Source organism: Notolepis coatsorum, assembly GCF_963971535.1.
Source record: "Notolepis coatsorum genome assembly, chromosome: 9".
Taxonomy (NCBI): domain Eukaryota; kingdom Metazoa; phylum Chordata; class Actinopteri; order Aulopiformes; family Paralepididae; genus Notolepis; species Notolepis coatsorum.
The window spans coordinates 6,972,898-7,117,076 of record NC_140173.1 but is presented as its reverse complement, the minus strand read 5'-3'; the positions used below and the strand labels follow the sequence as shown (position 1 = coordinate 7,117,076).

Below are 144,179 nucleotides of genomic sequence, written 5' to 3'. Positions count from 1 at the left end.
TATATGACTGGTCAGTATTCTCCACTCACCATGTGAATCATCATTTTAGAATAAAGAGAACCCACCTGTATCCACTGCTGGTGTGACCGGAGCAGGAGGCTTTGTTGTAGGAATGGGACCTGAGAACAAAAGAGGAGTTTGTGATGATCTTGTCATCATCTTAGCAAACTGAATGGCTATGATTTTAAGCTAACTGAATGACTATGATTTGAAGCAAACTGAATGGCAATGATTTGAAGCAAACTGAATGGCTATGATCTGAAGCTAACTGAATGGCTATGATTTGAAGCATACTGAATGGCTATGATCTGAAGCTAACTGAATGGCTATGATTTGAAGCATATTGAATAGATATTTATATGACTGGTCAGTATTCTCCATTCACAAGACTCACAATTAGGAATGTCACAGAACTCTCTCACAATCCTCCTTCCTCTCTTGACACGACACCAGGGCATCAGCATCTGGTCTGGGTTCCTAACGTTAAAAATCAATTGTTACAAATCAAACATTAAAAACACATATCATTTACACAATATCTTCATCTCTTTAAATAATGTCTGTCAATTCTACAGACATTTAGGTAGACAGCCAGCAGGTTTTCTATTGTAAAATGACTTTTCCGCAAAGGACTTCAAGTTTGCTGTCGAGTTCACCAGTTCAATCCAGATGTCATTGTGGCTGGTTGATGAAAGAATTGAACCAGTGATCACCTTTCACAGTAAACCATTCCCACGGATATGACTAAACACAGAAACAGAGGGGGGTATGAGGAACTTGAATGGTTATTAGCAGAGCTACAGGCCTCAATGGAACAGCACTGTGTCAGCACATTACTAAACTAGGAAACAGGAACTATGGGAACTTCACCACGTTGGGTCCAATATATATCAATATTTCTGCATATAAAATGTCTGGTACGGGCTAATCTACAACTGAAATATTTCCATTGCATTTAATAAAAATGCTTTCTGTTAGTCAATAAGGTGAACTGCTTGATAAATGAGGCTCTTCTGTAATCCTTTCAATACAGGCTTTCACGGAATGTTCAGAATGCCCATTTCCCTCCAGGTTGGAAGACGTTTTATGCAATTTTATGCAAAACAATAGCTGCTATGTGTTGATATATGTGAGATATAGCATGAATTATTTACATAATTATTTACATTGACATTATTTACACGTTTACATTATTTAATTGATTGAAAGTGAATAGAGGCACCTGGTGTGTGTGCATGTGCACATGTCCGGGCCTACCTAAGAAAAGGGCTAAACAACTAACTAGATTCTACTCAGTTTCTGCTGTGATAGTGTACAGTAGACAGCTAGTCTGTGTGGCTGAGACATTGTTCTTTTATCCTTAGGTGCACAGCATTATTTAATTCAAACGAGGCATTCAGTGTGTGTGTATGGCGTGTGTGTGTCTGTCTGTATCTGTGTGCATAGAGAATGTGAAGTTGACATCACATTTCTGGGGCAAGCCGTCATTTATAGAGGTTCATTCCTATTGAACGTGTGTGTTGATGACAGGCCACATCTTTGGGATAAAGGATTGTGTGAAAAGCAGCCACAGAAAGTCTCATGACCGTCACGGGAGAGAAACCTCCAGCCTTCCTTCTCTCTATCCCTTCTTATGTTTTGGAGCATTTCACAGTTTCAGCGATTTCTCAATGGAAATTGATGTTAGTGAGTGGTTCTCAAATGTTTTCAGGCCAAGGACCTCCAAACCGACATGTAATTTGCCAATGACGCCCATTATTCCAAGGGCCGCATCTGACAATATATTTGTTATTACATATTGTGGGTAGAGAGATAACAGGAGAGAACAGAATAGTCACTCTTATACATTCTCTCACTGTACTAACTTCGGTAACACTTTATAATAACACTCAGTTATAAGACCTTTATAAGGTATTTGTAGATAATGAACTAATCATGAACAAATCATTTATATACATTCGTAAATTATTATTAAATCATTTATAATATATTTGTATAACATTTACAAATTAGTTCTACATTATTTATAACTCATTATCAACATTGTTTGTACTTGATTTGTTCATCATTAAATAATGTTGTTTAATGTTGTCACATTTGTAGATGCTTTAAAAAATGGATATGAAAAAACTACTATACTGTACCTCCATTTATTTGTTCATGTTCAACAAATGATTTGTTAAGACATTCATAAAACATCTATAAATCATTTGCAGATGCTATTGTGTGCCACTACATTTCAAAGGAAATATTGTACTTTTCACTTCTTCCACCAGTGCCCTACATGAGAACCACTAATGTAAGTCATCCTCCCAAGATGAAGGCTGGCATCCGTAACAAACGTTTAACTCCCTCATTCATTAATTCATTCATTAATTCATTCACCCTTTTTCACAAGCCTATACGGTAGATAGGTAGATGGGTAGGTGGTTGTGGTTGTGGCTTTGCCAGTGTCACAGTCAGTGTCACAGTCTGCCTACCTGCAGTAGTTGTGGAAGCCCAGTCCCAGCGCGGCTTCATGGGCTCCACTGGACCCAAATCTGCTCCAGGGGAGACACTTCTTGCCACGTGCGCTCACAGCTTCAGTTCCCCTGTAGCTCATCCCGTCTCCAAACATGCACATCTTTGATGAGCGCACTGCAAGGAAAACATGAACGGAACAATGGCGTTGTTGATAGAGCGTACATCTACAGTGAGTCTAGTTGCCCTGTTAAGATTAAGAGGCGAGTATATACTGCTGAGGGTAGGTGGGCATACTGTGGCCCCCACCTTCCTATATATTCCAATGGTAATTATACCTTATGGTGTATGTTGGGTATACTTGAAATACCCAGAGAAAGAGGTATATACGGTATCTATATGGTATCTGGTCTGTTTTTTCAGTGGTGGTGTAGTTCAGGGTATATACACAGTACTGTATATATCCTAAACTACCGCTAAAAACCAGATCAGGTATGTTTACCAACTGAGATTCATCTCTGATTGGACGGTCATTCCATTGAGTTCCTACCTGTGCGCAACTCCTTGGATAGCCAAGACATCCCCTTCCTTGTCGACACCTGAGAGGAGCAGACACAAGGTTTGTCATACAGATTTGTCAACATACTGTAGTGTACAGATACAGTACACTCACTCCCCCCCCCCCCCTATGATGAAAGAGTTTGATACTGTATATTGATATTCAGGTAGCAATTTCCTCTTTGTTTGCTTACCGCATCAATAAAGGAGAGTATGAGCACCGTCTGCACCAGAATGACTAACAGGTTCATATTCAGTCCAGTTCCTCTTCTCCTTGTAGGGGATTATTTTTCTCTGTAGATGGACTGTAAAAAAAAACAGTTTACATAAATGAGAAAGAACACATCTGGGGCGCCAGGGTGCCACCTAAATCCAAGCCAGCTTGGTGGATCCGTGCCTGGGAGCAACAGATAGAGCATGCTCAGTCCGTACATGCTGTCCTGTAAACACCCTGCATCATTATCTGTGCTGCGTATGAGCGTGCTATCAATTGAAGCTTGTTGATTTGACTATGTACAATATTTTCCCACTCTTGTATCAAATTTGGACTTGCTGTACATTGGTATATAAGGGAATCGCTATTCACGCTTTTTTCATTCAGCACAGCAGACTTTATAATAATATCTGTCATTCAATGAATAAATTCCTTCACATAAGGTTGTTTCACTATCATCAATCTCAACTCTCATTCAAGTTCCTTCACACTCATTCATGGTCGCGAATAATGCGTACAAACCTGGGCCCCATGTGATTGGAATTATGTCATAAGCCAAAACACCTTGCAGCCTGCAACCCCATCATGAAATCTGAATAAAAAGAGATCTGCTTACCTTACAGACCCGAGATCCCGATGGCAGATCTTTGATCTTTTGATTCTCTCTGTAGACTTGTATCTGGTCCAGTTATCCGCTGGAATCCACTTCCTTTGTGGTTCTCTGTCTGGATAATCCTATAGCTGGAGAACTCTATAGTCCGTCTCTAGCTCTCTAGCTCTGAAGTTGTGATTCTCTCTCTGTCTCTGCACTCTTTCGCCTCCTTTATAAAAACTAGCAGAGAGTAAGTGGGAGTGGTTTATGAGTGGTCACCAAATCCTGGACCACAGAATATGTCATGTCCTCCTCTGACACATAGAACCACGACCCACACACCCCTCCCCCACCCACAATCATAACTGTCCTACCCCACTGTAAACATGAAATAGTCCAAATATGGAAATAGTGTACAGTGAAAAGCAGAAGTGTGATCCAAAGCAAGAAGGGCTGTCAGCTGTTCTAACATCTAGAATAGTCATGATATCTGTATAAATATTATTGTCTCTCTCTCACACACGCACACACACACGTTTGTTTATGTGGAACAGGAAATGATTGTGTGTGTGAGGAAAGAGAACAATTACAGATGCAGGTACCTTATTTATGCAAGAGTCATCTGCATACGACGCAAGTTTCATCAGCAATGACGTTGTTTCACGTTGTTAATTTCAGTTGAAATGCTTCCTCAGACATGATTATTTCACATACTGTAGGCCATTAGGATGACTTAACACACGGGTACGTGTTAGAAGACGACGATGGAGGTGTCTCACCACACTAAGCTGGGTACCATACCATGTAATGACAGCATCCTGTGTTTGATTCTGGCAGACGACCTACGTAAATGGTAAATGGACTGCATTTATATAGCGCCTTTATCCAAAGTGCTTTACAACATGTGCCTCACATTCACACTCCAACGGCGGAGGTAACCATGCAACCTGCTCATCGGGAGCAGCTCTCATAGTACCAGAGACATTAAGATTAAAGATTAAACTGGACTTTGAAGAAGTCTTTATTCATTGCACAGATTGACAATGTCATCATGCAGTGACACACACATGCGATGGGCGGCACACACAGATACCCCTCCAATGTACAGTTTACTCCCCTTCAGATGTATTTTTTTTATGATCTTTTTTTCTTACACTGTATATTTGTATGTCTTGTATGTCGTAAATGTCTTGATGAATTGAAAATGGAGGACCCTTATGTAAACAAGACGAAAGTCTTTTTCTGGTCTGCATCCTCTTAGCAGTTGTTTGTATTGAGCCGTACTGTATTGTACCCATTCTGCAATCTGTTAATAACGTTTTCAATCAATCAATCAACTACACACACATGCAATTATTTTTTGTTGGGGTCGCCGATGACATGTTCCTCCCTGCGTTTGACCCATCCCGTCGTCCCTCCCCTCCAAGGGCAGCCGGGAGCAGACACGTGGGGCCGCGCCCGGGGACCAATCCAAGTGCTTCTGTTGGTCTTCGTCAGGGACGCAACAGTGGTAGCGATCTGTTCTGCATGTTTTTCCATTGGCTTTATCTTATCGGGAGAGGAAACCCTTGCGAGCACGGGGAGAACATGCAAACTCCACACAGAAATGCCCGGGAGTTACCCCACCTGGGTAACTGGCAACGCGGCAACCTGGTCCCCAAGCGGGAATAGAACCCTGGACCTTCTAGCTGTGAGGCGACAGTGTTAACCACTACACCACTGTGCCGCCCACCATGACATGTTAATACATTTCCAGGAAATAAGTGATTCGAAAAACATCTACACAACACAAATAGACAAATCTTTAAGTTACATAGTAAACAGACAAACAATTGATGAATGATAGGATTCAGTACACCTCATAAGTATGGCTGCCCACATTAATGATGTCACTCAGTCCTCCGAATCCACCCCTCAATGCAAAGCACAAATATTAGCTACCAGCTAGCTAATAAGAGCTAATAAATTTGGCTAATAAATTCTTGTTCAACTAAGACCAAACAGATCAATTAATCAATTAATGGACAATAAGGGGGCATCCCTATATGGCAGCTAAACAAGAGTTTTATGTGACTTGTGGATCTGTAAAAGGTGTGTTTCCTTGGCAATATTTGTGAACATTGGAATAATAACAGGGCTGTATTCTATGTTATGAAGGCAAATTAACGTTTATTTTCTCTTCTAGAAAATACAGTAAAGCATATGAATCAAGGTTTTTATAGTGAACCAAAACTAAACAAGAAACTATAACTATTTTAGTTAACTGAAATATAAATCAAAACTAGACTTCTTTCAACTGAAACCATATTGTGTACTTACTAATTACAAAACTAAATTAAAGAGAAAATACAGAAAATGTGAGGAGACTACAAATTAACTTTAAGCAACATCGTAGTGGATAAAAGCCTCCTCCAAAACACGCTTTGTATACTCTCTAAGGGCTATGGGGATTCCTAGACTGAGATCATAATCACTGAGTCACTTCATCGTTCGCACCTCGACGACCCTGCGTTACTAACTGGTGGCTCACCACACACTAAGCCGGGGCCCCACGTGACGGCAGCATCCTGGCTGCGTGTACCTGTTCCGCAACAGTAAGTGACTTCCGGGGTAGGCCTGATTGGCCCCGACAGGCACGTGACGCGGCAAACTCAGGACGCGCAACGAGGCTGCTGAGAGCTGTCGCGCGGAAATAGGCTGTCTATTGCCATTCTCTAACACAAACTCTAACCTTAACCAGCTCCTTAACAGCGCCTAAACTTAACCGTTCTAACCTTAACCAACTCCGAAACAATGCTGGCGGAGGACCGACGTGGCACGTCATCCTCTCACCCTCGCCCATGTTTCCTGTCCCACTTCACTGTGCTATCAAATAAACAAATGCCCTAGAATATCTTTAAAAAAGGAAAAACAAATACATAATTAGCCACTATTATCTCCTGGACAGAAAAGCCTTATTTTTTTTTATACAAGGGCACAAATTGAAATATGATACCACCTGTTTAAACACATATCTGTACAGTAGAATTCATAGTTTGAGCCTTCGATATAAGGACTGACAGTATATGGCTTAGGGTTGTCCTTCGACTAGAGAAATTCTTAGTAGACTAATAGTCGAGTACTTAATTGATTTAATCTAAAGATTTGTATAATTTGAGTTTCCCACGTGCAACAATGCAAATGCACCTCTTTACATCGCATATACATACTAGAGATGTGCTAGAGAGTGGAATATAACTGATTCAGTGTGGAAAGAAACATAGAAATTACATAGTAGTTACAGACATACAAACACGTCTGTAATATGTTATGGGCACATGGGACTAAGCCATCAACATAAGCCATCAACAATTTCTTACATTTTCCTATAGTTGAGGAAATGGTGTCTGCAGTTTACTAGAGGCCTGCTCTCCTCTGGGTGACGTCTCCTGGAGGAGTTTCTTGGGAGGGCTGATACGGCTGAGCTCTCAAGACACACGGAAGTTTTATGTGCGAACAGTCCGATTATCACATCCTCCTCACAACAGAACAATAGGATTCAGGTAAAAATAGGCAAAATGCGCCTCTAAGTATATGGCTGATATGCTGCCACTCAGTCCTCCTAATCCACCCCAAAAAACGTTTGCTTTTAGCTAGCTCTAACATTAGCTACCAAAAATAAGAGAGGGGATTACAAATCAACTTTAAGCAACAGCTGAGTGAATAAAAGCCTCCTCCGCAATACATTGTATATTCCTGTGTGTACGGGTTAGGGGATTTCTAGACATAATCATTGAGTGACTGCATCATTCACACCTTGAAGATCCTGTGTTACTAACACTTCCTCTCTTCTAGAGGGGGATAACCGGATTTGCTGTAGACTGGAGAACAATGCCTACTAAGAAGAAACACAAGCACTTTGTTACTCATGTATAAGCTACTGTATAGATTACCTTTGCAATGTGTAGGGTGGGGAACAAACATTAGTCACAAACAAAATTCTGGTTACGCTGCTGGACAGTATGACTACTAACTAGGGATGTCCGATATTATCTGCCGATATTGGCATTAAAATGTCATTTCGGAAATTATCGGTATCGGTTTTCCAAAAAAGAAAGAATTTAAAAAATGTTTTAACCTTTATTTACCCAGGCAAGCAAGTAAGAACAAATTCTTATTTTATTTATTGTGAAAAGTATGCATAATGTTGTGTTAATTCCACGACAAGAGATATGTAATGTTAATTACCTGAAATTATTCCATTTGGGGGGGGGGGGGGGGGGGGGACGCAGGATATATCAGTATCGGAAATTAGGAGTTCCGGACAATATCGGTATATCGGATATCGGTAAAAAAGCCAATATCGAACATCCCTACAACATACTGTCTTTACACCTGTATCACTGTACATATTGTAGCGACCCTGAGTTTGGGGGTCAGTGGTCAGCCGAGCTGTCACTCAGCACTCCGCCATCTCGGGCTGGCACTGACGCTATTGGTCGCTTCAGCCGCGGGGTGACGGAGGCTGGGATGCGGGGGCTGACCTGGGGGTATAAGAGGGTGGGGCACCTAGCGTGCGCTCTCTTATTAGTCACTATGGGAAGTTCAGAGCCAGTTGTTGAGTACAATGAGAGGTGATGCATCCAGGTTGTACGCTGTGAACCAGAGACTGTAATAAAGTACAAGTGAGAACTAACCCCCCTGAGTCGGTGAGTCGTCAATAACGTTGAACGTTACAATATTATACTACAACTCTGTACATACATCCGATTGGCACTACACACAGTAGTACTAATTTGTATATTCTGTACCCAGTTTAATCCTGTACATTGTATATTGCTGTTGCACCTTACTGCTATACATTTGCACTCTGGTTGGATACCAAACTTATTTTCGTTGTACTGTACTTGTGCTGTATGACAATACATTTGAATCTAATTTTAATATTGACTGTAGTAGGTTTGTAAAATCCATCCCTAAATTTACAAACAAATCAACTTTGTCTGATTTTCAAAAGAAGGTAATGTACCGAAGGCAATTATCATTGCATGGAGGTTCATTTCATTCAACGTGAGAAACCGCAATATTTATGTAATTTGATAAATGGTATTTAAAATATTGCGGTAAAAGAATATTAAAGCAAAGGGGCAGGGCTATGCAGACCTGATATAAATAGCAATATTGGTAATTGCAACATTGCAATAAAATGCTCTTCCACTTTGAAGCCTTGAAGAACACTCACTTCTTACATGTAACAACCTGTTTTGGTTTCCAAGAACTTACAAGACATTTTGAAAATACAGCTACCAGACATTTTGAAACTCCAGCTAGCAGACATTTAGAAACCCCCAACTACGAGACATTTTGAAACCCCAGTTAACAGACATTTTGAAACCCCCAACTACGAGACATTTTGAAACCCCAGTTAACAGACATTTTGAAACCCCCAACTACGAGACATTTTGAAACCCCAGTTAACAGACATTTTGAAACCCCCAACTACGAGACATTTTGAAACCCCAGTTAACAGATATTTTGAAACCCCCAACTACCAGACATTTTGAAACCCCCAACTACATTTTGAAAGCATTTTTCATTTATAATAAAACACAAGATACTTGTGCCCTAATGATAAGGATGAACGCTCAATGAAGAAACCAAATCCCCTTGCCACACATCTATGCTACTGAGTTTATTCTGAGGACTGAGAAGAGGGAAGAGAGGGGGGAGTGGTGACCCAAAACCCTCAAGAGCCAGACCAGGCTCCACTCCGCCCAAAACACAATCCCCCTATTTATAATAAAACACAAGATACTTTTTTACTAAGAATATTAATGGGTGGTAACGTTAGATTGTTACTCCTATTTCCCATATTTTTCTTTACAGTTTTCAACAATTTGCAATAATATGGTAATCTTCTGGCAACTCCAGCTGCTAGATCTGTTATTTTACTTTTTTCTTTACAGTAAAATAATAAAGCAATAGTGTGGGGCTATGCAGAGCTTTTCATTTCGCTTTTATTTCTTTCTTTCTCCACTTTACTTTTGTATTCCTCCAATTAATTTTTTATATCCGTGATGGCCTGGATATCCATGTTCTCAATGATTTTCATATTATCTGAAAAGAGCTGCCATCAATCATTGTGGGTAATTGTTATGACAAGTAAGCAATAAATAACTATTTGAGTCATATCTCATAGTTACAGGCCTGGTGAAGTTGTTGACTTCCATTTTCAAGGAGTTATGGTAATGTGTAATTTTACATTGATCAATATCAGTGGTGTAGTGGTTAAAACTGTCGCCTCACAGCAAGAAGGTCCAGGGCTCGATTCCCGCTTGGGGACCAGGTTTCCGCGTTGCCAGGTACCCAGGTGGGGGATCGCCCAGGCCTTTCTGTGTGGAGTTTGCATGTTCTCCCCGTGCTCGCAAGGGCCCCCCCCCCCCCCCGATAAGATAAACCCAATGGAAAAACATGCACACAACAGATCGCTGACGCTGTCGCGTCCTTGACGAAGACGGGCAGGAGCACTTGGATTTGTCCCTGGGCGCGGTACCTCCCCGACGCCCTGTCTGCTCCCGGCTGTGGTGAGGTGTCCAGTGGGAGTGACTGATGGGTTCAAGGTCGGGGTAGGACTGCACCAAGGGTCGGCCCTCAGTCCATTCTTACTTGCAATAGTGATGGACAGGCTGACAGACGAGGTCAGGCAGGAGGCCCCGTGGACCATGATGTTCGCAGATGACATCGCGATCTGTAGGGAGAGCAGGGAGCAGGTGGAAGAGAACCTGGAGAAGTGGAGGCATGCACTGGAGAGAAGAGGGATGAAAGTGAGCAGAAGCAAGACCAAGTACATGTGTGTGAATGGGAAGGAAGACGGAGGGGTGGTGAAGATGCAAGGAGTAGAGGTACCAAAAGTGGACAAGTTTAAATACTTGGGGTCAACTGTCCAAACTAATGGGGCCTGTGGTAGGCCAGATCCTGCTAGGTGGCAGTATCGCCCACCCTTTGAAACCCTGTTCCCGACTGTGTGTCACATGGCCCCTCGATGTGTTGTGCCAGATTATGTCGCGGACCCGATGGACATCAATACTGGAAATCGCGATCAGACAATAGGAATATTCTTTTTGGAATACCCCCGATCAAAGGTAAGGACTATCTGACGTCAATTCCACCTTGATCCTACAATGATTTCATATCGATCTAGTCGATCAACGTATGTAGTATTCAAACCAAATGGCGTTGATGACGATCAGAGCATCAAAAAATTACCCCCCCCCCCCCCACTTTGATGCATTCATGATGAAACATGACTTACTTGACTTAAGCCTTTGCACTAACTGCGGAGCATAGGCCACTGACAATTTCTTTCCATGTTGCACGGTTTTTGGCCTCCCGAACGATGTTGTGCCATCCCAGTCCAGCGTCTTTCATTTCCCCTTCCCAAGAACGGCGGCAGGTGTTTCGAGGCCTGCCGCGTTTCCTCTTTCCGGGTGGGTTCCATCATAGGGCTTGCTGGGTGATGTTTGTGTCTTCCTTTCTCAGGGTATGGCCTATCCACATCCACTTTCTCTTCTTTATTTCTTCTGGCGGGGGTAGTTGTTTTGTGCGCTCCCACAGGTCCAGATTTGTAATGACATTGGCCATCTCACTCTTAGAATGCGGCGGAGGCAAGCATTTATGAAGGACTGTACTTTCTCCTTCAGCCCTACGGTTGTCTTCCAGGTCTCAGAGCCGTACAGGATGACTGATTTAACATTGGAGTTAAAGATCCTCAGCTTTGAGTTTGTTTTTATTTTGTGAGACCTCCATACTCAACCAAGTAGGTTGTATGCCGTTCTTGCTTTTCCGATTCGCACTCTGATGTCTTCTTCTGTGCCACCGCTGTATCTACTACGCTCCCAAGGTAGGTGAAGGAGTTAGTTTCTTCGATCGCCTCTCCCTCTAGTTCAATGTTTTGCTGGCACTTTGTGTTGATCTTCATAATCTTGGTTTTTAGCCTATTGATCTTCATTCCTAGAGTTGAGGCTGTTTCCTTTAGTTTGTTGTTTTTTTGTTGCATTTGCTGGTGACTGTGTGATAAGAGAGCTAGGTCATCTGCAAAATCGAGGTCTTCCAGCTGGTGCATCAGTGTCCACTGGATGCCATTTCTGGCTCCTTCGGTTGTCTTCTTCATGGTCCAATCAATGGCCAGTAGGAACAAGAAGGGGGACAGCAGGCAGCTTTGTCTCACTCCGGTCTTTATCTCGAATGGGTTTGAGGGCTCCCCTCTGTTCAGTACCCTACTTGTCATCCCGTCATATGATCCTCTGATGATGTTGATGTACTTCGGTGGGATTCCATAGTGCTCCATCAGGTGCCACAGACTGTTCCTATCTAGACTGTCAAAGGCCTGTTTTTAATCGATGAAGTTGATCCTCAGTGTGGCTATCTGGTCTATGCATGACCTTTCTTTCCGGAATCCTGCTTGATGGTCTCTGAGGAGCATGTCAACTGCAGTCTTCATCCTATCTAGAATTATCCGGTTGAAGACTTTGCTGGCGGTCGAAAGTAGCGTGATCCCCCGGTAGTTCTTGCATAGTGCAAGGTCTCCTTTCTTTGGTATCTTCACTATGTAGCCTTCTTTCCAATCTTTGGGTATCCTTTCTTTTTTAAAACTTTATTTTTTAGAGTTTATCGCTTTCCTGGTCAAGCATGACCGACAGTTGTAGGGTGAAACGGGAGAGAGAGCAGGGGGAGACATTCGGCAAATGACGGCGAGTCCGGGAATCGAACTCGGAGTCAACCAGATCCGTGACGCAGCACGGAGTTCCGCGACGCAGCGCGGTAACATGGTGTGCTACTGGAGCACCCTGGGTATCCTTTCTTCTTGCCAAATCTTCCTCATGAGGGGATGGAGTGCTTTGATGCTTGTAGTGATGTCGGTCTTGAATGCTTCACTCGGAATGGTGTCTGGTCCTGCTGCTTTCCCATCTCTCAATTGTGATATTGCTTTTCTAGTTTCTTCTTTTGTTGGGGGCGTCATTTTCAGTGGGAGTGTGTCTGTTGCTGCTTGTATATCTGCTGGGATGCTCGCTGGTGCTCTGTTGAACAGCTCTGTGAAATGTTCTACCCATCTCCTTGTTTGTTCTTCCTTTGTGGATAGTGTGTTTCCTGCCTTGTCTTTTATGGGCTTCTCTGATCTCATCCTTCTCCCTGAGAGCTTCCTGGTGATGTTGTATACCTCTCTCATGTTTCTCTGTCCCGCTGCTTCTTCTGCTTGTGTAGCAAGCTCTTCATAGTAGCATCTCTTGTCCACCCTGACCTTTTTCTTTATTTCTTTATGGATCCTGTTGTATTCCTTTGTGTGCTTCTCCTTGGCTGCTCTCGTCCTGGCATTGTTGAGGTGGTCCTTTGCCTTTTTCCTCTCCTCCATACTGTCCAATGTTCTTTGGGTGATCCACATTTTGTTTTTGTTCTTTCTTCCCAGACTTTCCTCGCAGGTTGTTCGCCACACGTTTTTGATCTTCTCCCAGCTTTCGTCGATTTCTTCTTCCCCACTGCCCATTTCAGCCAGGGCCTGGAACTTGTTCCTCAGTGTGATCTGGAAGTGCTTCTGGTGTAGTTTTTCTTCCAGTTTCTTGGTGTCATACTTTGTTGTTCTGTTTCCTGGGGTCCCCCCTTTCAGCTTCAGTTGTACCTTTGCTATGACTAAGTGGTGGTCTGATCCCACATCTGCACCTCTCTTTGTTCGCACATCAAGCAGAGATCGTCTGAACTGCTTCCTGATGTATAGTGATCGATTTGGTTGCATGTTTTCTGATCAGGGGATACCCATGTGGTCTTGTGGGTTTCCTTATGTGGGAAAAAGGTTCCGCCAATTACCAGGCTGTTGTCTGCACAGAAGTCCAAAAACATCTGCCCATTTTCGTTTCTGCAGCCCACTCCTTGCTGTCCCATGACTGGTATGTATCCGTTGTTTTCTTTTCCCACTTTGGCGTTCATGTCGCCCATCAGTATAACCAGCTCCTTTTCCGTTGCTTGAGTAGTGTGTTCTGTAGTTTTCCATAGAACTCCTCCTTTGACTCTTCTGTGGCATCGTTGGTTGGTACGTATGCCACAATGATCCTGAGTGTGATTCTTCTATGAAACGTTCTGAACTTTGCTGTGAGATGAGTCTAGAGGAGACTGGTTCCCATCCAATGAGAGCCTTCTCCGCCTGTGTTGAGAGCATGATGCCTACCCCCTGTGTGTGTGGGGCGCCTTCTTCTTCATGTCCGGAGTACAGTATCTGTTTTCCAGATGCTAATCTGCTCTCTCCTGAACCTATCCATCTTGTTTAATTTAAACCTAGGATGTGTAAGCCATAGCTTTGCATCTCCTTTGCGATGTTGGCAGCTTTCCCTGCTTCGTACATGGTGCGCACGTTCCATGTTCCAATCTTTGTAGGTTTCCTGGTTGGGAGGACATTCGATCTCCTAGCTTCCCAGAGGCTTTGGCTAGCAAACGTCATATTTTCCATTTCGGATCCAACACCCGGAGACCTTGCGCTCAAGTTATCTGTCAGTGTTTTCATAATCAAAAGTTAACCTCTGAGCGGGGGATTGGCCTACCCAGAGGTGCTTTTTTGTCAGGGTAGTGCTCCCTTAGCCCTTTGCCCTCTCAGGCCCACCGGGCAGTGGTTGAACCATTCTTCATCTGATGAAACATAATACCTATTATATACCTTTGATTTGGAAACAGTAGCATGTCCAGGCGAGCAACGCGAACGCATTTAGCAAAATTCACGTATCGCTCCATAGCGCCGTTTTCAGGAATTAGCCAGGATCACTCTGAAACTATACAATATTCACGATGGGATAACACACCAACGTATACATGATTTTATTTTATTCTTTCACATGTTGAACAAGATTTGGTTACTGTCAAATGAGCCATAGTATTGTCTCCATAGCTATAATATAGAATATAGATATAGCCCTGCAAACACCGTGACGCACAGTGAAAATGCCTATATAAAGCGTGGCGCATTTACTACAGGATAAGGATAATAGCTGGCAGAGAAAGAGTTAAGAAGACCTATGCCACTTTGAAGCCTTAAGAGTTAGGAACTATTTTGGTTTCTAATGAATGACTTAAACTTTAGGATATGATTTTAGATTTAGATTTTAGAAGATGGCCGCGCAGGAGTGAGGCAGATGCACAGAGCTCACCACCTTTATCTTAAAAACTAAATTATAAGCGCTATACCAACCGAAATGATTACTTCATTTTAAACTAAACGACCCTACTCCTTTGTACACTTTGGAACTGACAAACAAGAAGCAAGGAACCTTCTGAGAAGCAGCAGACCCCGCCGTAACAAACGGCGCTACAAACACTGGTCTTCTACAGCCTACAGCACAACGTCCTACAGCATGGCCGGTGAAATCACCCTACAAACATTGTGGAATGCCATCCAGCAAAGCAGAACTGAGCTGCTCCAAAAGACAACTGATATTCAAACTAGTTTGGAAACAATCAGAAGCTCGATGACGACGCTTAACGAACAAGTGGAAGCAGTGCAGCAACGAGTCAGCCGCAACGAGGATAACATCCAGACGGCTCACGAAACAATCACTAAACTAGAAAAAGAGATGACCACTGTAAAACTAAAAGTCCAACAGTATGAAGACAGCTCATTGCGCGCAGTCGTTCGTTTGGAGGGGCTTCCAGAGTCAGTGGAGAAACAGGACCTCGCCGGCTTCCTAGCCGCTTTTTTATTATGGCTATTTGGCGAAGATAAACTCGGCGGACCCGTGCTGATCGACAGCGCGTATCGCTTGAAATTAAAACAACCAAACCCCAGCAAGCCTAGACCAATACTCCTGAAACTACTGCGAGCACAACAAAAGGACACTATCATGCGCCTGGCGAGGGAGAAGGTGGAACTGTACTATGGCGGGACCGAGGAAACCTCCAGAAGCAGGATCTACTTTTACAGTCACTTCAGCCAGGAGGTGATGAAGAAACGCAAGCTGTTTGACGACGTGAAACGCATACTTAGATCTAAAAGCCTGTCTTACTCAATGAGACACCCAGCAATATTAAGAGTCGAACACGGCGGGACCTCCCGTGACTTTCATTCCCCAGAAGCCGCACAAGAATTCATCCGTGGACTTGATCGAGGCTGAGACGAGATAAGTAGCCAAAACTAAGACACACACACTACCAAATGACTCTTATGAGCTATTAGAAAAACCAGAAACAACCCTGAACGTGGTTAATTAAAGGACAAGTATCAAAACTGAATCATCAGTGTATAATTTCTAGTTTTTTTATTTTTTTATTTTGTGGTGTTTATATATATATATTTCCATTTTTTCTATTTTTTATTACATCCAATTATTCATATATTTTTTTCTTTCTTTGGTTTGATTGATTGTATTGATGGAAAAGTTTGTTGGCGGATTGCAGAATGGGTACAGTACAGTACAGCTCAGTACATAGTTGTTGGGAGGATACAGACCAGAGAAGGACTTTCGTCTTGTTTCCATCAGGGTCCCCCATTTTCAATTCATCATATGACACGCGTGACATACAGATAGACAGTACTGCTACATCTATACATTTATGACATGCTAGATTTTCAAGTACAGTACTGTTTGTGATACTAAAAAAAAATCCAGAAGAAGAGCATATACATTTGACATAGATTGGGTTGTTTGTTTTACTTTTTAGGGTGTTGGTAGGCAACTATAGTTGTAGAACTTTGCATTTTTATTTCTTTTCGTAGCCTTTGCAAGGGGAAAGGATAGTTAGATCATGTAGGCTTATAAAAAAAAAAAAAAAAAAAGACAAGTAAATTGGTAGCCTATTATCTTTCCCCTCTTATTCATTATTCATTTCTCTTATTCATTAATTTATTTATTTCTCTGCCTCATTACTGAATCAATTGCTTGCCTGTATTGTTTGTTTTTTTAGTTTAATTTTGTTCCTTTTTTCTTTTTATTATAAGGAGTAACGCTTCACAGCCTGGTTCAAATAGTGGTGTGCCACCTGGCAATTTAAAGGGGGAGTTAACAGGGAGCCAAGTAGGGTAATATAGGACTAGTGAGCCTATGTTATGGTTTACTTTCTGTTTGGGGAGGGTATGGGGGGAAAAAAGGGTGGGGGGGGGACCTAGTACAAATGCATATTATCTTCACGAACTCAATGCATGTGATCTTGTGAACCATGATAGATTGTATGATATAACTGGAGTGACTAATGGTAGGCATATGCACTGCGAACATGTGTGTGTGTGTGCAAAAACACACGCACGCGCTCATGTTCAAATGGAACGCTGCAATCTCTATAACAACCACATTTAAACCCCTATTAAAGTCGATATTGAAAATGATCCTAGATGACTAGCACTCTGACATTTATGTCCTTCAATGTTAAGGGCATCAATAATCCCATTAAAAGGAAAAAGATTCTCAACTATTTAAAGAATCAAGATTGCGGCATTGCATTTATTCAGGAAAGCCACTTAACTGATGCAGAGCATGTGAAGTTGCAAAGAGATTGGGTTGGGTCAGTATTTTATTCCTCATTTAATTCCAGATCAAGAGGAGTGGCCATACTATGTCACAAACAGTTAAACCTAAAAATACGTTCTCAAGAAAAAGACACTGCAGGTAGATGGATAATCCTCAAATGTGACATAAATCACGAACCTTTTACACTTATTAATATATATGGCCCCAACAAAGACGATGCACCCTTTTTTAGGAAAATTCTATTATCCTCTGCTCAAAACTATGGCACATGTATCCTTGGAGGTGACTATAATTTAACACTGAGCACATCAGATAGATCTAATAGCATCCCCCAGCCATTAAGTGCCGCAGCCAAAGTAGTAAGGGATGGTATGTCTGAAATGGGTTTGGTCGATGTTTGGAGAATACTTAACCCACTGGAGAGGGAATACTCATTTCATTCTGCGGTACATGACACTTATTCCAGATTAGACTTGTTTTTAACAACTAAATCACTACTTCACAATGTAATTGAATGTAAATATCTAGCCTCTACAATATCGGATCACTGTCCTTTGAAATTGAAGGTGAAACAATATTTGGACAAACCTAAAACTAAGCGTTGGAGATTCAAGCCATATCTCCTTAACGACCCAGATTTTGTTAACTTCCTAGAAAATCAAATTGATGACTTTTTAATAATTAATGTAAACTCTGCCTCCCCAAGCATAATCTGGGAGACACTGAAAGCTTACCTAAGAGGTCAGATAACGTCTTTTGGAGCTTTTAAACAAAGAAAAAGTAGACAGTATCTAAACACACTAGACAAAGAAATTCATGAACTAGAGAAAAACACGCAGAATCCAATAGAGCAGATACTCTGCACATACTAGTAAAAAAGCGGCTTGAATATAGCAACTTAACTACTAGCCAAGTAGAAGCAGACATGGCCAGAACTAAATACCACTACTATGAAAAGGGGGACAAAACCGGCAAGCTACTCAGCTGGCAAATAAGAAAAGAAGAGATGGCAAAAACAATAGACTCAATCAAAACTAAGGATGGTGATGTATTACATAAACCTGAAGAGATAAACCAGCGTTTTGAAATGTTCTACCACAATCTATATACGTCTGAAAACCAAGACTCAACTGCTACAAAATGCGAGGAATTCTTGGGAAATTTACCGATTACTAAGCTTCCTGTAGAAGTGAGAACTACTCTTGAAACAGAAATATCAAAGGAAGAAATCACCAAGGCTATTAACTCATTGCAAACGGGCAAAGCACCCGGTCCCGACGGCCTACCTGCTGAATTTTACAAACTGTTCATAAATAAATTAATCCGCCCTTATATGGACATGCTCAAAGACAGTCTCAATAATGGTAAATTACCACCAAGTCTAGAATTAGCAACAATCAATGTACTTCCTAAGCCCTCTAAGGATAAACAACTTTGTGACTCCTATAGGCCCCTGTCAATGTTAAATGTGGATTATAAAATATTTTCTAAAGCACTCGCACTAAGAATGGACCCTGTGATGTCTCTCTTAATCCACGAGGATCAGACGGGTTTTATTCAGCAGCGACAGGGATCTGACAATATCAGAAAACTTTTTCATATCATTGAGCTCTCTAAACAAACGAATGACTCAAGACTTGTAATCTCGATGGATGCTCGAAAAGCTTTTGATACAATAGAATTTGAATATCTTTTTTATACTCTGAAACAGATGAATTTTGGTGATGTTTTCATTAATTATATTAAGATGCTTTATTGCTCTCCGAAGGCACAAGTGTTGACAAATGGTATACTTTCCAAACCCTTCCAATTGGGACGTGGAGTACGACAGGGCTGCCCACTCTCCGTATATCTGTTCGCCGCAGCCATTGAACCGTTGGCGGTGGCAATACGGAACAACAACAATATATGTGGCATAAAGACTGGAGCAAACGAATCCAAACTCTCACTATATTGTGATGATTTACTAATTTATATTACCCAACCAGATATATCCTTGCCGCAATTACTCAACATACTAGAAGCATACAGTGCCATATCTGGTTACACGATAAATTATGACAAGAGTGAAATAATGCCACTAAATAGTGTTACCACCCAGAATACCCACCCAATGATTTCCCATTTTAAATGGGCACCAAAAAGCTTCAAATACCTGGGAATCCAAATATCTAATGACCTGAACCAAACATACCAAAATAACTATCTACCTATTATGGAAAAAATCAAAACAGACCTATACAAATGGAAAGATCTACCAATTTCTTTAATTGGACGTGTTAATGTGGTCAAGATGAATGTTCTGCCTAAATTAATTTATTTGTTCCAGTCAATTCCACTCAGCTGTCCACCAAGCTTGTTTACATCACTGAATAAAATCATTTCAATGTTTTTGTGGTCCCAGAAACGGGCTAGGATCAGATTAAAAGCACTACAGGCTCCCCTGAATAAAGGGGGCTTAAACCTCCCCAACTTCAGACTGTACTACCTAGCCTGTCAATCACGTGTTATTTGGTGTTGGCTCAACAGTGAGAGGCTGCCCACACCAGCATGGGTTAAACTGGAAGAGAACATAATCCATCCTACTCCACTACAGGTAATCCCCTATATAGACACGCAAAAAACCCTTAACTCTATCACTAAAAACCAGATTATACATCATACCTTTGCATGTTGGAAAGAAACTATTAAACTAATGGGAAATCAAAATACCTTGTTAATGAGCATGCCCCTGTGGAACAACCCTTGTGTCCCCAAAATTATTAGTGATGGAATATCTGAAAATTGGAGAACCAAGGGAATCAGCGAAATAAGAGACTTGTATAACCAAAGCATCTTTTCTGATTTTAATTCCCTGAGAGCGAAATATAATTTACCTTCATCCATCTTTTTTAAATACCTACAGATACGGAACTGGGTCAAAAATAACAGTTAGCTATCCCCATATGTCTGAAACACCAATAGAGAAACTGTTTAACACTACAAAAACATCAAAGGGCCTGATATCTAAAATCTACACACTGATGAACACTGAACAGAAAGATGATAGGATGCTACAACAAAAAGATAAATGGGAAAAAGATATTAAACACAAATATACCATGAAAGAATGGCAGTCATTGCTCCAGAACTCCCAAACAACTTTAACAAATACCAACCATAGGTTAACACAATTTAATATACTACACAGAATTTATTATACACCTCACAGATTATATCAATTTAGCCACGAGACATCACCCAATTGTCTTCGATGTCAACATGCTAAAGGGGACCTAATCCACACGTTCTGGAATTGCCGGAAGTTAAATTATTACTGGAAATTTATATTTGAACAACTTTCAAAAATTATTGGAAAGACGATGACTCCTGACGCACGAATAGCTATTTTGGGTGATATCTCTATGCTGATTAACTTTGACAACTTTGAAAAGAAATTTATCCTGTTAGGAATGTCTGCTGCAAAAAAATGTATTCTTTGTCATTGGAAATCTGAACCCCCTCCCCCGACTAAACAATGGTGGGCAGAACTCCTATCCTATTGCACACCTGAAAAAATCATGTATAATGTGAAAGGAAAAATAATACACTTTCAGAAGATCTGGGGTCGGGCAATGGATTACATACCAAATATGGGTATAGAACTGGAGAGAGCCAATTGAAGCATAGAGATTGTGGATATTGTCTTTTTATATTCTATATTTGTCTGCCTGTTTTTTTCTTTTTGTTGTCATATTTATTATTTTATTCAGGTAGTAGCACAGACAATCATGGTCTTAAAGTAAATCATGCATTCGATAGTTTTTTCTTTTTTTTTTGTACTAGGAAGGGTCGGGGAAGGGTTAGTAATTGTTTAGTTAGGAAATGTAATTTATATATTTATAACTTGCATTTTACAACTGTATGTAAATGAAATGTTAAAAGCAAATAAAAGATAATAATTGAAAAAAAAAAGGATATGATTTTAGTCATGTAATAGAGCTAGGTTACCTCAATGTTCAACGTTTCTGTGTAGTAGTGGCCTGGAATAACACAGTGATCTGCTGACACCTCTGCTGCCAGATCTCTTGCCATTGTTTTTTTTGGTACCCAACCAATATCTGCTGGTCCTGTAGTTGATGCTTAACACTTTCAGCGCCAGGGGTCGCTATGGGCGTTGGGCCGTTGTGTGCCAGCGCTCTGTTCAATGGGGATAAATTCCGGTGTTTGCAGTGCTAAACCTATATTAAATATTATAGCTATGGATCAGTTATTGTCAGTGAGTTTCTTCCGGTCAACATGCAAAAAACGGATAATTTTTTTATCCATACATTTCCGTTTTATACCGTGAATATGAGTATAGTTTTAGAGTGATCCTGTGTAATCCCAGGAAACTCTGCCAAACAGCGCTTTACTGCATTGCATTATAAATCGTGCCATTTCTCGCCTGATTATTGAATCAATCTGAAACCAACGCTAGATTATCGGTATTATGTTTCCTCATGCATGCACGAAAGGGTGGGGGGGGGAGGTAGTTTTTCTAGGCTTCGATCGCCACCAACGGCATACATTACACAGTACATTACAGACACACGCTGCGATCGCGGGGAAGAAATTATCGGATCAACGCAAGATTGATAACATATAGTCCTTACCTTGTCTATGATGTACTGCAAAAAGAATAATCCAATTGTCTGATCGCCATTCCAAATACTGATCGCGATCGTGTGTCCAACGTTATCCAGCATTGCATATGAACGGGCGGGCGGGGACCCTCGTCGATGCCATCCCTATAATTACTTGTTTTGCCGGAGTGTTTAGACACCGCCCCCACGCCGCAGCTCGGCCGAGAAAACAAACCACATTGTTTCAAAAGGAGTGCAATAGCGGCCGCAAGGCGTTAGGTGGCGGTATTGGCCGTTTGCGATCTCAGAGCCATTCCCAATGATAACATCAGGCTGGATGGATGAATTATGAATGGATATAGCGAATAAAAGAAATAACGATTAAAACCCGACTTTTCTGGATTTACCAGCCACTGTCTCCGTTAGACAAGCATGAATTTGTAATATCTGTGTATGTATTCTCACACACACACACACACACACACACACACACACACACACACACACACACACACACACACACACACACACACACACACACACACACACACACACACACACACACACACACACACACACACACACACACACACACACACACACACACACACACACACACACACACACACACACACACACACACACACACACACACACACACACACACACACACACACACACACACACACACACACACACACACACAGGCCCTATTCCCCGTACCTGGTTCAACTAAGTCGATCAAAAGTCCCATTATCCAGATTCAATTAACCCGATGATTGAATCCAGGCTTTCCCTGTTGTTCCTCGAACGCTGATTCAGTCTCGTTCATTCGAACCAGACTTGATACTCAGGATAATTGCGCGCGGCCGCCTCACCTAAAAAGACAGCAGGTGTCGATCGCAGAAATCCTGATTTTCTAACGACATTGATTGATTGATTGATTGAAAACTTTTTTTTTCTTTTTTTTTTAATCTTTTTCCCCCTCCATTTTCCTCCGATTTTCTCCCATCCCAATGTTAGTCGTATGCCAATTCCCAATCCCCTTCCTGGTCGCTGCGCACTTACCCCCCACAGTCGGTCTGGGAGAGTGGAGGCTACCATGTGCTTCCTCCGACACACGTCCAGCCAATCACCGCTTCTTTTCACCTGGCAGCGCGGATATTCTCTGAGAGGGCGTAGCGTGTGGAAGGATCACACTATCCCACTCAGGTCCCATCCGCGCTTAGCAGGTGCCCCGACCGAACTGTAGGAGTCGCTGTTTACAACGACCCGAACCCACCCCGCCAGCTTCTCCCACCCTCTAATACTGCCAATTGTATTAGTGTGAACGGCCAGCCAAGCTGGTGACAACCCCGGAGCTGTGAGCTGGATTCGAACAGGCGAATCCTAGCGTCTCCGGGGTTGGTGACGAACGCAATCTCCGCTACGCCACCTAACCGCCCGATTGAAAACTTTATTAACAGAATGCAGAATGGGTACAATACAGTACGGCTCAATAGCCTCGCCGACAAGTTAAATGCATAATCTATCTATAGGCTCATTTTAAGTCCCTCATTACCCCAATCAATCAGATTATATTTCTTTTAAATGTGCCTGCTGGCAGTAGGCTTAATGGAATGAATAATCGAATGGGTTCAACTCTTTCAGAATAAGTAGATAAAAACAAGCCCAAAGAGTATCTAATTGATACGAATGAATATATACTTATGAGGATAACTGTACTGTATGTGCTTAGGTATCATGTACTATATAAATACATGGTTCCCAAAGTTTTCAAGGCGTGACCCCCGAAATAACGCGTCAGAGAGGGAGTTGGAGGCTATAGAGTTTCACTATTATTCCCCGTACCTGGTTCAATTAAGTCGATCAAAAGTCCCATTATCCAGATTCAATTAACCCGATGTTTAAATCCGGGCTTTCCCTGTTCCTCGACTCGAAAGCTGATTCAGTCTCGTTAATTCAAACCAGACTTGATACTCAGGATAATTGCGCGCGGCTGCCTCACCTGAAAAGACAGCAGATGTCTATCGCAGAAATCCTGATTTTCTAACGGCATTGATTGATTGAAAACGTTATTAACAGATTGCAGAATGGGTACAATACAGTACAGCTCAATAGCCTCGCCGACAAGTTAAATGCATATCTATAGGCTAATCTTAAGTCCCTCATTACCCCAATCAATCAGATTATATTTCTTTAAATGTGCCTGCTGGCAGTAGGCTTAATGGAATGAATAATCGAATGAGTTCAACTCTTTCAGAATAAGTAGATAAAAACAAGCCCAAAGAGTATCTAATTGATACGAATGAATATATACTTATGAGGATAACTGTACTGTATGTGCTTAGGTATCATGTACTATATAAATACATGGTTCCCAAAGTTTTCAAGGCGTGACCCCCAAAATAACGCGTCAGAGAGGGAGTTGGAGGCTATAGAGTTTCACTATTATTCCCCGTACCTGGTTCAATTAAGTCGATCAAAAGTCCCATTATCCAGATTCAATTAACCCGATGTTTGAATCCGGGCTTTCCCTGTTCCTCGACTCGAAAGCTGATTCAGTCTCGTTAATTCAAACCAGACTTGATACTCAGGATAATTGCGCGTGGCTGCCTCACCTGAAAAGACAGCAGATGTCTATCGCAGAAATCCTGATTTTCTAACGGCATTGATTGATTGAAAACGTTATTAACAGATTGCAGAATGGGTACAATACAGTACAGCTCAATAGCCTCGCCGACAAGTTAAATGCATATCTATAGGCTAATCTTAAGTCCCTCATTACCCCAATCAATCAGATTATATTTCTTTAAATGTGCCTGCTGGCAGTAGGCTTAATGGAATGAATAATCGAATGAGTTCAACTCTTTCAGAATAAGTAGATAAAAACAAGCCCAAAGAGTATCTAATTGATACGAATTAATAGATACTTATGAGGATATCTGTACTGTATGTGCTTAGGTATCATGTACTATATAAATACATGGTTCCCAAAGTTTTCAAGGCGCGACCCCCGAAATAACGCGTCATCTACGTATCTATAGGCTAATCTTAAGTCCCTCATTACCCCAATCAATCAGATTATATTTCTTTAAATGTGCCTGCTGGCAGTAGGCTTAATGGAATGAATAATCGAATGAGATCTTGCTAGCGAAAATAATTAGTTAAACTATTTCAGAATAAGTAGATAAAAACAAGCCCAAAGAGTATCTAATTGATATGAATTAATAGATACTATATATATAATATATAAATACATGGTTCCCAAAGTTCTCAAGGCACGACCCCCAAAATAAGTCAGAGAGGCTTGGAGGCTATACAGTTTCACTATTAATCAGGTTTTAATCTGTTTTAGACATCATCCATACATGCATTGAATTGATTAACCTTTGGTTTATACCAGTGACACCAGTCATGTTAATCACCCTCTTGTTCATCATCAGATAACACTAACAGTGCTTGAACAAATAAATGCATTTTCTCAAATTCATCAAAACGTCAAAGGCTTGCAATTGCTCATTCATTTTCTCAAGTCACGTCCACATCATCAAATCAAACAGCGCATCTCCTCAAACATTTTAATCCCAGTTACAATATCACAATAACGTGTGAGTGACAATTCAACAATCCACATATTCCGATCTGTCGTAATTCATATCCACAATCCACGCATGAAGATGCTTCAATTTATGCTTGAATGAAACACAATCCGGGCGCTCCGTTAAGCAAATACATCAACAGCGGAGAATATGAAACGAATCAGAGCCAAACGCCCGATAGGTTTCATTCATTAAAAATATCCCTGCGGGATTCACATTTGCAATATTCCGTTATTAAAATAACCACATAGTGTGCATGTGTCGCGACGCACGAGCGCCGTGTCCGTATATGACGTGCATTATTTAGGACAAAGTAAATCTATAGGCTGAATATGATTTATTATCAGCATTTTATGTATATTATTTTACATTTCAAAAGCCCCCTCTAGAAAAACGAAGCACAAAAACATAATTCAGAATGGTATAATGGGAACTAGACTGTGAGAATTATTTCAGGAAGCGAGCTGGTATTTCTTTGCGAGGGCGTGGCCATGCAGGTTATCGAGCTAACTGAACTAAACCCTGCCCTCGACCAGGTTCAAACTTTTCGATATGTTGCCATGGTGATTTAGACAATCCGACATCGGGGAACGGAAAGGTCTGGCTTAAGTCAAGCTATCCTGAAAATTATCCGGCTAACTCAGTTAGCCAGGTACGAGGAACAGGGCCCATGTTTTAATCTGTTTCGGATATCATCCATACATGCATTGAATTGATTAACCTTTGGTTTATACCAGTGACACCAGTCATGTTAATCACCCTCTTGTTCATCATCAGATAACAGTGCTTGAACAGATAAATGCATTTTCTCAAGTTCATTCATCAAAACGTCAAAGGCTTGCAATTGCTCATTCATTTTCTCAAGTCACGTCCACGTCATCAAATCCGTCAAACATTTTAATCCCAGTTACAATATCACAATAACGTGAGTGACAGTGATACAATTCAACAATCCACATATTCAGATTCGTCGTAATTCACATCCACAATCCACGCATAGACGCTTCAATGTATGCTTGAATGAAACACAATCCGGGCGCTCCGTTAACACTTTGGATGCCACGCCTCCCCGTCTCAAAACATGGTTGAATGCCACCACTCACTTCAATGATAGCGCTCTCATATTTGTGAACGCATAAACTATGTCTTAAATTATGTGTCTAATCTGGCCGTCGCTTATCAATGACTTGTTTGCAGTCAACATTGTCGAAACGGATTGTTTTTTTAATTGGTTCATTTCCGTTTTATACCATTTTGAAAAACCCTCGTTTACTTGAAAGTTTCAGGAAAATATTAAGATTCTGTGATAAACGCCCTTTACTGGAATATTCTGGAATACACAAAAAACGTTGTCATTTTTCGGCCTATTTATGAATCGTTTTCAAATAAACGATAGATTATCGATAGTATATGTGTACTTATGCACGCTATATAAGCGGGCTGAAAAATCGAATCTCTTATTTCCTGATCTCGCGCACACACACACACACACACACACACACACACACACACACACACACACACACACACACACACACACACACACACACACACACACACACACACACACACACACACACACACACACACACACACACACACACACACACACACACACACACACACACACACACACACACACACACACACACACACACACGCTGATATCTCTGTGAAAAAAGGTCTGATTATCCTAAGACTGGTCAAATACATTCCTTACCTCAGATCAGATGTTCTCCAAAAATATTATTCCAATTCCTGATCGCCATTCCAAATATCGATCGCATTTATTGATCCAGCGCTGGGTACTGGAAATATGTTTTCCACGCTGTTTTGCGGCTCGGCAATGACTTGGATCCTCTCGGATGGCTTGCCGGAGAAGTAAAATGAGGACGCTGGATCCCCCCCCCCCCCCCCCCCCCCATGTGTTTCATTCAGTCTAATCCAATGGGGTGCAGTACAACAGGGAGAGACGATAGGGGGCGGTATTTTCCCAATGGAGCTCAGAGAGAGTTTGCAGCACTAACGTGAGATTAGATTGATGAAATATGAATTCAAATCGCTAATAAAAAGAAAAGACGATATTTATCGTCGCTGGAACTCAACGGTCGGCATTAACTAACGACATAACTCGTCGCTGGCACTCAAAGTGTTAAGCAAATACATAAACCGCAGAGAATATGAAACGAATCAGAGCCAAACGCCCGGTTTCATTCATAAAAAATATCGGGATTCACATTTGCAATGATCCGTTATTAAAATAACCACATAGTGTGTGTCGCAATCACCGTATCCGTATAACTATGACGTGCATTATTTAGGACAAAGTAAATCCATAGGCTGAATATGATTTATTATCAGCATTTTAGGTCTATTATTTTACATTTCAAAAGCCCCCTCTAGAAAAACGAAGCACAAAAACATAATTCAGAATGGTATAATGGGATCTAGACTGTGAGGAGAGCTGGCATTTCTTTTTGCGAGGGCATGGCCATGCAGGTTATCCAGCTAACTGAACTTAACCCTGCCCTCGACCAGGTTCAAACTTTTTGATCTGTTGCCATAGTGATTTAGACAATTGCGCGTCGGGGAACCGACAGGTCTAGCTTAAGTCAAGTTATCCTGAAAATTATCCGGCTAATTCAGTTAGCCAGGTACGAGGAACAGGGCCCTGACCTCCATGCAAAATGTCAGCCTCCTAGGGCAAGAACTGTGGTCGCTAGAGGGTGGGGAATTTTGTGGACTGACCGACCAACCAACCAACAGAGCAACCCACAGCTAAAAAGAAGAAAGAAGAAAGAAGAAAATGTAAGCCTACTTCCCTGGTCACTTAAAGAAAAAGATTCTGTTAATTTCTTCATTCTACTTAACCATGTTTCTCTAATGTAGTCAGTTGCTATACCAGTTGACAAAGATATGATACAACCAAAAGATACCACTGGCTGCATACCAAATGGATAGTCTATATAAACGTTGACAGAGCCTGTATTGTCGAATCTAATTGTGTTTTAGGAAGGTCAAATGATAAATAATCTTTGAGTGTTTATTTGGAAACTGATAAACCTTCCCACAATGCATGTTGCCGGCAATGCATGCGTCACTGTGGAACAGCAATCACCCACACACGCACACACACATGCATGTAACCCTAGCTTCAGTGGTATACATGTGATTCCCCAAAAGGTCTGCCAAAGAATACGCAGACTTTAAAAAGAGCCTCTGCAGATGTAGCTTAACCAAAAATTTGTGTTTTTATAGACATGGGGGTTAACAGCCAGGAAAGACTGACATCACTGCAGATCAAGTGAGGAAGGAACTGAGAGGCAGCCACTCACCAGAGGATGTTATGATTCAGACTCCTGATATTGTGCTGTTTTAAAGGCACGATCAGTGATTACAGTATTGCTCCCCTACTGACAATGTTATGTTTTATTGATTGAAGATATAACACAATGAGTTGTGTTAATGTTTGAGTAAAAGAAAAACTGTATTTAGAGTTATGATAAAAGCTATGTTCTATCTACAAGTTACAGTAAACTCTTTCTGTCAGGGTTGAGACGGGAATCTTAAAGTTACCCCAGAGGGGTAACCACTGGAATCGCTGAGTGATAAGAGGGGGTGGGGGAAAATACAAGAATAAAATAAATACAAATAAAAACTGTAGGAAACGCAAAACACCAGTATAAAATAACTGGGTAAAAATCCCAAAATAGCCCCCACTGCCTAGCAGTTGAAAACAACAAGAAAAACAATAGCACTAGAGACAGAGAAAACCCTAGAAGCATATAGCTTGGGACACTCCTCTACTATTGAAGGAAAAACATGAAATGGACAAGCATCCGAACACAGTCAATCAAACCTACTTAAAGGCACTGCACACCTAACACCAATCAGGTTGCAATCAAGCCCACACACCTGCCATGCCGCTTGGCAATTAACTGCAGAGGCCAGTGATTGACAGCTGTCCCTCACAGAAAGACGAAATAGACAGCTGTCCCTCACAGAAAGATGAAATAAAGCCAAAGCACCTTAGAATAAACTAAAATAAAACCCACATAAACCGTGATCCATCACACTTTCAGCACATGTGAATAGGCAATTTGTGCTTTGAATTGTTAAAAAAAAGAAAAGCAGTAGACATTTAGGTTTACAGTTACAGTAATGTTGTTTTTTCTTGAAATGTATAAAATTGGTTGCCAATTTGTGTCCTTAAATGTATAAGTGATGAATGAACTATGCAAGTTTCCATTTGCTGATGTATCCTGTCTAAAAATGTCATGATGTCCCGTCTCTCAATTGTCCTGAGGACTTCACACTTCATAGTAAACATATATTGTATATATCAAGTTTCAAGTTTGCTTTTATTTGTCACGTATAAAGTACATGTACATTACAGTGAAATGCTTGGTTCTGTATGAGCCCCTGATAATGTGCCAGTAAAAAAAATAAGTAAAAGAGGAATAAACTCCCAACACTATACAAATATACAATATACAAACTCAAGTACAATCTAAGTACAATGAAAGTACAATGAAGTAAAATAGCAGACAATGAGGTACAAAAATGCAGACAATGAGGTACAAACACTTTTTAAATGCTAAAATGAGGTAATGTAGTGAAAATCGCTAATAGATTGAATATGGTGTAGTGTTCATTAAAGTGTTTAAAGTGTATACAGTGTTAAAGTGAGTGTTAAGGTGAGTGTTAAGGTGAGTGTTTGTTTAAAGTGAGTGTGTGCATGTGGATGCATGTGCAATGAGTGTAGATGGATGGGTTGATGTTACATAAAATATGACACATCCTGAACCAAAAAACACTGCACACTCTGTATTGCACACTTATATTGCCATATTTAATGTACTGTGTGGAAGTTTGGGAAAATACCTATAAGAGCACCCTACAGAAGGTATGTACACTGCAAAAAAAAAGCAATACGAATTGTAAATCATGTTGGGTATCGTGAGCAGGGGCGGATTTAGGATTGTAGGAGATCCGGGGCTTAGCCCAGATAGGTTAGATTAGATTGATTTTTTTTACTTCGACACCACAACCTTTAACTTATACCACCACCTTAAAGCGGACAAAAGGCACAATAGAGAACACTTAAATTCACACCCTTTAATTAATGAAGCAAACAATAATAATTAATAATAATAATAATAATAATAATAATAATAATAATAATAATAATAATAATAATAATAATAATAATAATAATAATAATAATAATAATAATAATAATAATAATAATACACTGTTTATATAGCACCTTTCATACAAGAATTGCAGCTCAAAGTGCTTCACAGCAGTAAAAAAAGACAGGCATAAAATGAGCACAACATTGGCAGATCAAGAGCAATGCATAAAGTGCAGACATAAAGCATAAAATAGATAGCAGCAAAATAGACAAAGTCAAGGTAAGACATAGAACATTAAATCACATCGTTTTTCATATTAGGATCTAAGATCTAGGGTTAACTCGCCGAACGTTGAGCGCCAGGCCCCCCGAAAACCAGAGTATAGTCGGGTTTTCATCGTTGTTTCTTTTATTAGATATTTCCATTCATAAAAACATGCCTGTGTTATCACTGGGGATGGGTCTGAGATCTCAAAAGTCCAATACTGCCGCCTAACGCCTTGCGGACGCTATTGCACTCCATTTGAAACGATGTGGCTTGGTGTCTGGGCCGAGCTGCGGCCTGCGGGCGGGGTCTAACTACTCGGTCAAGCCAAACGCTTATAACGCATGCATCGACGAGGCTCAGGTTCATGTTCAATGCTGGATTACGTTGGCACCTTGATCGACATCAGTACTTGGAATGGAGATCAGATAATTGAAATATTCTTTTCGGGTCAGATCCTGGTCAAGGTAAGGACTATATGGTATCAATATTGCGTTGATCCAAAAATTCCTTCATGCTGATCGGGGCGTGTGTGTGTGGTGTGTGTGTGTGGCGTGTTCTGTTGGTTGTGTTCAAAGCACGGAGGGGTGCCCCCCCCCCCCCCTTCATGCATCCATGATGAAACATAATACAGATAATCTAAATTTGATTTGAGAACAGTAGCTAGCCCAGGGAAGAAACGATAACGCGTTTACTAGAATACACGTTGCCGGCCATTACGGAGCATTTTGGACATTACACCAGACCGCCCTGAAACTACACTCATATACACGACGGTATAAAACGGAAATGTATGGATGGAAAAATTATCTGTTTTTTGCATCTTGACCGGAAGAAACTCAATGACAATCGACCTTATTATTAGATCCATAGATATAATATAGCTTTAGGCCTGCAAACACAGCCACATATCCCCATGTTAAAAGGCGCTGGCCTTTCAACAGTAACAGTAAACAGCGCCATCTGGCGCTGAAAGTGTTAATAGGCCTCTTTGTTTACGGTTTGATTATCACTGATACAAAGTAAAATAGTGCAGTGCAATAAAATAGTTAGTAAAATAGAATAAAATAATGCAATAGTGCATTGCAATAAAATAGTTATCGTATTTTTTCGGTTGGCCGGTAAGGAGTGCATTACAGTAGTCGAGTCGGCTTGAGATAAAGGTATGGATATGGTTTTCAGCGTCCTTTTGATTTATAAGGTGAAAGAATTATGTTTTTGTCAACTTGTTGATTGTGATTTAAAGCTTAGGTCTGAGTCTACCATAACACCAAGACTTAACTCACTCAAATACAGTTAGCAGCTGGATAGACTACAGATGGAAATTAGCCTCTGCTAAATCTGGTGCAAACATATTTTCATGTAACAATGATTAATTGTAAAAAAATAAAAAACATAGATTCTGGGCTTTTCAGAAAACATTCGGGGCTTGAGCCCAAGTAGCCACCCCCTAGCCCCGCCCCTGATCGTGAGCATACTAATAATTTATTTTTAAAGATACAAACATTAAAATGTATGGACATAGTGTCATAGTGAAATTCAGAACTGCACAAATTATGTTCAAAGCAAGAAATAATGTACTGCCAGGTAATATTCAAAAAATATTTAGGGATCGAGAGGGAAAATATGATTTAAGAAGGAATTATAATTTAAAACAACCCTATGTCCGCACTACTCTTTAAGGTTTGTGTATTTCCGTTTGTGGTGTAATTCTGTGGAATGGCTGCCTTAGACGAAGAAAAAAAAATGAGCAAGAACATTGTACAGTTCAAAAATAGATATAGGAAAACTCATTCTGTGAGGGCTGGCCCAGTACTGCACGCTTCCAGGTGCCAATTACCATCACGCACCTGAGAGGAGTTCCAATCAGCTCGACGGGAGCCCTCTTATACGCGGTTTGCTAAGCATTCAGTGTCGGGTCGTTTTGGTCACCACCAGCTACTGCTTGTGCCTCTTGTGTGTTTTCTCAAGTACGCCCTTGGACATTGCTGCTGTTTCCTCTCTCTGCCTCCGTGGACCCGTGCCTCGTATTTACACTTTGCCCTTGGTGAGTTTTTGGATATCTATTTTTGATGAACTAATATCCTCGTTTTATCCTGGACTCAATACCTCCATCTGTTTTTGTGTGTTCCTCATCTTCACTGAAGAATTGTCACTTTGTTTTGTTACCAGACTGTCTTGTTACTGGACTCTGCCTCGTAGATTTCTACGTTTCTATTACTGACATTCTCCGTTTTCTTTTTCTCCACGAGTGGATTATTATCCAGCTGCAGAGCCGCAGAGCCCTACTCGGCTAAAAGGATTATCAAGCTGCAGAGCCGCAGAGCCCTACTCGGCTAAAGGATTCTCCTCGGATGGATTTACTTTATTGTTGCCCATTTCTGTTGTGAAATAAATACACCCATCGTTTTTGGCTAACTCTGAACTACCTGTCTGTGTCGTGCTGTTGGGGTTGTTTACAAACCATAACATTACGACCCGACCATGTCAACCCCAGCCGACACAGACGGAGTTAGAGCAGCCTTGGCAGGTCAGATCCAGCTGACCAACGCCCACACCCAACAGCTAGAGGCGGCTGCGGCTGCTGTGCAGGGCCTCCGGACCCAGGTCCAGCCACTCCAGGCCTCTTTGGATGTCCTAACTACCCAGCAGGCTGCGCAGGGGGTTCAACAGGCAGATATCCTGCAGCAGCTGCAGCCCCTCGGTACAGCGCTTGACACCCTGCATTGGAACCAACCGGTTGCTGGAGCCTCAGTTAACCTACCTCCCGCCGTCGCAGCCGACCCCGCGCCCTCCAACCCAGCTCCCCGGGAACCCCATCTCTCCAGCCCACGACCGTTCGACGGTAACTTCGAGGACTGTGCCACGTTCATCATGCAATGTGAGTTCGTTTTTATTCATCAACCCAGCAGATTTACTACAGAGGGAGCCCAGGTAGCTTACATGATTAACCTGCTCACAGGCCGAGCAGCACAGTGGGTTACTGCTTCCTGGTCCATGAGGGCTGACTTCTGTTTTTCCTACACAGAGTTTGTGGCAGAGCTCCGAAGGGTTTTCCACCACCCAGCTCGTGGCCAGGACCCTGGAGCCCGATTGGGCACCTTCCAGCAGGGCAGTGGCAGTGTCACCGACTACGCGCTGGAGATCAGACTGGCCGCAACCGAGATTGGTTGGAATGACCGGGCGCTTCATCTCACTTTTCTGAAGGGGCTCAACGACGCTGTGAGAGACCAGCTTGCCACCCGGGAGGAGCCCGATTCGCTCGAGGCCCTAATCAGCCTCGCCATCTGCATCGACGGACGCCTCCAGGAGAGAAGGCGCGAGCGAGCCAGACTGGTACCCCCAGCCGTTCCCCAGACCTCCCGCACTCGTGACTGGACTGCTGCTAGTCCTGCCTCCTCCGCAACTGGTGGTTCTTTCCCCTCCCGGCCTGTGACCAAGGAGGAACCCATGCAGCTGGGACGCACACACCTTAGCCCGGCCGAACGGGAGTCCCGGCTCAGGTCTGGCCTTTGCCTCTACTGCGGCCTTGATGGACACCTTATCTACAATTGTCCTACCCGGCCAAAAGACTAGGCTTGCTGGGACCCCGGGAGATCCTGGTGAGCCGTTTTTCCTGTTCCCACACCCATGCACCACCTAACCATCTGACGAGCGTCACCCTGGCCTGGGCGGACCAGCGGGCGACGGTGGGTGCACTCGTTGACTCGGGGGCTGATGAGAGCTTCCTGGATTTTGAGTTTGCCACCCAGGCCAACATTCCACTTGAGAACCTCGAGAGGCCCTTGGAGGTCTTCGCGTTGGATCAGCACCGACTGGCCAACATCACTCAACGCACCTGTCCTGTCCTCCTCACCATTGATGGTAATCACGTTGAGAGACTCCAGTTCCTTATTACCAGGTCCCCTTCAGTCCCAGTAGTTCTGGGTCGTCCCTGGCTCGCGCTGCATGAGCCCCACATCGCCTGGTCCTCCGGCACCATCATGGGGTGGAGCCCCTCCTGTCATGCCCAGTGTCTTCAGGCTGCATCCAGTCCGTCGCCCCGGAGTTCCCCTAGTGTGCCGCCCCCAGACCTCTCAACTATCCCCCCTGAGTACCACGACCTCTGGGAGGTTTTCAGCAAGTCCCGGGCTCAGGCCCTTCCTCCTCATCGGCCTTACGACTGTGCAATCAGCCTCCGCTCTGGGGCTCCCCTTCCCGGCAGCCGCCTTTACAGTCTGACCGTCCCTGAGAAGGCAGCGATGGAGGAGTACATTTCTGAGTCCTTGACAGCAGGCCTCATTCGGCCCTCATCCTCCCCGGTGGGGGCCGGCTTCTTTTTTGTTAAGAAGGAGGGAGGCCTCCGGCCCTGCATTGACTATCGCCAACTCAACGAGATCACCATCAAGAACAAGTATCCTCTTCCTCTCATGAACTCCACCTTCGAGCCCCTCACCCAGGCTACTGTCTTCACTAAACTGGACCTCCGGAGTGCCTACCATCTGGTCCGTATCCGAGAGGGCGACGAGTGGAAGACCGCCTTCAAGACTCCCAGTGGTCATTATGAGTATCTGGTAATGCCGTTCGGCCTCACCAACTCTCCGGCGGTATTCCAGGCGCTCATGAACGACGTCCTCCGTGACATGCTCGAGGAGTTTGTGGTGGTCTACCTTGACGACATCCTCATCTTCTCCAAGACTCTCGAAGAACATGTCCATCATGTCCGCCGAGTACTTGAGCGCCTTCTCCACAACCGGCTCTTCGTTAAGGCAGAGAAGTGCTGTTTCCACTCCGATTCCGTCGATTACCTTGGCTTCATCGTGGATTGTGGCCAGACCCGAGCCGACCCCCGCAAGATCCAGGCGGTGGTTGAGTGGTCGGAGCCCTCTTCTCGGAAGGAGCTACAAAGCTTCCTCGGTTTTGCAAACTTTTACTGGAGGTTCATCCGGAACTACAGCCAAGTGGCGGAACCACTTACCAAGCTGACCTCTCCCTCCCTGCCGTTTGACTGGTCTCCAGCGGCCTGCGCTGTGTGCCGTTCCCTCAAGAACAGATTCACCACCGCCCCGGTCTTGCTCCACCCTGACCCCAAGAAGCAGTTCATTGTGGATGTGGATGCCTCGGATACTGGACTAGGGGCCATCCTGTCTCAGCGGTCGGCGACGGACCAGAAGGTCCATCCGTGCGCCTTCTACTCTCGTCGTTTCCTCCCTGCTGAGAGGAACTATGACATTGGGAATCGGGAGCTGTTGGCAGTGGTGGCTGCCTTGGAGGAGTGGCGTCATTGGCTGGAGGGGGCCGAGGAACCGTTCACATTTGGACAGACCATAAGAACTTGACGTACATCCGCGCATCCAAGCGCCTCAATGGCCGGCAAGCAAGGTGGGCCAGCTTCCTCAGTCGGTTCGACTTCTCTTTGACCTAACGCCCTGGGTCCCGCAACACGAAGGCCGACTCTCTGTCCCGGTTACACTCCAAGGGGGATCCAACCACTGAGGATCCGACTCCCATCCTCCCTGAGGTCAGGGTTGTGGGAGTGGTCACCTTGGGCATAGAGACCGTGGTTAAACGTGCCTTACATTTCCATCCCGCTCCAAGCAATGTACCTTTTCGTCGCCTCTTCGTCCCCGACTCTGTCCGGTCCCGGGTTCTCCAATGGGGCCATACCAGCCGGTTTGCCTGCCACCCCGGCGTCCACTGCACCTTCTCCTTCCTGGCTCGTCGGTTCTGGTGGCCCACCATGAGGAACGACGTCAAGGAGTTCGTACTGGCCTGCACTGTCTGCGCCAGCAGCAAGGCCTCTCACCAGGCACCCTCCGGTCTACTGCAGCCACTTCCCATTCCGAGCCGCCCTTGGTCCCATGTGGCGTTGGACTTCGTCACTGGCCGTCCACCCTCCCAGGGAAACAGTCCTTCTGACGGTGGTGGATCGTTTCAGCAAGGGGGTTCACCTCCCTGGTCAGCTCCGCCACCGGCCTCTCGCCGTTCGAGGTATCTCTGGGCTACCAACCCCCTCTTTTCTCTGCACAGGAGTCGGAAGTGGCAGTTCCCTCCGTGCAGGTTCATCGTCGTGTCTAGGAGATCACCAGGACTGCGCTGCTCCGGGCATCGGAGCGTGCCAGTCGGGGAGCTAACCGACGCCGGATCCCTGCGCCGACTTACCAACCAGGGCAGAGGGTATGGTTGTCCTCCAAAGATCTCCTGCTTCAATCCACCGCCAAGAAGCTGAACCCCCAGTTCGTCGGCCCTTTCGAGATCCGGAAGGTGCTCAGTCCCACGGCGGTGAGTCTCAAGCTTCCAGCATCCATGCGCATTCATCCTGTATTTCATGTGTCCCGAGTAAAGCCTGTCTCTCTCAGTCCCCTGATGCCTCCTGCCCCAGATCCGCCTCCTCCCGAGATGGTGGATGGACACCCCCAGTGGAGGGTCCGCCAGCTCATGGACATCCGACGCAGAGAACGGGGGTTCCAGTATCTGGTGGACTGGGAGGGATACGGTCCTGAGGAACGGAGCTGGGTCTCCCGCCAGCTCATCATGGATCCCGCCCTGATCACCGACTTCCATCGTTCCCATCCGGAGAAGCCGAGGCCGGGCAGGTCGCCGGGTGGCTCCCGTGGAGGGGGGGGGTACTGTGAGGGCTGGCCCAGTACTGCACGCTTCCAGGTGCCAATTACCATCACGCACCTGAGAGGAGTTCCAATCAGCTCGACGGGAGCCCTCTTATACACGGTTTGCTGAGCATTCAGTGTCGGGTCGTTTTGGTCACCACCAGCTACTGCTTGTGCCTCTTGTGTGTTTTCTCCAGTACGCCCTTGGACATTGCTGCTGTTTCCTCTCTCTGCCTCCGTGGACCCGTGCCTCGTTTTTACACTTTGCCCTTGGTGAGTTTTTGGATATCTATTTTTGATGAACTAATATCCTCGTTTTATCCTGGACTCAATACCTCCATCTGTTTTTGTGTGTTCCTTAACACTGAAGACAATACCTTCATCTGTTTTTGTGTGTTCCTTAACACTGAAGAATTGTCACTTTGTTTTGTACCAGACTCTGTCTTGTTACTGGACTCTGCCTCGTAGATTTCTACGTTTCTATTACTGACATTCTCTGTTTTCTTTTTCTCCACGAGTGGATTATTATCCAGCTGCAGAGCCACAGAGCCCTACTCGGCTAAAAGGATTATCAAGCTGCAGAGCCGCAGAGCGCTACTCGGCTAAAGGATTCTCCTCGGATGGATTTACTTTATTGTTGCCCATTTCTGTTGTGAAATAAATACGCCCATCGTTTTTGGCTAACTCTGAACTACCTGTCTGTGTCGTGCTGTTGGGGTTGTTTACAAACCATAACACATTCATGAGTACAAAAACAAGGAGCTCTAAAATTGTTATTTTATATATTTGTATTTCTACTAACATCTGTGTTCTTTTATATTGGTGATTATTTTGTTTTATTTTAGGTTTGTAAGAGATTTTGTTTTTGTGTATGATATTGCGAGAAAGGGGCAGGACTAGATAAGCATTTGCTTCCTTCTGCTCCTTCTCGAACTAATTTGTTTAACATTTAATGAAGAATGTAAGATTTGATAAAAAAAATAAACTTTAGTTTATCATTTTTATAGTGTTTTTTATATGGTTGATTGTTTGAGATAAAATAAACTCAACTCAACTCAAACATAGAGTCATTGAGCATCCTGATGGCCTGGGGATAGAAGCTCCTTCTGAGTCTTTCTGTACTGGCCATGAGTCTCTGACGGCTATGTACACCATAGATGTGTATGTACACCATAGATTTTATATATGTACAGACACACTCACTTTGACCTCACAGTAGGCCTACGGATGATCTTAAGATTGCAAGAGAGGCTGCTCTCATCTTTACTGTAGTTTCCTGCATGAAAAGCATGTTGTCTGAGTTTTCTAACTGTCTCTGGGGGAGGAACTAAATATTATTTTTTTTATATTTTGACATACAGTAAACGTCTGTGTAAACGATGCAGCAGTTGAATGTGTTTAGAATTTAAAGGTGCTTGTAAGTGGTATTTATTTGTTAAAATAAGTGGCCTATGTGTTAAACTGATAGCTCTAACGTTACATTCTGACAGCCATCACTTATATAGAATCATGTCTGGTCAGTAACATGGGTCTCCCAGTCCCTCCGCTCTGCAGTAAACACAAAATCAACTTTATCCAATCAGGAGAGAGAACTCCACACTGAAAAGAAACGGTCTGACAAAAAACAGAAAATAAAAAGAAATTTTAAGCAAATGATGTGCTTTAAAACAGGTAAAATAATCTGCCAGTGCAGTACACAAATCTGCTATTGAATGCACTTAAGTATCTTTAAAGTATGCATTCATGACGTTTGTGTATTCCAGTGCTTGGGAGCATTCAAACCTCAATCCATTGACCTCTAGGTTATGTTAGTGGTATGTGGTGCAGTTATGCTGCTCTGATTATATCCTCTGTGAAAGTATATAATCTTCATACATTTTTGCCATGTTTTCTATGCAAAATATTTTTCTTCAAAGTAACTAGTAACTAATGGGTTCAGATAAATGTAGTGGAGTAAAAAGTACAATATTTCCTTTGAAATGTAGTGGAGTAAAAGTATCAAATTAAAATACTCACGTGACGTAAAGTACAAGTATCTCGAAATTGTACTTAAGTACAGTACTTGAGTAAACATACTTAGTTACTTTTCACCACTGCCAAACACTATATCAGTGATGGCTGTCAGAATACAGAGCTATTACTAACATTTATTTTAACAAGAAAATACTAAAGCACCTTTAAATGCATCTTGAAGTGAGTATAGGCCTATCGCGACATCTAGTGAGCACACATGGAATTTCATACTGTACCTTACCTTTGTATTTGAACCGACTGACTTGGGGAGGCATTTAAATAAGTGCAAAAATAGTTGGTTGACATTTGTCGGTCAGTTTAGCTCGAGTGGAGAAAACGAGTTACCGCTTTATCGGAGATGCTTGTAAGCGCGGGGCTTGTAAGCGCTGCGGTCTGACGTTCTGCAGCTGCATACTATTGCTTTATCGTAAGTCTGTCTGCATTCCATGCAATGTGGCTTGGTTGCAGCAGGCAACCGTTTCAACAAGTTGCCCATCCGCCTGCAGTACAGCTCTGTGCTGTACACGACGCACGCGCAGAAGACATGTCTGTCAGTAGTTTATACGTTCACTGTGCCGAAGGAATATGTCCGACTGTGTAGACTTTTCGAAATGGATGTAACGCATTACTAGAACACGAAGACAGCATAAAGAATGTGTTCAAGTGTTTGGAAAAGTCGAAAGGTTTGAAACGAGCACCGCTTGTGCTTTGTTTTGCCTCGTGAGAGGGGTAGGCTACACAGCACAACAGGAAACAACATTACAACAACATGGCTATCTGACAAATAAGAACCTTGCCATCTAACAAGCATCTAATCCTGTCCAGGTGAGTTGCTGAAAAACTATTTCTGGAAGGAATCTTTTTTTTTTTTTTTTTTTTACATCCGTCAAGTAATGGAAGTCATAACAATTAAGACAGCAAGTGTCACCGAGTTTTAAAGTGAGGTGACAACCTACTTCTAACAGTCATGTATGTTGTGTATGTCATAAATGTCACTATGACTTGAAAACGGGGGACCCTGATGTAAACAAGACAAACGTCTTTCTCTGGTCTGCATCCCAGCCGTACTGTATTGTACCCATTCTGCAATCTGTTAAATAAAGTTTTCATTCATTCATTCATTCATTCTGGTGACAACCTACTTCTAACAGGCTACCTCTGCTGCCCAGCTGCCCCAGGAGACTTGAGACCATGGAGAGGGCTTCACTCAGACAGACCCAGCTGTGTGGCTCCTGGGAAATGAAGGAGAGGTTGGGGACAGGAGGCTTCGGTCACGTCTATCTGTACCAGCACCTAGTGAGTACCAGTCCGATGGATGCCTTTACTGTACAGCAGGGGTGTAAAAAGTACCCAGAAAGTATAGTTAATTGGAAGTATGGGTACCGTCTCAAAATCGTACTCAAGTAAAAGTCAGAGTATCTGGCTAAAAACACACTTGAGTAGAAGTTAAATAAAAAGGTGTCTACTTTTAAATGTACTTAAGTACTAAAAAGTAAAGTAAAAACTTTTTTTTATTCCGGGGTAATGAAATGTTGGAGGACCCTGATGTAAACAAGATGAAAGTATTTTTCTGGTCTGCATCCTCTCTTAGCAGTTGTGTGTATTGAGCCATACTGTATTGTACCCATTCTGCAATCTGTTAATAAAAGTTTCAATCAATCCTCTTTGTAACTGAGGGGTACAATTCCCTGACTGTATTGATAAGTATGGTATCATTAAACCACTACCGCTTTATGTACTTTAACTACTGGCCACACAGTACATGATATAGATATGATGAACACTTTCCCACCATGAAACCAAGTCCACACAAATGTATAAGTCGAATATTTAATATATAGCAAAGGGTATATACAACGTTCACTTAATGACATTTATGATTTGAATGCACTTGTAAGGCAAATGAGTATTCGTAGGCAAATCAACATTGAATGTCCAATCTCTGGTTACGCAGGAAGCAAGTATACAACCTGGTTCTTTAGGGAACTATAGCGATGGTACTTAATGATTATAGCTGGATATACTAAAGGGGGGTCCTGCTGGTTATAAGTCAGTAGAGAGGGGGGGGGGGGGTTAGGAGAGCCGCCGGCGATATCCCATCTGGCCAACGATTTCTTGGGAGAATTCAGAGTGCTGAACACGGTGCCCACAGAACCTTGGTCCACAGATGAATATGCTTGGGCCCTCTTGTAGACGGTAGCTGCCGGTCCACAACGAAGAGACGTGAGGCGACCTCACTCGGGGTAGAGCGCCGTCTCACCTGGACTCCTCTCGGGGGGTAGTTCCAACACTCACCAGTGTTGGCTGTTATCCATGGCATAAATCAAAGCACCCAAAGCAAGTAGATAATCCAAGCCGTGTAGGGCTCGCCGTCGTCCGGGTAAGGTAATCCAATGTGCAGGTCCACTCGTCCTAGCCCAGAACTCCTCGGATGAAAGCACCACACGTGGTCTGCCCAGCCTGGTTAAGACTCTAGATAACGCGAGGAAACGATGGGGGTACTACTCACTGTATAACTCTAACCGAACGATGCACCATACATAATAGACTATTATTAACTTAATAGAAATACGTCCCACTCGACGGTATAGTGCCAAACTATGACAATTCAACTATTAATCCACACGATGTCTCAATGCCATTCTGAGGCCAAGTTGACCATACTGCACCACACGTGTATCGTGGGTGAGGCTTAACGTCTTGCCACTAGGTTGGAGGGTAAAGAACTAAGGGCTAAGGGACTAAAAAGGAAGTTCTACTTTACTTGCGCCATATATATATGCGCTGTGAACAAATAGTACCATTCGTATTCCGCCAGACGTATTCCTACGCGGAACCGGGCTAGTAACGACATGTTCGTCGGCACGATTGAACTTGAACCAAGGGGCTTGGCTGCTGGCGCCAAGTTCTTGTCCAATGAGAGAATGAAACTATTATGGGCTGTTAGTAGACTAAAGGGATATTCAGTGTATATGTACAAGGAATATACAAGGGATATCAAACGATATACAAATACTATTAAATATATATCCATAAATAAATAGATATATTCGGTTTAATCTGATCCTTCACAACAGCCGCCCCCTAATTAGTCCCACCTAATTAGCTAAACAGAGACAGATTAACCGCACTGTCTACCACTCAAGGTCCGCTGTAAGGGTCAGTCAACTCAAAGTCGTGGGGTCATGGTCGTCATCGATAGTGTCTGGGAGTCTGGGCAGTTCTATTAGTCTCGCCACGGGTCGTGTGTAAGTTCGCCCTTGGACGAGCACCTCAGCTGCTCGGACCTTGCCATCGGCACCGGTGATCACTTTGCTTACGCGGCCAGCCGGCCACATAGCTCTGGGTAGTGACTGGTCGATAATCATGACGACTGTTCCTTCTGTCAAATTGTCTCTCTCTTTCACCCACTTCTGGCGGGTCTGTAGAGACGGTAGGTAGTGGAGTAGAAAGCTGTTCCAAAACTTGTCAGCTAGTACTTGACTGTACCTCCACATTCTTCGGCCGTTCGCTTCTTCAGGCCTGTACATTGTCTGGGGTAGCGCGGGGTCCAGCCGCCCCATCAAGAGTGTGTTGGGGGTGACTGGGTCGACATCTGCTATATCACTGGAGACGTAGCCGAGGGGCTTGGAGTTCAATACTCCCTCGATCTCCGTGAGGACTGTCATTAGGACTTCTTCCGCTACAGTCTGGGCCCCAAGCACGGTGTACAGGGCTGTCTTTATAGAACGTACTTCTCGTTCCCAGGTTCCACCGAAGTGGGGTGCGTTCGGGGGATTAAACTGGAAGTCAATCTGGGATGGAGCGAGGTGGGTCTTAAGTTCTGGGCCCATAGCTTGGAAGCTCTCTCTCAGCTCTCTTTCTCCGCCTTTGAAGTTTGTCCCGTGATCAGACAACAATGTAGACGGTTTTCCTTTCCGTGATGTGAATCTTCGGAAGGCCATAAGGAATGAGTCTGTGCTCATGGTTGGAAGGAGTTCGATATGTATCGCTCTGGTGGTCATGCATTTGAATACAATACCCCACCGCTTCTCGGTTCCTCTTCCTTTCTTTATATACAACGGGCCAAAACAGTCCATGCCTGTGGAGTGGAATGGCTTGTCGCCGAGTCGGAGGCGACAGGGAGGTAGGTCAGCCATCCGGGGTATGCTGGGCTGCGCGCGCCACTTTCCGCAGTCTAGACAGGTTCGCTGGAAGCGTCGCACTGCTTCTCTTCCTTGAAGTATCCAATAGCGACGTCTGATCTCCGCGAAGACTCTCTCTGCTCCTGCGTGGTGTACATCCTCGTCGTATTTCTTTATGATCAGCTCTGTGACCTTGTGTCGGCTGTTCAAGACTATCGGGTACTTAACGTCATCCGGTAGATTGGGGGCCCTCCGCAGACGACCACCCACTCTGATTATGGGCATCACTCTCGGGTGCCAGGTGGAGCAATCTGCTGTCTGATGGGACGGGCTTTCCTCCCTGTAGACAGTCTAGCTCGTCGGGGAACGAGTCTCTCTGGGCTCGTTGTAGTAGAAGAAGTTCTGCTTCTTCGTAGTCAGCTGCTGAAATGTCGGCAGTGGGCTGAATCTCTGTGTGGTGCCACAGAAATGTCTTTAGTTGCGCACTCTGTAGGGTGAGACAATCATCTATGTTGGGGTCTGTGGAGGCGACTGTGCTCAGTCCACAGAACATAGGTTTCTTGTTCTCAGCCTCCTCTTTACTCGCCTCCCGTGGGGTGGGCGTAGGCCACTCTCCTTCCGGGAGCTTGAGGAACTCTGGTCCGTCACTGTAGATGTTGTGACGGGTGAGGTCATCTAGGGACATTCCCCGGGTGATGACGTCAGCTGGGTTGTGTTTGGTGTCCACATACCGCCAGCTCGCTGCTTCTGTTAACTCTTGAATCTCTGTGACTCTGACTCCCACGAAGACCTTGTATCTGCATGAATCAGACTTGATCCATGTGAGTACTGTCGTGGAATCTGACCACAAGATTGTTCTGTGCACCGGAATGGTGAGTTCACGTTGGATTAACGTGGCTAGATGCGCTCCTGCTAGGGCTGCGCAGAGCTCTAGACGCGGGATAGATTGTTGCTTTCGTGGGGCTATTCTTGAGCGAGCCAGGATGAAGGCGGTGTGTATCTCTCCTCCCTTCTCTTGGGCACGCAAGTAGGCCACTGATCCATAGGCTACTTCGGAGGCGTCGCTGAAGACGTGTAGATCCATCTTGCATGTCTCTGGCCTCACTGTGGGTGGGAAGTAGCTGCGGCGTATATTGACGCCTGGGAGTGAGCGGAGTTCCGTCTCCCACTCTCTCCATGTGGAGGCAAGGGGTGCGGGTATTGGGCTGTCCCAGCCCTGGTCCTTGTCCCATAGTGCTCGTACAATCATCTTTGCCCTGGTGGTGTAAGGTAGAATACATCCCAACGGGTCATATTGTCTGGCGAGTGTTCTGTACACACTCCGTCTGGTGGTCGGTATCGCCGTCGACCTTCCCTGCTCCGTGGTCAGGGGTTTGTGTCTATAGTGCAGCGAGTCTGTTTTGAAGCGCCAGACTAGTCCTAGTGTCATTTCTTGGGCTTCTCCTGGGATTGTCGCCATCCAGGTCTCGCTGCTGGCAGCCTTGTCCGCGGGGGAGAGGCTGCGCAATACGTGCGGGTCGCTGCTGGCCCACTGCCTGAGATCAAAGCCGCCTTTGATCAGAGAGGCGCGTAGCTTGAGTAGGAGAGCCTCGGCTTCTTCTTGAGTCGAAACGCTTTGTAAACAGTTGTCCACGTAGAAACTGTTCTTCACACTGTGTCGGACCTCTTCATCTGCTGCTGGGTCCTCTGCGACGTGTTTCTGTAGTGCAGATGTAGCACAGCACGGGCTGCATGTAGTTCCGAAAGGGAGGACTTCCCATTGATAGATGGCGGGGTGCTCATCTCCGATCCTCTCTCTCCATAGGAACCGCAGCAGGGGCTTGTCCTCCTCCACTAGTCTCACCTGCAGGAACATCCCTTTGATATCCCCGCTGATAGCCACCTTGTCCTGGCGGAAGCGTAGTAGCACGCCTAGTAGAGAGGGGCCGAGTGTGGGGCCGGGCAAGAGCTCTTTATTCAGATTTTGGGATCCGATCTGGTAGCTGCAGTTAAACACAATGCGATCCTTGCCGTTGTGGTGGACCTTGTGGTGCGGCACGTACCATGATTCGGTCGTCTGATCGGCCTCTTTAATGTCAATCTTTGTCACGTGTCCCGCTGTGATTAGCTTCTCAATCTCAGCGCGGTACACACTCTTGAGCGGGGTCTTTGGCTAGGCGCCGCTCTGTGTTCAATAGATACCGCTCCGTAGCGTCTTTCTTTGCGTGAAAGGTGGGCATTCCCTCTCGCCTCAGGAGTGGAGTTGCGTATCTCATCACTCCGCCGACTGTGACTCTCTTTGTCCCTTGCTCGAGGAGGTTTATGGCGTAAATGTCTTCTTTAGAACGAATGTCTTTCTTTTCGTTCTTAAAGGGCATTGTCTCTAGTGTCCATAGCCTCTCGACATGCTGCAGGAGAGTGGTGTCTTCTTCTGTCACTCTGGAGTGGAGGCAGCTAGTGGCTGCTGTTCGGTTGAGAGATTTAGCGAGGGGGCCTTGTAGTGTCCATCCTAGGCGGGTCTCGACTGCTGCAGGACAGCCTCTGGGTCCTGTATGGACCCGGTCTATCGGGACTATGAGGTCTGCATGGTCGGAGCCTATCAGCAGGGTCGGGGTGGCGCCGTCTATGAGCGGGATAGGTAGTTGACGCAGGTGCACATATTTATCCATCAGCTTGGCGATGGGGTAGGTGTACTGTGATAGTCCTATTTCTTGGCTGGTGAAAGCATTTGTAATCCTATACCGTCGCTCTGGCTGCCCGCTTGCTGCGATAGTGAAGGAGACATTCTCGCCTTTTATCGTCTTTAAATCTCTTCTTATTGTCCGAATCGTCATTTGGTTCTCGCTCCCCCGCAGTCCCAGCTGGGCCGCAGCGGACGCGAGCAGAAGGGTCTTCTCTGACCTGTCATCAAGGACGGCGTAAGTGTCCATGACTTTATCTTGGTAGCTCAATGTTACACGGACTACCTTTAAGAGCACTTGGGCGCCGCTGCTGCTGGCGGGGTCAATGTACATGTGCAGGCTTTCTTCTGTTACTGTCGTGTAGGACATCTAGGTGGGCTCCGTCACACCGACTGCACCTCTTCTTTAGGCGGCACTCGGCTGCCATGTGACTGCGCGCACATCCGTAACAGCGCCTGTTGGACTTTATCCATTGACTCACTTCTTCTGCATTCATCTTCTTGAACAGGTCACATTGTGACAGCCAGTGTTCCTTCTCGCAGTACGGGCACACCATCTTCCACTTCTCTTTTCTCGAGGGGGTACTGTGGTTCTTACTGCTCGGTACTGATTCTGATTGGTGCATGACAGTCACCGATCTTCTTCCATCGTTTATTCTCCTAGGTCCCTCTCTGGAGCTTGGTGTGCTCCGCACGAACGTATCCAGTCGTAGGCTGCTGACTTCTCTCGCCAGGAAGTCGGCTAGATCGAGGAGGGATGGTTCGGGACCGTTAGGATCACGGTGGTCTCTCTGCCGCCTGAAGCGCTCTTGTCTGGCGGGTGGCAGCTTCTCTAAAATCCTCTCGACGTTAGAGTTGGCGTATAGCTCGTGCATACCCTTTTCTCGTTGCGCTCCCAGCATCCCTACCAGGGACTGCACTTTTATAGACAGGTCGTCTAATGAGCGATTGTCTGTTGCTGGGGGTAGGCGGTCAATATGCCTTATCTCTTGGATTACGTAATCCCATATACGTCCATATCTCTGGTCCAGCGCTGCTAGAGCCGCGGTGTATGGGGTCGTAGAGGTGGCATAGGCTAGCGCTATATTGTGCGCTCGGGGTACTTTCAGGTGCTTCAGTAATATTGCATACTTGTGGCGTTCATCAGCGACATCCACCATCATTGTCTCTAAGCACATCCGGAGCTCCGTGTACTGTGCTCGATTCTCATAGGTGAAGTCTGGAAACGTCGGTGTGCCAATGTATGACGCCGTGGATGGCTGATACATCGGCGAGCGTTGGGGGAGAGGCCTCCTAGGCGAGTCTCCTCTTGCGCCTCTCTGTGGGCTGGTACCGGCAGGGTACCATGGCCCGCTGGTCCAGGTGCTATTCCTCGGGGCTGGTCGTGCGTCATGCTCACCCGTGAATAGAGTCGGGGGTCTGTAGCGCAGCGCCGCGGGGGTATAGCCTGGGCTGTACTGGACCTCCTGGTCCGGTGGAGTACTGTGCTGTCGTCGGGCTTGGTTCTCCTCCTCTCCCTCTTCTTCTTCTATCAGGTCCTCTAGATCCTGTAGTCGTTTATTTAGCTTCTCCGCAGTGTATGCCGCTCCTTCCTTGTAGCTGGGTCTCGCTTGGACCGGTCGGGGAAGGGGGTCTGCGGGGGGTATAGGCTTGGTCTGTTGGTCAAGTTCAGGGTCGCTTGCTCGGTTAGGGGATGCTGCCCTTGACTGTTGTCTCGACGAGTTCCTTGAACCCCTGGCGGAGGGAGAGGGTGTTGCCTTGGTGATCAGCTGCTCCATTAGCTGCGCTTGTAGTCTGTCGCGCTCGCCCTGTAGTCTGTCGCGCTCGGTTTCGCGCTGGATGAGAGCGAGGTCGCGCTCTGCCTCTCTTTGGGCACCGTCAGCGGCGCGCTGGGTGTCTGCTCGGTCTCTTGCCATATTCTCTTCCGTTTGAAGGCGTCTCATCTCCAGGCGTATGCGCTCTTCTTCGCTCCGTTGCTGCGTCTGGAGTCGATCGCGTTCACCCTGAAGTCGATCGCGTTCACCCTGGAGTCGATCGCGTTCGGTAGAGGCTGTCAGGCTGACGAGGAACGCCTGTGATAGCATCCTCTCCGCTTCGCTGGGGGAAGACGGTTGTAGAGGTGAGCCGCTCCTGGCTGTACTCGTTGGGGAGTCCTGGAGCTCTATCTCCTCGGCGCTCTCCTCATCTTGTTCCGTGCAGAGTTCTCTCTCTGTAGGGTTGTCTTCCTCCCGGGGCTGGTCGGGGACTACTTCTTCGGTATTGGCGGGGGGTAAAGGCATGTCAGCTCCCTCCTGGTCCCCACCGTGAGCTTGGTCAGTTACATTAGAACCCACTAGGGCCTCTGTGGTCGGGGTAACCTGGTCGTTAAGGTCAGACATAATTTTACTTTCTACTTTTACCGCGTTTACCGTTTGTCGAAGGCTAGGTAGTTGACTGACAGCGTAATCCTCTAAGTACTGAGGTGTCTGTCGTCTGCGCCGCGGGCGTTCTACGTTAGGAGGACCGTTTCGTGGAGTGTTCATCATAGGCCATTTCAATATTAATAACACTATATTAATATTACACTGGTTACCCTCCGGCTCGAAGGACCAATTGTAACTGAGGGGTACAATTCCCTGACTGTATTGATAAGTATGGTATCATTAAACCACTACCGCTTTATGTACTTTAACTACTGGCCACACAGTACATGATATAGATATGATGAACACTTTCCCACCATGAAACCAAGTCCACACAAATGTATAAGTCGAATATTTAATATATAGCAAAGGGTATATACAACGTTCACTTAATGACATTTATGATTTGAATGCACTTGTAAGGCAAATGAGTATTCGTAGGCAAATCAACATTGAATGTCCAATCTCTGGTTACGCAGGAAGCAAGTATACAACCTGGTTCTTTAGGGAACTATAGCGATGGTACTTAATGATTATAGCTGGATATACTAAAGGGGGGTCCTGCTGGTTGTAAGTCAGTAGAGAGGGGGGGGGGGGGGGTTAGGAGAGCCGCCGGCGATATCCCATCTGGCCAACGATTTCTTGGGAGAATTCAGAGTGCTGAACACGGTGCCCACAGAACCTTGGTCCACAGATGAATATGCTTGGGCCCTCTTGTAGACGGTAGCTGCCGGTCCACAACGAAGAGACGTGAGGCGACCTCACTCGGGGTAGAGCGCCGTCTCACCTGGACTCCTCTCGGGGGGTAGTTCCAACACTCACCAGTGTTGGCTGTTATCCATGGCATAAATCAAAGCACCCAAAGCAAGTAGATAATCCAAGCCGTGTAGGGCTCGCCGTCGTCCGGGTAAGGTAATCCAATGTGCAGGTCCACTCGTCCTAGCCCAGAACTCCTCGGATGAAAGCACCACACGTGGTCTGCCCAGCCTGGTTAAGACTCTAGATAACGCGAGTCTGTATAACTCTAACCGAACGATGCACCATACATAATAGACTATTATTAACTTAATAGAAATACGTCCCACTCGACGGTATAGTGCCAAACTATGACAATTCAACTATTAATCCACACAATGTCTCAATGCCATTCTGAGGCCAAGTTGACCATACTGCACCACACGTGTATCGTGGGTGAGGCTTAACGTCTTGCCACTAGGTTGGAGGGTAAAGAACTAAGGGCTAAGGGACTAAAAAGGAAGTTCTACTTTACTTGCGCCATATATATATGCGCTGTGAACAAATAGTACCATTCGTATTTCGCCAGACGTATTCCTACGCGGAACCGGGCTAGTAACGACATGTTCGTCGGCACGATTGAACTTGAACCAAGGGGCTTGGCTGCTGGCGCCAAGTTCTTGTCCAATGAGAGAATGAAACTATTATGGGCTGTTAGTAGACTAAAGGGATATTCAGTGTATATGTACAAGGAATATACAAGGGATATCAAACGATATACAAATACTATTAAATATATATCCATAAATAAATAGATATATTCGGTTTAATCTGATCCTTCACAACACTCTTCATCACTCGTACTATCGTTTGTGGCCATCTTCTGTAGCTTCAGCTTGTCACTCTGACTGTCTATTCTTCTGATAGCAGGTGTTTAATCAAAGATCCCTGCTAGTCTTGCACAAGGACCAATCAGCATGGGTATGGGCGGGTTGATTGATTGATTGAACACTTTATTAACAGATTGCAGAATGGGTACAATACAGTACAGCTCATACAAACAAGGATGAAGACCAGAAAAAGACTTTCGTCTTGTTTACATAAGGGTCCTCCATTTTCAATTCATCAAGACATTTATGACATACAAATATACGGTACTGTAAGAAAGAGAGAACATCATAAAAAATATATAGAAATCCGAAGGGGAAGAAACTGTACATTAGAGGGGGTGGGGGAGTGGGGGGGAATTTTGACATTTACACGGGCCAGTTTCTAATTGCAGCCACCCGTAGGTGCTCTTTGAGAGTGGTTTTGAAGGAGGGTAGGGAGGGATTCACACGGCTGTGGGTAGGGCGTTCCATATTATTGTGGCATAATTGTGAAACGTGTTTAGTCCCTTGTTTGAGCCGAATCTGGGTTGAACGGGATTTGTGGAACTCCCTCTGGTGTTGTGGACTTCACTGACCTTTAGGAAGTATTTCGACAGGTATATGGGTATCTTTGTGGTGTAGTGTATCTTGTAGACCAGGCCCATTGCAAGTTGCTGTACTCTGTCGTCTACTCTAAGCCATCCTAGATTGTCAAAATGGGCAGGGGTAAGGTGTGTTTTAGGAGTAAGGCCAAGCAGTAGTCTGACCAGTTTGTTTTGTGAAGTTTGGAGCCTTGTTTTTAGGGCCTTTGAGGTGCTTTGGTACCATGAGGTGCAAGCATAGTCGTAGAAACCTTGAATGAGTGCTCCTGTTAGTCTTCAAGGTATTCTTATTTACCAGAGAGGAGATCCTGTACAAAAATCTTGTTCTAAGGTTGACTTTTTTTATTACATTGGTTGCCATTTTGTAAATAAAGTGCGGCCGCAGGATTAATAACATTAACGTTAGTTTGGCCAGAGAAACAAATATACTACCATTATTGTATTTTATTATTCATACTTACTATGTACCACTGCTGCTAAAAGTTTTGCACTAAGTTCTCGTTTACCTCTATATTTACATTCACTGATACATTAACTTTTTTAGCTACTGTCTACATTGTATACATGTAACGGATGGTATCGTGAAGCGCAGTCAAGAAGGGCTGGGGTGAGTAGCGGTGCTATGGGTTAAACTCACTCTCACATCCTCAAAATACGCATAGATACGCATTACAGTGAATTCACCTCTTGGTATAGCGGTCTGTGTTGCTGCCCGCGTTGTGGGAGACCGGGGTTCGACTCCCACTCAGGGAATAGAAGTTTGAGGTGACGTTGTCACAACCCATTACATATAGTCCTGTATTGTATATTGTCCATATTACTTTCATGTTTATAGTGTACTATGTTACTTTATGTTTATATTAGATCTTGTTTTTATATACACCGTGGGAAGGGGGAAACGCAATTTCTTGCACATTATGAGAGGTGACAATAAAGCTGACTTTGACTTTGATACTATTCAAATAGTTGGACCTGCAAGATTTGTACTTTGTACTTTAGATCTGCATTTTAAATGTAAGGGGTAAAAAGTATGTATTTTTCTCTCTGAAATGTAATTGAGTAAAAGTACAAGTATACAAAATACTTGAGTAAAGTACAAATCCCCCAAAACAGTACTTAAGTATTGTAACGAAGTACTCAAGTAATTTACACCCCTGCTGTACAGTATAGACTTTGACCGTCGGTTTGGGGTCATTGGACAATAATGATTAGATTAGATTCAACTGTATTGTCATTATACAGCACAATACAGTACAGTAAAGAGATTTGCACTACATTCATACCTCATTTGCATTTGCACCTTACCTTAAAGTTGTGTACCTCATTGTCCACATTTGTACCACATTGTCTGCATTTTAACTTTTTTTTTTTACTCATTGTACTTAGGTTGTACTTTATATTGTATTCCTTTTTTACTTACTTTTTAACTTCTATTTTTTTTACTGTATGAAGCACACTCTCAGGGGCTCATACAGAACCAAGCATTTCACCGTAAAGTACATGTATTTTATATGTGACAAATAATAAACAAACTTGAAACTACAACAAAAATATGTTTGGCATCCAAACCGAGTGCAAATGTAACAGTGAATTGCAATAGTAATAGACTATAAAATGTACAGGTGATTAAACTGGGTATAAAATATATAAATGAGTATAGTGCAATCAGGTGTATGTACAGAGTTGTAATACCAATATTGGCAGTGGTACTGGTATAAAGACACTATGGTAGTAGTCATACTGGCCAGCAGTGTAACTAGTAAGAGTAGGTAAGGGATATATAGATATAGTACAGATATGTAAAAGGATAATGTGCAGGTATGTACAGACGGATATATATATACAGTATATATACGATTGAGATATAATTAAAAATAAATCTCCAGAGATCTAACAGGCTTCTGTGTGTAAAAAATGCACCAAATTAAACATTTTGCTTTGATTTCTGGCACAGACATGTTTCTTGGTATCAGAAGTTTTATACTGATATCGGACCAACATCTGATACCAGCATTGGTATTGGTGCACCGCTGGCGCCTACCACCCAGATACTCTTAGATACCTTCGACTTTGCTTTTGTGTCTGATGGTCTGTGTCTTTGGTTTGGAGCAGGAGACAGCAGAGAAGATCGCTGTGAAACTGTGCCGTCTGGAGTTGAATTCAAAGAACAAAGACCGCTGGAGCAGAGAGATCCAGATCATGAAGAAGTGAGTATAGATGATAATCTCAGACTCACTGAGTTGCCAGCTGAGACACTTGACTGTAGGGTTGCACTGATATATTTGACAGACCATCATATTGGTTGATCTAGGGCAGGGGTCTGTAACCTGCGGCTCTTTAGCCACGCTGCTGTGGCTCCCTGTTACTTAAAAAGATTTATTTTTAATTAATTATTTTTTTTATAATTTTTTTTTACATCTCTCATTTTGGAGATCGATGTCATACTGCGACACTGAAATGAAAAAATATTTCATCAACAAAAATTATACGTCACACCCCGCGCCTCTCACTGCTGTCTGCAGGTTGCTAATCTTGAGTTTCCGACCCCCCAGTAAGCTAACCATGGATAAAAAAAAAAAAAGGAAAGTCAGAGGAAAACGGAGGGTTTAATTCAGTGTGGACAGATTCATTTGCGATTCAGGTTTACCTGTATGCCTGATATGTGGTGAGAAATTTGCGAACAAAAAATTTACTTTTTATTTCATAAATGTTCCACAAATAAGGGAAGGACTCAAATAGAGCTGCAAAGTTCTGGGTTTTATTTCAAAGTAGGTCTACAGATGCCAGTCTTTTTTCAAAATGGACTACTTTTTATTTGATACATTTTCCACAAATAAGGGAAGGACTCAAATATACCTGCATAGTTCAGGGTTTTATTTCAAAGTAGGTCTACAGATACCAGTGTTGTTTCTCCTCTTCTGTGTCTTATTTCAAAGTAGGTCTACACATGGTAGTCTTTTTTCAAAGTGGACTACTTTTTGTTTTATAAATGTTCCACAAATAAGGGAAGGACTCAAAAGTAGGTCTACACATGGTAGTCTTTTTTCAAAGTGGACAACTTTTTATTTTATACATGTTCCACAAAATAAGGGAAGGACTCAAATATACCTGCATAGTTCAGGGTTTTATTTCAAAGTCGGTCTACAGACGCCAGTGTTTTGTCTCCTCTTCTGTGTTTTATTTAAAAGTAGGTCTACACAGCCAGTCTTTTTTTCTCCTTCATAAGAGTTTGAGGTTTTCCTTTGTTATAACAGGTAAAAACAGGCGGCTGGCTGGCGCAGCGGACATTGCGCTCGTCACCAACGCATGAGACACAGGTATCGAATCCGGCTGTCAGCGTTGCCTCCGGCTTGGGCCGGCCGTCATACTAACTCAATTGGCAGAGTTAGCAGGTGGGAAGTCGATGGGTGGTAATCTGGACGTTGTAAACAGCGACTCCTACAGGTCGGTCAGGGCGCCTGCACAGCAGAGACAGGAAAATGGTGGGGGCAGTGTGAGCCTCCTACACGTTAGTCCTCGCCAATGAGGTCCGCGCTGGCAGGTGAAAAGATGTGACTGGCTGCCTCCACATGTATCGGAGGGGACATGTGATGGGCTTCTATCCTCCCTACGACTGGCCAGTGTGGGCCACATGCGAGCAACGATCAAGACAGGGGAGGGAAGAATTGGCACGGCTAAATTGGGATGGGAGAAAAATTGAAAAATGGAGGAGAAAAAGTGGATACAAAAACAGGTAAAAACAGCAATCAAATGTCAAACATTTTCTTTTTGTTGTTTTATAATTCCATGAATGCAACAAACTGTGTGCTATGAGTATGAAGTATAATAAATCGCAAATTACTTTGGGTATGCAATCGTCAGGCGTTTTATGCTAAATGTGGGGTATGCTTGGGGATAACTATATAAAACATTATACACTGTTATCTTCATTTTAAGGGTAAATTGGTTTTGCGGCTCCAGATGCATTTTATTTTGTGGGAGGGGGGGGGGGGGTGGCTCTTTTGATAGTAAAGGTTGCTGACCCCTGATCTAGGGTGTAAAAAGATTGTATTTACAGGCAATTTTTTGTCGACTGTAGAATCTGCCTTTCTGTGACCTTTTTTCCCGGATAGTGCATTGCTTAATACAATTGCCAACTTATACAAAACTTTAGAACAAATGCATTTTAGTTAATTTCTCCTCTAATTTACATGACCGTGTCCTTCATTTGGTACAAGGGGTGTTATAACAGGCCTACACTTATGATACTACTATCTGAAGATGTTTTTTTACCTGCATTTTCCCCTAAATTCTAATATCAAAGGTATCAGGTGATAGGGGTAGGAAAAACTGGATATTGTATTAGCATAAAAAAATAATGAAAAGGTGCGGCCGGGTAGTGCAGCGGACTAAGCGTCTGTCTACCACCACAGAGACAGTGGGATCGAATCCAGCTGTGGTGCTTCCGGGTTGGCCAACCGTCCATACTAACACGATTGGCTGTGTTAGCGTGGGTCCTGGACGTTGTAAACAGCGACTCCTACAGTTCGGTCGGGGCGCCTGCACAGCAAGGGAAGGATCTAAGAGAGGTAGTGTGACCTTCCACACGTTACACTCTCCCAGTGAGAGTCCACGCTGCCAGGTGAAAAGAAGCGGTGGGCTGGGTACACATGTGTCGGAGGAAGCATGTGATAGTCTCCGCCCTCCCGGACCGACGGTAGGGGGTAGAGTGCGCAACGACCAGGAAGGGGATTGGGAATTGGCATAACGACTAACATTGGGATGGGAGAAAATCGGAAAAAGAGGAGGAAAAAAGATAATTAAAAAAAATAAAAATGAAAAAAACATATTGATGCATTCCTACTTGATTCCATCTCTCTTGTCTAACTAACCACCTCGCTCTTATGGCCTGTCAGTGTGTCTTTCTTGAAGACTGAAGGACAGGAATACCCACACACTGGATTACATTCCCCATACTTTTCTTTAATCAATAAAGTATTGGGAGCTATAATCCAGTGGGTGGATATTATTTTCCTTCAGTCTTCTCTACATGTGCGTTCTATCCGGCACCTGGTCTAAAAACAGCTACTCTACTGTAATGTCCTTCTGGGCCATGTCCCCGTCACAGGCTGAGCCATGTGAATGTGGTCCGAGCCAGGGAGGTTCCAGAGGAGATGAGTGCTATTGCTCTGAATGACCTGCCGCTGCTGGCCATGGAGTACTGCTCTAAAGGAGACCTACGCAAGGTACTGAGTGGACTAGATGAGCAGTAGCACACAACTGTAGGGATAGGTTAATACTGGTAGGTTAATACTGGTAGGTTAATATTGGTAGGTTAATATTGGTAGGTTAATATTGGTAGGTTAATATTGGTAGGTTAATACTGGTAGGTTAATATTGGTAGGTTAATATTGGTAGGGTTATACTGGTATGTTAATACTGGTAGGTTAATACTGGTAGGTTAATATTGGTAGGTTAATACTGGTAGGTTAATACTGGTAGGTTAATATTGGTAGGTTAATATTGGTAGGGTTATACTGGTATGTTAATACTGGTAGGTTAATACTGGTAGGTTAATATTGGTAGGTTAATATTGGTAGGGTTATACTGGTAGGTTAATATTGGTAGGTTAATATTGGTAGGGTTATACTGGTAGGTTAATACTGGTAGGTTAATATTGGTAGGGTTATACTGGTAGGTTAATACTGGTAGGTTAATATTGGTAGGTTAATATTGGTAGGGTTATACTGGTAGGGTTATACTGGTAGGTTAATACTGGTAGGTTAATACTGGTAGGTTAATATTGGTAGGGTTATACTGGTAGGTTAATACTGGTAGGTTAAACTTAATACTGATAAAATACTGACGAAATAGGGCTGCTTGATTATGGAAAAAATCATATATTTTGGTCAATATTGAGATCATGATTATTTAACATAATTACTCATTGACTTTGGAAATCATGCATTTATTGAATAAAAAAAAGAACTCTTTAACAGTGGATTTCCTTTTTAATAGTGGATTTCCACAATCATTTTATTTAGTCTTGTTTTCATAATCGTTGGAAGTAATTTTCGTAATTGAAAATAAAAGCAGGAGAACCGCCAAGCCTAAGGACATAATGTTATATACATGTTACAAGAGCTCATAAACAATGACAAATTATTATTCACTATTACTGTAAATTGACTTTGAAATTGTACTTTTCAGTCTTTTCACTCTCACCCTGATCTCTTTATTTGCATTCCCTCACTTAGATGCTGAATAAGCCAGAGAACTGTTGTGGGCTAAAAGAGAGTGAAGTCCTCTTGCTACTCAATGACGTTGGTAATGTTTCCTCTTTTAATATTATACTGGCAATAAAAGTCACTGTGTTTTGACGTGTTGATGTGTACGGTAATTGACTTAGAGGTCACATGTCTTAAAGGGAAACATCACCCAAATGAATAATGTGTTATTTCCGTGGTCTGGTAAGTTATTTGTGAACATGCACTCTTACAAAGCCAGAAACCAGAGAAGTAAGAATCAAACTTGTGATGTCATCAGGTATAAAGTCTGGAGCTGCTCCCTAGACATGTGCCAATGGGAGACTGATTTTGTGGACCCACAGAATCTTTGTTTGAGTTTATATACTTAAATTAGCTTTCCATTATGGTAGCATTTTCACTTCTGAAACTAATGTATCTGCACACACAGAACAGTCCCCTGGGTGCTCTCACTGTCACCTTTACCGTCTCTGCTAATTCATAGACTATGGAGTAGCTCCACACTTTATACTTGATGACATCACACAAGTTGGAATTTACTCTAGTTTTTGGATTAGGGAGAGAGTTGTTTGTTCTCACTAATATTCTCGGACTGTCTTATTGGAACATGTATTAATTCTTACATTGGGTGTAGTTCCCCTATAAAGGGATAGTTCAGATTGTTTTTAATACCTGAAAACATACATGCAGGTTCTGGCATCCAGTATCTCCATGAAAACAAGGTCATCCACAGAGACCTGAAGCCGGAGAACATTGTACTGCAGGAGATTGATGGGAAGGTGATGTTGTTTATTTTTTCTCATATACACACCCATACACAAACACACACACACACACACTTATTCTTCACCTTATATGCTGCTGACATTATGTACATTTCTCCCTTAACTCATTAACCCTTTCTCTGCCACGCTTATATCCATCCTTGTAGCCAGTCTGCCAGCTCTATTTGTCTATGGAGATGTTCACCTACTTTGCAGGGCTATAACTTTTTAAATTGTATTGCTAAATTGAGATTACTATGGCCCATTCAACATCGATTATCTATCGTTCAGGATGTAGGAATGTTTTACTTTTTCATTCACACATTCATGTAAAAATAATGTCTAGAGTATAAATATGTTTTTATCGTTTTCTGCTGTATTTCATAGAACGTGAGTTATAGGCAACCTTCCCCCTAAGGTGCGCCCGTGCGCGCACGCGCACATGGCAAAACGCTCCCGCGCACATCTGAAATCGGTCGCACAAAAAAAAAAAAAAATCTTTTTTTTACGTTTTCTTTTTTTATTCAACAAACATGACCATGTTCACGTCTTAAACTCATACTGAGGCCTTAGTTTTGGTTTTAAATTGCATATCATCATTCATTTATTTATTGTCACACAGAGCAGAAGAATTTTGCCTAAACAAACCAATAGTATTCAGCTGCAGAACGGCAGACCAGCAAAACTCTCAAACCCAAACGCATTTCCTTTGATTTAATTATACATCAAATGATTTATGTCAAGGATTGCAATGCCTCGTTTGAATGAAGTAAACTTTTCACCTCGATAACGTCAACATTCAGGGTGAATGTAATGTGAGAAATTGGGATAAAAAATGTAATAAAAATTAAAAATATATATATTTTTGTTGATCGGATCGGGAAAGATCGGTATCGGTAGATACTCAAAATCACATGATCGGGATCGGATCGGGAGCAAAAAAATTTGATCAGGACATCCCTAACGGTAACCTGTTGCGTGTGACGTTACCAAGAGAAGCCCCGCTTTCAGTGCTTTGTGGGCAGCGCTACTGCTCACACAGACACACACAACAGATGAGGAAGTGGGCAGATCCGACCAGCATTGCTGGCTCCTCACAATGCAAACGCGAAAATGTACATTACAGATGAACTGCAGAGAAAATTTCCAATTTATCATCCCGGTCGAAACTAATTGGAAGCGGAGTGCAACGCGTGCAAAGCTTGACCATATGTTTATGTGTCTAATAAAGGTGCTGGCGATCTCAAAGCTCACATGGACACAGCAAAACATTACAAACAAAGCAGTGCGAGACGATAGTTTGATGGCAAAGTTGACCGAAGTGATTGAAGAATGCAGCTATACAGAGAGAGAAAGAAAATAATTTAAAACTATTTTGATGCCTCAAAATTATGTTTTGGTTTGATAAGATGCTTATGATACAATAAATTAGTTTAGTACACTAATTGCAACAAATCTGAAACTGCATAGTGCACTTTTAAATTGGTATCTTTGTGAGGTTTCTGTTTTATAATTTACATTACATTGAAAAGATAAAGATATATTTTTTAAAGCTGGATTTTCTAATACAGAAGAGGTATTATTTAGAACATTACATCATATTTTTCTTGTTATTTACTTTGTCCAGTAAGACTTGAAAATATATATTATTTTGTCATAGGTTGATTTAGTTATTTTCTTGAGATTTGTCAGATAGATTACTTTAGGCATAATACAGCATGTTGAGTAACTTTGGTTATAGAGAGATATTATTTTGTTATATAAAATAAAATAATATAAACAATAATTTTATATCCATACAGAGGAGGTATACTTTAAATATATTATAATGATAAGGCATCTTTGAGTAAACTTTGATTAAGTATCTTGAGGCTGAAGGCAGAGTGTCCTCTTTAAAAAAAATCACAATATGGTCACCCTTGAAGTCGCATTATAATTCACTTAATAAAATAATGACGAGTCAGCCTCCTAAAAAGACAAAAGTTAGTGACACGACTCACACCGCCGCCGCCAACCCAGCCAAAGTAAGGACTATGCTCTGTATCGTCAATCAATGGTCAAATAAATATTTGATTAAGGAATATAATATGCCTTTTTGTATTATTTCTCTGTGTATCAGCTAAATGTATATATTTTTACGTTAGACATTAAGGGAAATTAAGATTCTCAGATTTTTTACAAACCGCCGCTTATCAACTAACCGGTTAATCGGCAGGTGGCGTATGTTGCTCAGTAGTTGCTGATGTCTGCTCAGGAGGTTTGAGTGTTTGCTCAGACCAAAAAATTATTAGAGGGAACATTGGTTATAAGCATTTATTCATATATTAGATCATCAAATGCAGTTTGATAGCGATTGACGCCAGATAAAAAATTTCAATTGTACAAGGTCCTAAACGTCATGACTCATCATCTGCTGGTGACCGGAGGGGGGGGGGGGGTCGTTTATAATGCAATGACCGACGTTAAATGTTTCATGTAGTATGGGTGATATATTGATCATAGCAGTTTGTATGGATAATAATAATCAAAAACGCTGAAACTCACCGCAGCTTCCTCGTAGTGATGGGGGATGATACTGGAGCAAAAAGATCGCTATTATGGGATGTTGATCTAGGCGAACCATTTCCGGGTTGTATAATACTATATACGTCCAAATAATGTTGTTTATCGAGTTATGGCAACGGATCGATTATCCAGTGTGTCAAGACGGAGTCCCGGCGAGCGATAGCGAGTGGCCAGACCGAATAGGGGAAACACCAAGCACTTCCGGTCCTTCCGGTTTTGGCACCTCGCCGATCGGCCATCAGGTGGGGGTATTGAAGCGTTGAAAAGTTGAGTGGAGATCTACAGCACCCGTCAAGGATCCGTCAGTGAAATATGAATACCATGACAGAAATTTTAAATATTGATCTCAAAGACGCTGTAAAACGTCATTGGCAGATTGCGCATGACGAGGAATGACGTTGTAACACGTCATTGGCGAGAAAAGGGTTAACTGTCACGCTCTTTTCCCATCTTTACTCAATGGCGCCAGCGTTATTGACCATCTTAGCGATGTTTGCAGACTCATCGTGTGTTCTGTATTATAGCTATGGAGACAATAGTATGGCTCATTTGACAGGCATTGTTCATAGTCCATCTAACCAGTTAATTTCTACATACTGTAGTTTGTGCACTATTACACGCTAAACATCGCCCCTATCCAAAATAATCCAGTCTTTTTTCATAGATTGTGAGATATGACGCGTTATATGCAATATGCCCAAATCGTTCGGGTTGCTCGCCTGAAACCCCAAATACTTCCAAATCAAAGGTATATACCATGTACATATGTGTCTTCACAAAATCATCAAGGGGGGGGGGGGTCGTTTTAACTCAAAACTGCGATCGTTACCAAAAACATGTTTCAGGTTCGGTAAAATAGACATAGAATAGACCTTACCTTAGCCAGAAGGTACTCCAAAAAGAATAATCCCCAGTGATCCCATCACCATCGCGATTACTCGTGTATATGTGTATACTCGTGTATACAGGAAATAGGTTTGAGGCGATAAAGTCTCAGAGCGATTGCTCTGTCCTCTGAGGGGGAGGAGTTCTTGCAGACAAAAAAAAGTGTCCCCACACTAAACTATCCCAGTTCAAAAAGTAGGCGATACTGCCACCTGGCACGATTCGATCATCATTGCAATTTTAACGTAGGCAGCGGTGCAAGGAAGATACAGGGAGGTCCGCACGAGTGGTTAGAATGGGGATCAGAGGAAAAATATCAAAGGATCAAAACCTGAGTATACTCGGGTTTGGTGCAGAAAGAGTTAATTAAAGTATTGATTAAAAAAAATATGAACAGAGATCTCTCTCTCTCTCTCTCTCTCTCTCTCTCTCTCTCTCTCTCTCTCTCTCTCTCTCTCTCTCTCTCTCTTCCAGCTGGTCCATAAAATCATAGACCTGGGTTATGCTAAAGACCTGGACCAGGGCAGTCTCTGTACATCCTTTGTTGGAACCCTGCAGTATCTGGTGGGTGTTTTGAGATGCATTACATTTCTTTTCCAGCAGAGGCTTTTCTTCAATTGTGAAAAAAGTGTCTTTTCATATCTTTTGATATATGTTTTGATTGTATATCTGTGTGTGTCAGGCTCCAGAGCTTTTTGAGAGTAAGCCCTACACTGTCACTGTGGACTACTGGAGTTTTGGGACCATGGTCTTTGAGTGTGCTTGTGGTTTTCGCCCCTTTCTGCATCACATGCAGCCTGTGCAGTGGTGAGTTTATACAGTGGCAATATTTGTCACCATAGATGATGATGATGATGATTATGTGTGTATACTAAAGACAGACAGATGTGTGAGAACAGTGCATACACAGGAAATGTAAACGAGGCTATCAACAAATAAGGAGTACGATTACAGATTACAGATACCTGTATCGCACGTATCTCCGATTGAGTGCAGAGTTCATTATGCCGATGTCGGTTTGATCCACTCTTGCAGGACAAGTAAAGTGAAGAACAAAGGTCCTAAAGACATCATGGCAGTAGAAGACATGAATGGAGAAGTCAGATTCTCTACACACCTCCCTTACCCCAACAACCTCAGCAGGTACACACACACACACCAAAGCTTTAATACATACAAATAGTCATAATGCTAACCCTACGGCAGTGGGCTGTAGGAACATCGAGCATTGCAAGTTATTACCTCTCTCTCTCTCTCTCTCTCTCTCTCTCTCTCTCTCTCTCTCTCTCTCTCTCTCTCTCTCTCTCTCTCTCTCTCTCTCTCTCTGTATTTTCTTTAATGGTCTAGACCTCTTTTGGAGCCAGTTGAGGCTCTTCTGGAGACGCTGTTACTGTGGGACCCTGCCACGCGGGGCGGGGGGCTGAACCCTGAAACAAAGCAGCCCTTCTGCTACACAGCTCTGCAGAATATACTCAACCTGAAGGTAGATGGTCCGACTGTTCTCGTCTGTACTTTCACTAGAGTGCTTGGTGTTCACAATGTCCAAATGGTCTAGGAGTGCTTGGTGTTGTCCAAATTAGCCAATTCAGAGCACACCATGCAAACTCAAAAGACCCAAATGAGACCATCTCCTCCGGAGTTCTGAATTCAGTTAATTCCAGATGGTCTGAGTTTGTTTGTCACACATGCACTAAAAGAGTTCACTCGAAGGTGCCGAAACGGACCAAGTGTGAAAACGCCTCTTAATTCTGCCGGCCACATGTTATTGTCCAGGTGATACATTTGTTGGACATGACGCCTACCTACGTGTTATTGTCCAGGTCAGTGGTTCTCAACTGGTCTAGCCTCGGGACCCAACATTTTCCTTAGTCATTAAGTCGCGACCCAAATATTTGAACCACTATGATTTATTTCAACAAAAGAAAATGTCAGTAATACACAATATTTCATGCACTGTTAAAAACATGAAATAAACACAAAAAAAGTGCAACTAGGGCTAAAAACCCAATGAAATAAAATAATAATAAATAATATATGCTTCTTAGCAGATTTCTTAGCTTAACATAACAAACCTAAGTTTGGGGGAACTAATGGGATAACTGGGGTTGCAACAAAAGTGCAGCTAGGGCTAAAAACACAATGAAATAAAATAATAATAATAATAAATAATATATGCTTATTAGCAGATTTCTTAGCTTAACATAACAACCCTAAGTTTGGGGGAACTAATGGGATAACTGGGGTTGCAACAAAAGTGCAACTAGGGCTAAAACAATGTAATAAAATAATAATAATAATAAATAATATATCCTTCTTAGCAGACTTCTTAGCTTAACATCCCAGAGAACTAATGGGATAACTGGGGATGTTGTTTGCTCCTGACAAGAGTCTCAAAGTCTGGGGTGATGGTAGACAAAGCAACTCTGAGGTCATGCTCAATGTCCAATCTGTTCCTCTGCTTTGTCTTCAGCTGGACCAGAGTTGAGAAGCCACTTTCACAAAGATAGGTAGTGCAAAAAAGAAATTACAAATTTATTTTAATTTTTAAATATTCTTTTACACACACATCCGCGACCCAGTCAAAATGGCCCCGCGGCCCACTTTTGGGTCGCAACCCACCAGTTGAGAAACACTGGTCCAGGTGATGCATGTGTTGGATATGACGGCCATATGTTATTGTCCAGGTGATACATGTGTTGGACATGATGGCCACGTGTTATTGTCCAGGTGATACATGTGTTGGACATGACATCGGCTGAGCTGCACTCTCTGGTCCTGGGTCCCGAGGAGGGCTTGCACTCTCTGCAGCAACGTCTGGAAACGCACACTCACACGCACGTCCCCCCGCTGAGCCAGGAGCTGCTGCTGGAGACCGGGGTGTCCCTCGACCCGCGCCGACCACCTGCACACTGCCTGCATCCCCAGGACGGTATGGTACGTATGCAGACACACACACAAACACACCCAGATGTGTAAATGGGCACACATGAAGAGGTTCATATTGAAGAATATTTAAGAGGGTGCGAGCGCAACTCAAACTTCTTCCAATAGTTTCTTTTTTTTTTTTAGCGTTTATCGCTTTTCCTGGTCAAACATGACCGACAGATACAGTGAGGGTGAAACGGGAGAGAGAGCAGGGGAAGACATTTGGCAAATGACGGCGGGTCCGGGAATCGAACTCGGGTCAGCCGATCCGCGACGCAGCGCGGTACATGGTGTGCTACTGGAGCGCCCCCTTCCAATAGTTTCTTAGCAGGTGCATGGTCCAGACAGGCTCGTATACGGTTATAGAAATAGCCAGTACTCAAATGTCCTTTTAGGTACTTTTATTGAGCACGGTCAGCAATTGCAGACAACGTACTTGTTTCAGCTCTCATCCTTCCTCAGTGGTAAAGGAAGGCTGAGAGCTGAAACGTGTACGTTATGTATGATCCCTGCCCATGCTTAACTCTTTGCCCGCCAAACCCGAGAAAAGTTGGGTTTCGTCGCCAACCGCTGAGCGCCAAACCCGACTTTTCTCTGGTTTTGATCCTTTGATATTTTCCCTTTGATCCCGTTCTAAACACTTGCTCGGAGCTGCCTACGTTGGAATTGCAATGACGATCGAATTCCACCAGGTGGCAGTATCGCCTACCTTTTGAACTGGGGATATCAGTTGTCTTCCAGTGCCGAGTTTACCTCCGGCTGCTTCCACCTCGGAGTGGATCAGGACATAGCAATCGGGAGGAGATCTGGTGCCTCAGACCTATTCTTTCCCATATGGTAGCCATGCCCAATATACACAAGTAATTGCAATCGTCATGGGACGACTGGGATTTATTCATTTTGGAGTACCTTCTGACTGAGGTAAGGTCTATCTTAGGTGACCTGCTGGTATTTTTCACCTAAAACATGCTTCTGTACCGATCAGTGTCGTATTTTACCAGACCTAAAACATGCTTTTGGTAACTATCGCAGTTTCGAAACGACCCCCCCCCCCAGATTTTGTGAAGACACATATGTATATGGTATATAGCTTTGATTTGGAAGTATTTGGAGTTTCAGGCGAGCAACCCGAACGATTTGGGTATAATGCATATAACGCGCCATATCGATAGGTTATGTATATAACCTAGTTATATAAGTACTGGCTGAGCGTCTCGCTTTTCGCCATATCGAGATATACCTCATCTCCTGTACCTATTGTACTACATGAACGAAAACAAAACACCCTTGCACTTGACCAGGCCCCGCCCCAGTGACCTCCTATAAGTCACCAGGCGTGGTCATACTCGCCCTTCCTCGGGAAACGTTTTCCATCAGGGAAAAAAACCCTCAAGGGACCTCAGGGCGCGCTAAGAGTGAGACGCTCAGCCAGTACTCATATAACTAGGTTATATACATAACCTATCGTTATATACTCGTACTGGCAATCGCGTCTCGCTCTTCGCCATATCGAGATATGGGGCAGAGCAGACGTGAGGCCCGACAAATACACCCCCTGAGGACCCGAAAAAGAGGGAACTAGAAACCCCTAAAACGCACAGCACCGGCCGGACCACGTGTGACACAACACCTCGTGGCACACACCCACACAACCCTGCTAACCCACCGAAGGGCGGGACGCAGGGGAGGTCCCAGACCTCAGAACCGCCTGGGAGACAGAACCCCTAGTCATGTCCATGAGGTAAACCCTAACGAAGGGACCCGGGGAGGACCAGGAGGCCGCAGCACAGACGTCCTCCACCAAGGCCCCCCCTAACAAGGCGGCAGAGGCCGCCACTCCACGAGTGGAGTGCCAGGGGGGGGCCAGCCCAGCCAACGTGTAGCAAAGGGCAATGCCCTCACCCAACCAATGTGATAGGCGCTGTTTCGACAGTGCCTTACCAGCGCGAGAGCCACCGTAACAAACAAAGAGCTGATCGGTAGCCCTGAGGTCCTGAGTCCGGCTGAGGTAAACCCCCAAAGCCCGGACTGGACACGACAGGTGAAAGCTCGCCTCTAACTCACCAGCGTGAGGAGGCGGATGAAACGCCTGAACCACAATATCCCTGGAGCGAAAAGAACTCCGGATATTTTTTGGCACGAAGACTGGATTAGGCCTCAGAGTCGCACCGCTATTGACACGAATAGACAAGCACTCAGGCCGCACCGAGAGAGCACAGAGCTCACCCACACGCTCAGCGGAGGTGATGGCCAGCAGGAACGCAGTCTTGAAGACAGCTGTTCCAAAGACGCCTGCTCAAGAGGCTCAAACGGGGCCTCGGACAACCGGCCGAGGACCAATTGAAGGTCCCAACTCGGAGACAGAGAACGTTTCACCGGCTTAAGGCGCAGAGCGCCAAGCAGGAAACGCTTCACAAGAGGGTGGCTGACGTAACGCCCTCAAACCCCTCATGACAAGAGGATATAGCCGCAGCATACCCTCACCGTCGAAGCAGACATTCTACCAAAATAGACTGAAGGAAGGTAAGGACAGCATCCAGGGGCCAGGACACCGGGTCCCAGCCCCCCACCTTACAACACTTTTGGAAAATATGCCACCTACCCGCGTAAACCGCCATAGTGGAGGTAGCATGCGCGATCCGGATGGTGTCGACCACAGAAGGGTCCATCCTCTCCAGACTCACCCTCTTACCAGCCAAACCATCATCGGCTGGCCCAGCACAGGGACTGCCACAGAGACCCGTGCGCTTGAGAGAGGGCCCGCGATGACCAAGGAACAGGCCACGGCGGGGCTACCAAGAGCTGGATCACGACCGGGAACCACACAGCTGCGCCCCCGGTCCGGCGCAATCAGGATCAAGGTCCTGTGCTCCCAACGTACCCGCTCCAACAACTGACCTATCAGATGTATGGGGGGAAAGAATCCCAGACGGCCACGGCATCGGTCCCAGACCTGCCCGACTATGTCCGGACGTAATCCCCACTCGTCAGGGTGAGGACCGGCCCGCGACATCACACCTGTACCCACATTCACCCTGCCGGGGATGTGGAGAGCCCTCAGGCTGCGCAGATGGAGAACGCCCATAGCCAGCCGCCCGCCGCCCGGTGCAGACGGGGGGAGCGTACTCCTGTCTGTCTGTCGATATTATATTATTATATATTGTCCGTCCTGATCAAACACCGTTTGAGGACCAGAAGGACCGCCTTCAATACCAACACATTGAACGTAGCGCAGACCGGGCAGCATGGTCTTGCCAGCTGCCCCCTACTGCGTTGGCCCGACGCGTCCCCAGTGAGGGAGGCGTCGGTGAAAACCGTGACATGTGACAGCCTACTGCCCATGGGGACCCCCCTGGTGAGGGCCCCAGGCCCTCCCCAGAGGGCGAGGTCCCCCAGTACCCCCCGCTTCCACTTGCCTCTCACCGGGTCTATTTCCATACTGGAAAAACCACCTCCGTATCCTCCTCATGAGGTGAAGAGGAGGCCAAGAGGGACCACGGAATGAGCAGATGCCATCATACCGAGCAGGCGTATCACGGACAGCGTGTCGACAACATGCTCTGAGAGGGATGCCCATAATACTCCACCCGTTGACTGGGAAGAGGAGTACTCTACTTCCAGTCTACAGTAAACCCCAGGCTGGTGAGGAATTCCACCACCTGCCTGGTATGAGACCTGACGATCCACCTTGACCGCCAAGGACCAGAACGTCGTCAGGGCAGAATACACTTCGTAACCCCTGACGACGCAGAGGCCCCAGTGCGGCCTCCACGCACTTGGTGAAGATGCGGGGAGCCAGAGAAAAACCGAACAGCAGCCTCTGGTACTCATACGCTAAACCCTGCAAAGGAAGCGTAGGTAAGCCCTAGGATGGAAGATCGGGGATGCGAATACGCATCCTACAGGTCTATGGAGGAGAACCAGGCCCCCACCTGACAGTGTTCAACAGGTAGGAGACGGTCGGGCGGCTACGTGGCGTAGTGGGCAAGGCGCTCGCCACGAATGCAGAGACGCTGGGCTCGCCTGTTCGAGCCCAGCGCTCCACATTGCTTTCAGTTTAGCTGGTCGTTCATACTAATACACATTGGCCGTATTAGGGGGTGGGAAACTGATGGGTGGGGATCGGGCGTTGTGGACAGCGACTCCTACAGGTCGGTTGGTGCGCCTGCGCAGTAGAATCGGGAAGTGTCGGGGGCAGCGTGAGCCTCCCACGCGTTACTCCTCGCCACAGAGATCGAGCTGCGCAGGTGAAAAGATGCGACTGCTATTACCTCAAGTACCGGAGGGGACTTGTGCTATGTATGACTTAGTCCACATTGCAGCCGGCTTGTGGGAGGCAAGAAACAGCGTTCGTGACAGGGGAGGGTTGAATTGGATGATATGAAATTGGGATGGGAGAAAATATAGAAAATGGGAGAAAAAGTGCCTCACACTCACCCGCTGTGCCTAGCCAACCCTGGACCTGCTAAACGTGCGAGCAGAGCGTTCCGTGGAGTCGGGACATCGGACCTTGACACTACCCACGAGGCAATCGCACCCAAGTTGGGACCCCGACAGAAAGGGCTGGTTTGATACAGGGGAAGCTGACATCATACTAGGTGACAAAAGCTCCCCCACTGAACACCCCTCCAGAACATGCTGAGGAGTTGTTCTGCAGCTGGACATGCAAGGTGTGATGCCCCCATGGGTTCCTACACACCGTAGCCCTGCAGTGATATTACTACCACCCAAATCACGCGCGCCTGCGAGACCACTGCCAATCTTGCAGGAGTGGGAGGCACCAACGTGATACCCGGCCTGGCGAAGGCGAGGTCGGGGAAGCCCGCACTGTTTGCCTCAAAAGGTCTCGAGCCCCCCTGCTGACAACCCTTGTAGTTGACAGACGTAACACCAGGCTCAACCAACACAGCTTATGGTGTGGGAGCCGCTTGACAGCACAACATTCTCACGGACAGACCCAGTCTCAGCCATCAACTGGGTGTCAGCCCCTGTCCCCATGAGAAGCGAATGTGGGGCCGCCTGCGCTTCATTGAAGACACGTGGCCCGCAGCCAAAGGAAACAAATCGGAGCCCCTTTTCCGTTGGGGGAGGGAGTGACCGGAGAGCGGGCTGCACACAGCTCATCCAATGTAGCCGATCCCTCGGCCGCCAAGGCTGTCGGCCTTGTGGACACCTGTTGACATTGAGCCCAGGGTACCTCAGGCGGGGGAAACATGGCCGCTGGTCGAGGGCCTCGCCACAGCCGCTGGCGAGGCCGTGCTCTCACCTCTGGCTGCGCGGCGTGAGGCGGTGTGGGGCCTAGGACAAATACCGCCCGCGCTCCAGCGGAAGACCAAAGATCCTCTGCGGAGAGGGGAGCCCTGAGGAGGGAAAAATTCTTTTTAACTTCTCACCCCCTCAAAGGAAGACTAATCCAACCAAGATGTCTGTAAACAAGCGTTGACAGCATCCTAGCCCTCCCTGCGGTTATAGCTTGCAGCTAGGTCAAAGCTAATAACGTCAACAACCTTGCGCGATGTTTCGACGTCGGCTGGCCCTCATGGCCCCGCCACCAGACACCATTTTCGATAGATTAAAACAGCAATACGAACAAAGTTACTAATCGCTGCTAATTCTATACCGTGGCGCTATAGGCGTAACAGCCCACCAGCCACCCGCCGGGCCGACTCACCTCATGGCGTCGGCCGGGCGGGGCACTGTTTCAACATGCCAGAGGCAAAGGACTGATGCCACCTGCTTCATAAACACGGAGCACCAGTGGTGGTAGCAACCAGCAACCTCCACTGTGGTCTGCACCCATGAAGGGGTTAATGAATAAATGAACTAGAAACACCACCAATACACTGTAGAATGGGCTAGCCCATACACACAACGTTAAGGAGATGCGGACCAGAGAAAACCAGTCCCGCATACCATTCATAATATTCACAAAAAGCACACCAGCCCTAGACCTCAGCCCATTCGCCCATGAAAAAGGTAAACAAGCCCCCGCAATACTCCCAACAGTAGACACCGATTGACCGTCAGCATGAATGGTTAAGAGGAGGGAAGACCTTTTAGAAAGACATCCCTCAGCGGGGAATCAAAACAGAAACAGTAACCCAGCATATAGCATAGCGTTAGCCGTGCGCTCCAGGATAACCGGGAAAACAACAACGTTTACCCAGATATCCTGCCCCTTGCGCCAATACACAACTCTGTTGTCCCCCGGGACAACTCGAGCAACATCACCAACGCCAGCATTGTTATGCCTAGTGGCGCAGATCCTACCTGGACGTGAGTTAGCCCGATAGCTAAACATCGCGTGACGTCCCTCAATCTGCTGTCAAAAGACGAGGAAACTCCAGGACAGGCCCGACGCAGAGATGCATCGAGATGCATCCAGCTGCAGGACCGCAGAACCCATACGAGGCGCCGTTGGAACATGCCGAGAAGATTCCAGGGGCTGGCAAATCTCCGGCGAAAACCCAACATTGTTCAATTTCTCTTTGCATTTCATAACACTAGTTACACAGGGTGCAAAGCACGTCCATGATGGAAAACGAAAAAAGAGGAAGGGCGAGTATGACCACGCCTGGTGACTTATAGGAGGTCACTGGGGCGGGGCCTGGTCAAGTGCAAGGGTGTTTTGTTTTCGTTCATGTAGTACAATAGGTACAGGAGATGAGGTATATCTCGATATGGCGAAGAGCGAGACGCGATTGCCAGTACGAGTATATAACTGGCGATCTATGAAAAAAGACTGGATTCTTTTGGTTTGTGTTGCTGATTGTATGGTGTGACTGTTCTTACTATTGTTATTTGATCCTAGGTATGTATTTGATCCAATATGATATTGCTGGATCTTGAGTCATATTTGATCTGCAATGCCTAGTTTGACAATTTGATCAGAACTACGTTCGATTGTAGAGGTTTCTTATATGAACACCACATTGTTTTGGTGGTGCTCTAGTGACCCCTAATGGATGAAACTACTACGTGCACACAAGCATAAGCATGTACAGTGATTGACACAGTGTCTTCCCTGCCTGTTGCTTCCTCAGCGAGGCTGGGACAGCTTCGTCGTCTACCTCTTTGATAAGAGCCTAACCAAATACTCCGGACCCCTGACTGCCAGACCCCTGCCAGACAGCGTCAACTTCATAGGTATGCTATTCATTCTGATGTGTTTTCCCATACAATATGGTACCATGCCACAGCTTATTGGCCACAATGGTAGTAGTAGTTTTTTGTAGTAGTTTTTTTATTCAGTCATTACACACAATACAATATCATTCCAGACAGTCAACGATCTTTGATTCTGGCAGTGACAGAAAAGGTACAGGCTAAAGCACAATGCTTAAGACTTAAGTCCTATATCAAATTAAGCCTCCAAAACAAAGAAATAACTCAATAAAAAGTATTGACATTTGTAACCCTCAGAAAAAGCTATACAAACCATTTTCTTGATTGTCATTTAATGAGAACCACTTGAGAACCACCTGCTATATGATTACAATCACCTGTTGTTTGCCATCAAGATGTCTGCGATTGAAGACTGTGAATAGGGGTGTAAGATTCAAGTGTATACACAGTGTATTGGAATGTAAAGCCGTGTTGGAGATGATTCTTCTCTTCCCTAGCCCCCTCCCTCTCAGTTACCTGATGGTATGGCTACTGCTATTCCTATAATGTTTTAAGTTGTATAATGTTTTATTTTTATTGTTTACAATTTAAAGATTTCTGAGCCCAACAAAGCTGTGTAGTATGTATATAATCTATAATTAGAGCTTGGTAGAATTAACTACATTTTAAATAATTGAAAGTCGGTCAAGTCACCCGGCATACAAGTAAACAATGAAATGCGGGGGGTCTTGCCCGCAACGATTGTGCATAATACAATAGTAATATATAATAATATAATAAGAATCCAATAGAACGACATTGTGCAATAATACAAGTAATCAAAGTAGGGCATATCGGTATATGTACATGAGTTATTTACAGAGCATGGTAGGACATGCTAGGTCCTGTGGTAGTGCAATACACTGTTAGCTACGGATGAGGCACTGGGTCTTTATGTACACTGCTATACAATGCTATATTATACAATCTCAAGTTATACTATACTATTCTTAAAGTGACCTTTCCTTTTGTAAAGTGACCATAAGTGTGAGCGTGTGCAGCATGAGTGTGTGTGTGTGCTCATGTTAAAGTGGCTGCTAGTGTGTGAGCGTGTACAGTGTGTGTGTGCTCATGTGTGCTTGTGTGTGGAGAGTTCAGTGTTCAAGGCTCTGATGGCCTGGGGGAAGAAGCTGAGCCGAAGTCTCTCTGTCCTAGTTGCTGGTGTTCGCAGGCGTTTGCCTGACCGCAGCAGCTTGAACAGGCTGTTGTTGGGGTGGTGAGGGTTTTCATTATTCTGCAGGCTCTGGATTTGCACCTCTTGTTGTATAGGACCTGCAGGGGTGGTAGTGCAATACCTGTGGTACGCTCGGCTGAGCGCACCACTCTCTGTTAAGACGGTTAACCTTCTGTAGTGTGGTTGTGAAAGGGTTAACCATTTGTCGTGTGGCAGTGAAAGGGTTAACCATTTGGTAGTGTGGTAGTGAAAGGGTTAACTCATTAACACCCCTAGTAGGCTATATATTGTGTAATACTGAAATCAGTCTTTATTACTTTATATTACTACTCTCTATTACTTTATTTACTACTCTGTCTCTGTTACTCTATATTACTACTGTCTATTAATCTATATTACTACTCTATCTCTATTACTCTCAGTCAGGGAGACCAAGACCCAGCTACCGCTGGCTGCTGTGAGGAAGGTGTGGGGGGAGGCAGTCAGCTACATCTGTGGCCTCAGAGAGGACTACATGAGACTGTACCAGGGACAGAGGGCTGCCATGTGGGTCCCAGTGCTCAGCCAGATACACACACACGCACACACACACACACACACACACACACACACCACCAAATGTAGGGACATTGCAATTGCATTGACTTACATTCATTCCCCTCGACACACAGATAGATAGATAGATAGATAGATAGATAGATAGATAGATAGATAGATAGATAGATAGATACTTCATCCCCTAGGGGAAATTCAGGGTATCTCAGAGTCATAGCTCACACAAGTACAGACAATGACAGTTTCTCACAGTCGTTCACCAACTATGTCTGCATCATTAATTAAAAGTAAGCACATGATCTTTGTAGTGGCCGACTGTCACTCCTCGAATGTGCTGACAGGCGTCACGATGCACCCATAATTACTTAGTTCTCTACTCAGTAACACAGTTTGTGATGTAAATATAGAAGAATGTCCCAAGTTGCGGCTGGTACGGTTTACAGGGTTTTATTGTCCAAAGGTGAATGATAGTGAATGAAATGGTTCAATTAGAGCAGTTGTCAGTTGCTCTGTCTATCAGTTCCAACCAGTGAAACAGGTAGGAAAAAACGAATCTCCATAACAGGTGCATGAAATTACAGTAATCAGCTAGGTTACTTATAGAGGAGGTGCTATAATGGAGGTGGTGTGCCCCCTAGTGTTCAAACATAAATAACCTCTAGTCTAAACGATATGAATTCTAATATTCTAGCAATACAAATCCACCAAGTCGGTTTCTGCTTCTACAATCAAATTAAAGTACATCAGATCTACCTTACCTAACATTGTAATAATAATGAAAACGTGATAAATAAAACAGGTGTATAAAACAGGTTTGGGGAGGTAAATGGGGTACAGGAAACAAACAACCGCCACAGGTCAAGGTCCCCCGCACATACACATAATGTAAAATTTTTACGTTTACATTCACATTCAGTAATTTAGCTAAATTACTTGCTTTTCTTTTTTATCCAAAGCGACTTACATATTGTGAACAACAAGTCAGCAGGCAAGATCTCTGGCAGCTAAGGGTCAGTGGCATTGTTCGTCAAATAGTGTCGAACTTGAGTGTTACACTCCGAGTGCATATTATTATAGACGTATTAGCATGATAGTAGTAGATATAGTAGGTAGTAGTAGTTTGAGTTTATTTGGATCCCCATTAGCTGTTACAAATGGCAACAGCTATTCTTCCTGGGGTCCACATAGTAGCATAGTAGTAAGGTACATAATAGTAAAAAGACAGTAAGGAGGTTAGATTTATTATTAACCTAACCTTAAAGGGATAGTTAGGATTTTTTTTTTCTTCACATAAAGTGGTATAAAATACTTGGCAGTAGAATAAACAGGGTTTGCACAAGGTTGAAGTGCTTAAAGTGCTTGATTTTTTACAAAGAAAAAGTCAATGCCTGGAATTCCTTGAAAACAGCCAATTCTTTAACAAGGTGCTTAAAAAGTCATTGAAATTCAAATCAACCATTCGCATTGAATGTTTTGTTCATCCATGATCAAATTGTTCTGAATCAAGAAATCGTTTTTTTTGTTATGTTATAATAAAGTCTGACTAGTCGCTGCTCCAACTGCTTTTCCTAATTTCTTCGCGTATGATGCTCTAGCTTGCTCTAGCTGGCAAGCAGGCCAAGAATATGCTTAAAAAACAGCATTTAAAAGTGAATTATATCCTTCGAGTGACATCCTTGAAAATTTTAAATTAAAAATGGTGCTTTGAAAAGTACTTAAAAGTCCTTGAATTTAATTTTGCAATGTCTGTGGGAACCCTGAATAAACTATGCACAGCTATTAGCTGACCTACTGAGTCCCATGGTCAGAGTTCTGGATGTGTTCCAAGTGAGCCGGGCAGCTTCAGACAGGCGACACACGGGAGCTGGTAACAAACTGGTTTTAAGCCACACCACAACATGCAAATCACATTTTAACCAAACAGAATACACCAGTCCTTTTGTATTTCATCTCTCAGGCTGACGCTATCTCTTGAAAGCCAGTGTATCAGTGTGCACCGGGGCTGTCTAGCTAGCTAGTTCCAAGATATTATCACTGGAAATGACTGATGTATTCTATTACGGAAGGTAAAACCTTTTCTTTATACGTTGTGGTGTGAATTAAAACCTCTGTTACCAGTCCCCATGTGCTGCCGTTATGAAGCTGCCAGGCTCAAACCACAGCCCGAACTTTGAACAAGGGACGCAGTAAGTCAGCCAATGGCTATGCATCAATTACACTGACAAGTATTTCATACCACTTCATGTCAAAAAATCTGAACTATCCCTTTAACATCTTACCAAAGAATCTGCTATGCAGCCCCAATTTGTATAGTTAAGTCAGGTTACACACACACAGACACACACACACACACACACACACACACACACACACACATACACAAAGCCAAACAGTTTTACAGAAATGAGAAATAACACTTCCTCAGCACAATCTAAATGAAAACATCCTCTTCCCTTATTTGGAGTTATCTATATGTGAACATGGCCAATTGGCCCACACACCTGAGGCCAAATACACACACCTACACACACATATTCTACCCATTATGTATGTCTGAAAGCTGTTATAAGATGCTCTTTGTTATTTTGAATGTGTACGTTTGTGCGTGTATAGGCTGAGCCTGCTCCGTTACAACACCAACCTGACGCGGTACAAGAACCTGCTGTTCTCCCAGTCTCAACAGCTGCGAGCCAAGCTGATGTTCTTCAAGACCAGCATCCAGCAAGACCTGGAACAGTACATCCAGCAGAGACACTCCGGCATCTGTGAGTAGACCTTTGTATATATGCTGTCATAACAGAATATTGACCGCCACTGGCGTGCTGTAAGCTCTCCCCAGAAGCGGTAACGTTGCTCTGTCCTGTTGTTGAAAACCCTTCCCTGTAGCTTCAGATAAAATGCTGAAGACCTGGCAGGAAAATGAGGAGAAAGCTGCTGGGTTTGCACAGGTAACACTCTTTAATTATACTGTGTACCACTCGTCTGCACTGTGTGAGGCGCTGTTCCACCATGTTCCACTTTCATTTAACCTGTTAAGCTGTAGCCCTATTTTCAGAAATGTTGCCTAAAGGTACATGCCTAAGTAAATGGAAGATTGCTCTACTTCTACAAGGTCAATTTGCATGTTCTTGGTATCTAGGGACATCCAGGGACCTGTGGGAATGTATTCCCAGTTTCAGAAATATTGTGTCTGTTACTAGGCTTGAGTAAATTGTAATAAGAAAAAGGAGAATATAAATTATGATTTTATTTTGCATTTGTGCCGGTGAATAACACCATGTTACAATTTCGCTCACTGAGCTCATTCAGCACCTTCTTGAGATCAGGTGTACAAAAAAATCTAAGCAAATGAATAAAGGGAAGATGATTAAACAGAAGGATTTGTAGATACAGTAATAAATTATAATCAATTTTAATTATGAATTCATATTTGACCTTGAACTTGACCTTATTATGGCCAAATCATACATCTATGGATAGGGGAAATGCTCCTCTTTCCAATGGCAGTGTTAAATCTGGATTTAGTCATTTCCTTGCGGTTATACGATAAAAGAGCATTTTACGATATAATTAGCATTTTTTCGATAAATTCTTATTTTCGAAAAATCTTATAAAACATCGGTAAAAATGAAAATATACAAAACTATTAAATATAATATAAAATATTTTTTTAAACATTAACCTCTTAACACATTGGGTGCCACTCTCTGCCACCGCTGTAACCCTATGGAGTCGCTCACCTTCTTTGCAGGGCTATAACCTTTTTAATATTATAGCTATATCGACATTACTATGGCCCATTCAACATCGGGTATCTATCGTTCCGGATGTGGGAACGTTATATTTTTCCATTCATACATTGTCGTGTTAGTACCGTCGAGAATATAAGTATGTTTTTAGACTGTATAGCAGTAATTCCTAGAACGCGCGCTATAGGCCCCGACGCGTATTATACATTATCGATTGGCGTTTCGTCCCTATACACGCTATATTAAAAATTTCAAATGCATATGATCGCTATACATTATGCTCCATCATGCGTGAAGGAAAGGGGGGGGGGGGGGGGTCGTTTATGATTCCTTGATTGTCACTAGCGGCTTTCTTTAGTAAGACACCATACGTTGATCGGACCGATTGCAATGACAATCGAGCTGGAAATAACGTTAGATTCCTCTTACCTCTGGCCGATGCATCTGGAGAAAAAAAAATTCCAATTATTTGACGTCGATCTGCTAGATCCATTTTCCGTTTGTGTGACGCAATAAACGCTGAAAGCATATTGATTCTTGCGTCTCGAAAGCGATCCAATGCACTTGAGGTGTGTATATTGATCCACGTTACAAGATATCTCTGGCGGAGCTTTTTCCCAGATGCACCGAGCGCCACTTCCGGTTTAGAGTGGAGTGTAAGTCGCCCGAAATCCACCAGGCGGCGGTATTGAGGCGTTGCAATATCAGACAGGGTCCAGCTGGCTCCCGGAGGCTTCCTGGATGAATTATGAATGCCAATACAGGGCTCTACAGTGCGACCAAATTGCTCGCATATGCCCCTAAAAATATTTGTATGCGAACGGTAAAAATCAATTACGCGCACGCTGTGCGAATACAGATTATAGCCTCTCTCGTCTTTTTTTTCCTCCGCTGCGAGATCGTTAAAAAACTACAAGTCCCACATTGCACTCAAGCCAACGGTCCAATCACAGTAGAGTGAAGTGACTGGTTTCATGGGAAATAAAGCAAATGACCAATCGGAAGCTCTCATTTTTCTTGTTTACTTCCTGAAACTCCGCTATCAGGGCTCTCGTTTTCCGAGACACCAATTTATTATAGTCTCTCTTACCAATAGCAATAGATTTTAGAACACCTAGATTTATCGATAGCAATAGTAATATAACGTTAATGCAACAAAACGAATGCCTTGCTTTGTTAATCATAACGTTGATGCAGTAGCGTATGTCGGTGTGTTGGCTGTAACGGACATGACAATAACATAACGTGTACACATTAAAATTGCGATAATCTATTCTAACATTTTCAAATCGATGCAGTTGAATTTCCCCCTTAGGATCGATGCATTGTTACACCCCTACACCAAAGTCACTGGCCCACTGTGTATCTGTGTGTATAATAACTTGGCTAGCGTTATCAACAGCAGAGGTGGGCAATGGGTCCAGCTGCAGCGCCGGAGCGCAAGCGATGTGATGTAATTGGCAGACTCGACTGTCAATCAATGGTCTACCTGACACGCAAACTCAAACAATGTTTCTGTACTGGAGGTTTGATTGATTGATTGAAAACTTTATTAACAGATTGCAGAATGGGTACAATACAGTACAGCTCAATACACACAATTGTTAAGGGGATGCAGACCAGAGAAAGACTTTCGTCTTGTTTACATCAGGGTCCCCCATTTCAATTAATCAGGAAAGTGTACAGTAGGAAAGTGTACAGTATTTCAATAGGCAACCCTGAAAGGATTATTTTTCTAGAAGAGCAACACAGCCAAAACATAAGCATTGTATGCATAAAAGGGGCTAAAGTTAAGTGACTGAACCTTTTGTAGCAGTAGTTTGATTTGATAGTTTATTTGATAGGGACAGCACATGTTAATGAACATCAAGTACAAAATACAAAATGTAAACATGCAGGGTTGTAGCAAGAGCTAATTTACACACATGCACGCACAGTACAAATATATTTATTTTTGAAAAAAAAAAAAACTCTGTTACTTGAAATATTTTCACTGTGCTCCTAAATATTTTTGGGTGCTCCTAAATTTCTTTGTGTGCTCCTAAATTTTTTCATTTAGGAGCACCTGTGCCCCTAGTGAAAAAGGTTAGCGTAGAGCCCTGCAATAGCGAATAAAAGAAATAACGATCATTGGCACTCAATGCATGGCGGCCAATAACGAGTATACTCGTTATTGGCAATTAATGTGTTAACACATTCACGGCCAGCCATTAGATGGGCCCCATTCTGGGAAGGCCAGCGTTCCCATAACAAATGTTCACTGTGCATCACGTTGTTTGTAGAGCTAAATCTATATTTTATATTATAGCTATGCATCCAATGTCATTGTCAATTGACAGTATGAACCTTCTGTTCAATATGCCATAAAGAAATAATTTTTTCAATACGTTCCCGTTTTATACCGTGATGAATATGAGTGTTATATCGGAATGATCTGGGATAATTCCTGCAAAGCTATTTATAAGGCGCTAAGCTAATAACGTTAAATCGATTGGCGTTTCGTCCCTACACAAGCTAGAGTTAAAAATCCAAATGCATATGATCGGTATTATGTTCCATCATGAATGCATGAAAGGGGGGGGGGCCGGGGCAAGTCGTTTCTGATTATTGATTACCAATAACGGCATTCGTTATTACCACAACATAGGATGAGCAGGGGGATGGCTATTAAATCCTTGCACGATCAAGCTGAAATTGACGTCAAATTGCTCTTACCTGTGGCCGGTTGGATTCCAAAAATAATTTTCCAGTTATTTGATCGCCATCTGCTAGATCATATGTCCATTGGCTGATGCCATATTCCTTTACTGCATAATGAATTCAGCGTCGCAAAAAGTATTCCAGGCGATCGGGTGAAGCCCTCGCTTCAGACTAACAAAAAAGTCTGCCCGGATTGTAAAAAAGGTGACACCAAGTGTGCAACAGGGGAAACTGCATTCTTGAGACAGCGCCAATACCAGGATCTGGCCGGTACTGCACTTTCCGAGTCCCAATATGCCTTTTCCAGCCAAAATACAGCTCTGTGACAGTGAATAGGATATTAAAATCGAATAAAAGAAAAAACGAGTTAAAAACTTATATATACATGATTGGCCGTCAAGCGCTGGCTCCCAATCACGTATATATACGTGATTGGCCGGGAATGTGTTAACATCCAAGGGCCCACATGTGGACGATTCGCGATGCGCCACTTTGCCGACCTCTAGCGGCTTGGGTGTGCATTTCTTTTAATACATTATATATAGAGAGAATAAAAGCCCTATTTGTTGCCTTTTGATTGCCCTTTCAGGTGACAAAATCCGTTCAGCGGTTCTCGAGTTACATGCCGATATGTGAGGCGTGCGCCAAAGTATGCGAAAGTACACATTACCATCCCCGACTCCCGGGGCTCTAGCTCCGTCAATCATTTGGCGATCTCGAAGAATTTTGCACAGGGTTGTAGCCAATGAGTGTGGCTTTCCAATGATATGATAATTGGGGATCTAATACGGTCTCTATTGATCGATTTATGATAAAGAAAAGCAAGGTCCCCCAATTGGGGGACCTTACAGGTATTTAAAGGAATACCTCCACCAAAAAGGTAGAGCACATTTATTTATTATGTCTTGTATAAAAAAAATTGGTTTGAGAGTTATTGAGTTGAGGAGATGGAATGCATGATGTCACATATTCCAGGAAGTGTTAACTCAATCTGTGCCAACAACGTTTAAATACGTGTTTGCTCGACAACCGTTGAACGCCAACCATGTATACCGGTATATACGTTATTTGGTCCGTTTTCCTTTTTTTTATTTTAATATTCTATTCAATGTCACGGACCTGTATGTTGCCGTTAAAAGGCATACTGGGACCCAGAGGGTGCAGTACCGGCCATATCCTGCCAGGTGGCAGTATCGAGAGTGCAGTAAACCCTGTTCCAGACCGTGTGTTACATTTAAATACCACCGGGCGGAGAATGTTAGTACAGGGAAGCCTAGAGGTTCACTCGATCACATTGAAAAGTTTATTCTTTTTTGCATGTTCTACGGAAGATACTGACTGTCATTTAATGACCATAGTATTGTCTCCTTAGCTATAATATAGAATATAGATATAGCTATAATATAGAATATAGATATAGCTCTACAAACAAGGTGACGCACCCCTATCTTTAAAGCGTGGCCTAGCTTTAGACATACTTAACTCATTCAGAGCCACGCCCATATGACCAAATTAGGGCTTCTATGCCAGCACTTTACTCAATGGGAGGACGGGGAGATTTGCGAACGCTTAAACTATATCTTAAATTATGGCTATGGGTCTAATACACCCGTCGCTTATCAATGACTTGCTTGCAGTCAACATGTACGAAACGGATAGTTTTTTCATCTGCACATTTCCGTTTTATACCGTTTTGAATAAGAGTATAGTTTTGGAGATTTCTAGTAATTCGGGGCGGCTGAGTGGCGCAGTGGGCAAGGCGCTCGCCACTAACGCAGGAGATGCTGGTATCGAGCCCAGCTCTCTGCGTTGCTACCGGCTTGGCCGGCCGTCATACTAACACAATTGGCAGTGTTAGAGGGTGGGAAAGCCGGTGGGTGGGGATTAGACGTTATGGACAGCGACTCCTACAGGTCGGTGCGGCGGAAACAGGAAGTATCGGGGGCAGCGTGAGCCTCCCACGCGTTACTCCTCGCTACTGAGAGTTCAAGCTGGTGCGGTGAAAAGATGCGACAGGCTGCCTCCTCGTGTACCGGAGGGGACACGTAATGCAAGGCTTCTATCCTCACTACAGCCGACCAGTGGGAGGCATAGTCTAGCAACGTTCAAGACAGGGGAGGGAAGGATTGGAAATACGAAATTGGGATGGGAGAAAAATTGAAAATGAGGAGAAAAAGTGGATAAAAATAAGAGAGATTTCTAGTAATTCCAGAGAAATACGCGATAATCGCCCTTTAGTGGAATACACAAAACACGTTGTCATTTTTCGGCTGATTTATGAATCATTTTCAAATAAACGCTAGATTATCGAGAGTATATGTGTCCTTATGCACGATACAAAAGCGGGATGAAAAATCGATTATTCGTGACTTGCTCAGCGCTAACGTCACATAGGCGGCGGTATTTGCCCTTTTGCGAGCTCAGACCCATTCCCAATGATAACATCAGGTTGGATGGATAAAAATGAATGGATATCGCTAATAAAAGAAATAATGATTAAAACCTGACTATACTCGTGATTGGCACGGAACGGTTGACTAGTTAACCCGACTATACTCGTGGTTGGCACGGAATGGGTTAAAAGCTTTGATATTGTGGGAGTCTCAATAACTTTCAAACCAAGTGAATTTGTACAAGACAGTTATAGACTGTGGGCATAATAAATCTGCTTTATTTTTTGGGTGGAATGTTCCTTTAAATTGATGGCGACATGCTTTTACAAAATGATTGCAGGCACGACAGTAAACTTCACCGTGGAATACTCTTGCCAACTTACAACATTGTAGAGGGTGGAATAATTTATATTCCGACATATTAATCACCGTACATCAGGTAATAACTGTTGTATTAACTGTTATTGATATATACCGGTAATCTTGGTATTTTGCTAACATGTAATTATTTTCGGATAAATAATGATTACGATAACGATCGTATTGTATTGTATTGTATAGCATTTTGGAATCAAGCTCTTCATGTGCAGTCATACATAGAAAAAAAAGAAGCACAACAGTGGAGTTTACCACACATATTACATTGAATTTGGTATTTGTACTGTGTCCTGTGTACTGTCTACTGTGTATTGTGTACTGTCTACTGTGACACTTTGTTATTTTTCGCTGCAGGTAGCAGAGGTGGGGTACCTGGACGAAGATATTGTGTCTCTACACTCTGAGATCGTGGAGTTGCAGAGAAGTCCATTCGCCAGGAGACAAGGAGACATTATGGAACAACTGTCGGTGTCTCTGATGTCCTCTTTGTGTCTTCTTCATTATGTCCGAATGATAACTGTGGTGTAAAGTCACATCTCTCTTTCTTTTTTCCAGAGAGGTGAAGGCCATTGAACTCTACAAGCAGTTGAAGGCGAAATGCAAAAGTTAGTATAGAGTCAATCACCAGAGGCTCCGTGATACAATATTATCACGATACTAGAGTCACGATATTGTGATATATACACAATATATATAGTGCTTTATTACCTTTTATATATACACAATATACCGGTATATAATGCTTTATTACCTTTTATATATACATGATATATATAGTGCTTTATTACCTTTTATATGATATATATATAGTGCTTTATTACCTTTTATATATACATCTATCCCCAGGCCATCAGGATGCTCAACGACAATGACACTATGTAACAATCCATCATCTACACTCACAGCACACATCCACACGTACAAACTCACTTTAAATAAACACTCACCTTAACACCCACTTTACTCACTTTAAACACTTTAACACACTTTATATTTATTAGTAAAGAGAGTTGCACTACAATTCATACCTCATTGCACCTTACCCTAAGTTTGTACCTCATCCCATTTCTGCATTGTACCTCACTTACTCTTTTTACTCTGTATTGTATATTGTATATATGTATATTGACTGAACTTTTTTTCTTATGTACTTTTGACTTTTTATATTTTATACTACTTTATCTATTTTTATCTAGCACATTCCCAGGAGCTCATACAGAAAAAAACATTTCATGATAAAGTATTCTGTATTTTACTTTGACAATTAATAAACAAACTTGAACTGATATATAGTGCTTTATTAGCTTTTATATATACATCATATATATAGTGCTTTATTACCTTTTATATATACATCATATATATAGTGCTTTATTACCTTTTTTCAACTGCATATTATGTCCCCAACGGAAAGCTTTGTCAACATCTGCAATAAAAATAGATGCATCATCTGTTTTCTATAATAAGATAAAGTTTTCAGTCTCACTCCGATCCTTTTTATTGAAGCAAAAAAACAACAAAAAGGTATCGATACTTGTCATCGAAAATGCTATATACAGTATACTGTATCGATATAATATCAGCATGCAAAATATCGCTATAATAATAATAATAATTCATTACATTTATATAGCGCTTTTCTAGACACTCAAAGCGCTCCCCACAATGTAGGGTGGAAATTGCCTCCTTCACCACCGCTGGTAGCACCCAACCTTGGGCTATGCAGTAGTGTTGTCAAAAATATCGATTTTTCGATACATATCGATTCTGAATATTTAAAAACGGTTTCAATACTCATTTCCCGCAATATCAATATTTAATTATTCATAAAAAAAAATTAAATAAAAAGAAATTATAAGGAAGTTGCATTGTTCATTTCAATACTTGTAATAGTGCAGTAGTCCACACACATGTGCATTCAGTTAAGTTGGAATATGACTGTAATACAAACAGTTCAGTTTGTCAGGTACATGCAACACAGATTACAGTGTTTACATCTGTCTGCTTGAGAAAATACCATGTTCTGCAATAAAGATTATTGAAGTGAGATGAACATAGTCAACAGACTGAACTTTATTTTATTAGATAAAACATGTTGACAAGTTTTACTTTGTCAAAAAGGTAATAAATTAAATTTGATTAAAAAAAATGTCATATGTTATGATGAATTGAAAATGGGGGACCCTGATGTAAACAAGACAAAAGTCTTTCTCTGGTCTGCATCCCCTTAACAAGTGTGTGTATTGAGCTGTACTGTATTGTACCCATTCTGCAATCTGTTAATACAATTAGCAATCAATCAATATGTTATGCTTAACACTTTCAGTGCCGGGCCGTGTTTTCCTTTTTACCCCGTTGATGCCACGGTCCACGGCCCATGTAACGTTAATATCACCTAATCTATGTTTTAAATTATGCTATGTGTCTAATCTGCCCATCGCTTATCAAAGAATCATTTTCCAGTCAACATTGGCAAAGCAGATTGTGTTTTTATCGCTTCATTTCCTTTTTAGAGCATTTTGAAAACCACTCGGTTTCGAAGAAAAAACAACACATTCCATGATAATCGCCTTTTACTGGAATATTCCAGAACGCTATCATTTGTCGGTCTATTTATGAATCGTTTTCAAATAAACGCTAGATGGTCGATAGTATATGTGTGCGCACGCACGCTCGTGCCGTGCGCTGATAATCGCTGCTATTATTTCCTCATGGCTTTTACAGTGAAACAGCCATATCACATATAGTGGAAACGCTTATATCTCCATGAAAACGAGTCTGATTATCCTAACACTGATAACATAGATTCCTTACTTGACATCAGATGGTATCCAAATGGTATATTCCAATTCCTGATCACCATTCGAAAAAATCGATAAGTATATTGATCCAACGTGTGTACAGTATAACACATGATCGCCGCGGCTCAGATGCTCCAGAATGAACTCTGGTAACTCCGGCTGCATGGGTGAGAAGTAAAATGTGGACTGGAATATTTTTTTTCCCCATCCATTTTCATTGAGTCCATTCCAAAAGGGTGATTTACCATCTGGGAGACGATAGGGGGCGCTTTTTTCACATCTGATCGCCAGCGGCCCCTGGATCTCCAACGGTAGGCACGCGTGATGCAATATGATTTCAGATCACTAAAAAAAAAAAATCAGAGAAAAGCCGTGACGTGGCTTTCAATGTCACTATCGTAAACCCGAGATTAGCCGTGAGTGGCGCTCAAAGTGTTAACACGCAGTACTATTAACTTTACTTAATTTCTAAGATTATATCATTTAGTCATCAAAACAAATGGTTTTAAAAGTGTTATATTTATCTTCTCTTATAGTACCAGAGAAGCTGAGGAGAATCAACCAGCAACAAAAGCAACATTTATTTAAAAAATATATATATATTTATCTTTTTTTTCTTCTTTTTTTTAACATTTTAAGATTGAACCTTTTTCCCTGTGGTATCGAAAATGGTATCGAATATCGATACTTTTCAAGGTATCGTGACAACACTACTATGCAGGCTCAATGGCTGCCATACACTGGCACCAGGCACACATCACACATCACACAATGGCTGAACGGCTCAGGAGACAGGGATTGATATCAGCCAATCAGTACTCACTTAAGGTACTATATGTCGCAATATATTGCTGTATCGATTTTTTCCCCCACCCCTAGTATAACATATTGCTGAAGTGCCCTCGAGCAAGGCACTGAACCCCCAGTAGCTCCAGTAGAGCTGCTCAGTGGGCAGCAGTAGGATAGTGGGGTACTGTGGTTCTATTGGACAGCTCCCAGGTGTGTGTGTGTGTGTGTGACCCCCCTCCCCCTGCAACTACTCCCCCATGTCGTTAATATATAAGAATGTGTCCACTTGCCTGGTTAAAGAAATCTGGATTATATTGTACGTGCTACAGTATACAGGGGCATCATGTGTTTGTATTGTATCTAGATAGTACAGTGTGTGTTTGTATTGTATGTGGATTGTCAGTACAGTGTGTGTATGTTTGTATTGTATGTAGATAGTCGGTACAGTGTGTTTGTATTGTATGTAGATAGTCGGTACAGTGTGTGTTTGTATTGTATGTACTGTAGATAGTCAGTACAATGTGTTTGTATTGTATGTGGATTGTTAGTACAGTGTGTGTGTTTGTGTTGTATGTAGATAGTCGGTACAGTGTGTTTGTATTGTATGTAGATAGTCGGTACAGTGTGTGTTTGTATTGTATGTACTGTAGATAGTCAGTACAATGTGTTTGTATTGTATGTGGATTGTTAGTACAGTGTGTGTGTTTGTGTTGTATGTGGATTGTCAGTACAGTGTGTTTGTATTGCATGTGTAATGTATTGTCATTACATTGTGTTTGTGCAGGTCCTGACCCTCCACATGGCTACAGCGACAGCTCAGAGATGGTCAAAGCTATACTGCAAACGGTTCAGAACCAGGACCGCGTGTTAAAAGACCTGTACACTCACTTAAGGTACTTTACTCTCCGCGCGCGTACGCACGACTGACATACCGTACTATCACATTGACACACACACACTCGCTCTCTCTCTCTCTCTCTCTCTCTCTCTCTCTCTCTCTCTCTCTCTCTCTCTCTCTTACTTTGACCAGAATTGTGGACATTGCATTGACTTGCATTTAGTCGCAAGTCCATAGCCACACACAGAGCAGTGGTCTAAAGGTTAGAGAAGCATGCTTGTGACCTGCAGTGGCTTTGGGGGGGAAAAGGAACGGCTATTTTAATTTACTTTTAATTTAAAAAGGAACACCTTTTATTTTGGAGATCAATGTTGGAAAGAAGAAAAGAAAGCAAAAAATAAAGTGTTTCATATTTCACCAACTAAAATATACGTCTGCAGGTGGCTAATCTTGATTTTCCGACCCCCCCCCAATAAGATGACCATGGATAAATCCCAAAAATAAGTCTTGGAGAAAAAGGGCTTAATTCAGCGTGGACAGATTAATTTGCTTTCACTCCTGACGATTGAGGCTTACCTGTATGCTTGATATGAGGCAGTTTTATATTAACACTTTGAGTGCCAGCGACGTGTTATGTCGTTATTTCATGCCCCCCGTTGAGTGCCGACGACGCGAATTGTCGTTTTTTTTTTTTTTATTAGCGATCTGAATTTATATTTTATTTTATTTTTTATTATCTTTTCCCCCCTCCTTTTTCCGATTTTTCTCCCATCCCACTGTTAGTCGTTATGCCAATTCCCAACCCCCTTCCTGGTTGTTGCGCACTCCCCCCTACTGTTGGTCCGGGAGGCCGGAGACTGTCACATGCTTTCCTCCGACGCATGTGCAGCCAGCCGGCAGCCAGCCTGGCAGCGCAGATTCTCACCGGGAGAGTGTAACATGTGGAAGGTCACACTACCTCCCTCCAGATCCTACCCTCGCTGTGCAGGAGCCCCGACCGAACTGTAGGGGTCGCTGTCCACAACGCCCAGGACCCACCCATCAGCTTTCCCACCCCTAACACTGCCAATTGTGTTAGTATGAACGAACAGCCAAGCTGATAGCAACGCCGAGAGCTGGATTCGAACCCAGCGTCTCCAGTGTTGATGGCGCGCCTTGCCCACTACACCACCTAGCCGCCCTGAATTCATATTTCATCAACCGAGTCTCCCGTTGGTACAGCAGCCCCTCTAGGAGCTCCGATGGGAAAATACCGCCCCCTATCGTCTATCCCTGTGTAACTGCAGGCCATTCGATTATTGATTGATTGATTGATTGATTGAAAAGTTTATTAACAGATTGCAGAATGGGTACAGTACAGTACAGCTCAATACATACAATTGTTAAGGGGATGTAGACCAGAGAAAGACTTTCGTCTTGTTTACATCAGGGTCCCCCATTTTCAATTCATCATAACATATACGACACATGACATACAGATAGACAGTACTGCTACATCTATACATTTATGACATACCAGATTTGCAAATACAGTACTGTTTGTGATACAAAAAGTGTCCAGAAAAAGAGTGTATATACATTTGACGTAGAAACTGTACATTGGAGGAGGTTGGGTGGGTGGGTGGGTGGGTGGGGGGGGGGGGGGGGGGGGGGGGGGGGCTGTACATTGGAGGTGGGGGGGGGGGTTGGGTAGGGGTTGGGTAGGGGGTGGGTGGGTGACACTGTACACTGTACATTGGAATACTGACAAAGCCATACTTGGTCGTTTACTGTACAACTGGGTTAGGACATTTGTAGGGGCCAGTTTCGAATTGCAGTCTCCCGTAGGTGTTCTTTGAGAGTGTTTTTGAAAGTGGGTAGTGATTCACATTCCTTTACAGCTTTGGATAGGGCGTTCCACATTGATGTGGCATAATTGCGAAACGTGTTTAGTCCCTTGTTTGAGCCGAATCTGGGTTTAACATGATTTGTGGAGCTCCCTCTGGTATTGTGATCGTGGTATTCACTGACCTTTGGGAAGTATTTTGACATGTACATGGGTACCTTGGTCATGTAGTGTATCTTGTAGACCAGGCCCATTGCAAGTTGCTGTACTCTGTTGTCTACTCTAAGCCATCCTAGGTTGTCAAAGTGGGCAGGGGTGAGGTGGGTTCTCGGAGTCAGGTCAAGCAGTAGTCTGACTAGTTAGTTTTGAGATGTTTGTAATTTGGTTTTTAGTGCCTTTGAGGTGCTTTGGTACCATGAGGTGCAAGCATTACACTGGTGGATGTGTGGTGGATATGTGGGGGGGAGCCTACTGGCTCCACTATGCTGGCGAGCCGTCTGATGAAGAGGGAAGTGATCGCGAGATGGCAAGCAGCCTGGAATATATATTTACAGCAGCCAATAATCAATCAATAAACGCGATCGATATTTGGAATGGCGATCAGGAATTGGAATAATCTTTTTGGAGAACATCTGATCTAAGGTAAGAAATCTATGTTACCAGTCTTGGGGTAATCGGAGCAGTTTTTTTTTATCTCAGCGTGTCCCGTATGTGTATATGTGTGTGTGTGCTGTTGAGGAAATAAGAGAATCGATTTCTCAGCTCGCTTCTATAGCGTCCATAAGTACACATATACTATCTAGTGTTTATTTGAAAACTATTCATAAATAGGCCGACAAATGACAACGTGTCTAGTGTATTCGAGAATATTCCAATAAATGCCGTTTATGACGGAATCTTTCTATTTTCCTGAAATTTTCGAGAAAACGATACCTTTCGAAATGCTATAAAAAGGATATGAACCGATTATAAAAAAAAAAAAAAAAAAAAAATCCGTTTTGACAATGTTGACTGCAAACAAGTCATTGATAAGCGAAGGGCAGATTAGACATAATTTAAAACATAGATTATGCGTTTTTAACGCTATCATTGAAGTGGGTGGTGGCATTCAACAGGGTAAATAGGAAACGGAGGCCGGCACTGAAAGTGTTAATATATATATTAATAAATAAACAAAAACGAAAAATCTACTTATGTTGATGAAAATGTCCAATATGCCTAACTAAATAACAGATAAGGCACTGAAAATGTTTCAATGAGGCTATTATTATTATTATTATTATTATTATTTTGCAACAAGATAGCCTACATAGAACATACAAGCCTGTCTCAGACTGACTCACATGGTGTCGGGGTGTCAGACGAGAGCGCATGTAGCCTGGTCACGATCAGTCCAAAAACACTCGCTCGGATGGTACCGATGTTGCGGGTACACAGAGGTACTGGTGTGTCAGCTTTGCCAGCTCTGCCAGCCTGAGGAATCCCTCCGCAAGTGATGTAACATAGCTTTCGGTTGTCAGGGCAGTCCCGCTGTCTGTCGCCAGGGCAACCTTGCAACCTATCTCTCTCCACAAGCGCCCCTCTCTCCGTTACGCACAAGCTGATGGCTGAATCTGTCTGACGCGGCACTGGAGTAATGTATGAAACGATATGAAATATAGAAATAGATGCGTTCATTAGAGAAAACTAATTTCAATAACAACGGAGAGATACACTTTCACTTTTGACAGAGAGAAGATAATCTCCTGATCAGATACAATTTTACACAAATGGTTCCAAAGATATTTAATGTTTGTAGTAGGCATATTTTCACACCACCAACAAAGTACCGGGTCCGTTGTCTCTTATTCGGAATGGATTTGGTGCCAGCTGTCATTTCTGCCCATCTCCTCTCCGACACTTGAGACTGAACACGAAATAACAATAGGTACATACTAGAAATAAGCTTTTGAATAAATTCCAATCCCTCTCTATATATAGTATAAGTAAGATGTATAAAACTTTATACACTTTTAATTTTAAGGGTAAATAGGTTTTGCGGCTCGAGATACATTTTATTTTGTGCAGGAGGGGGCAAAATGTCTCTTTTGATGTTAAAGGTTGCCGACCCCTGCCCCAGACCATCAGAAAAAATCAAGAGTGAGAGAAGTGAATGAATAACTCTCCCCACCCTCTATCTCCCCACCCACTTTTGAATTACCCTTGAGCAAGGCATGTAACCCCCAACCGCTTTAGTGGAGCTGCTCCATGGCCAACAGTAGAGACTGTGGTTGTACTGGGAACCTCCCAGTTGTGAATGTATGACTGTATGAGCAGGGCATGGCTGTGAACCTACCCTTGGTAAATAAATGTCAAACAAAACAACACTGTTTCCTTTCCTCGACAGTACGATTCTGATGTGTAAGCGACGCATTGTGGATTTGTTCCCTAAGCTGGAGAGGGCAGTAGAGAGCATAAAGGCTGCGGAGGCTGCAGTGATGCAGATGCAAATGAAGCGACAGAGAGAGTTCTGGTATTTGCTCAAGATCGCTTGTGTGAGTAATGTCACGAAAATACACAGAGATACTGCAAACATACGACTAACAATGGCTGTTTTGGAACTATTGTGCACCAAGAGGCACTCGTTTCTACGAAATATCTACGTAAATATGGATACCATACCCAATGTTGATATTGTGTACGTGTGTGAATTTGTCTTTAGGCACTGAGCAATTCTCCATCACAGTCATCGCTACAAAAATCCACTGAGAGGTAAGACTTAATTGTACTTATTATTATTATTATAATTATCATTATTCATTATTATACACTTGTCCTAAAGTATCATGTCAACACTAACAGTATTCTCTCTTACTACTAGTAGTGCCCCATTTAGTTTCAATGATGGCATTGTGTTTCCATGAGGAATGCATCGGAACGTTAGTACATTTTGCACCAGAGATAACTTTGTATGCGTTTGTGATATTTTCCCGATCTTCCTGGGAATGTCAAATGTAGAAACATTTCCCCAATATGTGGACAAGGAAATGTAAATGCCCAGCCTTGTGAATATGTTTAATTAACCCAATGGTTGTTCCTCTCAGTGAGTCTGTTCATCACTTATTGGAGGAGAATCAGCGTTATCTGAGCCAGCTGACTTCTCTGCTGCAAGACACCACGCAGGAGATGGAGCACAGTGTCTTGGTAAGACGAAGAGGGGGAGAGAAACTAGATAGATAGATAGATAGATAGATAGATAGATAGATAGATAGATAGATAGATAGATAGATAGAAGATAGGTGTTAAACCATCTCTTATACTGTACAGTAGTGCTGCTGCCTCCAGTGTCTGGTGATTTTCATGTTTTAATCAACACTAGAATGGGTGGTCATTGGAGCACATAATGTCTGCGGCATGCTATAGTGGTTTATAAAGAGTCCCTCATTGGAATTGATCATTTTAAAGAATAAATTGGACACCTTCTTGCCATGGAGTGATCATGTTTTTAATATTGTCTGTTTTCATTTAAATGTGAAGAAATCTTTCTTTTGTATTGTGTGCTCTTACTATCTTGTTTTTATTTGTATTTGTTTTAATGTTGTGAAAATATGTGAAATGTTCTGTATGCTGCCTTCTTGACCAGGGCTCACTTGAAAAAGAGGTGGAAATATCAATGTGATTACCCTGGTTAAATTAAAAAGAAACTCAAGTCTCAAGCGCATCAAAATCATGTTATGATTTCTCAAAACGCGACTTAATTAGTGACTGAAACACTAGCTAGTTATGACGTACAATTAGTGTCGATTTCAGTGCTGAACTGTGGCATATTTTCAAACCTGGAGTATTCCTAACCGATACTCTTGACTGTCCAACCAGAAGTTGTCAAATGTTGTTATATTGAAAACCAGGGATGAGGTGGTTATTTCAAATAACACTCATACTCGTGGTTAAAACACAGAAATAACTAATTGGGTTTAAACACACTATAACATGGAAAGAGACAATAAACCACACAATTACAACATTTGCAAATCTTTTCTTTGATCCACTTTTTCCTCCTCCTTTTTTTCTGTTTTTCTCCCATCCCAATTTAGTCGTGCCAATCCCAATTGTTGCTCGCATGTGCCCCCCACTGGTCGGTCGTAGGGAGGGTTGAAGAATCTATCGCATGTCCCCTCGGATACATGCGGAGTCAGCCAGCCACTTATTTTCACCTGCCAGCGCGGACTCTCATAGGCGAGGTGTAACGTGTGGGAGGCTCACACTACCCTCGACATCTCCTGTCCTCGCTGTGCAGGCGCCCTGACCTGTAGGAGTCGCTGTTTACAACGACCAGATTACCACTCATCGACTCCCCTCCCACTGACTCTGCGAATTGAGTCAGTATGACGGCCGGCCCAAGCCGGAGGCAACGCTGACAGCCGGATTCGATACCGGTGTCTCTCGCGTTGGTGACGAGCGCTTAGACCGCTGCGCCACCCAGCCGCCTAACATTTGCAACATTTAACAACTATTCAATATCTTATCAAACAACTAGAACCACACATTTTGCTGCAACTGGGGTGGAGGGGGTGGCCAACTGTCTGTAGTATTGTACTGTCTCTGTGCTGACCACCTGCAGTATTCTCGGTGGCAGCATTTGAAGCCATTGTTGTTGCCCTCTGGCAATAAAAAGCTGTACTACTCAAATGACTACATCATGGAGTCGATGGAGAATGCTGGAAATTAATTCCCCAAAAATACTCACGCTCAACCTTGTGCCTCTGTAACTTTCTGAGCCAAAGCACAGGCTGATCGGTTTGTTAGATATTGCGTGGATTCACACACACACACACACACACACACATGTCACACACACACACACAGAACTCTGACCACGGGACATGACGAGTAATCCCTTTAACTATGAGATTTTAATCTGAGAGTGGTAATACGATTTTCACATCACCACAATGAAATGGTCAAACCTATTTGTTTGTCTGCCCTCTAGGACCTGGACTGGAGCTGGACTCAGTATGAATCTTTGGAGACCCAACCTCAGCAGCTGTAGGCCTGACCAAGGAGCAGAGGGCTGGCTTGTCCTTAGCACCTTGACTATGAATGAATGTAATAAGAAGCCAAAGATATGAACAAGTGCCTTGTCACAATTACACTAGCTGAAAGCTTTTTATTAAATTTTTTATTATTATTATTAATTATTCAAAATGACATGCATTTACACAATACTGTAAGCTGGGTTAAATGTATTTAAACTTTTAAAGATATATCTGACTGTAACAAGATTATTTATTTTATTTGTATTAGTGAATAATAGATTGCTGCTTGCATGTCACGCAGAAGTGTGTATTTTTCTTATTATAATGATATAAAGTTGTCGTGGTGTCTGCAGCGTCCGCCGCGGGCTCTGCAGAGTCTCAATTTGGGGCCGGTGCATGGCAGGCCAGTGCAAACATTTCGCAGAGCCTCCACAGAACTCTGCAATCTCTGCGCGGACCCTCCACACCACGGATGCCGTGGAATTATGATTTGATCATTACAATTATTCTACCTTAAGTCATCATGAATCGAAGTAAAAATAATTTGAGCCACTGTGAACCAAATGTAGACTAGAATATATTTGTAAACAAAAAAGTGAAAAAGTTACTTCAGAGCCTTCTAGCTTTCTACCTTTTCATTCTTTCACTTATCTGACTCTTCCAAAACTACTTAGTGCACCTATCTGATGTGTCACTGATTGGGTGCACTACAGTTAATCACGGAAACACCGGGGACTCTGCTCATTTATTGAATGGGGCTTTGGATAAAAGGGTGCACCAAATGTCATGGTTTATGAGCTATGACCAAGGTAGCATTATTCACAACAGTTTTTTTTTTATCCCTGAAGAAAATGCTATATACTTCAACAATATTAAATATTGATACATTCCACAGAATTGCTAAACATATTTCTCATGTGAAAGCTACAGAGAATCTGTTTACTTTCAGGAGCTCATGTGAATTTAATTTTGAGAACTGGACATTCTAATGATGATCTCACAATGGCAATGGGTCATTGTGCTATAGACATAGATATGAAACATTAGATGTCACATGTCATCAATCAATTAATCCGATTTATTTATATAGCACATTTCACATGACGCGTGTCAACCAAAGTGCTGTACAGAGGGTAAATACACAAGATACATATAGACAACAATCACACTGTTTTATGGGAGGGCACACAGGCAAACACATAGAAAAACAGGGCATGAGTCAGTGAACGGGAAAGGCTAGTAGGTAGAAGTGGGTTTTGAGCCTCGATTTGAAGGCATCTATCGAGGGGGCGAGCCTAATGGAGGTGGGGATGCTGTTCCACAGTTCAGGGGCTGCGATAGCAAAGGCACGGCCCCTCCTGAGCTTGAGGTTAGACCTCCGGACTGTCCGGAGCCTCTGATCGGCTGACCTGAGGGACCTGGTGTTGGAATAGGGGGATAGGAGGTCTGAGATGTAGGAGGGGGTGTGACCATTAAGGGCTTTAAAAACAAATAGGAGAACCTTAAAATCTATCCTGTAGCGTACTGGGAGCCAATGAAGGGAGGCAAGGACAGTGGTGATGTCTCTCTTGCGGGTTCCAGTCAACAGTCTGGCAGCAGCGTTTTGTACCAGTTGTAAGCGGGACAGGGAAGACTGGTTAATGCCTATATAGAGGGGGTTGCAGTAGTCTAATCTAGATGAAATGAAGGCGTGGATGACTCTCTGAAGGTCTGCAGGGGAGAGAAGGGCTTTGAGTTTGGCAATGGTGCGTACTTGGAAAAAACATGCCTTTACCACTGAGTTCACTTGTCTGTCAAATTTAAATTGTGGATCAAAAATGACACCTAGGTTCTTGACATACGGCTTGACCAGGGAGGACAGGTTGCCGAGGCTGTTGGTAAGGGTGGTGACAGCGTCTGGGGGACCGAAGAGGATTATTTCGGATTTGTTTTGATTTAGTTGTAGATAGTTTTGTGCCATCCAACATTTAACATCATCCAGGCAGGATATGAGACTGTTAAGTAGAGACTGGTTGTTGGGTTTCAGGGAAACATAAAGCTGTGTGTTGTCAGCATAACAGTGAAAAGAGATGTTGTGCTTCTGAATGATTGGACCAAGGGGTAGCATGTAAAGGGAGAACAGGATCGGGCCAAGGATGGACCCTTGTGGGACCCCACAGGAGAGGGAGGTTGAGGGGGAGGAGCAGTTGGCGATGTTGACAGCAAAGCTTCATAATTAATTGCCATTCTGGGATGGAACCATATGACAGCCATCTTACCTATGACCTATTTACAGTTCTAAACTTGCATGAATAGAAGTCGATGAGAAAAGTAGAATGTATGGTGCTTCTATATTTTACTTCTATTTTTACATAATCCTTTCATTAATTGTTATAATGCATTGCATTATATTTGTAACCACCTACGGTGTCTATAGTAGTTGGAAATATCTTATTTGAATATATTTTCTTCAGATGAGCTGACATGGAAGTACAACTTAAATGCATTTTTTGCCACAATTTAACTATTATTTGTGTGTAATGGTTTTATAGGTGGTCCATGTCTCACTTTCTTAGGTAAAACATAATAGTAGACTATTTGGTTTATCCCTAGTTATCGGATTTGCTAATAGTGGCCAAGATAATGATGACTTATGAATAGCTTTAAATATGAATCATTAATATTTACAATTGTATCTCCCAGCTCTATTTTCTTTAGGGGTAAAATATAAATTTAAAAGGAAAGTTAAGGGATGAAAGAAATAAAGGTCTAAATCAAACAGTGTGTTTTTAATGTTTCTCTCACTATTTTAGTTTAAATCAAACATGATGTTGCTGATTAAACAATACTGGTTGTTTGGTGAATTAGGAATAGTTTACCCTGAAATGTATTTTATAATAATTGATATACTGAAATTAATATAACGCGCATCCAAATTTACACTTGGTTGCTAGGTGGGGAGGGGAGAGAACATGGTGGAGGTAAACGGTACACCCCCCTCCCCCCAGTGAGCTGCTGTGTTCCACAAGGAAGCATACTAGTAACTGTTACTGTTCCTAATTTATGCAAATTACATCTCATCAGCTTGTGACTGCAACTTGTTCCTGTTCGCGGACGACTCAGCCCTGCTGGTCTCTGACAGGGACAAGTTGCAGGTTGAAAAAGCCCTCAGCTCTGAACTCGGCAGAATCTGCACCTGGTTCACTGATAACAAACTATCATTACACCTGGGTAAAACAGAGTCCATTCTCTTTGGATCAAATAACAAACTGCAAGGCCAACGGCTTATCTGTTACAGTGGGTGACAATATTGTCACAAGGAAAGATGAAATTACATACCTGGGCTCCATCCTAGAGGCAAATCTTTCCTGTGACAGAATGGCAACCAATGTATTCAAAAAAGTCAACTAACAAACAAGATTCTTGTACCGGATCTCCTCTGGTAAGCAAGAATACCCTGAAGACTAAGAGGAGCACTTATTAAAGGGTACTACGACTATGCTTGCATGCACCTCATGGTACCAAAGCACCTCAAAGGCACTAAAAACAAGACTACAAACATCACAAAACAAACTGGTCAGACTACTGTTTGACCTTACTCCTAAAACCCACCTCACCCCTGCCCATTTTGACATATCCTAGGATGGCTTAGAGCAGGGGCGGTTCTAGCATCAGACCATTAGGGGGGCTCAGCCCCTAGAGCAGTAGCATCATTTCACTAAATGTTAAGGGAGGGGGCGAGGGTTGGTTGGTGGATTTTTTTTTGTCAAATCAGTTGTGCAATAGTCAATTTTGGTGAGTTGTTTCTATACATTCACTTATGACATTTAGGTAACATTAATGAACAAAGGAGACAACTACAGTAGGCTATGTAAGTAGTCAACCTATTTATTTTAATTTTTTATTATTCTAGTCGATCCTAATTGTAGCAGGGTGGATTATCCCTGCTTCGTGGGAACGGGTGTGCACCGTCACTGGGTAGCAGGACACAGTAGAGCTCCGTCTGACTGCACCCTCGTCTTTGGGCCTGGAGCGTCAAACTGGAGGCCGGCAGTGAGAGTGAATGGGGCCCGGGATTTACCAACCTGGTCTGGTACTCTGGTCTTCCTCGCCTCTCCGGGGCGGTCAGCAGTACTCCCCAACTTGCTCTCACTTCCCCCAATACCTCCGTAACCCTCCCACACCTAGTGACTGATAGATGAATAAATAGATTCGTTCCCCCCGCAAGCAGTACCCTCCCTTGATGACCGCTAGAAACCTTAATGACTGTAAGGGGAAAGTTGGATAGGAAGGGGTTAATTGTATTAACGTTACCCATGGCCGTAGCCAGCTATGAGGTCACCGAGGTCCGGACCTCGTTAACTATTTGCGAGTGGGCCGTTTGGTCAACGACCGGCCCATTTGGTACTGACTGACACTCGGCCGGCCCACTAATCACATCTCTTACTAAGCCCCTCCCCCACTAGGCTGGGAACAGCGGCCCATTATGCGTGCTGTGGCCCAATCACATCTCTTAATAAGCCCCCCCCTCTCTCACCTGTTTCTCGTGTTAGAAGAACAGATGCGGAAACAGGAAAAATGGAGAAACTGCCGGCAGAAAAAATCTGAAAACTAGAGGTGGATGGATGCTGAAAAATATAATAAAATCACAGACATGTTTGCTGCTTCAACGTCGTCATCCACAATAATACTAGTGCAGGTGCAGCAACAAGTTCAACACAGCCTCAGGTAGCCAGCCAGGCAGCGTGTAACTGTTCCGCAACAGTAAGTGACTTCCGGGGTAGGCCTGATTGGCCCCGACAGGCACGTTTGATTGATTGATTGAAAACTTTATTAACAGATTGCAGAATGGGTACAATACAGTACAGCTCAATACACACAATTGTTAAGGGGATGCAGACCAGAGAAAGACTTTCGTCTTGTTTACATCAGGGTCCCCCATTTTCAATTCATCAGGATTGATGCATGGCCACGTGACGCGGCAAACTCAGGACGCGCAACGAGGCTGCTGAGAGCTGTCGCGCGGAAATAGGCTGTCTATTGCCATGCTCTAACACAAACTCTAACCTTAACCAGCTCCTTAACAGCGCCTAAACTTAACCGTTCTAACCTTAACCAACTCCGAAACAATGCCTAACCTTAACCTTAACCTTAACCATGCCTAACCTTAACCATAGAAAGAATATTGCCATTCTCTAACACAAACTCTAACCTTAACCAGCTCCTTAACAGCGCCTAAACTTAACCGTTCTAACCTTAACCAACTCCGAAACAATGCCTAACCTTAACCTTAACCTTAACCATGCCTAACCTTAACCGGCGAAAGAATACACGTTAAAAAAAAAATCACGTTAAAAAAAAAAAAATTGATGGGATTCAAACACTCGTCAACAACGGACCGCAGGATCGCAGGACCGCTGCTCTGTGAGGTGAGCTGAAGCGCCGAATGAAAGTCATAGCAGATTTGGACGGTTACATCATTCCGCAAGCTCTGCCGCTCCGCTCCGCGGAGCGTGCCGCGCGGCAGAGAAAGTTGCGCGTCACGTGCCTGTCGGGGCCAATCAGGCCTACCCCGGAAGTCACTTACTGTTGCGGATAAGCTATAAGCAGCCAGGCAGCAGGGCCGAGGAGGGACGGTGAGCTGGAGGAACCTGAGGTAGTTTGTGTGTGCCATCTCTGCCATGGTGATGTTGATAATAATATTAATTATAATGTTATTTGGTGAGCATCGCGTTGGCTAAAATAAGCCCAGGTTACTGTGAGTGACCGTCACAGTGATCAGCACTACTAATGAGACGCTGCCCCCTAGTGGCCGGCTGTAACAAACAAGCACACCATTGATTTAATTGCCATATAACTCACATACAAAGATCTAACTTACTCCTAAGCATGAATATAAAACAAACGGGTGATAACTGTGTAAACCTTATGCAATATTCATCATTGATATTTGGATACTTGAAATCTGTATGAACTGAGTAGTTAGTACCAAATTATGAATGAATGAAGTTAGTATAAAATGGAACAGCTCCATGCATTAATTGAATAAACAACTATTTGCTCATTACCAGTATGGTATTGTTTAAATTGTACAGCTTTTTGCACATCTTTGTCAGGGAATTCCAACAATTCTGGACCTGAATGTACCAGTTCATTGTAATCATCTCTCTCTCTCCTTAATGTCTAGTCAAGCCAGAAATGGACCTCCCTAATTTCTAAACCCTGGCTGGGTGGTGTCCGACCGATTATAGTGGGCCGGTCTGGGCCAAAAAAAATAAATGGACCTCCCTAATTTTTTTTTTTTTTTTTTATTATTGCAAAACAGAAATTATTAAAAGTCAGTACTCAACACATAATGCATAATGAAACTAACAGTCAAGGTGGTTAAAATTACATGCAAGTACAGAAACAAGACAAAAAAAAAGTCTATAATAATATTTTACCGTATACAGTGTATATCCAGCGAAATTAACAATTATACAAATGCTTATATAGGACATACCCCTAATACCTATTTTCTAAAACCCTACACACATATGCTCCAGCTCGAACCCCCCCCCCTCCTGCACCCCTCCTTGGATAGTACCTCCATTATCCCTCACTCCTAACCAGACACTACCATTATAAGCTAGCTTTTATTCTCTCCACCACTTCTACCCACATTGACATTTTGGATTCGTTGAGACCCAGAATTCTTGCTGTAGATATTTCTTGATAAATCACATCGAGATATGTAAGAGACCAAACTTTCCGGCAAATTTTTTCCGGTTGAAACCAGCGTGATGCGATCAGTTTTTTAGCTACTGTGATACCCGATAAAACCAATCTCTTTAGCTGTGGATTTACTGCAAACTCAAAAACATCATTCAAAAGCAATACAGAGGGGTGTACTGGTATATTCCAAGATACGAGTTTTGATAATTGATGGGTCACATCTTTCCAGAATGCCTTAACTGGTGGGCAGTCCCAATACATGTGCATAAATGTCCCTTCGTCTCCATTTGTACATTGGCTGTCTCCGGCTGTCCCTGAGCAACGACCGGAGTGCTGAATGTCCCGTGACTAAGACGGGGAGGACGTGACCCTCTTGCGCCGCCCCTGTGCTTCAAATAGATCCGCTATCAACTCTATCTTTAATTTTTCAAAATGTACAGTTGCTATTGCATGCACTCATCTGTGTTTCACTACACACATGAGTGCATGCTTACCAACTGTCCGTCTGCAACACTACTATCACCGACATCTAAGAAGGGAGATCCCCCCTTGAACGGCCCTTCTAAGGTTTCTCTCCTCCACATTGCCTGTGGAGCTTTTTTCCCTATTGTTAGGTTTTAGTGAGTTTTTCCTTACCTTCGCGTGGGGTATGTCTGGGAGTGCTTGCATTCTTTCATTTATTTGCATTCATCTAAAAAATGTTTGGACCCTATGGTGTTCTTGTTCTGTTCTTGACTTATTGTTATGTTGTCTTCTTGACTTGTTTAAAGAAGACCTGTACGGCCCATGGGGACATTAACGTGTGTTGTCGGGCCCTATAAATAAATTTGATTTGATTTGATTTGATTGGGAGCATTTTGAGTCTTGTTTCAGGCCCATTCTGTTCAGTCTTATAGGAGTCAAGTATGTCCTGTGAATATAGTTAAGATTGATTTGTTGATGGTCCGGGTTCCTTGATGTAAGACGGACATTTGCCCATGCTTCTTGCCAATCAAAGTCACTTTCCAGGTCTGGAATATCCCTCCTCCAGACAGTGTCTAGTTGAAGGGTTTCATACGAGGACGTTAGTAATTGATAATAAAAACCTGATACAAAACCTCCCAATGTTTCTCTTTCATAGAAGAATTTGTGGTATCTGTGGTGTTCAACTGGTATTTCTAATGGAACACCGTGAGACCTCAAACATAGGCGTAACTGTATGTAAAAAAGCCATGTGGACTCGGTGAGGTTAAACTTTGTGCATATTTCTCCATAACTACAGAAGCCCTGGTTATTAAAAATATCCCCTAATGAGTGTATGCCTTGCTCTTCCCATATAGGGAATCTTATAGGACGTTTTTCCATTAAGAGTGCATTGTTATTGAATATGGGAGTGTGATTATGCCATTTTTGAGGGTTAGGATATTTTTTTTGTGTTTCCCGCCATGTTCGGATTGCATGGGTAATTATGGGGCCAAATTTCCGCTCACAGTGCTTGATTGGAAGTTTAGTGTGTGCTATGTCCTTCAGTCTCTGTGGGGCTACTATGTTTTCTTCCAATTCTCTCCAAGATACCAAAGCCTGGGGATCAAACCATATTGTCAATGGTCTTAATGTGTAAGCCTTAAAATATTGCAAAAAATCTGGAACTGCCATGCCACCGTCTGCTTTATTTCTCTGTGCGGTGGATCTTTTTATGCGAGGTGGTTTGTTATTCCAAATAAATTTGTATGTGGAGGAGTGTAATCTTTTCCAGTAGCCCTCTGGAGGGGGTAACGGTAGCATTGAGCTGATGAAGTTGATTCTTGGTAATACATCCATCTTAACTATTGATACCCTTGCCTGTACTGAGTTTTTAAGTTTTGCCCACCTGTCCAGGTCGTCTTTGATTTTGTTCTGTAATTTTGTGTAATTGTGCTTCACCGTTTGTCTTATGGTGGGAAATATTTCCACACCCAAGCATCTAAAATGTTTTACCATGGGTATCGCACCTGGGAGGGTTGTGTCTTTTTTTGCATGGATGTTAAGTGGAAGGAAAGCCGACTTCGGCCAATTTATTTTAAATCCCGATAAATCACCAAAGTTCTCTATCAACTTGAGTAGATGAGGCAATGTGGTGTTGGGGCTTTGCATGAACAATATTACGTCGTCCGCATATAAACTAATTTTATGTTGTGTGCCCTTGATTACGATTGGTTCTATGTATTGGGATTGTCTTATATATTGTGCTAAAGGCTCTAATGATAGATCGAATAGTCCGGGACTAAGAGGGCAACCCTGTCTGGCTGAGCGTGATACCGGAAAGATTTCGGAGATGAATGTGCCTGTTGTAATCATGGCCGATGGGTCCTTGTATAATACTTTAATCATATCAATGAATCCTTTTCCTAACCCCATCTTTTCTAATACTGCCCATAGAAACGACCATTCCAGCCTGTCAAATGCTTTCATAGCATCCAGGGATAGCATCGCCTTAGGTGTGGTGTCCTCTTTGTCTGCATCTAGTACGTGCAGTATTCGTCTTATGTTATCATTGATCAGGCGACCTCTTATGAAGCCAGTTTGGTCCGGATGAACTAAAGACGTCATATGCTTTTGCAATCTGATGGCTAATACCTTAGAGTACAGTTTGACATCGGTTCCGAGGAGGCTTAAAGGTCTGTAACTACCGCACTCGGTGGGGTCTTTGTCTTTTTTGAGAAGGACTGAAATGAGTGCAATATTGTCGTGTTTATGGAAGCTCCCCTCCTTGACTGAGTATAAGATCATATTTAGTAATAAGGGTCCAAATATGTCCCAACAAGAAAGGTACATTTCTGATGGGATACCGTCTCTTCCAGGAGCCTTACCATTTTTCTTTTCGGATATGGCCTTCTTGAGTTCCTCTAATGTGATCGGTGCTTCTAACTGTTTAGCGTCGTCCTCCGAAAGTTTAGGGAGAATAATTTGATTAAGATATGTGTCCAATTTGTCTTGATCAAAGGTCGTTTCTGAATTATATAAGTCGGAGTAGAATTCTTTGAATGTATCGTTTATTATTTTGGGGTCTGTTACAAGTACTTGTTGTTTTCTAATGGCAGTTATATCTGCAAATTTTGCATTAATTCTTAATCGCATGGCTAATAGGTGACTAGGTTTAGAACCTTGGAAATACTGCTGTTGTCTTGTGCTGCGTATTTGCATTTCCGATTTTTGTCTGTATATTGCATTGATCTCTGTTTTTAGTACGTTAACTTGATTTTCTAGTCTAGTTGAGTTGTTGTATTTTAAAGAATTAAATAACGTTGAGTAAAGCGTTTCCAGTTCAGACAGTTTTGTGCATTGATTTTTGCGCAATATGGAGGAAAATCTATCCGTGAAATCCTTGATCATACCCTTTACCGACATCCATATTATTCTGGGGTCTTGCACCGCGTTTGCATTCTCCCGTAGGAATACTGTGAGAGCTTCTTTGAGTTGTGTAATGAATTCCTTGTTGTTAAGCAGCATAGTATTAAAACGCCATCTTGGGGCCCGGGAAGATAGTATACCAAATGTTGCTTTTAGGAGTAAATAACAGTGATCTGAAAGCGCATTGGGTATCATTTCCACTTCATATTTATCAAATAGTCTCGGGGATGCAAAGACATAATCAATTCTGGATAATGTGTTATGTCTCGCCGATCGACAGGAGTACTTTCGGGTCGTGGGATTAAGTGAACGCCATAAATCATTTACCCCTGTAGTCTTTGACCAATCTTTTAATGCTTTAGATGAATTTTTTTGTTCGCTGGAAAAGGCGAGGTAAGATTTGTCCATCCTTGGATTCCAAATGGCATTAAAATCCGCACCTATTATAAATGAGTACTCGGGATGGTTTAACATTTCATCGGTTAGTGAAGTGAAGAAACCCACTTCGTATAAATTTGGGGCATATACCGCTGCCAGCGCTATTTTCCTGTTATTATGTACAATCCTAGCTATAGTTATACGCCCCTCAGCATCCGACCATACCCCTTTTAATTCGATATTTAATTTACGTCTGACGACTATGGCTACACCTCGAGTTCTCGTACCAAAAGAAGAGTGACTAATATTATGGTATGTGTTATCTGCTAACGTATCTATGTCTTCCTCTAAAATGTGCGTTTCGCTTAGTAGAGCCACGTCCACATGTTCTTTTTTCATCAGTGTGAGCACGCTTTTGCGTTTGTGTTGTTTGTTTATCCCACCAGTGTTCCATATCATTATATTCAAACTAGCCATAATCTATGCATGTTTTTGTGTAGTTTTTGGTAATGCTTCTGGAGTGCGAAGCTACAATAGATGTACATCCAATTATTGAGGTCCCGTTGAGAGCCGAGCTTAAAAACATATATATATACAAATAAAAATCCCCTATTTTCCCCTCACCCAGAGAGTCGTACAGGCCTGTGTTCCAAAAACACATCCTCCGGGTATGACTTTCTCCCTTAGTCCACCGGATTGCCCAAACTGAGCATTGTAATCCTAATCTTCCTATGCTAATTGCCATAGGATCTAACATTTTCATTCTAATACAATAGAATGTCGCTTTTGGTCTTGCACCTTCCCTTACTGTAATGAAATATTGTGAAAAATGAAAAAAAAGAGAATAAACTTTCATCGACATATTCATTTGAACCCTCTACTAACATATGTAGGAAACATCAGGAAAAAGTAGGGATGCTCGATATTGGCTTTTTTACCGATACCGATATTCCGATATTGTCCAACTCTTAATTTCGATACCGATACCGATACCGATATCAACCGATACCGATATATGCAGGGTTTCCCCCAAAAAAAACGGAATAATTTCAGGTAACTAATAATTTCACTGGATGCATTCAAAAGGCTTTCTAAATGTAAGCATTATCTGTGCAAAATATGATAATTAAAAAAGTAAAAATTAACATTACATATCTCTTGTTGTTGAATTAAACCAACATGCATACTTTTGACAATAAATAAAATAAGAATTGGTTCTTACTTGCTTGCCTGGGTAAATAAAGGTTAAATAAATGTAAAAAAAAAAAAAAGAAAAAAAAAATTGTTATTGTTCTTTTTTTTTTTTTTACCGATACCGATATTTTCCGATATCACATTTTACTGCCGATATCGGCCGATAATATCGGACATCCCTAGGAAAAAGGAAAAGATTGTAGAGAAATATTAACACCTTAATGTGAAGAACAATGGAAAAGAACAATGTAAGATAAAAGAAAGAGAGAAAAAATAGAAATAATAAAAAAAAAAGATAAAGATAAGGAGTGAGAGATAGAATAATACTCAACGTGGAGAAGCCACTAGAACCGAATTGAGTGATTAGATAAAATAGAAAAACAGAGCCTTTTAGAGCTACAATGTGCCAATCTCTTCATCAGTGGAGTGATTACTTAAATTGTTAGAATAACCTTGTTGTGTTCATACGTTTAGGTGTGGTTGATTTTTTAAAGTATTATTAAGGTCTGATTGAACTTCAGTCAATTGATCATATGCTATGTTTATACACACCGGATGTTTAATGTTAGAGTTGCAAGCCTTCGTTGTCATGGTGCATTATATTCTAGAAGGTTGTAGAATACACTAGTACTAATAGACTGTTGTTGTGTTCCAGAATGATCTAAGTGACCCAGGGCAGTCGAGCGATAAACCCAGAATCTTCCAGATTGTTCTTAATGCCAATGATATGTTCTTGTCTCCCCGGAGACCAGAGGTCTGAAATTATAATGTATTACGAATCGTATTATACACAATACGCATTGGTGTAGACGGCCTGCATATCATCTGCTACTTTTGATGAACACAATAAAAGTCATTCTAATACTGATATACACAGAGAAAGAGAGAGATGAAGCGGCTTATCTGTTTTCAGACAGTGTCGTTCTGCCTTGGGGGATCTGCTCCATATCGATTCCAATATTCCTCAGCCTCTTTAGGTGTGTGTAATCCAATCCTACGGCCGTCCCTGCCCACGATCGATAGCAGCGCCGGGTATGTTAGCCTTGGTCTGAGGCCAGACTTGAAAAATTTTTGCATCACCTCCTTGTATGGTAGACGTCGAGCGATGGCGTCTTTGCTTAGATCCTCATAGATAAATATTGAATGATCACCATGTTTCAGCTTCCCACGTTGGATGCGAGCAATTTTGATGATGTCATCTCTTATTGACGTCTTCCGCAGAGTAACAATGATGACTCTTGGCCCGTTGTTTCTTTGCTCCCGAGAACCGATTCTGTAAGCTTGGTCCACTTTCGGCACTGTGTTTAGAAAGTTGTTACCCAAAATCACTGATAGCACTGTTGGAAAGTTGTCGTCTGCGCAATTGACTGCTTCATCAAGTCCTACAATGCGGATGTTATTTCGCCTGTGGTAGCGTTGGGTTTCGAGTAGCCTCTCCATCGCTTCATCTTTAACCTCTTGTATTTTCCTCCGGCATGCTTCTTCCACCTGTTATGGTTTGTAACCGACCCCAATCGCACAACACAAGACAGGTATGATGGTTTGCCAAGAAACAGATATTTATTTAGAACAGGGAAAAAGGGCACTGTCCCTTTAAGGGAGAAAACACAAAACACTGGAATAACACAAGAGGGGAAGGTAAAGTGCCTTTAAGAGGCGGGCAGGAAAAGGGAACACTATGGGAAGGTAAGGGAACGCCTAAGGGAAGGTTAAGGGAACGCCTAGGGAACAGAGGAACTAGAGACTAGGAGAACTAGGGAAAGAGGACTAGGGACTAGGAGAACTAGGGATAGAGGACTAGGGACTAGGTGGAACTAGAAGGGGAGAACTTGGGACAGAGGGGACTGAGGCCCGCGGAGGCGGGCTGGGGAACAGGGAGGAACTGGGGACAGAGAACCGCGGAGGCGGGCTGGGGACAGGGAGGAACTGGGGACTGGTGGGAAAACATCTGGGCCGCTCTGCAGAACAGAGGAGAGGGTTAATATTCAAAGGGAACAAACAGAGCAGATGCAGAACAGTCCAAATAACAAAGTAACAAAGTAAATACTATCTTCGTGTGAACAAACACACAGTGGGAGATGAAATGTCCAAAATAATATCCACGAGAGAACAAAACAGAGTGGGAGATGAAATGTCCAAACTAATAACTAAGTGAGAACTAAAGGAGGCAATACGCTGGGGAACAGCAGCGGGACGAGGGCAAGGGGCATTACGCTGAGTGAGTGACATCACAATCAAAACTCACCCAGGCGTATGCGTAAAGGTACAGGGACAGCAGCGGGAACGGGGGCAAGAGGCATTACGCTGAGTGAGTGACATCACAATCAAAACTCACCCAGGCGTATGCGTAAAGGTACAGGGACAGCAGCGGGAACGGGGGCAAAAAGCATTACGCTGAGTGAGTGACATCACAATCAAAACTCACCCAGGCGTATGCGTAAAGGTACAGGGACAGCAGCGGGAACGGGGGCAAGAGGCATTACGCTGAGTGAGTGACATCACAATCAAAACTCACCCAGGCGTATGCGTAAAGGTACAGGGACAGCAACGGGGCGAGGGCATCGCCACCGGGTGGCTGGCTGTCCGAGCCGAGGAACAGAGCGCTGGAACAGCGGCGATGGCGAGGGCGTCGTCCACCGGGTAGCCGCTGTCGGAGCCGAGGAACAGAGTGCTGGAACAACGGCGGTGGCGAGGATGTCGTCCACCGGGTAGCCGCTGTCGGAGCCGAGGAACAGAGCGCTGGAACAGCGGCGGTGGCGAGGATGTCGTCCACCGGGTAGCCGCTGTCGGAGCCGAGGAACAGAGTGCGCGCCACACCTTGGTGTGCGCGTCGGAACAGTGGCGGTGGCGAGGGTGTCGTCCACCGGGTAGCCGCTGTCGGAGCCGAGGAACAGAGTGCGCGCCACACCTTGGTGTGCGCGTCGGAACAGAGAGCTGGAACAGTGGCGATGGCGAGGGTGTCGTCCACCGGGTAGCCGCTGTCGGAGCCGAGGAACAGAGTGCGCGCCACACCTTGGTGTGCGCGTCGGAACAGAGAGACGCCTCGGGGTGCGTCTGCTAGGAGGAGTGTGCCAAGCACGAAGGTCTGGAAGATGCGCGTCGGCGCGCTGAGGTCTGGAGAGCGTGCCAAGCTCGAAGGTCTGGAAGATGCGCGTCTGTGCGCTGGTACGGAGGAGCGTGCCAAGCTCGAAGGTCTGGAAGATGCGCGTCAGTGCGCTGGTACGGAGGAGCGTGCCAAGCTCGAAGGTCTGAAGTGGAACACTGGAATACCTCCCGTAGAGGATTAGAGAGCGCAGTACAGTGTCTCCCTCCAGGCAAACGGCGGCAGGTGGCGAAGGCTTGAGCGCATCTGGCGCGCTGGTCTGGAGTGGAACACTGGAATACCTCCCGTAGAGAATTAGAGAGCGCAGTACAATGTCTCCCTCCAGGCAAACGGCGACAGGTGGCCAAAGCCCTTGAAGATGCGCGTTGCGCGCTGGTGACTGGAGAGCGTGCCAAGCCCGAGGGTCCGGGAGATGCGCGTTGGTCTAGATGTGCGTCAGGACGAACAGCTGCGCTGGGGTCTGCAGTGGAGCGCTGGGGTGCCTCCCGTGGAAGTTACAGGGAGCGCAGAACAGTCTCCTCCACAGGCTACGGCGACAGCAGACGAAGGCTGGAGCAAACATCTCAAGGCTGGAGAGATCCATCTTACAGCATTGGTAGACCAGAGGATCTCCCGAAAGAGTCTAGATGTTAGAGAATATGACTCAGCATGAATACAACACGACCCCACCGAAACGAGGGGAAGAGCCCTGGTATTTAAAGCCCCCAGGGGAACTAATTAGCCTGCCACCACAGGTGCGAGAGGTAATTGATAATAGTCCAGGTGTGGCCACTGAGAGTAAACGAGAGTAAAGAACGAGAGGGTGGGGGCTAGAGAGAGTGAGTGAGAAGGGAAAATAAACAGTATAGGCTTAAAGAAACAGAGAAAAGGTGGTGAGCAGCGGGCAAAACCTCACAGTACCCCCCCCTCAACGGGAGCCACCCGGCGACCCAAAACAAATACAGACAGAGTGGCAGGGGGCAAAACAAGAGGTACTGGCCAAGCCAGCAGGGGAAGCCACCACAAGAGTGGGGCTAGCAAAAGAAACAGGGTCGCCGAGGGGTAACTAGGGTAGCAGAGGGGCAACTGGGGGAACTGGTCTAGAGGAACTGGTCTAGAGGAACTGGTCTAGAGGAACTGAGGGGCAAGCAGGGTAGCAAAGGGGTAACCATGGTAGCACCGGGAAAGGGCTAGCAGAGGGAAGGTTAGCTGCCAGGGCACCGATAGCTACAGGGCCTATGCTAGCTGTACTGCTACATCAACACAGAGGCTGCGCTAGCTGCCGAGCTAGGCTAGCAGAGGGAAAGGGTAGCTGCCAAGGCACTGATAGCTACAGGGCCTATGCCAGCTGTATTGCTACATTAACATAGAGGCTGCGCTAGCTGCCGGACTAGGCTAGCAGGGGGAAAGGGTAGCTGCCAAGGCACTGATAGCTACAGGGCCTATGCCAGCTGTACTGCTACATTAACATAGAGGCTGCGCTAGCTGCCGGAGCTAGGCTGGCAGACAGGGCTGGACCAGCATGAGAGAACAAGCTAGCTGGAAGGACAGTCCTAGCTGTGTGAGATAAACTGACCTTGCTAGCTGAAAGGGCAGTCCTAGCAGTGGGAAATAAACTACACAAAAAAAGTGGAGGCCATGCAGAGGGACCGGGTTAGCTGCTTGGGCCTGGCTAGCTACAGGGCCTATGCCAGCAGCAAGGGCTGCATAAACATAGAGGCTGTGCTAGCAGCCGGGGCCAAGCTAGCAGACTGGGGCTCTGCTGAGGGACTGGGTTAGCTGCCAGGGCATGGCTAGCTACAGGGCCTATGCCAGCAGTAAGGGCTGCATTAACATAGAGGCTGTGCTAGCCGCCGAGGCAAAGCTAGCAGACAGGGCCATGCTGGTAGTAGAGGCCTAACAAGCTGCAGGGGGGTCAAACAGGGCAAAACGAGAAGCAAACAGGGGAGCTAACCGGGGAGACTAACAAGCTAAACAGGGGAGTAACAGGCTAACAAGGGAGCTAAACAGGACTAACAAGGAAGCTAAACTGGGCTAACAGGGAAGCTAACAGGGCTAACAGGGGAGCTAGAGGGGACAAGAAAAAAAAAGGCAAACTCAACATACACAGTCTGTGCTGGCTGGGGTCGTAGACTTGTTGGGGTCGTACTGTTATGGTTTGTAACCGACCCCAATCGCACAACACAAGACAGGTATGATGGTTTGCCAAGAAACAGATATTTATTTAGAACAGGGAAAAAGGGCACTGTCCCTTTAAGGGAGAAAACACAAAACACTGGAATAACACAAGAGGGGAAGGTAAAGTGCCTTTAAGAGGCGGGCAGGAAAAGGGAACACTATGGGAAGGTAAGGGAACGCCTAAGGGAAGGTTAAGGGAACGCCTAGGGAACAGAGGAACTAGAGACTAGGAGAACTAGGGAAAGAGGACTAGGGACTAGGAGAACTAGGGATAGAGGACTAGGGACTAGGTGGAACTAGAAGGGGAGAACTTGGGACAGAGGGGACTGAGGCCCGCGGAGGCGGGCTGGGGAACAGGGAGGAACTGGGGACAGAGAACCGCGGAGGCGGGCTGGGGACAGGGAGGAACTGGGGACTGGTGGGAAAACATCTGGGCCGCTCTGCAGAACAGAGGAGAGGGTTAATATTCAAAGGGAACAAACAGAGCAGATGCAGAACAGTCCAAATAACAAAGTAACAAAGTAAATACTATCTTCGTGTGAACAAACACACAGTGGGAGATGAAATGTCCAAAATAATATCCACGAGAGAACAAAACAGAGTGGGAGATGAAATGTCCAAACTAATAACTAAGTGAGAACTAAAGGAGGCAATACGCTGGGGAACAGCAGCGGGACGAGGGCAAGGGGCATTACGCTGAGTGAGTGACATCACAATCAAAACTCACCCAGGCGTATGCGTAAAGGTACAGGGACAGCAGCGGGAACGGGGGCAAGAGGCATTACGCTGAGTGAGTGACATCACAATCAAAACTCACCCAGGCGTATGCGTAAAGGTACAGGGACAGCAGCGGGAACGGGGGCAAAAAGCATTACGCTGAGTGAGTGACATCACAATCAAAACTCACCCAGGCGTATGCGTAAAGGTACAGGGACAGCAGCGGGAACGGGGGCAAGAGGCATTACGCTGAGTGAGTGACATCACAATCAAAACTCACCCAGGCGTATGCGTAAAGGTACAGGGACAGCAACGGGGCGAGGGCATCGCCACCGGGTGGCTGGCTGTCCGAGCCGAGGAACAGAGCGCTGGAACAGCGGCGATGGCGAGGGCGTCGTCCACCGGGTAGCCGCTGTCGGAGCCGAGGAACAGAGTGCTGGAACAACGGCGGTGGCGAGGATGTCGTCCACCGGGTAGCCGCTGTCGGAGCCGAGGAACAGAGCGCTGGAACAGCGGCGGTGGCGAGGATGTCGTCCACCGGGTAGCCGCTGTCGGAGCCGAGGAACAGAGTGCGCGCCACACCTTGGTGTGCGCGTCGGAACAGTGGCGGTGGCGAGGGTGTCGTCCACCGGGTAGCCGCTGTCGGAGCCGAGGAACAGAGTGCGCGCCACACCTTGGTGTGCGCGTCGGAACAGAGAGCTGGAACAGTGGCGATGGCGAGGGTGTCGTCCACCGGGTAGCCGCTGTCGGAGCCGAGGAACAGAGTGCGCGCCACACCTTGGTGTGCGCGTCGGAACAGAGAGACGCCTCGGGGTGCGTCTGCTAGGAGGAGTGTGCCAAGCACGAAGGTCTGGAAGATGCGCGTCGGCGCGCTGAGGTCTGGAGAGCGTGCCAAGCTCGAAGGTCTGGAAGATGCGCGTCTGTGCGCTGGTACGGAGGAGCGTGCCAAGCTCGAAGGTCTGGAAGATGCGCGTCAGTGCGCTGGTACGGAGGAGCGTGCCAAGCTCGAAGGTCTGAAGTGGAACACTGGAATACCTCCCGTAGAGGATTAGAGAGCGCAGTACAGTGTCTCCCTCCAGGCAAACGGCGGCAGGTGGCGAAGGCTTGAGCGCATCTGGCGCGCTGGTCTGGAGTGGAACACTGGAATACCTCCCGTAGAGAATTAGAGAGCGCAGTACAATGTCTCCCTCCAGGCAAACGGCGACAGGTGGCCAAAGCCCTTGAAGATGCGCGTTGCGCGCTGGTGACTGGAGAGCGTGCCAAGCCCGAGGGTCCGGGAGATGCGCGTTGGTCTAGATGTGCGTCAGGACGAACAGCTGCGCTGGGGTCTGCAGTGGAGCGCTTGGGTGCCTCCCGTGGAAGTTACAGGGAGCGCAGAACAGTCTCCTCCACAGGCTACGGCGACAGCAGACGAAGGCTGGAGCAAACATCTCAAGGCTGGAGAGATCCATCTTACAGCATTGGTAGACCAGAGGATCTCCCGAAAGAGTCTAGATGTTAGAGAATATGACTCAGCATGAATACAACACGACCCCACCGAAACGAGGGGAAGAGCCCTGGTATTTAAAGCCCCCAGGGGAACTAATTAGCCTGCCACCACAGGTGCGAGAGGTAATTGATAATAGTCCAGGTGTGGCCACTGAGAGTAAACGAGAGTAAAGAACGAGAGGGTGGGGGCTAGAGAGAGTGAGTGAGAAGGGAAAATAAACAGTATAGGCTTAAAGAAACAGAGAAAAGGTGGTGAGCAGCGGGCAAAACCTCACACCACCCTTTCTATCTCTTTTGTCACCTCTGTCATGCCAATGCAGATGGTGTTCTCGTTCACTTTGACTGCCCGTATAATATCTGTCACCGTATTCTCCACTGTCGTGATTCGCTCGGACTGTACAGCGACCGCTTTCTTAACTTCTTCTAATTTAGCATCGATGTGTTCGAGTTTAGCATCGACGTGTGCTTTGAATTCATCTTTGAGTTCCTCTATGTGTAATTTGAAAGCGACCATCTGTTCTTTCATCAGGTTAGTCAATGAGTTGAAATCGGGTGGTGTGATTGTACTGCTTGTGTCAGTTGGTGGTATAGGTGCAGTGACGATGCCGATGGATTTGTCTGCTATTATCTTCTCAAAATCAACTGCTTTATCTCTCACGGAGCTTGTTCCTGTCGCTCCTGTTATGTTGACAACTATTGTCTCCCTGTCGGGGACAATAGTCGATGGTCTCGGTGTAATCTCCTCTTTATTCTCCTCGTCGGGGCTTGTCGCCAACGGATCTGTATCCACGTCGCCTTGAACGTTTCTTCTTGATCGTGTTTCAATCTGCGCCGCTGAAGTTGCCGTTTCTTGTTTCTTTCCCGTCCTTTCCCTATCCTTAACCATGTTGTCTTTTGATATAGTTAGTAGAAGGTCTTATCAATACATACGATGTGGTCTAATCTCTTTTGGTATTGTCCAAATAAGGTTTTTAAACGAAATTAACGTTGACGGGAGCGGAGCTATTGCCAAATGCGTGCGCTACATATTGCAGCTAAACCGGAAGCCGACCTCCCTAATTTCTAAACCCTGGCTACGGCCCTGACGTTACCCACACCAAAAGAATTTATAGGCTCAGGAATGGACACGCACACAGAACTCCCATCTAATTCTTTATAGTTAATTGTACTGTTCAGTTACAAAGATTTAATGGCAATGGTTTAAATAGAATGGAATCTTACCATTACCCAAGTTGTAACTCAATACCTTCTAGACACTTATATTATACACCAATGTGCTTGACTCATCACCCACGTCTGGGTTAGTACCAGGGATAATACCTCTCTCAGGCTTTAATTATATGGTAAGGATAATACCTCTCTAAGGCTTTACTTGTGATACCACTGGTCAGTAACCTTCCCGCAGGGGAAGGGTTAATTACATGGGAAATTATTATTAAAGAACAAACACGTTATCACACTCAAAGGAAATGAAAAAGGTGGGCCCACTTTACCAAAACAAAAGTCCTATACTAATGCCGGCATGTAATGTTTATGGGGTACCCCTATGAACTGTAGTTAGCAACGTTAGCTTCACCCGTAGGCCGCATCACACTGTGTACTGTGCAATAAGATCCTGAGCACCGAAGCTCTAATGTACTCAACCAAGATGGCGGCCTCGCCGCACCACCACTGCCCGGGTGATAAGATGGCGTTGAACGCTCTCGTCACGGGCGCTAGCAAGCGGGGCTGGAGCAGAGGGAGCAGTAGCGGGCTGAGAGCGCGTGCTGGGTGATGGCGACCTCTGCTGGACGGGACGAACTCCCATGCTGGGCTGAAGACAGCCGGTGCAGAGCAGATGCCGAACGCCGGCGAAGACAGGCGGTTGACGGCCGGTGCTGGGTCGACGCGCGACAATAATCTGGCCCTACCTTAACTGAAGCTACTCTGTGGGTCCCAGACAGCCCTCCTGCTAGCCGCAACATACAATGACGCAGGGTGCCTCTAAACACCGGTCCTCTTCAAGCCACGCTGGCTGGGCACCTCACTGGAGGGGATATCTTTAACATGAGCCAACACTTGGCTATACCGCTTGTCTTCTAGAATAACTCGTAATATCACTAGGGTTGTTCAGTGGGGACATGCAACACGCTACTACGCTTATATTTCTGATATAACCCGTAATATACTCAAGTTCAATACGTTCACCCGTGTGGTCCACAACGGGGCTCAAGGACACACGTCCTTCTCGGTTCATGTTCACTTCCGTGCCAGTTGACTTGCTTCTTCTTCTATGCCTCTCTCGTGCGCTCCGCCTGCCACCACCGCCCCCTGCTGGTACCGCCAACTAGCCCCACAGGAAGCACTGGGTGGATAGAATATGATTCAGTACACTGTTTATAATCCATATTCCAGCCGGTGAGAGAAGGAGAAACTTGCGTCATTGTTCGAGGGAATATCAATGGAAACTAGTTAATATGTCTTTGTGCACAAAGGAGAGATAAAAGGCAAGTCAGCACTTCTGAATAATAGCCACATATTCAGGGTGCTACATTATGATCATGATTATATTACGGAGCGCTCACTGCGTTCGAGAGAGAGACTCACATTTTCATACATTAGCTGAACTGACATTAGCTTGATAGCTAACTAGCGAATAGCATCAGCTAGCTAACATTAACTAACGTTCTTTGACACTATTATTACACCAACACCATGGAACTAATGACCAATTTGACAACGTTCTCTGTCAGAATAGTCAGTAATTTTATATAGTGCTAGCTAACGTTTCAACATACTTGTCTTGTTGCCCATCAGCACCTGCAAATGCACTATTACTAAACTAGTTACAGTAGGTAGCTAGCTACATCTGCTTCCACGTCTTGTGTTGAATGTCGGACTGGGACTTGACATGACGTTACCAACATCTTTGACATTTTTTTTTCTTCTTAGTTAACCAATGAGGTCAACAGGCTGCGTGAATACTTTCCCCAAGGTGGTTGTCCTTCCGCGTTCGGTTTACGCGGCCTGATTGGCCATCGCGTTACTCCTAACGCTCGCTCCTAACTTTCAGAACTTCTCTCAGTTCCACAAGTCCATCACATCAGCTATGCGTTACTCCTAACGCTCGCTCCTAACTTTCAGAACTTCTCTCAGTTCCACAAGTCCATCACATCAGCTACCTACCTGCATCAATATACTACTAACTATCAACTAACTCGCTACCACCGTGCATCAATATACTAACTAACTAGCACATCAATGCACTAACTACTACCGCCATGCATCAATATACTAACTATTGATGTGATGTCGATTGATATGAATAGCACGTTACGTTAATATAGAGCGATGAAAACAATACGTTATTTATATTGATGCGATGCCGATTGATATGAATAGCGCGTTACATTAACACTATGATCGCCGGGGACGAGTTTACACGTCGTTCCTAGCCATGCTCATTCTGCCGAAGACGCCGTAACTCGTCTTTGATGTCAATATTTCAAAAATCTGTCATCTTAATCATATTTCCTTTCCGGAGCCCTGAGACACACTGCTGATCTCCTCTCAACTCTCTAGCGGTTCAAGAGCGCCATCTGGTGGCCGATCGGCAGATCGCCAACCGGAAATGAACCTTTGAACCGGAAGTGCTCATCCATATGTGGTCCGGGCACTCGCTATCGTTAGAGAGACTCTGTCTTGATACAGTGAACATCGATCGGTGCAAATAACTCGAAAAAACAACATGATTTGGACGTATACTATTATACAACCTGGAAATGGATCGGGCATTTCTCCATCCCATAATAGAAAAAATTCTGTTCCACGCTCATCTGCCAGCGGCGCGAGGAAGCCACGGTGAGTTTCAACGTTATTTTCTAACGTCTTCTATACTAACTGATCTGATGAACATATGACCCACTCTGGATGAATCATCTAACGCTGCCCACGGAATTATAAACGATCCCCCGCCCATCCGGTCATCATCAGATGATACGTAGAAACTTCTAGAATCACGTCCAGTTGAAATTTTTTATCTCGCGCCGATTGCTATCAAACTGTATTTCATCATCAATATAATGCATTTGGAGCTATAAATCAAGTTCTGGAGAAAGCTGCAGAAAACGATAAAAACATACTTATACTTTAGACCATATTTTAGTATGAATATGTGAATGAAAAAGTTTAACGTTGCTACACCCTGAACAATACATATAGGACATTGAATGGGCCATAATAATGGCAATTTAGCAATAGAATTTAAAAAGTTATAGCCCTGCAAAGAAGGGGAACTTCTCCATAGACAAATAGAGCTGGCGAGGGATGGTAAATTATGAATTTAACCCATGGCGATTAAAGTGTTAATATAGAGAGATGAAAACAATACGAGGAAATGGGCTACGTTAATATAGAGATGAAAACAATACGAGGAAATGGGCTACGTTAATATAGAGAGATGAAAACAATACGAGGAAATGGGCTACGTTAATATAGAGAGATGAAAATGGGCTACGTTAATATAGAGAGATGAAAACAATACGAGGAAACGGGCTGAGAGAAGAGTCAGTGGCCAATCAGGCCGCGCAAACCGAACGCGGAAGGACAACCACCTTGGGGAAAGTATTCACGCCAACAGGCTACTACCGGCAATCCATGTCTGTAATAATAATAATAAAACAAGAATAAAAACAATACAAATGTAATTAAAAAAAATCTTTTTTTTTCTTAATTTCTCCCCCAATCTTAGGGGGGCTTCAGCCACTAAGATACGATACCCATGTACTTGTCGAAATACTTCAAAGGTCAGTGAATTCCATGACCACAACACCAGAGGGAGTTCCACAAATCATGTTCAACCCAGATCCGGCTCAAACAAGGGACTAAGGTCTGTGTACGTTTTGATAGTTCGTTTTTCGTTTCAAACGGAAATACGAAAAAACGATAAAAAACTGAAATACAAGGTGTTTTCCTATTTCCGTTTGAAACCAAAATCGAAAAAACGGGGGAAAACCGAAATACGGAGCTGTTTTGCGTATTTTGGTGTCAGAATCAAATGGAAAAAAAGGAGTAAATAATGGACCTTGAGGCAAGTGCGCAGCCAGGGACTGTCTAAAAAGTGCAACACCGAAAAGAGACACTACAAAAAGATTCAATAACTTCACTGTCATACAGTGTATAGTGTCACCAAAATCACTGCACACATCATCAGTGGTATCCTATTATATTATAGTGTTATACTACAACACTTAGATTTGGAAAAAATGCTTTTTCATAATGAAGTATCTTGAGCTTCATTTATCTCTATATCTAAGTTCAGTGATCGTATAGTTTTCTATTACCCTTCTCCTGCATTTGTTTGGTATTTCAGATGTTCGGTTCAAGTAAGGAAAGAAGCTGACGAAATGGTCAAATCAACAGACTGCAGTGTTTAATTCCATTCCTAAATAAACCACAGCTTAGGAATCAAAACAAGTACATCGTCTCTTTACTTCAATCTAATCGTCTCTTTGGTATTTCTAATTGTCTCTTTGATGTGGCTGTTTGGTCCATGCTCCGATCAGCTAGGGCCGATCAGAGTTTTCTTCTCCGGTGCTGGGGTGATATCTTTGTTGTCTTGGGTTTCCATGCCAACACGCGGCCTCTCTCGTGGTTGGTGGTGTGGTTGTCAAGGCAACCTGGGTCTCCGTGTATCAGCGCTCAGGATGAGAGAGCGCTCGTTTTTCGTCTCTCCTCGGTGGTAGGCTTCTCCTGCTGCGAGGCGATTTGTCTGTCATCGGTGTCTCCCTCTCGCTGTGTCAAGGCTCGGCTCTCCAGGGATCCTCTCCGTCTCCGGGTCTGTCCCCGGGTGTGTGTGTCTGTCCGTCGCCATCAGCCCTATTTAAACAGGGAAGAACAAGACCTCTCGCCTGCCTGTCTAGTGACGTCACTTCCACTATCTGGCTTCCCTATTTGGCCAAATTCCTTGTAGCAGGAACTTGTCTGTCGTGACACGTCCTCCTGGGTCTTGCGTCAACATGTTACACAATTGGTCTGCTGACACTACACAGTTTCACAATTAGAATCTGCCGGGCTGTTTAATCATTACTTGATGAGAGGATTCGTTCAATGAGTGCCATATCCTCATGCTTGTGACAAAATGTTTACATAGTCTAGATAAGAAACAGACTACTTTGTTTCTTGATTAACCACTGACCAATACTGTACAGCTTTTATCTTCTATTGTTAAGAGTTTTTTATTCCTTATGGTGACTTCTGTTATTCTAATAGTTTTAAGTTATGTCTACATTGTAACTCATGTTATTTTAACTTTAACCTTAATTTACTACCTCTGTCTTATTATTTTGGTTCACTTGTTACTTAGTCTATAATTAATGGGTGACTGGTGTCCTTTTCTGCTTGCAGAATGTGTTTGTTGGCCCGGGGGAGGGTTAGACAGGGTCAACGGTTTTTCTACTATCTTTAGGCCTTGTGTGCCAGCTGTCACCACTTCCCTTTAGAATGTGCTGTTGGGAACGGGGGTTTTACTCAATCTCTATCTCAAATCTAGGTGGGGGAGAATGCCAAATGGTCTCCTGTTTGACGTATACAAGGCTATTTGGTTTAGTGACCTCTGTGGCCTTGCGGAGCTATTTGACAGGGGGAGGGTTTCTCACAGTGGCCAGTACACTAAAATACCAACTCCTTTCCTGATTACCTCAATATAGTCTTGAGGGGTCATTGATTATCTTAAAGTCAGCCATCTGGTCTGGGGTGATGGGAGAGTCGACTTGGCTCTACCCTCTTTTAGGCCTGGTGCTACCGGACACCATTTCTCCTGGAGCCCCTGTCGCCCCGGCCTTACAGTTTACCAACAGCATTTCCGTCCAGTATCATTTTGTACAGTTTCATTTATGTTTTCATTTAGAAATATACGACAATCCACCCTTAGGGGGTTTAATAACCCACTATACAGAACCAATATGTTCTAAATTTAAACATTAAAATCATAATTTATCACTTTTGCTAATATTTTCTAAATCTTCAAAAAAAATCAAAATTGACACAAATCGAACTACAAAACCCCTTTCCATCTGTACAGTTACAAAGTCATCATTTCACCTACCCTTTCCTCCTTTCACAGTTATACACATTATCAGTTATAAATACGACATCCAGTCTAGGTCCGTGTCTTTATACAAAAAGAATCATCGTACCATTCTCAGCTTATTTCAATTATGACTATCCATTATCCGTGTAATTAGCTTCAATGTCTATTTTGTGTAATGGACTCTGCAAGAAAAGCTTAATACATCACACCACTAAAAGATTAACACTCTAAACATTTTGAGGGAAATTCAAACAAGCAACATAAATCATTTCTTCTCCTTGAAAAGACCACTGAGGCCTCAATTACCTCCCTGTCAGTTATCCCTATTTCAACCTCCTGAGGCCTTTACTGCTAACTCGTTTTTGACCGTTTTGTTTCTTCTTGTTGTATCTTGTGCTAATCACCGCCTCTTCTTTGTTGTATGCAGGTCTCGGTACTGCTCCGATTCTCCACAGAAGGAAACGATTTTCCCTCTGTCCTTTTTGCATTTTTGATTGTTATTTACAAACACACAATAGATTGGAAACTTTAATTTTCGCAGATACATCTCTACTGTTCTGCATTCTGACAATACATTTTTCTCCAAATTAATTATCTATGTATTTCACAGCTTCTTACGTTAGCATTCAATCAAATCACCTTTGTCTCATTTCTTTTTGTGCTGTACTGTTTTACTAGATCAAATATCTCAAGTTCAACACAACTACTACTTCCACCCTTGAAAGTGGAATAACCATTATTTCACTATCAATACCTCGTTTCCAGACAGCTCCTCGGTCCGGACAGCTAGCTCTAGACGAGGCCAATCACCAACAGAATCCTATGTGCATGGCAACAAACCACAGTCCCTTTAAACACACATCACACACACTCCGCCAGCCTTCAACAAGCCGGTGCAGAGTCTCCCATAAGTCAATCATCAAATTCACATGTCTGCACCCTACAAGAACACTATTTCGGCCAATTGCGACCAAAAACCTACAGAGCTTACTTATAGACAGAGAAACACGTTTCCCCAACACTTACCATAACCCAAAATGTGACACAACCTCCCAGATTCTACATCTGGACTCTTAATGAGCGGAAAACAAACCATGAACCAGCTCCCGTCCATTCTCAGTTCCCAGCTCATTATATCAGACTTCCTACCAGTCCCGCTGTGTCACCACCACCTGCTATCCCTGACCGGCGAGAGATCCCCCCCAGCCAGCCAGTTCCTATAAAAAAAAATAGAGTATCAAACAAAAACAAACAAAATTGCAAATAAACAAAAAAATTGTGAGTGCCTACATGCTACACACCCATCCAACAGAATTAAACTATCATCTAGAGGCATAAACACCCCCGCAAAAACTAAGACAGCAAAATTAAAAACCCAAAAAGAAATAAAATAAGTAATGAAATAATAATGTGCGTCTTTTTTTTTTTTTTTTTTTTTTTTTCAGTCTACCTGACCACCCTTGGATCAAGTATGTAATCACTACTATAAATAGTCCTTTGTTTTTAATTCTGTCTAATAATAAATGTTCCATTGTTCCTGTCTAAAACCCATCATTTTTGTTAGTACGATTAGCCCATGCGATTCCCAGTCACTTCATCCCATCTACAGCCCCAACTTACCCTGGTTAGTCTTCCAAACCATTTTAGTAACTTGCACACCTAATCAAACCTTATCTATGTATCTTCGTCTCTATCCTTATTTTAACCAGTCGCATTTTCCATTTTAATTTATCAATAACTCTATTTACTCAAGCACTTTTAGCTTTGTTTTCGTGCATTCCCGCTTCGCTCTTAATCAACCTATGACCTATGCAGACACCCCCTATTTACACCCCCTCTGAAAATGTCCCAACTCTCCACATTTCCAGCAACTCTGTTCTCTGATGGACTCTCGCTTTCTACTGGACTTTTGCTGAGCCCGCCACCCTTTGTCACATGACCGAGCGAGATGGCCGATCTCTCCACAATACCAGCACTCAGCCGATGCCGGCCATCCAGGCGGTCCCAGTTTACCACGACTCCCGCAGTCTCTCGGCTGGCATCCCACAGTCCTCGCCAGGTCAACCCCTCTCCTGTCCTCTGGTCGCATGTCCTGTGGCCTGGAGGAGAGAGGGGCATACCTGTCCTTTTCCGCTGCCTCTCCTCGGGCCTTCTCTTGTTGGGAGGGGCCTGGAAACTCACCCCTCCTGCGGTTCTGTTCACCCTGTCGCGGCCCAGTTCCCTGTCCGGGCAACGGAGCACAGGGCACTCTTTGATCACGGCGGCCTAGGTCAGACGCCCGAAGCATGACCTCAATAGCTGTCGCTTCTAGTAGCGCAGCCTTTCTTGCCAGTTCTTGTTCCAATCTCTGAGTCTCATGTGCGGCTTGACCAAACGCCCGCTCTGTCTTCCTCAAGTCTCGATGAACCGCCTCATGTCTTCGAACGCTTCTACAAACGCTCTCTGTCTTTCTGGAGAGAGGCACGTCATCCTCTCCTCTTCCTCCACCCTGGCCCCCGCTGGCTGGCCCCTCGTCACCGGCCCACGCCTCTCATCCCCGCTTTGGTCTCGAGGGACGACTGGACATGGGAAACTGGTGGGCTGTAGAAACTGTTCGTGTATTGTTCCATACCTGCTGTCGGTCTCAGTTCCAGCCATCCGGCCAGAGTGGACTTCGTGGGACTGCTGTAACAACGCCGCTCTTTCGCCTGCAATGGACACTCCAGCATGGATCGGTTCTGGTTGGAGTAATACCGTTGTCACTGGTTCACCAAAGTCAACATTTCAAGTTCTTCTATCGTACTGGTCACATGAGAGAAGTCCATCCTATTCCAATCAATCAGATTATCATCACTGGTAAAGTCTATCTGGGAAATGCCTGCAGAGGCTCTCGGCCTTCTCCCCCCAATGGCCTGATCACTAAGGGCCTTTTTCATATTGTTGTTGTTGTTGTTGTTGTTGTTGTTGTTTTTTTTTTTTTTTTTTTTTTTTTTTTTTTTTATTACTGGTTTACTGAAACAGACTGATTGTTTACTCTCGTTTTTGTTATTCTATTGTTATTGCATCTAACGCTTCAGTTGTTCCTATCAATGTTCCACTAAGGTGAACTTCCTATGTTACAGTCATTCACTCCACTTTCAAACACTCCTGCAATCACCGTTTGAAAAAACGAGTTTCTCCGTCTCTAACACTATTTCTACTTACTTGAGTTAAAACACTCACACTGTCAAACTTTTACTGTGCAGACAAGGATTGATAACTGGCTTATCATTCATACTTATACCAAGGCTTATTACAGCCGTTTCCCCCAGTTGGTTATCGAAATCGTTAGAGCTCCTGTCCAGCCGAGCACCTGTGCAGAAAGAAAACAAAAACATCCATTAACACAATGGCATTTCCCTGTTATTTCCACTATTCGTTATGCATTGGAAATGTCGGGCAACACTATACTAAATTATTTAGAGAGATTCGGTGCAATTTGTTTGAAAAGAACGATACAGCTTATCTTGTTTTTTTCTGTTCCTCCAACAGGAACAACTGGAGGTTTCCAATCCCCTGTGTGTTCTCTTCACCTGATTCTCTGGGAAAAATAATCATTAGTCCCACGCCTATCCATTGTCTAATAACCTTGGTAAACCTGGTTAGCCATCTGTTTCCAATTTCTTTTTGCTTTGATGAATCTTTTCATCCTGATCTTATTTCTTACTTTAAATGCCCGATTAGCGTATCGACTAAATGTATTATTCGCTTTTGCTTCACACTCCTCATACAACATCAATTTCATTCATCCCCACACACACACTTACATCCTTACACACAACCACTACCCCCTCACAACACTAATAAAAATCCATTAGTGTTGTTACTGCTTCCAACTACCAATCAGGGAAAACAATAAACTTTTAGTAATTTAGACCACTAAAACCCTGACCGTCACATAGCACAGCTGGCCATGTTAATAAATTCATGGACACCCGTACTATACCACCGCAATATCCTTCAGATCCTTGAATTCACAAGGAACCTTCCATTCTCAGCCCAAAGCGCTTTCCTCCAGTCGCGAATCCGAACGAAAACACCCCAAGCTCCCTACCAAGGAATATCACAACTCATTCCACCATCACCTGCACCCAGACAGGCCAACGCCCATCCGGTACCTACCACACATACACAATAACAACGCAGTTCAAATAAACATACAACCACCAACCACTAACCCACAACATGCCGCAAAGCTAGGGATGGAGAATCACAGGGAGAAATACAAGGAGAGACAGAGGGGGGGCGGAGGGAAGAGAAAAAGGAGGGAGGGACACAGGGATCTAGGGACTGAGGGGAGGAAAGGGGGGGGGGGGGGCTCACAATGCACTATTAACTATTACCAAAACCGTCTATACTTAATCAGCAGATTACCCCGTATTGCCTGGTCCAGTTAACCCACAGGACTTCAAACACTATCACCATCATCTGCTGCCAACTTTAACTTAAATCAAACTTTAACTTTAATCAGACTAAAAGAGTCCGGATGGAGCTCCCAATATCTAACACCATACTTTAAACCGTACTGCCGGGGCACCACAACCTGAATCAACCCTGGCCTCTCAACAGCAACTAGAGATAAAGGAGGGAGAGAGAGATAGAGGGAGAGAGAGAGAGGGAGGAGAGACACAGATGGAGGGGGGGGAGGGCTCCAAAATGACCATGAATATTCTATTTATCCCTAAGTAATCCTAATTTAGAAAGTAAACACTACATTAACATAACCAACACTCCAAGCCCACCATAAAGGCAACCTATCCCGAACAAAACCCCCTTTGCGCACCTGTCATCTCACAAAGCCAAGCTGGGAGATAGGGATGGAGCGGAGGGAGGGAGGGAGGGAGGGAGGGAGGGAGGGAGGGAGGGAGGGAGGGAGGAAGGCAGGGGGGGAGGGGGGGAGGGAGGGAGGGGGAGGGAGGGAGGGAGGGGAGGGAGGCAGGGAGGCAGGGAGGGGAGAGTGTGAAGGAGGGAGGAAGAGACACGGAGGAAAAAAGGGGGGGGGGGGGGGGTTCACGCAAGCCCCGCACCATACACACGTCTCACTCCAACAAGTCTTGTCCAACATCGCCCCCTATAGCCCTTCACCGTCCACTGCCTTCAACAAAAGCCCATAGTCCATCCCCCTTGCGCCGACCGACCGTGGCGCGCATGCGCAGACAGACACATACCGTCCACATGTCCCAACACGTCTCTCACATCAGCAGCCCACCATTTGAACAAACTACTCTAACCAAAGCCACCAACAAACTCACACATCCATCTCATTTCTATCCCACTAGCGCCATCATACTTGGCCCATAACAAACACAGATTGATAACAAAACAAGTATATACATCCGTCATCAACAACTGAAAAAACCGATAAAAAGAATTACAAATACCCAAAGATGGTCGCTACTTAAAACCTATAATAACCACAAACTTTCGCTATTGCTCTCTGCACCTCGTTTACCTGTGAAGGAGAGGTGTAACTATCAAAGAGGCAACACCGCCCTCCGCTGGAACGTTTGTCCATCACCACCCTTGCACTACAGTATTCACAACGTCCTGCAGGAGGCGCCCACGCCTCCCCCGCAAGTGCGTCATCACGCAGTACCACTTGACTCGACGTCAACTCGACGTCTCACCTCAACCACAAAACCACAACCCCCAGAACCCCCTACATCGGAAGTTCCCTGTCCTCGCCTCCCTAAGGTCTCGCGCCAGCCACCAAGAGTAGCAACACGCGATATTCCCCGAGAGTCCAATCATGCTATATTGTTAGCACAAGTAGCTTAGCATCTTAGCCTCGTTAGCTCAGTACTGCTAGCTCCATTACCTCAGCTTAGCATCCAACATCACTTCTCCTAAACGGCCCATTATCCTGTTGATCCGAGCGGCACAACACATCGCGACGTTTACACAACCCCTGTTATACCCCGCAACATAACTTTAATCCTATTTAGCCCCCGTTCACAGAACATATATTAATATCTTTATTCTAGTACGCTCGCCCGTTTGGCCCCGCCTGGCCGAAATACACAGTATATTAAATCCAACGCTCCCCAAGCTTAGACGCTCCCAGTGACGTCATCAGCTCCAAAAACTCAGTTTATTTTGACATCGCTTCTACATTATTTCTAGACTTTAACACCACCGTTTTGAAAAATTTCAACGCACTTTACACATCATCTTGGTTCCATCACACTTGCCATTCATTCAATTCACTCGACAACGCAACACAGCGTCCACACGTTAGTCCCGCTGTCCTTGCGGCTAACGTCGCTCGCTAACCTAGTCCCTATTACGCGGACAGTGTTATGGTTTCTCCGCTGCCGTTTTGATCACCCATGTTCCATAATAATACAAAAATACACTGGCACTCTCTCATAGCTCCTAACATTCATCCATTCAAACACATATCCTTAGCAAAACAATGTCCCATTCATAAGCAAACCATTCATTTGTGCACATTCATCCTAAACGCATTTCCTATCTCGCCCATTCCACACAATATTCTCCTAAGTTCTAATCTCATGTGCAGTATCTACTCTCAAAGTGCTTCATATATCTACTGAGTCCGACTTGCTATACCCTGAGAAACCCCCTCCATTCATGTATATTAGCTTGTGGAGAGTTTTAGTAGCGCCCCTTGTCGGCTTGTATCGGAGTTTTATATGGCCAAATCGTGTGTTCGACCGCACTTTCCGCTACCCGTAGAGCCCCTTGTCGGCTTGAATCGGAGTTTTATGTGGCTGTTATTACCACAATTTCCATTTTTTCTACATTCCCTCATTCCTCTACGAGCTTGATGTTCTTCAGATTTGGACCATAGCCAATCTGAGCCTAAATGACGTCGGATTTGACTCGGTAATTCGCTTATGGAACGTCTTCCAAAGTCCATTACTCAGTCGTACCGATTATAAGAGGGTCCCTATCTCGCTAAGCAATCTGGCCCGAACCCTATCCTCTTCTCATCACTCTGTTCTCTGTTTCTATGCTATCTGTACCCTGTAGCCTACTCTGTTCTCAGTACTCTATACTCCGTTTTCTGCACTCTGTCCTCCGTACTTTGTTCTCACCGTGGAACCAGGATCTCCTGTACTACAATCACGGTTCTCTCATTAAACTCTTTACCTTACCCTATAATCTTCTCTTTAAGATCTGACCACTCCGCATTACCCATTAATGAACCACTTAGCCACTCACAGTCTCTCGTCCCGCATATCTGTGACTATTCCCCGTTCTACCGCTTCCACGCCGGTCCCTTCAAATATTTTACCTATCCCTAGCCTATCCCCCTAAGCCAATATAACTAAATACAGACATCTATTTCCTCTCCTCACTTGGCATTGTACCAACCATAGGCATCCTAACCGAACATCCCCTATCCCCTAACCTCTCTAAGCGCAGCACCGGTGTGTGGCTGAGACCAGCGCCAGGTTGTTAACCCTGGACCCCGGTCTCCACCAACACCAACATAATCCTGGTCCATTTACACCTCATTTCTACCTAAAGCAATAGCAACCCCAAAAGCGAGACTGCTTCGACCACTACCAATCTTAAACGCATAACTTCCTACTTACCTAGTCCCGCTCGAAGTGGTGACGATCATTCAGTCGCAGAGGGCTTCGATGAGGGACTGGTCCATTTTCCAGAAGTCGCTTTCCGTCGTCTTCAACCGGTTTTGGTCGAATGCAGCATGGGTCACGGACCAATTGAAGTATCTTGAGCTTCATTTATCTCTATATCTAAGTTCAGTGATCGTATAGTTTTCTATTACCCTTCTCCTGCATTTGTTTGGTATTTCAGATGTTCGGTTCAAGTACATTTACATTTACATTTAGTCATTTAGCTGACGCTTTTATCCAAAGCGACTTACAAGTTCTGTACGACAAGACAGCAAGAAGGGTACAACTCTATCAGCTGAGTAACAATGTTCATCAAGTGTTGCGTGTTACAGTGTAGGTTAGTTTATTAGGACAAGTGCATGACAGTAAGGTTAGTCAGGGTTAGATTTTTTTTTTTTTTTTTTTTTTTTTTAAATCATTTCAGATAATGGTTGAAGAAGTGAGTCTTTAGTCGACGGCGAAAGATTGGACGGGATTCGGCTGTCCTAACTGGGATGGGTAGTTCATTCCACCATTGTGGGGCAAGGACTGAGAATAGGCGGCTTCTCTTTGATGACCCTCCGGGAGCTTGTTTTTTTTTTTTTTTTTATACGATTTGTGTCAAAATAAAGTATTCAATCAATCAATCAAAGGTCTGAGGCGGCCAGAAGATGCAGAGCGTAGGGGTCTTGAGGGTGTGTAGTTAGAGACCATTGACCGGAGGTAGGCGGGAGCGGTTCCCTTTGCTGCACGGTATGCTAGGTCGAGGGCCTTGAAGCTGCTACGTGCAGCAATGGGGAGCCAGTGCAGGTCCCTAAGAAGTGGGGTGACATGGGCCGACTTCGGTAGGTTTGATATCAGGCGGGCCGCTGCGTTTTGAATGAGTTGAAGAGGCTTGGTGGCAGTGGCCGGGAGGCCAGCTAGCAGTGCGTTGCAGTAGTCGAGGCGGGAGATGACTGTTGATTGGATGAGGAGTTGGGTGGCTTCTTTTGTCAGGAAGGGGCGTATCCTTCTGACGTTGCTCAGGAGGAATCTGCAGGTTCTGGTTGTCGCTGCGATGTGAGCAGAGAAGTTCAACTGGTCGTCGAGGACAACACCAAGGTTCTTGGCGGTCGGGGACGCGGTCACAGCTGCATTCTCGACTGTGATGGAGAGGTCGGTCAGGGGGGAGGATTTGGCCGGCAGGTGGAGCAATTCTGTTTTGCTTAGGTTCAGTTTGAGGTGGTTGGTCGTCATCCAGGCGGAGATGTCGGACAGACAGGCCGAGATCCGCTCAGAGACGTGGATATCTGAGGGAGGGAAGGAGAGGAAGAGTTGAGTATCATCGGCATAACAATGATATGAGAAGCCATGAGACGTGATAATGTTACCCAGTGATTTAGTGTAGAGGGAGAAGAGAAGGGGTCCTAGGACCGAGCCCTGGGGGACACCCGTCCGGAGGGGGCGGGTGGCCGACAGAGTCCCTCTCCATGACACTTGGTAGGAGCGGTCGTTGAGGTATGATGTCAGCCATGTCAGCGCAGATCCAGCCACTCCCATTCCTGCGAGGGCCGTGAGGAGGATCTGATGGTTGACTGTGTCGAAGGCTGCAGATAGATCTAGGAGAATCAGGACAGAGGAGAGGCCTTTCGCTTTTGCTAAGTGAAGTGCCTCTGTGACCGCAATGAGGGCCGTTTCTGTGGAGTGGCCAGTCCGGAAGCCAGACTGATTGGGGTCTAGGAGGTCATTCTGTAAGAGATAAGCAGTAAGTTGGTTGGATACAGCACGTTCAAGTGTTTTAGAAAGAAAGGAGAGAAGAGAGACAGGACGATAGTTGGCTATGACGGTGGGGTTCAGGGTTGGTTTTTTTATGAGGGGCGTGACTCTGGCTTGTTTTAGGGAGGTGGGGACCACCCCCGAGTTGAGTGAGGAGTTGATGGTTGCAGTTAGGAATGGGAGGATGTCCGGTGCTATGGTCTGGAGGAGTGGGGAGGGTAGCTGGTCCAGCTGGCATGTAGTCGGACGGTTCGACGTTACCAGTGTCAGGGTCTCGGCTTCTGTAATGGGAGAGAAAGATGAGGTTCTCGATTCAGCGTTTGGAATGGGTGGGGGTTGGGAGAAGGAGCTGCGGATGTTCTCCACTTTTTCCTCAAAGAAGATCGCAAAGTCTTCGGCAGAAAAAGATGAGGGAGGAGGGGGTGGGGGGGGAGTGAGGAGGGAGGACATGGTAGCATGCAGTTTGCGAAGATTCTTGGCAGAGGCCTCGATCCTATGGTGAAAGAAAGAAGCTTTGGCATTAGTAATGGTTTTGGAGAATGTTAACAAGAGGTTGTGATATGTGTCGATGTCAGCAGTGAGGCGTGATTTTCTATACTTCCTCTCAGCCGCTCTCAGGACCTGTCTTTGTTCTCTCACTGCATCCGTCAGCCATGGACTGGGTGGGGAACGGCGGGCAGGTTTCTCAACGAGGGGACAGAGCTTGTCAAAGGAGGTTGCAAGGGCTGAGAGGAGGGTGGAGGTTGCCATCTCTGTGGGGAGAGCAGAGAAGGTGTCACTCAAAGGTAGAGCGGATATTATGTCAGAGGAGAGGGTGGAGGGGGATAGGGAGGCCAGGTTACATCTGAGTGAGACGGTTTGAGTTGGGGTGAAGACCTTTCGGTTAAGCATGAGAGTTAGTGAGAAGGATATGAAGGAATGGTCAGATACATGTAGGGGAGTTACCGTGGTGTTAATGATGCTGGAGTTACGGGAAAATATGAGATCCAAGGAGTTGCCTGCTTTGTGGGTGGGAGGCATGGCAGTGGGAGTCAGGTCAAATTGTTGTAGGAGGGAGACCACTGGGACCGACTGAGATGAGTCAGGCAGGTTGAAGTCGCCCAATAGAAGGAGCGGGGTACCATCTTCCGGTAAGGAGCTTAGAAGCATGTCCAGCTCATCTATGAAGTGATCGAGGGGACCTGGAGGGCGATAGAGTGTAACAATGGTGAGATTGAAAGGATTAGAGACAGATATTGCATGATATTCGAGGGAGTAAGGAAAGAAGCTGACGAAATGGTCAAATCAACAGACTGCGGTGTTTAATTCCATTCCTAAATAAACCACAGCTTAGGAATCAAAACAAGTACATCGTCTCTTTACTTCAATCTAATCGTCTCTTTGGTATTTCTAATTGTCTCTTTGATGTGGCTGTTTGGTCCATGCTCCGATCAGCTAGGGCCGATCAGAGTTTTCTTCTCCGGTGCTGGGGTGGTATCTTTGTTGTCTTGGGTTTCCATGCCAACACGCGGCCTCTCTCGTGGTTGGTGGTGTGGTTGTCAAGGCAACCTGGGTCTCCGTGTATCAGCGCTCAGGATGAGAGAGCGCTCGTTTTTCGTCTCTCCTCGGTGGTAGGCTTCTCCTGCTGCGAGGCGATTCGTCTGTCATCGGTGTCTCCCTCTCGCTGTGTCAAGGCTCGGCTCTCCAGGGATCCTCTCCGTCTCCGGGTCTGTCCCCGGGTGTGTGTGTCTGTCCGTCGCCATCAGCCCTATTTAAACAGGGAAGAACAAGACCTCTCGCCTGCCTGTCTAGTGACGTCACTTCCACTATCTGGCTTCCCTATTTGGCCAAATTCCTTGTAGCAGGAACTTGTCTGTCGTGACACGTCCTCCTGGGTCTTGCGTCAACATGTTACACAATTGGTCTGCTGACACTACACAGTTTCACAATTAGAATCTGCCGGGCTGTTTAATCATTACTTGATGAGAGGATTCGTTCAATGAGTGCCATATCCTCATGCTTGTGACAAAATGTTTACATAGTCTAGATAAGAAACAGACTACTTTGTTTCTTGATTAACCACTGACCAATACTGTACAGCTTTTATCTTCTATTGTTAAGAGTTTTTTATTCCTTATGGTGACTTCTGTTATTCTAATAGTTTTAAGTTATGTCTACATTGTAACTCATGTTATTTTAACTTTAACCTTAATTTACTACCTCTGTCTTATTATTTTGGTTCACTTGTTACTTAGTCTATAATTAATGGGTGACTGGTGTCCTTTTCTGCTTGCAGAATGTGTTTGTTGGCCCGGGGGAGGGTTAGACAGGGTCAACGGTTTTTCTACTATCTTTAGGCCTTGTGTGCCAGCTGTCACCACTTCCCTTTAGAATGTGCTGTTGGGAACGGGGGTTTTACTCAATCTCTATCTCAAATCTAGGTGGGGGAGAATGCCAAATGGTCTCCTGTTTGACGTATACAAGGCTATTTGGTTTAGTGACCTCTGTGGCCTTGCGGAGCTATTTGACAGGGGGAGGGTTTCTCACAGTGGCCAGTACACTAAAATACCAACTCCTTTCCTGATTACCTCAATATAGTCTTGAGGGGTCATTGATTATCTTAAAGTCAGCCATCTGGTCTGGGGTGATGGGAGAGTCGACTTGGCTCTACCCTCTTTTAGGCCTGGTGCTACCGGACACCATTTCTCCTGGAGCCCCTGTCGCCCCGGCCTTACAGTTTACCAACAGCATTTCCGTCCAGTATAATTTTGTACAGTTTCATTTATGTTTTCATTTAGAAATATACGACAATAATTCTGGGGATTTTGTATAGGAAAAAACATTAAATATCTTCACTCTTATAGAGTGTAGTGTCACCAAACTCACTGCACACATCAATGTTATCCTACTGGTTATCCTCTTGACTAGCTCGTAGAGGGGGTGGGGAGGGATTCTCCAGGATAGCAGCTAGCTTCCTTCTCATCCCCCTCTCTGCCATCACCTATAGTCTGACCAGCTCGACTCCCACCACAGAGCTCAGCTTGTTCAGTTTGTTGGTGTCCCTTGAGTTGATGTAGCCCCCCCAGCATAGAAGAGGACGCTGGCCACTACAGACTAGAATGACTGCAGCAGTGACACATTGAAGGACCGGCCCACAGCAAAAAGGCCAGTGTTGAATTAACTCCCTGAACTATTTTTCAGGGTTTATATAGCTCCAATTAACACTTGTAAAATAGTTAAACATTTAACAAGTTTCAAGTTTCAAGTTTCTTTATTAGTTGACATGCAAATATACAGAATACCTTCACATGGAATGCTTTTTTCTGTAGTGATGCCACAGATTACTTGTAAAAGTAATCCGATTACTGATTATTGATTACTCCTTTAAAAAGTAATCCAAGTTACTTTACTGATTACTTGATTATCAGAGTAACTTAGTTACTTTGAAAGTAACTAGGTTACGAAGTCGTCGTCGTTCCCCCAACCGTTTTTTTTAAACGCTTTATTGAAAGTGCATAAATTGTTTTTAACTTGTTTCTCTGCACATAACGTAAATTGTTAAACTAGTGCTTCAGCTTCTGTACCATCAAGTATGGTAAAGCAACAGTCTATGATGCTCACAGCATTAGAGCAGCCAGCCAGTGGTTTTACAAAACCAGTGTATCCATTCACATCTAACAAATGCAGGCTGAACTATTCAATTATATCAACTGTAACTATTAAATTGTTTTTATAAATGTCTCTCTATAAACATACAATCAGTCTGAATGAATGAATGAATGAAAACTTTATTAACAGATTGCAGAATGGGTACAGTACAGTACGGCTCAATACATACAATTGTTAAGGGAATGCAGACCAGAGAAAGACTTTCGTCTTGTTTACATCAGGGTCCCCCATTTTCAATTCGTCTCTCTTTAACATGTAAATTAACTGTAAATCTGGCAAATAAGAGCTTTTGCTCTGCCACCATCAAATATACATTAATCAAAAGGGAAAGAAACTATCTCTCTCTTTTGCTGTTTGGCTGGCCTCCGATTCCTCCTGTACCTAGTCGAAGCGTCGGCTAGTGTTGTGATTCCAGATGCTTTCAATGCAATTGGATGTGCTGTTTTTAGCGGTAGACAGTATTTTGTTTCCTCCGCATATGAACGTGAAGTAGTGACTGACGAGCGTTTTGGGATGGAAGTCTGAACAGAAACTCACACTGGAATTCTCCGACGACGGAGCCCTGCTGTCACACAATTGGCGCATATGTCACATGACGTGCTGTGAAGACCCGCCCTACTCTGCCTCTGATTCGCAGACTGTGGATGGGGAATGTGATTGGACCAAGGCAGAGTCCCTCACAGACAGAGTGTCCAGTCACGCCGCGGCCCGCGGGACACATTCTTGTGTAACCCTTTCACTGCCACACTACGTCACTCCCAAAAGAAAAACAGCTCAAAATGTATTTTTGACTGTCGAAAACGAAATAAAATACTGCATTCCGCCTGCATTATGAATTTATGATGAGATAGTAACGAAATAGTAATGCACAGCCACTTGGACAAGTAACTGCAATCAGATTACTGGCTTTTAAAGATTAACGCGTTAGATTACTATTTTCGGGGGAAAGTAATCAGATTACAATAACGCGTTACTTAGTAACGCGTTACCGGCATCAAACTTATGCTCCTATGAGGATCATAGGACGCTTGGATCATACACATACAGCTCATTACAGTAATATTCCACAATTATTACATTTTAGATAGTAATAATGGTACAGAGCCTTGAGACAAACATATGCATATTCACCACCGCAAACAGACTGGCAGCCGTCATAGGCAGCGCCATTTACGGAAGGAGGGGGGAGTGGGTTGGGGTTGTTACAGGGCTGTAGGGGGTGGGGGGTGGGAGGGGGGGGGAAGGTGGGGGGGAGTGCACAAGCCAAGTCCTGGGTGGGGGAGGTCTCCCTCACACGAGGCAGCCGACAGTGCAGCGCCAATGCAGAGGAAGGGGGGGGGGGACTAGGGATTGGGGTTGTGGGACGCCGCTCGCCACTCTTATCTCCCAGAGAGCCTTCGACTCCAGAGCTCTCGGTTCGACCTTGGTCCAAGAATTTGTTTTGGCTGACTGACTGGCACAATTTATCCCAGCCACGTCCCTTTAAATTTGATTTGAATAGAGTGGAATATAACTCTATTGATTTGAGTGGAGTGAGTTTTAACAACTCCGTCCAAATGACTGAATGCATTATTAGTCCAAGTGTCCAAGTGTCTTATCAGTTCATTTTGGTAGATCCTGTGCGCGGTAAACAGATCCAAAATCTTCTTATTGCAGTCCAAAAGCTTCGATAATCCAAATAATACCACGTCTTCAAGTTTGTAGCCCAATTATGATGTCCCAATAGGCAGAGAGGGTTAGCCATTACTCATTACACATGGGCAAAACAGAGTCCATTCTCTTCGGTTCAAATAACAAACTCAGCAAGACCGACGGCTTCTCGGTTACAGTGGGTGACAATATTATCACAAGGAAAGATGAAATTACCTACCTGGGTTCCATCCTAGAGGCTAATCTTTCCTGTGACAAAATGGCATCCAATGTAATAAAAAAAGTCAACCAACGAACGCGATTCTTGTACCGGATCTCCTCTCTGGTAAACAAGAATACCCTGAAGACTCTAGCAGGAGCACTCATTCAAGGGTACTACGACTATGCTTGCACCTCATGGTACCAAAGCACCTCAAAGGCACTAAAAAACAAATTACAAACATCTCAAAACAAGCTAGTCAGACTACTACTTGACCTGACTCCTAGAACCCACCTCACCCCTGCCCACTTTGACAACCTAGGATGGCTTAGAGTAGACGACAGAGTACAGCAACTTGCAATGGGCCTGGTCTACAAGATACACTACGCGACCAAGGTACCCATGTACATGTCAAAATACTTCCCAAAGGTCAGTGAATACCACGATCACAACACCAGAGGGAGCTCCACAAATCATGTAAAACCCAGATTCGGCTCAAACAAGGGACTAAACACGTTTCGCAATTATGCCACATCAATGTGGAACGCCCTACCTAAAGCTGTAAAGGAATGTGAATCACTACCCACCTTCAAAAACACTCTCAAAAAACACCTACGTGAGACTGCAATTCGAAACTGGCCCCTACAAATGTCCTAACCTAGTTGTACAGTAAATGACCAAGTAAGGCTTTGTCAATATTCCAATGTACAGTGTAAAATGTGTGTGTGTGTCCTTCCCAACCCCCCCCCCCCCCCCCCCCACCTCCAATGTACAGCCCTCACCCAACCCACCCAACCCCACCCCACCCAACCAACCTCCACCAATGTACAGTTTCTATGCCAAATGTATATACACTCCTTTTCTGGACACTTTTGTATCACAAACAGTACTGTATTTGCAAATCTGATATGTCATAAATGTATAGATGTAGCAGTACTGTCTATCTGTATGTCATGTATGTCATATATGTTATGATGAATTGAAAATGGGGGACCCTGATGTAAACAAGACGAAAGTCTTTCTCTGGTCTGCATCCCCTTAACAATTGTATGTATTGAGCTGTACTGTACTGTACCCATTCTGCAATCTGTTAATAAACTTTTCAATCAATCAATCAATCAGCCTTATTCTGCTTCTTGAAGAAAATATGCAATCCACTGATTAGATCCATTTAGAGTTGATTTGAGTATAGTCCGGCCACCGGCACGAAGCAGGGCATAGCAGCGTCAGGCTCCATGGTGCAGTAGAGGCGGCGGTAGGAACGGCCTTGAAGGCCTTGGGAGAGAGGAAAGAAATGCGACTTGTCTCTGCAAGAGGTGGGAGGTACACTATGCCAGTTATATTATCGTATATCTTACGCTCTGCTCTCTAGTGGAACTATCCCTTTATCCAATCTAACAATGACACATTTTTCTCCACATGTACACACCCATCCGCCTGGCCACACCCACATCCGCTCCTCTACATAAGCGGGGTCGTGGCCACATCAACAGCTTCTTCCCTATTTTCACCACCGTAAAGTGCCTGTATACACCACTTTAGTTTAGTGCCGAAATAGTTATTCGAAAGGAGTTACGTTATTGGAGAAAAGGAGCTGCGTTGACATTATATCTTTGTTTTCTCTCTCACAATTTTTCGAGGAAATACAGCGATAATGTCTTCGCCACCGGAGTGTCTAGAACAGTGGTGCCCAACCAGTCGATCGCGATCGACAGGTAGATCGCGGGCTGATTTCAAGTAGATCTCGATTAATAAAATCCGATTATAACCTTTTTTTATTTTTATTTTTATTTTTTTTAAATCATCTCTGCCTCTCTTTGTTAACTACAACAAGCAATGCTGTTTGTTATTTAAGATGAGGTCGGACTCGGCACTGACAGATTTGTGTTCATTATGCTGCTTTTATAAAGCCTTAAATGACGGCTTACAATATTTCATGAAAGCAAAGTGTTATTATGCCATATAATATGTTCTGTCATGTGCATATTGAATGGGTATTACTAATACTATTAATACTAATACTAGTCGAGAGTAGGTCAAATTTTGGCTGGTAGCTCTCAGCTAGGTGGTAAATTAAAAAGTAGATCTTGGTTAAAAAAAGGTTGGGCACCCCTGGTCTAGAAGATGATCATTCTGACCTCCACCGGCGCTTCGCATTAGGGGCTCGCGTCGCTGAGCAATCCCCGCCGGCATTGCCTCCGGCTCTGCAGCTGGACACTTTGCTTGGGAGGCGATCGGCCGTGTGAGGGCTGACGACCTCTCTGGGTGGGTGATGTTTTTTGCGACGGCTAGGATCCTTTTCGCTGCCCCTTAGCAGCGTGGAGGAGGTTCTAGTCTGATGCCCCACGATAACATTAGCTCCTCCTCAAGTGAAGTCGTAGCTTTGTTTTCCTGGGACCGTGATTCCGAATCTGCAGGTTCAATTCCCCGGGTCTCTGGACAAACGGATACCCTCTGTCGCCGTGCTGGCCCCGCTTTTCTAGATGAAAAACACCCGGTGCGAGGGAGGTGAGCTTGGTGTTCGTTATGAGAATATCTCCAAGCTCAGGTCGGCTACTTTCCGGGGGGAAAATGCCGGGTCGGTCCGGGCTTCGCGGGGATTGATGTCGTGGATGTGTGTGTCATATGTATGCCACTACGACTTGCCCATAACAGTGACGTGCTTGGTCCATACTGTGTTGTACCTTGCGCTGTGTTAGGGTGCCTGGTCCTTCTCCATTGTTTCACTCCTCCCTCCCCCTGCTGGTCAGGGATGGGAGGGGGCTGTCGAGGTGGTTGTTGTCAACCCCTCTAGGCATCCCTGTGTAGGTCCCGGTCCGCCAGGCCCAGGTCCGGACTCGTTCTCGTCGACCTGTTGGCCTGGGTTAACCCTTTGGAAACTGAAACACTTTGTGTTAACAGATTTGGCAATGGGGCGACAATAATGTATACAAGAGGCATGGTATTCTATCTTTGGCCTAGCTCTGCTGGCAGCGGTTTATTTATCATGTTGTCTCATAATACAGCATCACATATGATCTCCTCTCCGGGAGGGGCAGAAGTGAGAAGAAGGAACAGTAGGAGGGAACCAAGGTTTATATAGTCCCAACCTGGTGTAGACGGTAGACGCTCCGCCTACAGCGCTCTCCAGTGGACACAGATATACATGCAGTCATGAGGGCAGTAGAGAGCAATTACAGTCAGTTACAACCATACATACACCCTCTATATTCAACACTTTGTTTCTAGGTTTTTCTTGGTGGGTTAAGGGAACAACCGCCTCCTGTTAAACTGAACATAGGGAGGTGGTTGGTTCGCCGGTGTGTTGGTAGCAGAGTCGACTCTCGGGTTGTTGCAGCGTTCGAATCTAGAGAACCACAGTATTGCTGCTTGTTGCAGCGTTCTTCTAGTATTGCTGCTTGTTGCAGCGTTTAGAGAACCACAGTATTGCTGCTTGTTGCAGCGTTCTTCTAGACTAGAGAACCACAGTATTGCTGCTTGTTGCAGCGTTCTTCTAGAGAACCACAGTATTGCTGCTTGTTGCAGTGTTCTTCTAGAGAACCACAGTATTGCTGCTTGTTGCAGCGTTCTTCTAGAGAACCACAGTATTGCTGCTTGTTGCAGCGTTCTTCTAGAGAACCACAGTATTTTCAGACACCATTTGTTTACAAGGATCCCCATTAGTTATCATCAACGTGTTGATTATTCTTCCTAGGGTCCTCACAGATATACACATACAAATATGAAACATTCAGTGTAAATCAATCATATATCACATACATAATCAATATAAAATACGCTTTATGAAGTGGAGTAACTCACTTCCAGATAGATGGTAACTCACTGGTGGATAAAGAACTGTTAAATCAGCAGGTGGATACATCAGGATATTGGAGGACAGCTTAACAAACTTGGCTTCCAGCCCCTCAAGTCCAGCACCACTATTCTCCCTCAGTTCATTAAACAGTACTGTATATTTGTATATCTTGTATGTCATAAATGTAACTAGAGAATATCTAGACAGCGCCTCTATAACAGACGGTCCTACACAGTAGCGCAGCGACCGGAACAGGAAGTTGAGACGCTACTTGTAAATACACCTGCTATCGTCCGAGACTTGTTTATATATTGTTTTCTTCTTTTATTAAACTGGATGGAACAAATGGAATATCGTTCTTATTTATATATAAACATCTGGATGTAGTCCAACGGATATGATCAGTGGATCAGAGGAGGACGACGAGGTGCGCAAACAGACCACGGAGAAAGTCGGATAGTCGATGGAGCCGTCGGCAAACAACACGGCACCTTGTCGACTTAAAGGATCAGGACACTGTTAACGTCGACAATTGGTATGGATTTTTTGCTTTCATGTAAAGGATAATTTCATTGGATTATAGTGGACTTTTATTATTAGTTCCAACGGAAGATGCCAAAAGGGATTATTTTTTTGGGAGCTACAGCTGTAGTTTGAAGTAATTTTTATACATTGGAAGCAAGCTATTAATTATTCATCCAAATAACTGACAATGGTGCTTATAAATGCAGACTGCCCTATTGAGGATTGTGACTATGTAGCTGAGCATGTAGCGGCGGCGGTGGTGGCGACCAAGTGTACACGCCACTATACATGTCGCAGGCGCAGCCCCCTGGGCGCCGGGCGCAAATGCTAAAATGGAGAAGCTAAAGCGTCCCTCCATAGCACTGGCCGGAACGGGCGAGGCCTGGTCATACTTCGTAACCCGCTGGGGTGAGTATAAAACAGGCACCAAGCTGGTCGGGCCCGACATAGTTTCACAGCTACTGGAGTGCTGCGAGGAGGATCTGAGGAAGGACCTCACACGCGCGGCAGGCAGGAGCCTAGCGGGCAACGACGAGGAGGACGTCCTCGCTGCCATGAAGGCACTCGCCGTTCGCGCAGAGAACACCATGGTAGCTCGGGCAGCCCTGTCTAACATGCGGCAGGGTTATGAAGAGCCCATCCGGTCGTTCCACGCCCGCATCAAGGGGCAGGCGGACACGTGCAAGTACCAGATGAAATGCACTAGGACAGGGTGCGACCAAGTCAACGACTTCACGGAAGAGATCCTACGTGACGTGATTGCCCGTGGCATTGCAGATTCGGAAATACAGCTCGACCTGCTCGGTGAGAAGAACCAGAACATGCCACTAAAGGACATGATCGAGTATATCGAGGCTAAGGAGTCTGGAAAGCGCTCGGCATCGCGCCTGCTTGACCCTCAGAGCGCGAACACGGTCAGCAGTTCATACAGGCGGGTGAGACAACAGGACACCCGCGCCAGAGGAGGAGCCAGGCTAGAGAAACCAAAGGCCAAGCCCGAAGGGGTATGCATCCACTGCGGCGAGGTGGGCCACGGCAAAACACGCCAGTGGCACGCCAGACGTGCAGAGTGCCCCGCATACGGTAAAAAGTGTCGGAAGTGTGGCTGCCAGAATCACCTCGAGAGGGCCTGCCTGGGTGGCCGATCGACTAGGCCCCCACCCGGAGAGACTGACTGGACGTGTGACAAGCAGACAGCAGCATTCGTTGAGCTATGCACAATCAGCACAGATGGCGAGTTACGCACGCTTCCCCTCGCTCACCACCTGTACGATGACATGTGCGACAAGTGGATGAAGCGTGCGTCCAGCCCGCAGCCATACGTCAACCTCACTCTCACCACCGAGCACGAGGATTACAAGGCTCTGGGTTTTGACCTCCTAAAACGCACCCGTGCAGTATCCCTGCCTGCTATGGCCAATACGGGATGCCAAAGCTGCCTGATCGGCATTAAAGTCGCTCAACAAATGGGCCTAAGCACAGAGGACCTCATCCCCGTATCCATGACCATGAAGGCTGCGAACAATAAGGGAATTCGGATCCTCGGAGCTGCGGTAGTCAGATTCGCCGGCAACAGTGGTGACGCTCGAAGGTTGGAGACACGCCAAATCGCGTATGTGACGGACACCTCAGACCGCATATTTCTCTCCCGCGCAGCCTGCGTGGACCTGGGAATGATCTCCGCCCAGTTCCCAACACTCGGGAGGTGAATCTGGCGACATCAGAAGTATGTGACTGCCCGCGGCGTGCGGAGCCGCCGACCAGGCCGACCACACTCCCCATGTTGGCGATCGAGGCTAACAGGAAGGCGTTACGGAGACACTTGTTAGAACTGTACGCTCAGAGGGCGGCTACGTGGCGTAGTGGGCAAGGCGCTCGCCACGAATGCGGAGACGCTGGGCTCGCCTGTTCGAGCCCAGCGCTCCACATTGCTTTCAGTTTAGCTGGTCGTTCATACTAATACACATTGGCCGTATTAGGGGGTGGGAAACTGATGGGTGGGGATCGGGCGTTGTGGACAGCGACTCCTACAGGTCGGTTGGTGCGCCTGCGCAGTAGAATCAGGGTCAGGGGCAGCGTGAGCCTCCCACGTGTTACTCCTCGCCACTGAGAGATCGAGCTGCGCAGGTGAAAAGATGCGACTGCTGTTACCTCAAGTACCGGAGGGGACTTGTGCTATGTATGACTTAGTCCACATTGCAGCCGGCTTGTGGGAGGCAAGAAACAGCGTTCGTGACAGGGGAGGGTTGAATTGGATGATACGAAATTGGGATGTGAGAAAATATAGAAAAATTGGAGAAAAAGTGGATAAAAAAAAAAAAAAAATTTACTCTCAGAGCACATTTAACACATGCCCCCACCGGTTGCCTGTCACACCCCCATCCTCGTGGCCCTACACTGGCAAGAGGAGGTAAAGGCAGGCCTCGACCAGGACATCCGCCTCTGCGTGTTGGAGGAAGTACCAATCGGTACACCGGTGACGTGGTGTCATCGCATGGTGATCTGCGCGAAGAAGACAGGCAAACCGCGACGCACTGTCGACTTCCAGGCCCTGAACAGGTATGCACTCCGCAAGACCCACCACACCCAATCTCCATTCCACCAAGCGAGATGTGTGCCTAACGGGAAACTCAAGACTGTGTTCGATGCCTGGAACGGTTACCACAGCGTCCCATTACACAAGGACAATCGCCACAAGACGACGTTCATAACCCCATGGGGCCGCTACCGGTACCTGTCGGCCCTGCAGGGGTACATGGCATCGGGGGACGGTTACTCGCGACGGTACGACGAGGTTGTCGCGGACATAGGCAACAAAACTAAGTGCATAGACGACACGCTACTATGGTCAGATACAATTGAGGAGAGCTACTTCCAGGCGGTCCAATGGCTGGACATATGTGGCCGGAATGGAATAGTCCTCAAACCGGAGAAGTTCATTTTTAGCGCACCCACGGTGGACTTCGCAGGCTTTACAATCACCATGACTGACGTGTGACCTGGAGGCGATACACGACTTCCCACAACCACGTAATGTCACGGACATCAGGTCGTGGTTCGGGCTGGTCAACCAGGTGGCCTACGCCTTCAGTATGGCCAAGCGTATGCAGCCATTCCGGAAGCTCCTGAAGAGTGGAGAACGCTTCGAGTGGTCCACGGAGTTGGAAGACATATTCCGTGAGTCAAAGGATGTGATCATCGAAGAAATTGAGCGTGGTGTCCGCATTTTTGACAACCAGGCCAACATGCATCGCCACGGACTGGTCAAAGGAGGGCATTGGATTCTGGTTATTCCAGAAACATTGCTGATGTATGCCAGTCAGACCCTTCTGCTGCACTGATGGGTGGAAGATAACCCTGGTTGGCAGCAGATTCACGCATGCGGCGGAGTCCAGATACGCGCCCATAGAGGGCGAGGCTCTTGCGGTCGCGGACGCATTGGACAAGGCACGCTACTTTGTGTTGGGATGCGAGGACTTGATTGTAGCGGTAGACCATAAGCCGCTGCTGAGACTCCTTGCAAACAGGGCGCTCGATGACATACCGAACCCCCGCCTACGGAACCTCAAGGAGAAGACCTTGCGGTATCGTTTCCGCATCGTGCATGTCCCGGGCATGAGGAACAAGGCGGCGGACACCATGTCACATAGGCCGGTTGGCACCACACGGCCATCACTTATGGACCTTCCGGATGACAACGCCCACCTCCCACCCAGTACGCACACTGATGTACTGTCCTTCCTACGCCAGACCGAGCCAGGGAATGACGACGACACTGAGGAGGATGATCTGGCATGGTGCGCTGCGGGCCTTGAATCATTGCGGTCAGTGACATGGGATCGTGTCAGGGAGGCCACCAGCAGCGATGGTGAGATGCGCACCCTGGAGGAAATGGCGACGGACGGCATCCCCGACTCAAAATTCGAGATGCCGACGACGATCCGTGACTTCCACCAGTACCGTGAGAACATCACATCAACTTTGTTTGTTTGTTTGTTTATTTACACATATAAAAACAGTTACATATATAATACAATATAGTCCACAAGGGATGTGTAGGAGAATTGCCTAAAAACCCTCAAGGGGCTTGCATGTGGCATTCACCAGGAAGCAAAATTACATTATATCAAGATAAATATAAAATATAAAATAAAATCCCCCCCCCCCCCCCCCCCCCCCTCTGAACAAACAAACACACACAAGCAGGCCTACATAGACACCGAAGTAGGCACCCCATGCCATACGATTTCTGGTATAGAGAAAACAATCAATGACAGTAAGAATATATAATAAAACGAAAATACAATAACAAAATACATCAAGCCATCAGACTACAGTTTGTAAAGGAAGTCCATATGGCTGCTGCATTGTAACGATAAACCACGTAGTTAGAACAGCGAGCATTATAGCTACAACATTGCTCGGTGTCACTACAGGCCATGTCAAGTCCTCGGATATGTGGGCTCCGAGGTACTTGAAACTGTTCACTCTCTCAACCGGTGCCCCGTCGATGCTGAGGGGGCTGTAGTCCTTGACCCCCGACCTCCTGAAGTCCACAATCATCTCTTTTGTTTTGCTGACGTTCAGGGAGATTAAAACCAGGTAGGCCCTCTCGTCGTTGGCAGAGATCAGGCCCACCACTACTGTGTCATCAGCAAATGTGATGATTGTGTTGTTGTTCCGCTGTGCCACGCAGTCATGTGTGTACAGGGAGTAGAGGAGGGGGCTCAGAACACAGCCCTGGGGGGCCCCTATGTTGAGCGTGATGGATGAGGAGGTGCAGTTGCCTGCTCTTACCACCTGGGGTCTGCCCGTCAGGAAGTCCAAGACCCACTGGCAGAGGTCATAGTTCAAGCCCAGGTCCCTGAGCTTGGCTATGAGTTTTGAGGGGACTATGGTATTGAATGCTGAGCTGTAGTCGATGAACAGCATTCTCACATAGTTCCCCTGCCTCTTGTCCAGGTAAATACACCTGCTATCGTCCGAGACTTGTTTATATATTGTTTTCTTCTTTTATTAAACTGGATGGAACAAATGGAATACTGTATTTGTATGTCATAAATGTCATGATATATCTATATCTATGTTGTGTATGTTGTTGAGATAAGAGACCCTGTATGGGATTGTTAGTAACTGTCCAACTATACATATGACTGTTTACACTATAA

At 44.5% G+C, this 144,179-nt stretch overlaps 2 protein-coding genes across 4 annotated transcripts in view; one reads left to right on the top strand and one right to left on the bottom strand.

Annotated features, from left to right (window-relative positions):
- The window catches only part of LOC311234313 (urokinase-type plasminogen activator-like), a 15,892-nt gene extending 12,003 nt beyond the window's left edge, over positions 1–3,889 (bottom strand). Inside the window, exons 1-6 of the mRNA XM_084321452.1 lie at positions 3,849–3,889; positions 3,213–3,323; positions 3,011–3,059; positions 2,481–2,637; positions 395–477; positions 66–119 (exon numbers count right to left, since the gene is read on the bottom strand). Of these exons, the coding sequence (XP_084177578.1) occupies positions 66–119; positions 395–477; positions 2,481–2,637; positions 3,011–3,059; positions 3,213–3,269 (400 nt within the window). The 5' untranslated portion in view covers positions 3,270–3,323; positions 3,849–3,889. The remainder of the gene's footprint in view (positions 1–65; positions 120–394; positions 478–2,480; positions 2,638–3,010; positions 3,060–3,212; positions 3,324–3,848) is intronic.
- Positions 3,890–40,077: 36,188 nt separating this feature from the next.
- Positions 40,078–96,357, top strand: LOC311233979 (inhibitor of nuclear factor kappa-B kinase subunit alpha-like). 3 transcript variants are annotated; one of them, XM_084321050.1, is made up of 22 exons: positions 40,078–40,332; positions 40,659–40,803; positions 53,011–53,105; positions 56,006–56,123; positions 57,135–57,204; positions 57,834–57,922; positions 61,832–61,921; positions 62,040–62,164; positions 62,393–62,500; positions 62,705–62,840; positions 64,085–64,291; positions 71,326–71,428; positions 73,043–73,166; positions 75,789–75,940; positions 76,062–76,123; positions 82,750–82,859; positions 82,951–83,000; positions 86,770–86,878; positions 91,035–91,182; positions 91,350–91,399; positions 91,732–91,831; positions 93,618–96,357. In XM_084321050.1, the coding sequence occupies exons 2-22, from the start codon at positions 40,699–40,701 to the stop codon at positions 93,675–93,677; spliced, it is 2,211 nt and encodes a 736-aa protein (XP_084177176.1). In that variant the 5' UTR covers positions 40,078–40,332; positions 40,659–40,698; the 3' UTR covers positions 93,678–96,357. The 3 variants fall into 3 exon arrangements, with proteins under 3 accessions (XP_084177176.1, XP_084177177.1, XP_084177178.1); XM_084321051.1 differs by lacking the exons at positions 40,078–40,332; positions 40,659–40,803; positions 53,011–53,105 and adding an exon at positions 54,159–54,215; XM_084321052.1 differs by lacking the exons at positions 40,078–40,332; positions 40,659–40,803; positions 53,011–53,105 and adding an exon at positions 55,298–55,466.
- The last annotated feature ends 47,822 nt before the right edge of the window (positions 96,358–144,179 follow it).

Bases quoted from the DNA above. Each gene is read 5' to 3' on its own strand.
- LOC311233979 (XM_084321050.1), top strand. From the start codon at position 40,699: ATGGAGAGGGCTTCACTCAGACAGACCCAGCTGTGTGGCTCCTGGGAA. The intron at 86,879-91,034 runs GTACTTTACTCT...TTTCCTCGACAG, and splicing joins GACCTGTACACTCACTTAAG to TACGATTCTGATGTGTAAGC. The intron at 91,400-91,731 runs GTAAGACTTAAT...TGTTCCTCTCAG, and splicing joins CTACAAAAATCCACTGAGAG to TGAGTCTGTTCATCACTTAT.